The sequence below is a fragment of the Microtus oregoni genome, unplaced genomic scaffold, assembly GCF_018167655.1.
Source record: "Microtus oregoni isolate MIOR12 unplaced genomic scaffold, Mior012 000036F_ref0000092, whole genome shotgun sequence".
NCBI classification, from domain to species: Eukaryota; Metazoa; Chordata; class Mammalia; order Rodentia; family Cricetidae; genus Microtus; species Microtus oregoni.
In genome coordinates, this window is record NW_024543095.1 from 19,456,456 (window position 1) to 19,583,254 (window position 126,799).

The following is a 126,799-nucleotide window of genomic DNA, read 5'->3' on the forward strand; positions in this document are numbered from 1 at the left end:
ATGTGCAGCTCTTGTAGCTTCTGTACAGAAAGAGGGTCCAGGCTAAGCACTGCTGTACGAGTCCTGATTGCTCACAGGAAAAGGGTAACCAGGCTAGCCCAGTTTTTACTTCAGTTATAGTCTAAAGCGCTGACCTAGCATTCTTAGACTATTTCTGCCACAATAAATATAATAATATTTCCTTTAAAAACCTGAAGAAATAAAATTGATGTTCATCTGTCCTGTCAGTTTCATTTCTTTCTTTTCTCACTAGGTGCAGCCACTAACCAGGTTAATGTGTAGCCTTCCAGTTCTTGTCTCTGCACTTTTACTACCTGCTTATGAGTTTAAGAATAATACAAAGGGTGAGGGCAAAAAAAGAGAGAATACAAAATGTTACTTCATGTGAGTCTCTCTCTCACACACACACTCATACACACACTCATACACACACACATACAAAGGGATGTAGGCAAAAAATAGAATAATACAAAATGTTACTTCATGTAGGCCTCTCACACACACACAAACACATACAAAGGGGTATGGGCAAAAAAAGAGAATAATACAAAATGTTACTTCATGTAGGTCTCACACACTCATACACACACACACACACACACACACACACACAATTTTTAAAATAAGATCTTGCTATTCAGCTCTGGTTGGCCTAGACTCACTATGTAGTCCTGACTGCCCTTGAACATGAAGTCCTCTTGCCTCAGTCTCCCAAGTGTTTCTAATATATATATATATATACACACACACACACACACATATATATATATACACATATAGTTTGTTTGTTTGGGTTTTTTGAGACAGGGTTTCTCTGTAGCTTTGGAGCCTGTCCTGAATCTAGCTCTTGTAGACCAGGCTGGTTTTGAACTCACAGAGATCCTCCTGCCTCTGCCTCCTGAGTGCTGGGATTATAGGCATGTGCTACCACTACCCAGCTTCTACTTCATATTTTAAAAATATACTTATATGATATTGTAATTTACATTTTCTTGAGACAGTTTCTCTGTGTAGCCCAGGCTGGCCTGGGAACTTCCTAGCTCTACCAGCCTTTACCTTCTAAGTACTGGGATTAAAGGCTTACACAGCAGTATCCAGCAGAACTTATTACATTTAATATAGTGTTTTAATATATTGATGTTTTTATATATGTGTAGATAATGTACAAATGTAGTTCATTAGTTTCAACTGCCGTATTATCCTCAACATAGTTTTTATTAATTCATATTATTCTATCAAGAAATACTTCAATGCTACACTTAAATTAATCCCTAACAGAATTGTAAAGAATATTTTAAATTAAGAAAGGAAGGCAGTTTTCCATTATAAGGTATCTCAAGCTATCTAATTTTAGTTGTTTTTTCTTTTTAAACCATTAACGTTCTTCACATCTCAATGCGTGGCAGAAATTCTCGGAAATTTCCGAACGGTCTTTTGGCCGCTGAAAATGGTTCAGATGCATGGAAAGGGGTCGGGAGTGGGCACGTGGCATGTGAGCAGAGAATGGACGCAAATCTCAATGTCAAAACAGCCAAGGCAATGACGGTTTTCTGATCCAGGGAGGGGAGAAGGGCAAGCCTTATAAATCTGTGGTAGGTTTGACAGTTTACAGTGCAGAGCAAGTCTTGTAAATCCAGATAACGACTGAGAGACCGCAGAATACAGGCTTCCAGGCTCCTCTTCAAAGATGCAACCAGCTGACGCCAGGCAGTTGCTATGGGAACCACGGGACAGGGTGGCCAGAATTCTCGTTGCTCTTAGAACGCTTCTCCTTCCGGTTCTCCGTTCCTCACACTCCCTGTCTCCCTCCGTGTTGCTCCGAGCATTCCGTAGGCCCCATATTCTTTCCTCTTGAGGCTGGCTCGTCCCGAGCCGGGTCGCCATCTTGACGCCTGGCCCAAGATGGCGCCTCGGGCCACAGGCCGAGCACAGGCACAGACCAGGCACGTCGGCCGGGCGGCACACGCGTAAACTCGAGCACGGGAGGGCGGGGCAGTGATGTCAAGACGTCGTCCCTCCCCCGTGGTCGCCCCGCCCCCGGGTCCGCCCCGCCTTCCTCCCGCCCCGAAACCCGGAAGTGGAGGAGGAGGCGCGGCGGCGAAGCTGCAGAAGCTGGCAGAGCCCTGCCCAGGAGCAAGTGCGGGGTTGGGGGCGGGGGGCGGGGCTCAGCAGCCCGGGCGGCCCGGCCTGGACGGGGCGGGGGAGGCCATGGCCTCCGCAGAGTTGCAGGGGAAGTACCAGAAGCTGGCTCAGGAGTACTCGAAGGTACCCATCGTGGGTGGGGAGTCAGGGGTCCCTGGCCCTGCGGCCTCGGCTCGCCTCGGCTGAGATTTGGGACGGTGGGGGATGCTGAGGGCTCCTCCTCTCCTCTCCTCCTGCTTCCACCATTACGGTGCCTCCACCTGCCGCTGCTGGGAGCTAGGGCCGGGCGGTGTCTGGGTCCGTGTGCATCTCTGCGGAAAGGAGCTGGAGTTTGATTCTTCTTGCTGGACAAGACAGCTTGGAAGTGGGATGACAGGAATCCAGGGCTCAGCCTTTGGTGCTGGCGTGAGAGGAAAGGAGGCATATGAGACCACCCCCTTTGCTCACTGCTTCCTCAGTTTGCCCTGCCCAGTGATGGGGAAGAGCACCATTCTCCCTTCCCGAGGGGATGGTTTAAGGATAAAAAGACTTATCTGCCTCCACATCAGTTGGGGAGGGTAATAGTGAGTATTATCGTGTGAACTGCCTCTCTAGGACAGGTGCTATAGAATACAGGTGTTGTCTCTGTTGATTTTGACAGCTTGCGTGGTGGGGCCGTATCCTTTTTTCATGTATTTTCCTTACTAGAATGGGGCAGTTCACTCAGCAGGCTCTCCTTACAGAATCATGCAAAATCGGGACTTCATTCTCTGTAGTGTCGGCCTTTCAAATGGTGGAACCTTTTTCTTGGACAAGGGTGGTGCAGTTTCTGGCTTAAGGATATTCTAATGAAGTTATTAAAGCAGAATCTCATGACTTTGGAAATGATTCAGTAGTCACGTTCAATTTTCAGTTTTCTTGGCATTCACAGAATTAATGAAAAGATTTAGCCCCTCTTATAATTTGAAAGAAAAAAAAAACCTCAACACTTTATAATTTTATTAAACATATATTTGAGAAGGTAAAATGAAATATTTAAAGGAAAAATGAAGCCTGCACCTAAACATGCACTCTGAAGTCTCCAGCATCAGATGGGAGCCTTTGGTGAGACTCTGCTCATCCCACTCATGCTACCATGGGCAACCCCTGTGCATTGCTATTTGAAATCCCTTGGGAGTCTGTGGCTCCCTGTCAGAGACAGTGGGTTGTCTTTTGAGGAGGACTTCCTTGTTTGAAAGAGCCAGAAATTTGGAACAATTCCATATGATGAAGGAGGGTGGGTAGAGGACGGCAGTGCCCAAATTTGCCACTACTATTTTTGGTTGAAAATGTTTCGTGCATATAAAGTAAGGGGAGTGATTTCCATCTCTGGAGGGTAAACAAGTTTGAAAGGCGAGCAGTTCCAAATGGCCTGTGAGTAGTGGTTGTGGTGCTGAAAAAGGTATACTGCCTCCTGAAGTAATAAAAGATGTTGGGAGATTTTATTCTTTTGGGTATGCATGCATATAAATGTGTTCAACAAATTCATATTACGTGCACCTTGCACACAGGGTCAATTGAGTGCGCCAGAGTTCGAGCTGCAGAACCATCTTTCATAGGCTCTTCAAATGTGGGATATAATTATGATACAAAGTGACATTCAGTGGGGCACAGAGGAGAGGTCACTGGGCAAGGGTGGATGTTACTTAGACCAGGGAGTGGGGAAGGGTGTTGAGGAAAGTGGTAGCTTTCCAGTTAAGAGATTAGCTTGTGTTTGCTGTCGTGAAAGCCCCTCAAGATGCATGGTGGATGTGGTGAAGGGGAGGGGGATCAAATCATGAAGGGTGTGAACTTTGTTAAATATGATGTGTGCAATGGGAAATGGTCGAAGAAACCTATTCATCCATCCATCCATCTATATTTATTAGTGTGTGTGTGTGCGTGTGTGTGTTTATGTAGGTGACATGTGTGTAGTGGTCAAGAGACAGCTTTTGGGAGTTGCTTTTCTTTTCTACCATGTAGGTTCCAGGGATTGAATTTAGGTCATCAGGATTGTGACAAGTGCCATGAATGGTTGAGCCATTTTGCCATCTTACAGATTTTTTTTTTTTTTTTGATTTTTCGAGACAGGGTTTCTCTGTAGCTTTGGAGCCTGTCCTGGAACTAGCTCTGTAGACCAGGCTGGCCTCGAACTCCCAGAGATCCGCCTGCCTCTGCCTCCTGAGTGCTGGGATTAAAGGCGTCAGATTTTTTTTTTTTTAAGGGAGTGGTATTATGTTTTGGAAGGAAGCTGGTAACTATGTGGTAGATAGGTTGAAATAGAGATTCTTGTTGGACCACACTGGGAAGAAAGTGTAGAATTAAGTAACATTTGTGGCTGAATGGAGAGGAGTTTTAGTTTAAAAATACTTTTAGCTTACTCTTTTTTGAGGGCTGGCCTTGTTCATAGCACTGGATTTAGGAACAATATGAAGAGTGCAGATGCCATTCATCCTCGGGTCTTACTTTAGGACTGGGTGAGGGAAGACAGAGGTGGTCAGCTGAGGTGAAGGATTGTCAAGGATCAGTCCCTACTACCCGAGGTGGGAAGGTCAAGAGGGAACAAAGGGGTGTTTTAAAGATGTAGATTTCGGGATGCAGGGATAACATAGGGATATGTTAAAGTTGCATGTTTTATGTGTCAGCTTGAGATGATGTTGGGAATCATTGCTGACATTTTTTTTTTAATGGAGATGAACTTGCTAAAATTAGCGGCAAAAACTAGTTGTTTTATATATTCCCATAAAGGCTGGGTGGTGTTGGCACACGCCTTTAATCCCAGCACTCAGGAGGCAGAGCCAGCCTGGTCTACAAAGGAGTTCCAGGACAGCTAGGGCTGTTACACAGAGAAACCCTGTCTTGAAAAACAACAAAACAATAGAAAATAAATATTCCCATATAGATGAACTTGAGGAGTTAATCGGAGTGTGAGTGTGGGGAACACCTGTAGGAGTGATTCACCAGGAAGAGGGGCCGCTAGGGAGGTCTGTTGAATTGGGTGGCATCTCCCCTGCGGGGCCAGACATTTCTCATTCTTCTGTTTGCGCTTTCATGGACATTACTGAACACAGAACCAAAGAGGCTGGGTGAGGTGGCTCAAACCTGAGGCGGGGGATTGCTGTGAGTTCTTTATATAGACCAGCTTTGGCTATGAAGAGAATTGCAAGCTAGCTCTAAGACCCTGTCTCAAACACACACACACACACACACACACACACACACACGCAGACACTGGTCAAAGACTGCATGTACTTTTCGTTGCCTGTCAACTTTAGAGCAAAGCAATTTCTAGATTAGATCTCTACCTTGACGGCCTTGTCCCACGGAAGGGGTATGGTATCTGTTTACTGCCTTCCCTGGTGGACCGATTATGTACTAATACTGAAATGTACTTGCATTGGTCTTCTGCCCTATTTAGGATGCTAAGGAAAAGATTTCCTGTTACCATGTAAAAGGGGAGAAGCAGGCAGGATTCCTGAACCAGGACATTTGCATTCCTCCTCATCGCCTTCCAAGCAGATCTCAGCCTGTGCTCGGAAAAGGGCCTTTTCTTACTCAATAGTACGGGCAGATATTTTCCCTTGAGAATTTTTTTCCCCAAGAATGACATTAGTTTTGGAATAGCATCGCAATAAAACACATGCAGTAGTAAACTGTGAGTATTCAGAGATACGGGGGTAAGGTAAAGTTCTCAATGACAAAAATACGGAGGATTACAGCAAATTGTTTTTTTTATAAGTATTTTTCATTCTTTGACGATTTCATATATGTATGCAGTGTATCTAGTCATATCTACCCCACCTCTTTCTTCCTCTCCTCCTCATCCCCAACACATCCTCTTTGTACCTTCATGTCTTCTTTTGAGTTCTCACTGAGTCCAATTAGAGCACTGCATGTACACAGTGCTGGACCATTCACTGGAGCCCGTGCAGCCTACCAGGATCCATTGCCCCAAAGAAAATGGACTCTTCCTTCCCCAACAACCATCATTTGCCAATAGCTTCTCAGCTGGGATTGGGGCCTTGTGTGTCCCTCCCCTTAAGCTTTTTAAATAGCTGTAAAAAGAGGCAGAGGATATAGTTAGAGTAGAGCAGTGATGTACTGGGAACAGGTTGCTAAAACAAAGGCTTCCAATGGAGGTTAAGGCCACAGTGGTTTGGGTAGCTAAAGTCACTGAGACTGACTTCAGTTCAGTAGTTTTGGAGAAGGAAAGATCTGTCTCAGCGGGTTTCAGAGGGTTTTTGAAGTGAGCAGGTAAAAAATGCAAGCTACTTCTTTGAGATGTGAAGGAAAGCTAATGAAGGCCCCAGCTGCCACATCGTATATTAAAAATAAAAGACCAAAAGCTACTCCCTGTTTCCTTTGCCACTTGATGCTCTCCTTATTCTCTGGTATATCAGGGAAAAGGAGGTGGTGAAATGTGTTAGTCTGGCTCATTTGATTCCAGCCTGCTTTCCTTCAAAGAGCACTTTTGCCTGATACCATGGTATGTGTGTGAGCAAGTTTCAGGATTTTCCCAGTATTAACGCTCTCTTGGGCCAATAGTCTGCAGAATCTGATTCCCAGTTCCCCATCAGCAACACCGTTTGAGGATGAGGTAGAAATGCAGACTCCTGGGTCTGCACTAAAGGTGTGGAATCTGAAACCAGCAAGTGGGACCTGGCAGTGGGACAGACACCTGGCAGTGGGACAGACACCTGGCAGTGGGACAGACACCCGGCAGTGGGACAGACACCCGGCAGTGCCATCTGGCAGTCTGTGTTGTGGCGAACCTTTGTGGTTTGAATATGCAGTGTATTAGTAACCTCGTGTTGCCACAGCAGAGTTCCCCAGGCAGCAAGTGACTTGTGTAAAGGTTTATTTAGCCTTGCTCTGCTTTGGAGAATCAGAGTGCAGAGGGAGCAGACGGAGTAGTGCAGGCTCAGCGTGAGCACCTCCTACTTCTCTAGCAGGCGGTGCTTGCAGCGGCAGGGTAGTGAGAGGAGCAAGCACTTGATTACATTGCACAACCCAGGGCATGGCGAGGAAGAACACGTCTCTGCCTTTCTCTGAGACCTAGTGACCTGGGAACCTCCTGCCAGACCCGCTTCCTAATGTCCATAGCATCTCCCCCCCCCCACCAAAACAACAAAAAATAGGGCCCACCCTAGACATCAGCTTTTATGTGTGACCTTTAGGGGACACTTAACCTCCAAACCTGAGCACGTGATAAACTTTGGGTGTCCTCTTTCAAAGAATGTTATCAGTAGCATAGCTTTTGTTCTGATAAAGATTGTCTTTTTAAAGCTCTCTTTGCAGTCTTAAGAACCAGTAGGGAAGCCAAACAGTCTTTATTTTCCTGTCAGTTTCTTTTGCAATTGATGTGCCTGCTTATGAAGATGGGTGGCCTTTGGGAACCTTTCAGACCTGTTTCCTAGTGCGGAGCTACTTGGGAAAGGGCCCAGTTTGCTCTCTAGATGATGGGGCTTGGTAGAACCTGATGAATCACCAGCTCCAAGAGCTCCTTGGTCTAAATTGCATGAAAATTGAATACAGTTTTCGTTAATCTGTTTTGTTTTGCTTTTAGGACATGGTTTTTCTGTGTAATAGTCTTGGCTGTCCTGGAACTCACTTTGTAGACCAGGCTGGCTTTGAACTGACAGAGATTCACTTGCCTCTGCCTCTCGAGTGCTAGAACTAAAGGCATGCGCCCTCAATTCTTTAATCTTGATGTGTAGCTTTCAGTGGCCCAATTGGGACAGCTCTGTGTTTGGTGCTGTGGGAAGAATTTTGCATGAGAAGGGCAGTGTTCTTTTTCTTTGCTGTTCAGTAGAGCAGCCTTGTGTGGAAATTAATTTATGTTTATTTTTCTTTTGTGGGTGTGTGTATGTGTGTGCACATGCGTGTTCACAGGTACACATGCATGTGCCACAGCAGACATGTGGAGGTTAGAGGACAGCTTGTAGCTTTCAGTTCTTTCCTACCGTATGGGTTCCTGAGTTTAGCTGGTCAGTTTTGGTGACAAGTGCCCTTACTGACTGAACCATCTCACTGGTCCCATGTCTAGAAGCTTACCAATCAAAAAACAAAGCTAACAAGGCTAAGGAATTGAAATTTGAGATTTCATTTCATCTTAAATAATTATAAAAAAAAAGCAGCATGTGGCTCATAGTTACCCTGTTGGACAGTGGTATCGAAACCCTGGCTTTGTACCTCACGTAGCTTTGAGTAAGTCAGTAGAAGACCCCTTACACCTCCCCAAACGACAAGTTCTGGCCAGGTAGGTCCAGGGTGAGGCCTGCAATGTGCTCCTAAGCTGCTGTAGTAGCTGTCCAAAGACCAAATGTTCTAGAAAGACAAGGTCTGGCATACCCTTCCCCTGCTGAGGGGCAGCTAACCTGCAAGTCTTGCTGGCAGGAATTTTATCTTAGCCATTTTCTTTCATGAAGACAGAGTCAGAAGGAAGGGTTCCACCTGAAGGCATGCCTGAGAGGAGGCTTTTCCTTTGTCAGGGACAAAATGACCGCTGATCCTCATGACCCACAGTCTGTGCCTGCCCCCATCTTCTTCCTTCCTGGGGTAGGGAGACGTAGTAAGTCAGAGAAAGACCAGCACATGTTGGTAGCAGAGTAGACTGTTGCAGATGTTAGGACTGGATCAAGTTTTAGGGATCTTTCTAGCCCCAGACACAGTAGCTGGGACTGCACATGGCTTTAGTTGTCACAAACTAGCTTTAGTAGTCACAAACTATCTTTAGTAGTCACAGATTGCGTGGAGTCATGCTGAGGTGTAGGGTTGTCTTTTATGCACATTGTAATGAAGAAAAGCTGTATCTTTAAAGTTCATTTTATAGGGTTGTAAATCATTTATAAATGTCAGCATGTCTACTGCATGAAAGTAGCCACGTAAGAGCAGTTGTGACACAGACAGTGGTCGGGTTTACGTGAAAAAAGCCACATGCATGATTTATTTCTTCTTCCCCACCAAGTCTTCTAGTCCTTGTGGTTCTGAAGTCACACCCCCCTCCTTTTTGGGCCTGCGATCTAAACAGAGATTTACAGAATGACGTAAGGGGGTCATAGCTGGCTTATCACCATCCTCTGGGTCTCTAGAGAAACATCTGTGTCATAGGCCTGACTGGGGACTGAGGCTGGCTGGTAGAGTTAGGAAAAGGACTGTCGGAATGATGGCATCCTCTTACTATCGTTACAGTTAACACCCTGTGTGCAGTGTTTTATTTGAATCATTAGCTAGATATTTATCGAGTTCCGTATCCACAGCATTGATCTTTTGTTGTGAGCAGGAATTATCCAGAAGTGTATACTATGGTTTCTCCCATGAAGATGTTCAAATTGGTGTGTTAGAAATGCAGACCGAAACATACATAAATTATAAACTGTAAACTTTCCAAGCTTAAAAAGTAAAATTAAGACAAAACACAAACAAAGCCTGTCTTGTTATTAGCAGGTGCCAAAGGAACGGAGGAGCAAGTTCACCGTGGGACACAGGAGGTGGTTAGGAAAGATGATGGCAGAAGTGGCGCCAGACTGGTAGGGTTTGAGGCAGAACACCAGTCAGGAGCTGGTAGGCAGTGAGAAGAGGGTTTTTTTTTTTTTTTTTTTTTTTTTGGTTTTTTGAGACAGGGTTTCTCTGTGGCTTTGGAGCCTGTCCTGGAACTAGCTCTGTAGACCAGGCTGGTCTCGAACTCACAGAGATCCGCCTGCCTCTGCCTCCTGAGTGCTGGGATTAAAGGCGTGCGCCACCATCGCCCGGCGCGAGAAGAGGTTTTTAAAGGACTAGGGGGGCACTGAGAGAGACTGCTCCACGGACGGCACAGAAGAGTCCCTGCTGCAGGGAATCAGGCTGTGCTGTCTTCTGGGCTTTCCTGTGTGACGGAGACATCAGAGCACTTGCTTTTCGATTACATCAGTGTGAGTCGGCTACCATACTTGTCTCCTACAAGTGTTGGTGTCTGGATGGCAATCATGTAACGATCTAAAACAGAAGCAGGTGGTGGGTGCTGGGGAGGAGGGAGACGGATTCTGAAGGATCAGACTGGGTGGAGGTATCGGGGCTTACAAGCTGCTGCAGGTTCATTGAGCAGCACCTGACCATGGTAGTGCTGGTGTGCAGGAGAGCGGCCAATGCCACCGAGTATAGCGCCACTGGCCTTTCCTGGCTGCATAGGTAAATATTGCTAATGGGAATTTTGATATTAGTTTCACAGAAGCCATACTCTGAGTTGCCAGTTTAGCAAGTAGTATTTTCCAAAGGAAAATCCAGGTCTTTTTGTTGTTGTTATAATCAGTTAGATTTGATGCCATATAGTTACTTGAAAGTTTCCCCTTAACAAATGGATTTATTCAGTTTGTTCCAAATAGTCTTCACTTTATCTTAGAAATGAACGATAATAAGATTTTATTATAAAATTTTTCTGCCATTCTGATGGAGCAGGAAGTGATGAGTTCAGTAGGGGTAAAGCCCATTTGACTTTAAGGCAGTCACTAGGAGTTTATAAATACCATACAGAAAAGATATGCTAAACCACAGTTAGAACGGGGGGGGGGGGGGTCTGAAATGACACCTAGAGACTGAAGTGGGTGTAGTAATCTCAGTGCTTGGAGGCAGAGGTCAGAGGCCATCTTCAGTTATAAGCAAGTTCCATGCCAGCCTGAACTATATAGTACTCTATTTCTATCTTTTGGCTTTGTGATTTGAAAGTTGTCATCCTCCTAGGCGGATGGCTCATTATCCTCAAGGGTGTTTATTGCTTAGAAAGTAGAAAGCTACTTAATGGAAGTCAGTATTGAAACAGTGTTTCCTCCTTGGACTTTTAGAACAGAGGTTACCAGACTTCTGTGAAGAGCTGTACAGTAGTAATCTAGTCCTGAGACGCTGACTTCTGTTGCAGTTGTCCATGTCTGTCACTGAGTGTGCTGCGTAAACAAAGGAGTATGGCTGCATCCCAAGAAGACCTCAAATTAGGTAGCAGGCGTTTGGATCTCAGACCTTAGTTTGCCAAGCCGCTGGGCAGTGATGGCACAGACAGGTGGGTCTCTGTGAGTTTGAGGCCAGCCTGATCTACAGAGTGAGTTCCAGGACAGCAGAACTGTTACATAGGGCAACGCTGTCTTGAAAAACAACCAAACCAAACCAAAACCAAAACAAGAAAGAATTAGACTTTCATCTTTGTGGGTGTATGCTATGTGTGTTTGGGTCCCCTTGAAGGCCAGAGAACATCATGCCCCTTGGGAACTGGAGTTGCAGGTGGTTATGACTCACCTGACATGGGCCCTGGAAACCAAATTTGGGCCCTTTGGAAGAGCAGCCAGAGTTCCTGACTGCCAAGTCATCTCTCCAACATCTTAAAAATTACATGCTTATACTTTTTAAAAAGGTGACAAAATACAATATTGCTAATTATCTTAAAATATGTTATCTTTCCTTTTAAATTATATATATATATTAGAGCAACATATATATTCTCTGTGTGTATTTGTTTGTTTGTTTGTTTTTTCAAGACAGGGTTTCTCTGTGTAGCTTTGGCTGTCCTGGAATGCTCTGTAGACCAGGCTGGCCTCGAACTCACAGAGATCAACCTGCCTCTGTCTCCAGAGTGCTGGGATTAAAGGTGTGCGCCACACCGCCCAGCCTCTGTGTGTATTTGTACACTTGTGTGAGTGGGTGCAGATGTAGAGGTCAGAAGAGGGCATCAGGTGTCCTACAGCATTCTCCACTTACCCCTTGGAGACAGTGTCTCCTGCTGAGCCTAAGACTTGCAAGTCTTCAGCTGACTAGAGAGCAGCCATCCCCAGCCCTTCTGTTGCTGCCTTCCTCAGAATCAGGGATACGGTGTGTGGGATGCCAGGCGTGTTCTGTGCATGTTGGGATTTGAACGCTGGCTATTGGAATCACACAGCATTCTTCCAGTCCTAGCGTTTTGTTTTTGAGACATGCATGGTCTTACACTATAGCTCACTTAGACTGGCCTGGAACTCACTATTCTACAACAGGCTGGCCTCAAACTCAAGGCAGTCTTCGTGTCTCAGCCTCCTGGGTATTGGAAATTCTGGTGTGGAAATAGTAAATTCTATGCAAACTACAGCCGTATCTTGTATTTCCTTTTCTCTTTCATATCCTCTGAGCACAGTGTCATAGATGGGCAACAAATACACACACCTTAAAGACAGTCCCTTTAATCCGTTCTCATTGTGAGGTTACCGCTCCCCACTGCGGAACACCTTCTGAGAAGGACCTTTCCCGTTGTTTCCTATCTGGCTCTTACAGCGTCCTAGGAAAGAAGGGGACTGGGCCAATGAGTTCTCCCATAATGCAGGTCAAGATCATGATGGAAGCTCAACTGTGTAAGTGAAGAACCCATTTATATTGCCTCGTAAATGGTGGGCCTGGGTTTAGAGACACTTCCTGCTGTAGCTGCGAATTGTGCCTCTTCACCCCCAAAAGGGAGAAGCCAAAAATGAGTGTCTTTTCTTTCTAATTTTAAACTTCCTATTTTGCTTTAAATCTCTCATAAGGGTCAGCATTCTAATATTCCCGTTTTCTTGGCACAGAAAAGAGTCATTTCCGTTCTCCTTTCTCAACAGACAGATTTGAGCTTGGCAAAGTTAGAATTTTAATCCGTTTTGTCTTGTTGACCGTGTCCTCTGCTTTACAGAAGCTTTTCAGTTTCAGGAGGTCCCATTTATTAATTGTTTCTCTCAGTGTCTGTGCTGCTGGGGTTATATTTAGGAAGTGATCTCCTGTGCCAGTGCGTTTAAGTGTACTTCCCACTTTCTCTTCTTTGAGGTTCAGTGTGGCTGGCTTTATGTTGAGGTCTTTGATGCATTTGGACTTGAGTTTTGTGCATGGTGATAGATATGGATCTATTTTCATTCTTGTACATGTTGATAACCAGTTATGCCAGCACCACTTGTTAAATATGCTTTCTTTTTTCCATTTGATATTTTTTTGCTTCTTTGTCAAAGATCAGGTGTTCGAAAGTGTGTGAATTAATATCTGTGTCTTCTATTCAGTTCCATTGGTCCTTCTGTCTGTTTTATGTCAATATCAGGCTGTTTTCAGTACTGTAGCTCTGTAGTAGAGTTTGAAGTCAGGGATTGTAATGCCTCCAGAAATTCTTTTATTGTACAGGATTGTTTTGGCTATCCTGGGTTTTTTGCTTTCCATATGAAGTTGAGTACTGTTCTTTCTAGGTCTGTGAAGAATTGTGCTGGGTTTTGAGGTGCCCTTGATCTTGTGATCCTCCATCCCCAGCCACTCAGGTTCTGGATCTGTGAGCCAGCTACCTGATGAAGTAGATAAAATTATCCCACTTCAGTTTCTCAGAGGACACAGTCATTTAGTATCTGTGTTGAGCTCCTGAACCTTTCAGCCACACTGGATTCAGGTTTACACTTTCCCATGCTGTGTCCTTGGCTGAGGACACTTCCTCTTACTGTGGGAGAGGGTTTTCCCTCTAGATCAGCCAGTGGTGGTCACACCGTGATAGGCACAAGTAGTAATTTACCAACTGCTTTACTTTTCTTTGATACTTAATATTACAGAGCCAGCGAGAGTCCAGCCCAAAAGAGGGAGGAGGGATTATATGAGGAAGGGTGGGGATCAAGATCATGAGGGGCAAACCCACAGAGACAACTGACCTGAACTTGAGGGAGCTCATGAACTCTAGACTGACAGAAAGGGAGCCTGCATGGGACCTACATAGCCCTCTGCATGTGGGTGACAACTGTGTAGCTTGTTCTGTTTGTGAGCTTCTAACAGTGGGACCAAGATCTGTCCCTGACACATGAGCTGGCTTTTGGGAACCTATTCCCTATGACAGGATGCCTCATTCAGTAGTGATACAGGGGGAGGAGCTTGGTCCTGCCTCAACTTGATATGCCATGCTTTGTTGACTCCCATGGGAGGCCTTACCCTTTCTGAGGAGTGGATGGTGGGGGGAGGGTAGAAAGGAGGTGGGGGAAGGGAACAGAAGGGGAGGAAGGAGGGGAAGCTATGGTTAGTATATAAAATAAATAAAAAATTTATAAAACAATAACAACAAGAAACAACAAACCGTTACAGAGCCAGTAAGATGGCCCAGCAAGTGATGACAGGTGGTCTTGCTGACAAGCCCAACACACACATGCAGGCATGCACACGTATATATGCACATGCACACACATGCATATGTAGTAAGTAACTAATACAGTTACACATACATTTAAAAATGTAACTATGGGAAATAAGCCCAAGTTCTACCTCATTACCCAAGGAGAAGGCCCATCTTGGCAGCCCACCTTTCTCTCAAAAACTCTGTAAGCAGTAACTGCCATTATAACAGCGGAATCCAAACTTCCGGGCTCCTATCTCAGCAGTCCATCTTGCTGTTCAGTGACTGGGGTCCTTATCTGTGCTGTGGAGGCGAGGGCATAACCGCCTCCTTAGGATTGTGAGCACTGGGGGATGTCACACACGGAAGGCACTTGGGGTGCAATGCAAGTGGATATTATTGTGTGTGTGTGTGTATGTGTGTGGTGTGTGTGTGTGCGCGTGCATGCGTGTGTGTGTGTGTGTGTGTGTGTGTGTGTGTGTGTAAGAGCTCACTGTTACTCCTCAGGTGCTGTTGAGGCAGGATCTCTCATTGGCCAGACATACCAGCAAGAGAGGCTGATTAGTCAGCAAGCCCCAGAGATGTACTTGTCTTCAGCTTTCCAGTTCACCATGCCCGTCTTTTTTTTTTTTTTTTTTTTTTTAACAAAAAGCAAAATCATGGGTTCATGGAATTGAATTCAAGTCCTTGTGTTGGCAAGGCAAGCATTTAAGGTTGTGTGTAGACAGGGTTTGGAGGTACTGTGGTTTCTAAAACTGAACTTACTCAGCTCATAGATGACAACTGTCTGCTATTCTGGAGACAGCCCTGTGGTGACGACAGCTGTATGTCTAATATTGGGTACCAGGTCCCCCGAGTCTGTGGATGCCCTATGCTCTGTTCACTTCTTATTCTGTCATTTGTTCACTTGTGTTTTGCACACCATCAGTGTTCCAGAGTTTCAGGAAAACAGTATTTTCTCTCTCCATTTTGAAATGTGATTTTTATTTTATGTGTATGAGTTTTTGCCTGCATATATGTGTCTGTGATATGCAGACTTGTTTACATTAGCCTTGGAGGCCAGAAGAGGACATTGGATGCTTTGGGGCAGGAATCCACAATGTGGTGCTGGAAATTGAACTCAAGTCCTCAAGAAGAGCAGTCAATACTCTTAACTGCTGAGCCATCTCTCCCGCCCCACATTTTCTTTTATTGTCATTTTAAATTCAGGACCATGACTTATAAGTAATATAAATCCATATAAAGAATGATATACTCAAAGGCAGGAGACCTGGGTTTTTATTTTTATTTTACTTATTTATCTTTTTAATGATACGCAAGACTCACACCAGGCAAATGCTCTGCCACCAAGCTACAGCGTCAGCCCAGGGGACAGAGATGTGCTAGTGACTAGGTTTATGTTATTGGAGAACTTAACTTCCATGTTTCACTTGGCAAGTTATTATATCTGTTTCCTTCTTTGGGGGCAAATAGTGTTTGTTGTCACACAAATGCACACACATGTATACACACACACGAATGTATATATAATACTTGAGGATATTAGTTATTCAATAGGAAATTGTCATTATGAAGTAATTGTGATTTCCTTGCTGTAAGTGGTTTCTTTATATTAAAAGTAATTACTGCTTTCTGTTACCAGCTTCGAGCTCAGAATCAGGTCCTGAAGAAAGGCGTCGTGGACGAGCAGGCCAATTCTGCTGTTCTAAAGGTATGCAGTGGGAACCCGGAGTAGCAAAGGTTGTTCCGTGTTTGGAAAAGCAGATAGTTTGGGGGATAAAGTCCCAACTCTGACACTGATTTACTAGGGGTAGGGATTGTCAGAGTGTTTACTGTGTCTGACTTTCCTCCTTGCTTAGGTATGTATATTATATGTCTTCTCAGCTTAAATAATGTAGAAAAATACTTCATCTAATGCATTCCTTCTGTAGTTCAAGGCTTTGTGGAGTCAAATCCATCTGGATGGATGCAGCCTTGTATCTGCCTCTCTAGGCAGCACTCTGAGAGGATGGCCTTGTTTGTATTTGCGACTCCGGTGCTCAACAAATAGGGCCTAAGAAATGAATTTGAAGCATGAATCATGCGATCTGTTTATTCTTGCCGTTAGTTTGCTACTTCACGGTGACAGCCCATGTTGACGTGTACACTGCTTGAACAACCCATTTTACCTCAGCACGTTTGCTAACTGAAGCATAATGGGCTGAGAAAGGATTTATCTCTGCCCCGTTCTATTTGGCATATAATAAACACTGGCTTGTAATACTTTTGACTGGAAAGATTAATTGTGGGATATGGATTACTTTCCTGAAATCCTTGAAGAATTGATCACTGACTCTCGTAATGTTTAGAACCTAGTACTGAGGAAGTATCTCCCAAATAGCCTGCTTTGTTTGGCAGCTCCCGTGCTGGTCTTGTGGATAACTGTGGTGCTAGGGGCGCGTGGATGGTCAAGGCAGTGGTGCTGGATTACTTAGTTCTGTCTCTGAGCTCTGGCTCACTCCAAGCCAGGCACTGTACTAAGCCATCCTACACCTGTTATCTTATTTCCTGTTATCTCTGAAGGATCGATAGTGTTATCATCCTGTTGCAGAAGCTGGGCTTTAGGTAGCAGTTGGCACACCGTGCTTCCAGAGCTGATGATTGGTTAGCGCAGTTAGAGCATCATGCAACTGGAGGGAACTCATCGCAGCAGCGTAAAGAAACTGCTTTGCGTCCTGTTCATCCTGAGCTCGCTGCAGTTGCAGCCCAGTGTCACAGTACATTGTAACTACGGGACAGTGAATGTCAGGGTGTCCTCCGATTATTTCATTGGATCTGCCCCTTAATGAATTCGCTTGGACTTTCTTTAAGAGTCTATGATAATTACACTGAACTGAACCTATGTGTACCTTCGACCTTCAAGTAAAAATGAAAGGCATCCTGAAAAACAGTAAAGAAGAAGAACATTTTCGACTCTTGGGCTCTCCAGCTGCCTCCCTCATGCAGAGCATCCCAGAGCACACACAGCAGCCATGCAGTGAGGTTGCTGCTTCAGTACAGTTAGAGTATCTGTCCATTGTTAGTCTTATGACTGTTCTTCTCAGTGGAAATAATCAAAGTGGACAGTAGACTCTGGTTGCTTTTGTTGGTTATCAGTGAACACAGAATTGTAAGTAAAATGTAGTTAGTTATAACTTGTGCATTTTACAGTAGGGTGAAACGATGTCTCTAACTTGTGTTTCTTCCCTTTATAAAGAGTAGAAAATAGTCAGCAGATAAGGGTGTTATTGAAGTCTTAGTTGTTGAGTCTATTTTTATGGGCTTGAAAGTGAACCGATATGGACCAGAGTGTGAAGTCGTCTTATGCTGTTTGAATATTGGCTTCAAAACCTACCAGGTGGCAGAGTTAGGTGGAAGGAGGTGTGTTGAGAAGACTGGAGCCCAGCTGTAGCCCTACACGTGTGTAGGTGTCCTTGAAGGCCAGGTTAGGTTCTCAACTTGGCACAAAGAGGATGAGGTGGGAAAAGAGCTCATTTAAGTTCAGAGCACACAGAGAAAGGAGTGCAATCAGACTCCGGCCCTCTGATCACTGAAGGTGTTGCTAATAAGTCTACGGTTCCCTTTACACACTCAGGTTTATAAATGTGTAGCCCCTGGCCTGTCTGCTCGCTGTCACAGACTTAACAGAGTTGCAGGCATTTTGCTTTATTTAAGTTGCTGATAGTCTGTTATTTCAATATATATATTTTATTTTATTTGTAAATATACTAGTTTGGCTGGAAGATCTTTTTGTCTGAAATAATAAACATAAATTATTCATTCCCCGAAGCAAGGGGATTTTATTTTATATTGGTTGAACAAAGACTTAAAAACAAACAGCCAGACAGTGTGAGGAACTATTTCTCTTTGATGTAGGAACAACTGAAAATGAAGGATCAGTCATTGAGGAAACTACAACAGGAAATGGACAGTTTGACATTTCGAAATCTGCAGCTTGCCAAGAGGGTGGAACTCCTTCAAGATGAGCTAGCGCTAAGTGAGCCTCGAGGCAAGAAGAATAAGGTAAATTCAGCAAAGGCCCCTGTGTGGAGAGGGGTAGACTGGCTTCAGTAGCAGAGCCGCTCCGGGACCTCAGTGCTCCGCTGTGCATCTGGTAACAGTCCAGAAGGGAGATGTTTGCTATTGATACATCCACATAGGGGCATTTTCCTGTTTTCTTTTGGTTTCGAGACAGGATCTCTTCACGTAGCTTAGGCTGGCCTCCAATCCTCAGTTCTCTCACCTTAGCCTCCGGGTGCTGGAATGACATGCGTGTGTCACCATGACCAGCTCAAGGGCATTTCCACAGGAAGGTCAGTTCTTAAGGATCTATTAGCAGCAAATGTGAATGATTGATTTAGTAGATGAGGAAAGTCATGGCGCATCTCATATTGCTCAGAGGTGATGTCGTTGTTCCCTTAATTCCTGCTAGCTGAAGGTCTGGCAGATGCAGTCAGGGGGTAGGGTGAGCTGTAACTGCTCCAGCAGGGAGTGGCCTGCTGAAGAGCAGCGTTGGGCTAGTGGCAGTGTTAAGTCTTACGTGTATGTGGACCCATATTCTGCGAGTGTGTTAACAGGCTGTGTTGAAAGAAGCAGCGGATAGGGACCTGAAGGAGAATGTGTGGAGGGAAGAACTCTAGAGTTCAGCATGGTTCCAGTTCTTGGCCTGCCATTTATAGCTCTACAACTTTGGCACAGTTGTTACTCTTTTAGCCTCAGTTTATCCATCTGTAGAGTGGATATGAGAGTGTAAGGCTTTGGGGATTGAAGTGATCGCATGGAGTGTATTATCATGTGATAGGTGATACCTTTCCCAAATGCATCATTCTGTTTAGAAGGGCGCTCTGAAGTTTTAAGTGTAGAGGGGACAAAGAGGGCCTGCATGTACATGATAGAGCTAGGAAGTGTGCTCGCTCTGGGGATTCCAGATGCTCCCTGGGAGGAAATAGCCATCTAGACTGCAGACATATCAGGTGTTTCTGAGCTGGAGGGGAGGGGGGTCTTACTCTGTAGTCCAGGCTGTCCTCAGGTGTGTAGTGTAGTAGTTCTCTTGCCTTGGCTGCCTAAGAACTGGGGTTACAGGTGTGAGCCACCATGCCTGGCTAACATAGCAGGTTAATTATTTAGCAGAGGTGCCTAAGAGTTGTGAATTAGTCTTAGTTAAAGCTTTCAGGTTTGGAACACAAGGACCGCCAGTGAATCATTCCACAGTGTGCCTTATGTACTTTTTGTGTTCCAGATGTGGTGGGTGTTTAGTGTCTTTGGTTTTTGTAGAGCTGTGTTTCCAGAGGCTCCTCTCACCGCTGATTTGTATTGCATCAGCAGGTGAGTTCATCTGCAGTGATGAGTGAGCTACTGAGAAGGCAGAGATGGGTGGCCGATGTCTGCACACAGTGCCATTGTGAGACTGCTGCTTGAACAGTCTCAGCTCTGTGTCACAGAGACAAGCGTTCATTCTTAGATCTCCTAAATAGTGCTATTCTTCATAGTGGATAAGTTCATACTCACAAGAAAGGAATTTTCCATAAGCTCAGCTCTTTCTTGTGTGCATAACAACATGGTTAGGTTTTTATTTAAATAGGAATTTAGGTAAACTCTTATAAGAACATGTATTTGCCAATGCTGCTATATGAGTTAATAGAACTTCTTAAAGGAATACAGTAATTCAGACTCTAACATAATCTCTCCCTAACCGAAAGATCAGGTTGAGATGAAGCTTCCTCTATTCTTGTCTTCTAGCAATTCCTGAATTTATATGCAAAAACTGATGAACCCATTTATTTTTTTCTGTCCCTCTTTTAAGTTTTCTTGCCTTTGGTGTCTTTGCTGTTCCAGTTTGGGTCCCATAGGCAAAGTTAAGTGGTGAACTGTGTGCCTTTTGCAGGGTGGTTTGAAAAGGGTGAACACATAGAAGACAAGCCACTGAGGTCGTAGGTGCTGTGTGCCTCAGCTTGTTCCTCTAAAGGATCGGAGTTGTGTGGACATAACTTGTTCTTTCCCTCAGAAAAGTGGAGAGTCGTCTTCTCAGTTGAGTCAGGAGCAGAAGAGTGTCTTTGATGAAGATCTGCAAAAGAAAATCGAGGAGAATGAACGGCTGCATATCCAGGTGACTGAAACCTGAATGACTGAAAATGGGTCTTGGGACTGACAAGATGGCTCAATGGGTCAAAAGCCTGAAGGCCTATGTTCACTCCCTGGGCACCTCACAGTGGAATGAGGAACCGACTCCCACAAGTTGTCCCTCTGACTACCACGTGTGTCCTGTCTTGTACCCACACACAATAAATAAACGTTTAAAGAAATGTGTCTTGGCACTGGAGAGATAGCTGTGTGGTGAGGAGAGCTTACTCCTCTTCTAGATGACCTCAGTTCAGTTTCTACCTCCCATTTTATGGCTCAAAAATGCCTGTAACTCCACTTCCAGGGGATCCCTTTTCTGGTCCCCGAGGGCACTGTATGCATGTGGTCCAGGTTCATAACATTCAGACAAACACAAACTAATACAAGACTCAAACATGTAAAATACATAAATACGTTTCAAGATGGGTCTTATAATCCGAGATGTGGAAAAAATTAATGCAAGTAGTTACCTTGTTGTCTGCATGGATTTTTCATGTTTTCTATATGTCCCTTAAGAATGTACTGTGACTATGATTTGTTCATTTCTTAACTCTCACCCATGGCTTGATGTGAACATGTGCATTTGTTCAGCGTCTTCAGATCAGAAGTATGCTAGGCACTAGTCCCTCTACCTAGAGTTGATGAGCTGGGTCATTTGGTGGGAGCTTAGCAATAAGTAGGGTTTGTTTCATGATTTATGATGTATAGGGTTTTGTTTTGTTTCTGTATTTTTGAGGCAGCTTTTCTTGTAGCTCAGTGCTAGCCTTGAGCACCCTATGTTGTCGAGAATGTTTTTGCAATCTTAATCCCCTTGCCTCATCTATGGAGTGCCGGCATTACTGGTATACATCATTGTGCCAGCTTTGAAGATCTTAGGGCCCACAAGATGGCTCAGGGCATAAAAGGTGCTTGTTGCCAGGTCTGAGAACCCAAGTTCAATCCCTAGGACCATAAACCAACTCTTGTCTTCAGACCTCTATACATGTACACACATGCACACACAGTAATTAGAAAAAGAGAAATCTTGAAAAAATTTTTTTTTAAGATTTATTTATTTATTATGTACACAGTGTTCAGCCTCCATGTATGCCTTCAGGATAGAAGAGGGCACCAGATCTCATTACAGATGGTTGTGAGCCACCATATGGTTGCTGGGAATTGAACTCAGGACCTCCGGAAGAGCGGTGCTCTTAACCTCTGAGCCATCTCTCCAGCCCCAATCTTGAAAAAAATTTTACCTCTGCATTTTATATCTAATACATGAATTAGCATCAGAGTTATAAAGGAAGAATGCTTTGTATGATTTAGGAGCAGCACCTCAGTTGAATTGTCTATAAATAGTTGTCCAGAGTACAGATTTGGGGGCCTAAGAGAAGGGAGGTGCAGACTGTGGAGCAGGTTTCTCTGTTCCCATGTCATTTCTGCCATGTTTTAACTACGAGTCAAAGACCATATGATGCTTTAAAGCTATTTCCACATCTGTAAAAGAAAGCTAATTAAGTGCCATCCATGCTCCCTGTGGGAATTAAGTGCTCTGGTGCCTTCAGCTCAGTCCCACAGCGGTGCGATAGTCACAGGGCGAGTGGTTGCTGCTGTCCTCACTGCATGCCCTGGGCTCTCCTCCTCTCAGTTTTTCGAAGCAGATGAGCATCACAAGCATGTGGAAGCAGAGCTGAGGAGTCGGCTGTCCGCTCTGGAAACCGAAGCTGCTCAGCACCAAGCTGTGATCGATGGCCTGACCCGGAAATACATGGAGACTATTGAGAAACTACAGAATGACAAGGCTAAGCTAGAAGTAAGCTCTACTGCTCTTGGGGGCTAATTAAGACCTAGGTCAGGCTCCTGTAAGTTCTGGGGTGCTGCATGGGGACTCAGCCATAGGCAGAACTGTCAACTTTTCTTTCCTCCCCAAATTCAGGTAAAATCTCAGACTCTAGAAAAGGAGGCCAAGGAATGCCGACTTCGAACAGAAGAATGGTATGTGGAAATGGGAATGGGGCCCTGAGGTCAGGGTCAGACCCAAGCCTCTGCAGGCCACTGCCAGGGAGGGCCTTTTCCAGTCACACGCCACAGCACCTGGACAGAGTGGCCTCTGCTGGGCCTCAGGATAGGTCTGGGAGGCCCTGCTCTCAACTCTGAACTGCGACTTTGTGTTTCTGACTCTCCTGGGACAGGGACCCTAGTAGTCTCCAGCAGGAAATATGACTATAAACGGTGCCACTTTCTTTTTTTTTTTTTTTTTTTTTTTTTTTTTTTTTTTTTTTTTATGGTTTATTTAACTTTATTTTATGTTCATGGGTGTGAAGGTGTCAGATCCCCTGCAACTGGATCTTCAGACAGTTGTGAGCTGCCATGTGGGTGCTGGGAATTGAACCCAGGTCCTCTGGAAGAGCAGTCAGTACTCTTAACCATTGAGCCATCTCTCCAGCCCCACGGTGCCACTTTCTTATGGTACATTTTGAAAAAGATTGAGATTATGGGATCCAGTTGAGAAATCTCTAAGTCTTAGCGCATTACATAGCAATGTGCCAAAACCATTCGTAGTCTTAATGTTTTGTTTTTTGCTATTTACCATAATACATAGGTTTCACTGCATTGGTAGAAATATATGTCTGGCTTAGATGGTATCTGTGCTAATAATTTAGCCAAAACAGAAGTTATCAGCTTTTGAACTCAAGTAAGAAATAATCTGGAAAAGTACTTTTTAAAAAACCCTGTGCAATGATAATTGAATAAACATTTATAGATAGTAAATAGAAAATTTATGATTATCTTGGGGAAGTAAACTCAGGTTGTGTAAGAAACTGGAACTCGGGTAGATTTCCCCAGAAGTCTCTGGGGCTTTTAGGAATGGGGCTGGTTCCTCTCTTAACGTCAAGTTTGAACAACTCTTAGAGGAATGTTCCAGATGTCAGCACAGCTCTTTGAAAGCCTGCTACCAGCTGTTGGGCTAACAAGCAATTGACGATTCGTTGATTGGTAATAATGTGGTTTTGTGGGTTCTTTTATCTTTCAGTCAATTACAGTTAAAGAATCTTCATGAAGATTTGTCAGGTAGATTAGAGGAATCCTTGTCAATCATCAATGAAAAAGTACCTTTTAATGATACAAGTAGGTATCACACAGACATACATTTTCTGTTATTTGCATCTTTGACTCTCTGTGGTAGCTGGTTAAGTAAGATTATTTCTAATCTCAGCAAAAAACCAAATTGACCTGTTGGAGGGCTCTGCTCTCTTGATCAATGTGGCTATTTCCTAAGGACATTCTGAATTATCTCTAGAGCCAGCAAAGCCAGCCTGTGTGGGAGGTGGTGGGACATTTGCATAAGAGAAGTTGATTCTGTGGCTGGGGTGGGGAGGGGTGGTCCACCATGGATGTATCTTTTCAGCCTGTTAACTTCTGATTCTGGATTTCCCAGTGACAGGAAGCCTTTGGGAAGTCTAGCTTCTGTTTCCTCCTAGGGACGGCCTGGTAGCTCACACATCCAAGAGTAAGAAAAAGAATTTAGACAGCACTCACATATGTGGTAGATGTCTAACCTTAGGTGCGAACGGAATGAAACTCTTGAAGGCAAAAAATATTTATCTGGGAGGCCAATGAGATGGCTCGGTGGGTAAAGGGGCTGGCTGCCAAGCTGGCAAACTGAGTTCAGTCCCCACAACACCCCAAAGTTGTCTTTTGACTTTCATCTGCTGTGGCATTCAGGCGCCTGCTCCTACCTGCTTGAAAAATAAATTAGTTCTTAAAAATAAAAAAAAAAAAAAGAAAAGAAAATATATTTGGAATTCAAAGCCCACATTCAAGTTAATACAATCAAGTTAATCCACACTTCCTTTTTCTACAGCTACATTTGAAACTTGGTTTTTAGTTCCTTTAATTTCTTGTTAGAAAAGCTGGGGAGGGGGTGAAGAAAACAGCAGTTTGATCCCATCTAAAATCAGCATAGGCACTGCTAGAGAGATGGCTCAGCTGTTGAGAGCACTGGTTGCTTTTCCAGAGGCCCTGGCTCTATTTCCAGTGTGCACGAAGTAGCTCCTAGCTGTCTGTAATCCTAGTTCCAGGGGATCTGGTGCTGTGGGAGTGTATGTGGTACACAGGCCATGTCTGTATCAACAACCCGAACTCCCCCTGGAAAGCAATCCCTGTGCCCAGCTTCTACACAAGGGACACACAGTGTGAGGAGGCTTCTGCAGGGTCCTCGGTGAGCTCTCTATCACAGTGCTGGGTAGTGAGGGACTGTGGGAAGAAGTCAGGCAAGCACAGTGAGGATTTTGGTGAAGCAAGTGTTTCCAAGCTGATGCTGTCATTGCTGCACAGCACTGGGAAGTCAGGGAGAATGCCTGTGGGAAAGGCAGCCAAATCTGCTGACTGGATTTTGTGACCTTGAAAGGACTAGTCATTTTTTATTTTAATTAATTAATTTCATTTTTTTGGGTTTTTTTGAGACAGGGTTTCTCTGTAGCTTTAGGGCCTGTCCTGCAACTAGCTTAGCTCTTGTAGACCAGGCTGGCCTCGAACTCACAGAGATCTGCCTGCCTCTGCTGGGATTAAAGGTGTGCACCACCACCGCCCAGCAAGGAGGACCAGTAATTTTGTGGTGCCTGGTGCTAGGCAGCATCTGTGGCAGGTGGCAGGTGGCAGGCAGCCTGAGTGTGAGGACTGAAGAAGACTGTGGGACCAGCCAGGAAAGAAAGCATTGAGGTACTGGGACCCGCAGCAGCAGACAGTGAAATATGGTCCTGCTAGGGACACTGGCATTTTTGGAGGATTAGTGTGGCAGCCAGGGGAGGGTTATTGTAGAAGAATGATGGATGACAGCAAGAATATTAGGAGCCTTTGTAAGGAATCTTGAGAGGCCCCAAAGAGGAGTTTGAAAAGATTTCTTTGAAGTGGAAATCCAGGAGTAGTTTGTTTGTTTCTTTTAATCCTGAAGTTAAACAGTTATTACTTACCTGCGAAACCACAGCTTCCCTATATATTCCAAGCTCCTCTGCTGTGATTGTGTGTCGGACATTGAGTTCTCATAGGAAGGATTTTGCAGTTGCTCTCCTTTGAAGACTGAGCTGAGCTCTAATGGGCATCACTTTTGTGTTGTAGAGTATCATCTGTACAATGCTCTCAACGTTCCACTGCACAACAGGAGACATCAGGTAAAGGATGGAGTGGGCGGGTCTCTCAGTTTCAGCCGTCCATACACTGTCCTACCAAAGTCTCATGTGCTGCTCACTGCTTTGCTCTCTCTCATCTGTTTCTCTAAACCATGAGTTGCTTTGATTGAATTCATGTTCTGCTGATTTTTTAGATTTTTATGTATTTTTTACATTTATAATTTATTGGGGGAGTGCTCCTATGTGGAGGCCTGAGGGCAGCTAGTGGGAGCCTGTTTCCTCCTTCCACTGCATGGGTCCTGTGTATAGTTCTCTGATCGTCAGGCTTGTTGGTGTTGGTGGTAGGCACCTTTACCCAGTACAACTTCTGATTATTTTATTAAGACAGGGTCTCACTGTGTAGCTCTGGCTGTCCTAGAACTCACTGTGTAGACAAGGCTGGTTTCAAACTTACAGAGATCCCCTGCCTCTGCTTCCCAAGTGCTGGGATTAAAGGCATGCACCACCATACCTGGCAGTACTTCTGATTTTTGATGTTTTTCTCATTTTATCACATTAGAACTGAATTATGGGATGCCTTGCTGTTTGAACCAGGCTTTTGTGTTAGGGTAGTGTGCTTTTTTAGCCAAGGCCAAGTGGAGGAGGTGGATCCGCCAAATCCGATGGCTTTCTAAGTTGCTCGGATGGGAGGATGCCGAGATTCGCGTGGGAGCGAATGAATGTAGACTGAGGAGTGCTCTCACTGGGGTTCAAGTGCTTTCTAACAATTGCTCCATAGTTGACTTGGTGTGCTTTGCATTTTAAAGCTGAAGATGCGAGATATAGCTGGGCAGGCCCTGGCTTTTGTTCAGGACCTCGTGCCGGCTCTTCTGAACTTTCACACCTACACGGAACAGAGGATTCAGATTTTCCCTGTTGATTCTGCCATTGACGCCATATCACCATTGAATCAGAAGGTAAGTAGTTATGATGCCTTTCTTGCCATGGACAGATGGGGAGAACAAATAGGGACTTCTGTTCAGACTGCTTCCCTGTATTAGCCAAGTATCGTGGGAGTCATGGAAGAAGTCACAAGTCATGGTCTTCGCCAAAACACAGTGTGGTAAATACAGGGTGTTAAGAAATTAAAGCTAGGGGAATTATCAGAAGACTGCAGAGTGAGCAGTGGAGGAAGTGATGAGAGAGACAGACAGAGAGACAGAGAGCGAGCATGCAGTTGAGCTAGCTACCAATATGGCCAGTAAGTGTGGAGTCATCTAGGAGGGGCGTGCTCTGTGAAGAACTGAAGATTCTCTGGGATTTGGAGCCTTGGAGACTAAGTGAGATTTGGATGTAGGAAGTGGGATGGTGATTGTCTGAGCTCCCAGAAGGAGCTGTATGTGTGGGAATGTCAGGCAGGACAGCATGGTGGGTGGGCCTGAGCTTTGGGGAAGGATGGGAGGGAGTGCTGAGCCAACTTCTGGGCTGGAATGTGAAGCCCCCAGAGTGGGAAATGGGATGAAAGTTAGGAGAGCAAAGTGGCTTCTTCCCCATTAACCAACAAGATTGAGGCCTGTGCAGCTTTTGATAGCGGTTGGCAGAATTCCATTTCCGTTTTTGCTAGGAGGGCTAATTTGCTGGCATGTTTCTGTCTTGTCCATAGTTGCTTTGACTCTGTCATTGGTCCAAACAGCCAGTGCAGTCTGCCCCTCGTTCCTTCTGCTGAGGCGGCTAGTGGGAAAGGGCAGAGCCAGTTTTGTGGGTCTGTGGGGCTTACCTCAGGATCAAGGAGGTTTGCATGTAACTTTCTTCAATCCTTCTGCTTCCTTTTGGCCAAAAGATTTTTGCCTCCCTACCCAGGTAGTTTTAAAAAGGATTTAAGGACACCTTCAAAGTTTTATTTTATTATTATTTTTTTATTTTGTTATTTTTTTTTTTTGTTTTTCAAGACAGGGTTTCTCTGTGGCTTTGGAGCCTGTCCTGGAACTAGCTCTGTAAACCAGGCTGGTCTTGAACTCATAGAGATCCGCCTGCCTCTGCCTCCCGAGTGCTGGGATTAAAGGCAAGACAAGATTTCTCTCTTTAACAGCCCTGGCTGTCCTGGAACTCTGTAGACCAGGCTGGCCTCTGCCTCTGCTTTCTGAGGGCTGGGATTAAAGGTGTACGATGCCATCGCCCTACAAAAAATTTTATTTAACTGTAAAACTAAAATGCTAATAAGTATATTCCTTTTATATGACTGGATATTAAGCTACCCAGGACTTAGTGGTTTAAAACAGTAGATATTGGCTGTCTTCCAGTTTCTGGGATCAGGAATTCAGGGAAACTAGGGAGTTTGCAGCTCCTGCCATCTCATAGGATCACACTCATGGACGGTGTCACTGGGACTGCATTCATCTGAAGGCCTCACTGGCTGAGGGGCATACTTCTGAGGTGGCTCAGATTTATTTACTCACATGCTGGCTGGTGCCAAGAAGCCTCTTGCTCATGTACCCTTCTCTCTAGGGTGATGTTCTCATGACATGACACCTAACGTCCCTTAGAGAGCTTGGCTCAAAAGATGTGGAAGCCATAGTCTTTTGGGACACTTGGCTAGTCCCATTTGTCATGCCTGTTGTGTTATTAGTCACACAGACTAACCCTGAAACAATAGGAGTGGGTAGCAGTCAAAGGCAGGAATATGTGGACCTCATTGAGGTCAACTTGGAGGCCAGCTCACATACAAGGGAAGCTGAAGGATCTTGCTACAGATGTGTCCTCTGAGAGCTTGATAATGTCATCAGCCATGCTTTTCTACTTAGTCTGACTCTTCCTAGCTTGCTTGCCTGTTTATTTAGTCACCTCTTCATTCATTTACATAGTGTAATATTTCTAGGCATTGGATATAGTCATGTCTTCAGATATCCAAAGTGCCTAGTAGGCAGGAAAGACTTGGGCTCTGAAGTTGGACTTCTTGGCATATGTTTTAGCTGTGCTCCCTTGGGAGATTTATTTAATCTCTCTGCTTTGAATTAGAGAGGGACTTGCCCATGTCACAGATGTATACAGGTAACATAAAAGTACCAGTGCCTGGCATGCACTAAGTGCTTGGCAGAAGTTAGCCATTGCTATGCTCATGCCTCAGTAGTGCTTGATTTTCATCAGTTTTAGTGATGCACAAATCTATTAAGCCTCATAAAAATAACTTTTTTTTTTGTCCAAGACAGTATTTCTCTGTGTAACAGTCTGGACTGTCCTGGAGCTCACTTTATAGACCAGGCCGGCCTTGAACTCATAGAAATCTGCCTGCTTCTGCCTCCTCAGTGCTAGGATTAAAGGCATGAGCCACCACTGCCCGACAAAATAACTCTTCTAATTTTAATTTGTCCAGAACACCTCATTATTTTGTAGGATTCGTGTATTTCTTAGTATTTCATCTTCAGTACTTTGGCCTGTGAAAGTCCCTCTGGTTTTTCTACAAAGTCTATAATATTGAAGACTTGGAAACCTTTTGCTAGAAGATGGCCAAGATGTGTAAACTGTTTCTAGACTCTTAAAGTAACTGGGAACTTCTACTTTACAGCCGTGGACAGTGGAGCCCAGAGTGCTTGAGCTGTGCAGGACAGTATTACTGTGCAGTGTCCGTGGGGTCACCTGCATTTTGTAGAAGCCAGGACATTACATGTCTGTATGCAGAAGTTCAGACTTGAGTCATTGTGAAATACCTCGATGACTGAGACATTTCATAAGTGCATCTTATTTCCTTTGCTTCTAAACTGTCAAAAATATAGTGGGATCCCGACCCCCACTGATGGGATTACTGCCCCCCCCCCATCACTACACAGGCCAAGCTCACAGTGTAGCACTGGGCTATAGCCATAGCATCTGTTTGCATACTATGACATCAGTGATGATAGTGAACATTTTCACTCACCTTGCTGACATCCTGGCATTTGCTAACCCTGAACTGTGTGTACAGTAAAACACGAAGCTGCCTAGTGGGCTTGTTTTGAAAACTGAGATGCATAGTACAAAGTCTGCCCAACCCTTCTGCTTTTTCCTCACTGGGACCCCTGCAAAGCAGCCAGTGTCCAGGGACCCTGGTCCACTGCTCTCTTCATGGCTGGGCTGGCTGTATCCTCATTTTCTCAGCTTCCTGGTTGGTCATTGTGTCACCTGCTTCCTTGATTTGGATAGCTAAGGGGACTGGAGAATTTTATCTGTGACATTTTATCTGGGGTTTTCCAGAAATGTGTTGAGAAGAATTTCAGTGTGAAGTCAGAGTCCCTCTCACGAGTGCTGGCACTTATTTTCCCTCAAATTCATTCAAACCTTCTGCTCCTATGCAGTTCTCTCAACACCTTCATGAAAATGCATCCTACGTCCGCCCCCTTGAGGAAGGAATGCTGCATTTATTCGAAAGTATAACTGAAGATACTGTGACTGTCCTGGTAATTTTCCTCCTTGTGGTTTTTCTTTTGCCTTTTTTTAAAACTACGGGGTGTGTGGGCTCTCATTGTCCGGTAGCACTTTTAATGGTGGAATAATCTTTATCCAGGAGACAACTGTGAAATTGAAGCCATTTTCAGATCACTTAGCTTCCTACATCCGCTTCCTTAGGAAAATCCTTCCTTACCAGTTAAAAAGGTATTTATTCCCTGGAGGCCAGGGATCTTGGGGTGTTGGGGTGGGACCTGACCTGTTCTGGAGTTAATCAAAGAGTAACAGGCGTCTCGCGTCTGTCTGGACCGGCTGCAGCCTGGCTGATAACTCAGTCAACTATGGTTTTCAGCGGCCCTCTAGTCTGCATAAGGTCATAATCAGTGTTTTCAGTAATTGGGAATGGCACTTTTCTTTTTAAGAAACATATGGTTTTGGGGTTTTCTTTTTAAATCCTTTGTTTTTAATGTCTAGATGGGAGTTAGAACATTTAACTTCTACTCTTGGGTGGATTTTAGCACCCATATGACAGCTCACAGCCATCTGTAACTCCAGCTCCAGGGGATTCAGTGCCCTCTTCTGACCTCCACAGACACCAGACACACAAATGGTGCACAGACATACATGCAAGCAAAATATCTAGACAAATAAAAAATTATATATATAAAGCATGTAAGCACATATATAAAACATTTAGACAAATAAAAAGTTTTATATAACAAAACATTTAGACACAAAAGATAAATCTTTTATTTAAAAAAGTAAAAAGGAAAAGAAAGTCATCCGGATGCTCACTTTTGAAACCCTGCCATTCCTAGTCTAGAAGAAGAATGTGAATCTTCCCTTTGCACACCTGCACTGAGAGCCAGGAACCTGGAGCTGTCCCAGGATATGAAGCGAATGACTGCCGTGTTCGAGAAGCTGCAGACGTACATCACTCTCCTCGCCCTGCCCAGTAAGTAAGACTGCTGCTCGTGGCTCACCTTGAAGGATGCAAGAGGACAAGAAGCTGGAAAGGGGACATGGCTTAGCTTGGGAGAATGGGCAGGGCATAAGATCTGGAGTCAGAACCTTGAATTCCGTGAGCAGAGTTAATGAAATTGAGGAGTAAATGAGGGTGAATGTTGTGTTACGAAGTTAAGGTAAAATATTTGTCATTAACCATGCATTAAGTAGTAATCCCCCTTCTCTTTTTTCAGTGTAGAAGGGTGAATCATGACTGTTCGTGAGGCGAACATAATAACCACTTCACTGTGGAAACTGCAGGGGCATCACGGCCCTTTGTTAGCAGCCAGAGCATATGTGACCTTTTAAAGGTGCCCATTGTTTCCCTTTTGCCCAGTTAGAGAAAACTACTGAAGAAACTGAGTGAACCTCATTTTTAATGTTTTGAAGAAATCCATGTTTTTATCTAGGCAGAGTGGCACATATCTGTGTTCTCAGGACTCAGGAAGCTGAGGCAGAAGTATCTTAATTTTAAGGTCAGCCTGGGCTGTAAAGAAAGGGAGCAAGGGAGGAGAGGGAAGGGGGGAGGGAGGAAACGTCTATTATGACATATAAATGACACCATAAAAGTGCTTTGTTTTTGTCTTTTTATTCTCTCAGTTGTCTGCTGTACACCTTGCCCTTTTAGATCCCAGTCCAGTAGCCTTCAATATACCCCTGATGTGTCCCGCAGTGCAGTCCAGTAGCCTTCAGTATACCCTGATGTGTACGTGCAGTGCAGTCCTGTAGCCTTCAGTATACCCTGATGTGTACGTGCGGTGCAGTCCTGTAGCCTTCAGTGTACCCCTGATGTGTCCCGCAGTGCAATCCTGTAGCCTTCAGTGTACCCTGATGTGTCCCGCAGTGCAGTCCTGTAGCCTTCAGTGTACCCTGATGTGTACGTGCAGTGCAGTCCTGTAGCCTTCAGTATACCCTGATGTGTACGTGCGGTGCAGTCCTGTAGCCTTCAGTGTACCCCTGATGTGTCCCGCAGTGCAATCCTGTAGCCTTCAGTGTACCCCTGATGTGTCCCGCAGTGCAGTCCTGTAGTCTTCAGTGTACCCCTGATGTGTCCCGCAGTGCAGTCCTGTAGCCTTCAGTGTACCCTGATGTGTACGTGCGGTGCAGTCCTGTAGCCTTCAGTGTACCCTGATGTGTACGTGCGGTGCAGTCCTGTAGCCTTCAGTGTACCCTGATGTGTACGTGCAGTGCAGTCCTGTAGCCTTCAGTGTACCCTGATGTGTACGTGCAGTGCAGTCCTGTAGCCTTCAGTGTACCCTGATGTGTCCCGCAGTGCAGTCCTGTAGCCTTCAGTGTACCCTGATGTGTCCTGCAGTGCAGTCCTGTAGCCTTCAGTGTACCCTGATGTGTACGTGCAGTGCAGTCCTGTAGTCTTCAGTGTACCCTGATGTGTCCCGCAGTGCAGTCCTTTCTAAACCATTTCCCTCATTTGAGGAAACCCTTTCTTCTTTGGCTATTGCTTCATGTTCTGCCATTCCTCCTATCTCTAGCTCTCAGCTGCTCCTTCTCTATTTTCTGTCTCCAGATTTACTGGTTTCAGATTCATAAATGGTGGAACCATTGTATGTAGTTTGGTTTGTTTGCTTACTTTCTTGTAATAAAGCTTACAAGATTAATGCAAAATACAGCTTGTATCCATTCTCCATTCTTTTTATTGCAGAATACTATTCCATTGTTTAGATGTATCAAATATGTGTATATCCATCAAAAATTTGGATTGTTTGACTATTAAGAATAATTATGCTGCAGGTATTAATGTCTAAGTTCTTTTTTTTTTTAAGTCTGTGTTTCTTTTTTTTTTTTAATTTTTTATGGTCTATTTAACTTTATTGTATATGCATTGGTGTGAAGGTGTCAGATCCCCTGCAACTGGATCTTCAGACAGTTTTGAGCTGCCATGTGGGTGCTGGGAATTGAACTCAGGGCCTTTGGAAGAGCAAGCAATACCCTTAACCGCTGAGCCATCTCTCCAGTCCCAATGTCTAAGTTCTTATGTGGACTTACCTTTTCATTCCTTTGGGCCTGGTGTTGGTGCCTGGTAGACTTGCTTGATCCTAAAGTAGCCATATTTAACTGCTGCAGGAGTTACCAAGACTGTTTTCTAAGACACTGTTTTGCTTTCCTGCCAGCTGTGTGTGAGAGTTAACTTTTCCGTGTCCTCAATAACGTTTGATATCACAGGACTTTGATTTTAGCTTTGAAGTAGATAGACCGTTTGATTTGCCCTTCCCTGCTATCCAGCTGTGCCAGATGCCCCTTGACCTGTTTATTGGCCACTTGTTTATTCCTTTAGTGAAGAATCTGCTTGGCTTCTTCATTTCCAGTTGGGCTGTTTGTCTTCTGATTGTTCAGTTGTAAATAATAGTTCTTCGTGTGTTCCATTCCACTGTCAAGTCCCTTGTTGAAGCTGTGATTTCCTGATTTTTCTTCCACTTAGTTTTCACTTTGTCTAAAACTTTTGGAAGCACAGAAATTTTTACCTTTGATGAAACCCAATTATCAGTTTAACTGTTACTTTCTTTCTCTTGAGGGGTGTCATGCTTTTTATTTCATACGTAAAAACTCCTTATCAATTCCAAAGTTATAAAGATGTGTTTTCTTCTAAGAGTTTTACAATTTTATTGTTGCTTTCAGGTCTGTGATCCATTTTGAGTTAATTTGTGTGCTTGGAGCAAGGTGAAGGGTTGGTTCATGTGGCTGCCAGCACCTTAGCTCCATCTGCTGACAGTTCTTTCTGTTAAATGGTCTCGCATTCTCCTTGAAAGCCAGTTGACCACACGTGTGAGTTTGCTCGTGGACTCCAGTGTTGCTCCCGGATCTGCCTGTGCCAGTCACACCCACTTGATAACTGTTGCTTTGTAGTAAGTTTTGAGATCAGAAAGCGTGAATCCTCCTTTCTTCTTTTTCAAGATTATTTTGGTTTTTTATATGAACTGTAGCATCAGTTGTTAGTTTCTACAATGTAAATTTCTTATTTGTGGTACTTTGTTACAGTAGCCCCAGGAAACTTACAGAGAGCATCGCCAACTTATGTGTTCTGATCCACGAGTGAACGTGGTATTTCTTTAAGCAGTGTAGTTCTCAGAGCTGAGGCTTACATATTCATGCTGTTTCTTAGGCTTCAGCCTGGGGCATATGCAGTCACATGAATGACAATGACAGTGGTGTGAAGGGTTCTCCTTCATGCTCTCCTTCTCTACTGAGATCCTGGCTTAAGCTCCTCTCATTGCTGTATAATTGCTCTGGACTTTTCTGAAAACCTTAGGGCATGCATCACTCTCAGACTGATTGCATTAAAATACAGATTCCTTTAAAGTGATAACATTTAACTAGCTGTTAAATGTTGAAGTTAGTGTTTATAACTTCTGACCCCAAGAAGGCTCTTTCTTTTCACAGCCTGTAGTTTAGTTATGAATTGGCCACTTTCTTCTGTGCTTTTGCCAGTTTCTTCTTTCTTCTTGAGAGTCACGGCTCAAACTTCTCTGTGTAGTGCAAGTGAAATCATTTCCCTTGAGAAAAGAAAGCCTCAGAACCAAGGCTACTTCTCCCTAGAGTTCAGTCTCGGAGCTACAGTCTGCCCATGTGTTGGGGACAGTTGTGAAGCAGCCACACCAGGTCTTTTTGAATTGCCTCTTTCAGTGTGGAACTCAGGTTGATAAGCCAAGGCCGTGGAGACCAGGACTGTAGTGGGAGCTGTGGGGCTGCATTCTGCCACCCAGCTCCCGCCACCGGCTAGCTTATGCCCGAAATAACAACACACAAACTGTATTCTTTTAAACACTGCTTGGCCCATTTCTATCTAGCCTCTTCTAGGCTAATTCTCGCACCTGGACTAGCCCATATCTAATATCGTTTGTAGCACCCCAAGGTGCGCTTACCGGGAAGATTCTAGCCTATGTCCATCCTGGGTCGGAGCTTCATCGCATGTGTCCACCCAGGAGCAGGGAGCATGGCGTCTCTGAGCTCGCTTCCTCTTCCTCCCAGCATTCTGTTCTGTTTACTCCTCCCACCTATGTTTTAACCTATCAGGACAATCAGTTTCTTTATTTAATTAACCAATGACCTTCCTCCATCACAGGACCACTGTTCTCAGCAGCACTTGTTCAAGACAGAGACTCGGTCTCCGAGCTGGGGGCGTAGGTGAGGGAAGGAACCCCTCCCCACTTCTTGGCCATACTTGACCAGTACTTAGCCTCAGCAGCCAGTGGCTGGGGGACAGGAGAGGGACAGCTGTGTGCTGGGCTGTCTGTTGGGAGTTGGGTTTCTGTTGCACTGAGCTAACGAGGGGATGACTTGGCTCACTTATCACAGACTTGTGTGGTTATTTCTGAGCTGTTACTGATTTTCTTTCCCTCTCTCATTTTGGTTTTTTGAGACAGGGTTTCTCTGTGTAGTTTTGGAGCCTGTCCTGGAACTCACTCTGTAGACCAGGATAGCCTCAAATTCACAGAGATCTGCCTGCCTCTGCCTCCTGGGTGCTGGGATTAAAGGCATGTGCCACTACTGCCCAGCTCTGATTTTCTATTTTATTGTGTGTGTGAGTTCAGTATAGTGTGTGTGTGTGTGTGCGTGCGCACACGTGTGCATGCACATACATGTACAGGATGTGTGTAGTTATGCATTTGTATATGTGGGATGAGGTGTAAGCGTGTTTCTGCCACACTGTGTGGAGATCAGAAAACAACATGTGGGAATCGTTTTCTGCACTCTCAGGAATTCTGGGATCAAACTCAGGCCTTCAGGCTTGACAGCGGTGCCTTCACCTGCTGATCCGTTTAACTGGTCTTCTTTTGACTTCTTAATCATTAAAAATGTGTGCCTGGGAGATGCATATAAGTTAAATGTGCCTGTATTCATTACCACCATTTGTGACTGTATCTGCAAAGGTTTGGAAAGCCATTATTTCAGACATATTATAAGCAAACTTCATTCTCTGTGGCCCCCAGAACAGAGGGAGAGGGTGAGCAGTCAGCTTTCTGGAGAAGTGCTCATATGGCTTGTAACTGGCTTTTCTAGGTACAGAGCCGGATGGGCTCCTTCGGACAAACTACACTTCTGTCTTAACAAATGTTGGCGCTGCTCTGCATGGGTTTCATGACGTCATGAAAGGTGAGCCTTGAACCAGAACCTACATCCGTGGAAACCTTCCTTTTCAGATCTATCTGCCAAGGGTTACAGACCCCAGAAAGGCTTAGCAGCCTTGGGGTTACATGGAAGTGCGCAGCCTTGACCCTCTGCTCTGCCGTCTGCTTCACTGTGAAAGAGAGGACCCCATACTCAGTGCTTCATGGGATTTGACACAGGGTGTGGCTGGATCATACCAAATGTGCTGTTTAGGGGCACTCATCAAAATTTTAAGCACTTGTCAGGGCTCAAGCATGAAGGATTAAGGAAACGGAGGCCAGGAGTGCACTAGAGCATCACTATCCTGTGAGTGTTTGCTCATCATCTTTTTGAGATAGTCTCAGTGCAGCGTTGGCCAGTGGGCACTCTGTGTAGTTCAGGAAAGCCTGTGGCCATCCTGCCTCTGCCTCTGGAATGCTGGGCTACAGTCGTGCACACCTGCCTAGTGTTTCCTGAGCGTCCTCTCGCTGTCGATGCTCGGTGCTGGGGATTGAACCCAGAACCTTGTACGTGGTATTTAAGTGTTCTAACACTAAGCGGCATTCCAAGCTCCTATTTCGGTATTTAAAAGGCCTGTTTTAAATCTGGTCTTGTTGAGCATAACTTTAAGAACTAAAAATCTCAGGAATAGTGGTTCACACCTTTAACTCCAACACTAAGAGTAGAAGCATGAGGATCTGAGTTCTAGAATATAAATAAATATCTATTTTAAGGTCTTGCTCAGTTTTTATTTGGTTCTGGCCTAAATAGTTGGCTAAAGGGTTAGGAGAAGTCTGTTTTCATTTATTTATTTTTTTTTTAAGTTTTTTTGAGACAGGGTTTCTCTGTGTAGCCTTGGCAGCCCTGGAACTCACTCTGTAAACCAGACTGGCCTCAAACTCACAGAGATTTACCTGCCTCTGCCTCCCAAGCCTTTTAAGGCTTTTCTTATGCTTCTTGAGTGCTTCTGAGTAATCAGTCCATAGCTCTTTGTTGCTTCTAGATGCCCTATCCCCTCCTCCTCTTCCCTTTTGAACTGTGGGGAAGGGGAAAGATGCAGGAGCTGTTTGAAGGGCATCAGCTCAGGCATCTGGAGGGGTCATTGCATTTTTGATAGCTAGTGACTATTTTTATAGGAAATAAATTTTTAAAATATAAAAGTGTTTTGTATGATGTGTAAGGGGCATGATTAATGCCCTCCTCAAGTTTGGAATGTCATACTATCCTTATTTTATTTATATTGCTATTCTAATTCAGTAGTTATGTTCTAAGAACCATAGAAAGATTTAAAATCATTAGCATGCTTTGTTTGTGCATTTTCTGAGGGTCAAGATGATGCTGAGTGATCCAGGACAAAGTACATCATTTTTCTTGTTTTTCAAGAGCTGATAGAGATTGTGGGAGAGTTGGGGCCTCCTTGGCTCCTTGGTGTGGCCACTTGTTTCTTTTCTTTTTATTTGTTTCACTTTTTTTAGTTTAGTGTACCAAATAATAAGTTCCATTATGAAATTTTCAAGCTTGTTTCTACTCTTGAGAATGAACATAAGAAAGAAAAGTGGGAAACATGAAGGAACCAGCAGTCTCCTCCTCCAATGCTGGGAAGTGGTTATAAGGCTGGGGTTATAGTTTCATCTCCTTCCCGTGCTTGGAAGAAGGTTGTGTCATATTAACAGACATTAGCAGAAGCATCGTTTGTTTTTATTTAGGTGTTTTTATTCATTTTATTTTGGTCAGAGTCGTATCCCACAGCCTAGGTTGGCTTCAAATTTGTGACCCTGCATCATCCTCCTGAGTATGGAGTTACAGTCCTGTGTCACAATGCCTGGTGGAACCTTGTTTTGTTTTGTTTTGGTTTTTTAAAGATTTATTTATTTATAAATAAATAAGTGTTCTGTCTGTATGCTAGACGAGGGCACTAGATCATTATAGATGGTTGTGAGCCACCACTTGGTGGTTGCTGGGAATTGAACTCGGGACCTCTGGAAGAGCGGCCAGTACTCTTAACCTCTGAGCCTTCTCTCCAGCCCCTGGAACCTTTTGTTGCAACTCTCTACCTTCCTGCTTTTTCAGGAATTATAAGTGCTTGATCTAATTTGAACACAGGGAGGAAAGTCAGGTTGGCAGGTTGTTAGTGTAAAAAGAAAGCACTGGAGCTGTCTTAGTCAGGGCTTTATTGCAGTGAAGAGACGCCATGACCCTAGCAACTCTATAAAGGAGAACATTTAATTAGGACCAGCTTAAAGTTTTGATGGAGGAAGGTCATTGGTTAAATAAAAAGAAACTGCTTGGCCCTCATTGGTTAGAAGATAGGTGGGAGGAGTAAACAGAACAGAACGCTGGGAGGAAGAGGAAGTGAGCTCAGACCCCACAGCTCTCCTCTCGGGAGCAGATGCCTCAGAGAGACGCCATGCTCCCAGCTCCCAGGCAGATGCACGCGATGAAGCTCCGACCCAGGATGGACATAGGCTAGAATCTTCCCGGTAAGTGCACCTAGGGGCGCTACACAGATGATTGGAAATGGGCTAAATTAATATGTGAGAATTAGCCTAGAAGAGGCTAGATAGAAATGGGCCAAGCAGTGTTTAAAAGAATACAGTGTCCGTGGAATGCAGCCCCGCCACTCCTATTACATCAAAGTTTCAGAGGTTCAGTACATTATTGTCATGGTGGGACATGGCAGCATGCAGGCAGACATGGTGCTGGAGCTGAGAGTCCTATATCTTGATCTGCAGGCAACAGGAAGTGAATGGAGACACTGGGTATGGCTAGAGTTTATGAACCCTCAAAATCCACCTATACAGTGACACATTTCCTCCAACAAGACCACACCTCCTGATAGTGCCACTCCCTTTGGGGGCCATTTTCTTTCAAACCACCACAGGAGTTATCAAAATGTGTTTTGTTGCCGGGCGGTGGTGGCGCACGCCTTTAATCCCAGCACTCGGGAGGCAGAGGCAGGCGGATCTCTGTGAGTTCGAGGCCAGCCTGGTCTACAAGAGCTAGTTCCAGGACAGGAACCAAAAGCTACGGAGAAACCCTGTCTCGAAAAATCAAAAAAAAAAAAATGTGTTTTGTTTTTTAATGTGGAATTAAAATGTATTTGAGGGCTGGCATGATGACTCAGTGGTGAAAATGTTCATCACCAGAAATGACCTTGTGAGCTTGATTGCTAGGATCCACATGGTAACAAGAGAGAACTAACTACTGTTTCAGGCCATCACCTGATCTCCACGTGCATCGTACATGCTATGGCATGCCCCCCCCACCACACATACACACACACACACCGCTTCCTATTCACTTTGTGACCAGCTGATGCGGCACAGTCTTGATACATGGTATCATTGCTTTCAAGTGCACTTACTAAACTGGAAGTCTGGCTGTGAGAATGGAGCAGACTGGCTGGCTGTATGCAGCCTGTATGTGAATAGTAGTGTTTGCATCTCATTGTTGTTTTTCCCATAGACATTTCCAAACACTATAGTCAGAAGGCGTCCATAGAGCATGAACTTCCAACAGCTACACAGAAGCTGGTAACGACTAACGACTGCATCCTGTCGTCAGCAGTGGCGCTAACAAACGGAGCTGGGAAGGTAATTGTACCTGGCTAATCCCGACTTAGGTTCAGCTCTTTAATGTGCTCCTTTGAGAAAGCGATGAGAATGTTGATCTATGAAAGGATCGTGGACTCTAAAGTCTATGTGTGTGTGTGGCAGAGAGGACTCCAGGACTGAACCTCTGCCACTGTGCTATGTCCCCAGACCTTAAGGTCTTGTCTGTTTGTCTGTCTTTCTTTTTTTTCTTTAAACAGCATCTACTTTTCTTCCATTTCCAAACTTTTCCCCCAGTTCAGTTGAATCATTTATACAGTGTTTAAAATACTGTGCCCTGTCTCGAAAAACCAAAAAAAAAAAAAAATACTGTGGCAGCGACTGTTCAACATTGTGGTGAATCAGTGGGTCACTCACTGCTTTTCTAAACCATCCAAAGTATTTTTCATTTTTTACTTTATATGCAAAGCAGCAGGTTTCTTATGGTATTTCTTACACATCTGTCATTGTGCTTTGCTTGTTTGTACCCCAGTCCCCTTTTACCCATCCTCCTTTCCCCCCCGTTGGTATCCTCCCTCTCCCTAAATACTTCTCTATGGCTTTCTCGATAAACACAAATAAACACACACACAATTTGTAACCCAAGATTTTTGAGTACTGATTTATAAAAGAAAAGGTTATTTTTATTTGGCCGGTAGCATTCATGCTATGCACAGCTGGGAAGGTCAGCGTGAATAAGGCTTCCCTTCTACTGTCTGGACCCTGCAGGTGGAACTCAGGTTGTCAGGCCTGGCAGTGAACCCTTTACCCCAAGTCATCTCCCTAGCCCTAAGCACTGATTTTATTGAACACTACCTGTATTCGATATTGAAAGAAGCAATTAAATGGGGAGGAGGTTTATTTTTTCATTATTTCTCTTATTTCCCTCCACACCCTTTCTATACCACTCTTTACTCTCTTTCACATTCATGGCCTCATTTTTCCATTCATTATTGATACATGCATATATATCCGTAAGTATAATCTGCTTATAAAGTAGAATAAGGTAGAAAAGGCCAATTAATAGATACTGACTTATTGGTTTATTTAGTAGGTACATAAAGTACTGCTTGCACTGCCCTTTCTCCAAAGCTTGACCTCACTTGCTTTGGAGAACAGAGTGACCTGGAGAAACAGCTGAAACAGTGGGTGGTTGTCCGTAACAACCTGCTGACAGCCATGTATTCTCCTGTGACAACTTCCCACTTTGTGGGGTTTAGAGTATAAAATGGAAAAGCAAACTGGACTTGGCACTGAAGCCTGTCAGGCAGGAACTGTCCTGGCTTCTGACCACCGGTGACATCTCATCTCTCAGGGTCCTTATTGCAGGAAGATTCCCACAGCACTCAGTCTGTGTAGCGCTACTCATACGTGTGTTCAGGGCTGACTGTTTGGGATTGGATGAGCAGTGGGTGTGCTCTTCCCTGGGGGACCATTTCTCCCCTGGGAGCATTCCTTAGTTGCCTGGAGTTCTTTGTGTACCACTGAGGCCTCTTGGGTCTTTCCCCTGTCCACTTTGGAATGTCTGTTACTGAATTTGCCTCTTGGTTTGAGGTGATACATCTTCCATGGTGGATCCGTGGCGGTGAGGCACGTGGGAGGCACGTGGAAGGCACATGGAACTGGTGACATGACATTTGCAGGCAGGAGGCAGGAGACCTGCAGGGACTAGCAGGGGTGTTACCATGAGGCCCTCCCCAGGGGCTGCTTCCTCTAACAAGACCCCATACCCTGAAGGTTCTCCAACCTCCCCCAACACTGCCAGCTGTTACTAAATGTTCAATCACATGGGCCATACCGTAGATAACCTTGAGGTTTACTTGATGCTGTAAAAGGTTAATAAAAAATAAAACCTGAGACAGTTAGAGTTTGGGTGCTTAGTTTTTGCTTGTCAAGGTAGAACACTCAAAAAATCACACGCTTACCAAGATTAAACACCTGCTAGTGTACCCAGGACTTCTTTTTTTTTTGTTTTTTTTTTGTTTGTTTGTTTTTTTGTTTTTCGAGACAGGGTTTCTCTGTGGTTTTGGAGCCTGTCCTGGAACTAGCTCTTGTAGACCAGGCTGGTCTCTAACTCACAGAGATCCGCCTGCCTCTGCCTCCCAAGTGCTGGGATTAAAGGCGTGCGCCACCATCGCCCGGCCCCAGGACTTCTTTTTATAGCAAGGATATTTAGTCAGGCATTTTCTTTATATCACCACTTCATATAGCAGTGCTAAGTTCAAAATCTGGCTCAGCAAAATTGCCGTAATGGTTCTTTGTAGCTGTTACAGACTGCACAATGCTACATCTGGGAATGACAAGAATCTGCGTTTTTAGTCTTGTTTTCTGTTCTATTTATGATTAACAAGTTAAGATTTTACACAACTAAGTTTATGTAGAGATTATGTGTTTAAGATGCTCATGTCATATCTTTTCTGTTGGAATAGGAGATATTCAAAGCTAATGGTAAAAAAAAAAAACCACAAAGATGGCTTGAGATCAGTACAGAAGTTATAGTTTAGAAGAAACACCTACAGGTGGGCGTGGTGCATGCCTTTAATTCCAGCACTTTGAAGACAGAAGCAGGTGGATCTCTGTGAGGTCAAGTCTGGCCTGGTCTACATAGTGAGTTCTAGGCCACCCAAAGCTACATAGTGAGAGCCTGTCTTTTAAAAAGAAAGCCAGTAGGTCACTTACAGAGGAACAGGAAGTAAACAGAGAGGGCACGTCTGAAGTCATCTTGTGTTTACTGGTGTCTTCTTTGTATCACAAATTGTGAAGGTATTTCCAAATAAATAGGTGCAGGCTTTGGGCAGGTGTTGAAACTGCCTTGAGCAATTTTCTTAGTCAAGGTCAGATTGCTGTGATGAAGCACCAGGGCAATTTAGGAAGCATTTCACTAGGGGTATGCTTACAGTTTCAGAGTACAATCATCGAGGTGGGGTTAGGGGTGGTGCTGGAGCAATAGCTGAGAGCTTACATCTGATCCGAAAGTTACAGGTAGAGACTGGGCCTGGCACAGACTTTAGAAACCTCAAAGCCACTCCTGGTGACACTTCTCCTTCAACAAGTCCACACTTCTCCAACAGGGCCAAACCTACTCATCCTTCCCAAATAGTTCCACTCACTGGGAGCAAACATTCACACATATGAACCTGTGTGGGCCATTCTCATTTGAACCACTGCAGAACTGTTAGGTATATATGTTAGATCACTGTTGGAAAATGGAATGTTTTCTTGTCATGCTGTGTTTAGATTGCATCTTTCTTCAGCAACAACGTGGACTATTTCATTGCTTCATTGAGCTATGGGCCCAAGACAGCCAGTGGATTCATTAGTCCCCTTTCAGCTGCGTGCATGCTCCAGTACAAGAAGAAAGCTGCTGCCTACATGAAGGCTTTGAGAAAGGTTGGTGTGTTGCTGCTGATAGTCATCCATGTACTTAATTTACTTTTTGCATCTTGTGTGGACTGGTGCACCACTGCATGTATGTCTTTTTCTGTTTTCCTTTTGGGACATTGGAAGCATTCACAGACTTTCAATCAGCAATTCCCTTCTGGCGAATCAGTCATAAAGACATGTTAGACAACTCTGGGGTGCCAGGCAGGATACCTGGCACATGGCTAGGGCTGCCCCCAGAAGAGATGGAGCGAGAGAACTATAAACACGCAAACTTGGTGGCTTTTAGCATTTGACTTCTTAGTGGTCTACACATGTGCCTGAAAGATGTTTGCAGGGGCTGCGACAGTGTTACTTTAATGGTGAAAGCCAGAATTGGCCTCTCAGTGCTCATCAGTCAAAGGAAACCTAAATGAACCATGAAGCAGCCATAGTCTAAAGCTCTATGCTTCATTCAAACAGCAATACAGTGGGCACCACATACAAGTGACAGACAGATCCCTAAAACATTCTGAATGCAAAAAGCAAATTGTACAGTGGAATTTAGGTTTAAGAAAATAACAACAAGGAATTCTATACAATGTGCATAGATTTATTGAGATGTCTATAAATGGCAAAGGGCCCGGGCATACATATCAAGCTGATACTTATGATTACCCCTGAATTGAGCCTGAGATTAGGGATAATTACCTGGAGTGTTCTGCTTTAATAATGTTTATATGTATCTTGTAGTTGGAACTCTAAAACACAAACTGTACTCACTACATGTGGCATTGCATACAGCAGTGAAAACCAGGCAAGAGCCTATCCACTCACCAGCAGTGAAATGGCTAAACCATTGCACATTCATAGAATGAAATACCAGAGAAACAATAGAATAATGACCATCAGGTAGGGATAGCGGCACATGCCTGCAGTCATTAATAGTGGTTTATAGCATACATATGTGTGTTTTGTGTGTGTGTGTGTGGGTGTGTACTAGATACAATGCATTAGGCGGTGACAGCTTCTAAAAGAATAAATTCAAGCAAAGATACGTTTTGGTTTCACAGTCTATGTGCACATGTAGTACAGTCAATTTTTTTCATTTAGACATTGTCTAACAAAGGGAAGAGTCACATGAGTGGTAAGATTGGGAGCAAAATAATGTATTCCTGCATTTTCTGATTTTTTTTTCAGTGACCACATATTCTTACCGTATTTAAAAGAAATTACAAATTTATCTCATTTTTTTTCTTGTGTAAATTCAGTGCTCCAGACTACACTTAGGACTGTCACTTGTTTATACAAAAGCTCAGTATTTGTGTGGTTTAGAGAGCGGTTTCTTACTGTTGTTTTAATGTGCATGTCTTGTTGACTAGTCAGGTAGGGTAGCTTTCCATGGTTGTCATTCATTTTATCTGCTGTCTGTTGAAGCTGTCTATTAAAATAAATATTTCTGGCTAGAATTGGAAGAGTTCCCTATTAGTAAGAATTCTAAAGACTATTTTAAATTTATTCTTTGACAGTTTCTTATATTATGTGATGTGTCAAGGACATGTCCATCACTGCCTCTCCTGGATACCATCCATATATTAAGAATTTAAATTGTGTTTATATAGAAAATATTTTCTACCATTTTGGTATGGTATTTTTTTAGAATAAAAAATTTAAAATTTTACATATTTCGAATGGGTGCAAGCGGCAGCAGCGTGCACATGCAATGGCATGTATGTAGAACTTTGAGGACGATCTGAGGCGTGTTCTCCCTCCACCACGTAGGTCCCTGGGATCGAACTCAGGCTGTCAGCCTTGATAGCAAGTGCCTTTGCCCACTGAGCCAGTCACCACCCTACAAGTTTTGATCTTTATATTGTTTATCATTCAACAGGTCTTTTTCCTGTTTTTTTGTCTTTGTTTTATTTTAATTCCTTTTTTCTTTTTTTTCTTTTTTCCCAGTAGATCTTTTTCTTTTGTTGTGGTCATTATCAGCCAAAGCCCTTTTCTCAAGATTATAGAAACATATTTTCTTTAAATATTTTTTAAATGTTTTTTATCTGAGTTTATATCATCTCAAATTGGTCGTGATTAATATGTGGAAGAAGCACCTGCTTTTTTTTGACCATCAGATGATGTTCAGAGACGGTTATACCTTCCATTCTTCACTGAGCAGATTCCCATTTGCGTTGTCTGCCTCTGTGTGTTCTTCCTGCCTCCACCCTTGCTTTGGAACAAGTGCATAGTTTGAGTTGGAGAGAGGTGCAGTTGCTATGACAAATGTCCTCTCTTTGTTCTCCTTATAAAAATGCGTTTTTCTTTTCACACATAATAAATGGTCTGTGTTGGTAAGCCTCTTAGTCTGTGATCACACCCTACTCAACATTCTTGTTTTGTGTGTAGGACCCTTTAATGACTTAAGTGTTTTTGTTCCCCAGCCTCTTGCAGACTCTGTGCCTTACTGGGAAGCAGTGGCAAACCGCCGGGTTCTTCTCAGCTCCACTGAGAGTCGGGAAGGCCTCGCACAGCAGGTATGGCACCAGGAACAGCATGGAGTTTGGTAAAAAGCAGAAGTGGATGGTTTGTAATGTATCTAGAGTAAAGAGTAGCCCATTAAGGCGTCAGAATGAAATGTCTGTGTGTGACACTTAAGATGCGACTGTTTCCTACAGAGATAAAGACTATAAGCATAGTCATTGAACTCTAGGTCATCTTGACTTCATTGCCATAGTCAGTGCTGAGTAGCAGCACTACAAACTGATGTCAGAAATATTGAGGAGTAGAAGGAGAGGGTGGAGACTCGTCGGGTTATTTCCATTTGTTGGTCAGTTGTGTTGGGGGAAGTAAGTTTCATGAAAGGTACCGTTTCTTTCAAACATTAGTATAAACTGGTATCAATTTAGATTTTGACAGATTTATTTAAATAACTTTAACATATGACTTATTTTTAATTTGTGGTAACACTCCTTACAGGACTGGAAAAAATGACTTAGTCATTAAGAACATTGGCTACTTTTCCAGAGTACTACTGTGGTTCATACTGGTTGTTTTTTCAGAGGACCCTGGTTCAATTTCCAGCTCCCATGTTACAGCTCACAACTGTCTGTAACTCTGGTCCAAGGGGATCTGATGTCCTCTTCTGGCCTTCATGGGCACCTGATGTGGGGGTGTTGAGAGCCAAATACAGGTCCTGTGCAAGTGCTCCTGATGAGGCAGCTCTCCAACCACGAAATTACTGTTTAAAGAAAAGTATAGCGTACAGAAAACTATACAAATCACTAATGCATACCACAGCTTTTACAAGTATACATGCTAATGTAACCAGTTCTAAAGACTGTGTGTGCATGCTTCACTGTGTCAGGTGTGCCGCAGGAACACCTTCCGCAGACCCCTCTATGACTATGGTTGTCCCTTGCCCTGCATTCTGACACCACGGATTGCTTCCTGCTGTGTAGCGCACACACGTGTACTCTTCAGGCCTGACTTGCATCTGTCACTCCTGAAGAAAGCTCCCACGTCCCCCAAACACCCAGCTTTGTGCTTTGTTCTTTGTGTTTTAGTAAAGTGGGAGACTGCTTGGCACCCGGGACAAGCTGTGGCTCTGTGTCGGAGTTTATTCCAGTGCTTCTCTGATTCTTTGTTTCTGCTTTTGTTGTTTTCTGCCTTGGTGTCTATTTCTTGAATTTCAGGAACTCTATTTCCGATTTGAGTCTCACAGAAGCATGACTATGCACAAAGGATTCTTCCTGTATCTAGGGAACACGTCTGAGTTGGATGCTTTCCATAGCCTTCTCTTGAACTCCTTTTACACTGTCCGTGCAGGCCCATGGAGGCCAGGAGCCTTGCACTCCTGCTATTTCTTAGGCACTGTCCACATCTCCCCCCCTCCCGAGAGAGAGAGAGAGAGAGAGAGAGAGAGAGCTCTCTCACTGGCCTGGAACCCACTGTGTAGACTACAGAGATCTTTGAGGCCCCACCTGTCTTCACCCCTGCAGAGCTGGGATTGTAACGTCCAGTTCCACTTCCAGGCTGTTTGTTAACATGAGTTCCAGGCAACAAACTCAGATCCACACTTCCTACCTGAGCTGTCTGCCATGAAATCCTTTGATGGCTACAGATTTTTAAATGGTTGGCTCAGTTTTTTAATTTAGGGTTGTTCACATTTGGTGTTCAATATTGTCCAGCATTAGTCTTTATTGTTTTTACAGCCCCCACTGCGGTCTGTGTCTCTCATTCTCTAAGACTGAAAATACTTTTACTTTTTAAGGTTCAACAGAGTTTGGGAAAGATTTCTAAACTGGAGCAGGAAAAAGAGCATTGGATGTTAGAAGCACAACTAGCCAGAATCAAGCTGGAGAAGGAAAACCAGCGGATGGCAGACAGGCTGCGGAGTACGAGCGGTGCACAGCTGGCCCAGGAAACTGCCGCTGCAGCCGTTGCTCCCTGCCAGGAGGAAGGTGCAGCCAAGGTTCCCGCAGCGCCCGTGCAGAGCACCAGCCTGGTGAGTGTCCTCCCCCTAACAAAACAGCAGACACAGCAGGAGGCTGGGAAGTCCAAGAGCTGGTGTCTCTCCAGGGCGCACTTCCTGGGTCACTGTCAGCTGCCTTTCCAGTCAAGTGACATGTGATCATGTTGACACTGGCCACCTTGGTCTCAGTTTTGTAAATGTGCAGTAGGCCCTCTCCCAAGGGCGCCTCCTCCTAATCCCATTTGGGTGAATTTGGGAGACGCAGACAAGCCCTTCTAAATTACAAGCCAGTTTCCCTGTGCCTTCAATAAAGGAAGCTTGTCTCCTTCAGAAAGTAACTCCGCTAAATTCCACGTGGCCAGAGCCGTGTTTCTGGTGAAATCTAGTAAGTCAAATCTAGGATGATTCTGCTTCTCTTTGAAAACAGTTCCTAGATGAAGTCCTGTTGTGTCTCCAACCAAAGACCAACACCTAACTTTCTAGTTACCTCGTTTTTTTGGTTTGTTTTGGAGTTTTTACCCTGCCCCCATCTTCTCTGCTCAGAGGACCCAGGGTTAGCCTTGCACTTGCTAGGTGAACTAAATTTCCAACCCTGCAATTACCTAACTCTTCTAGAAAGACCATTAGTGCCACTTTAAAAGAATTTCATACTGTTTCCCAGAAAGTGCAAACTCGCAACGTGCGTATCAAACAACCACTCAGGCACTCTTTCCGTCAGGGTCATGGGTGGAAGGTCTCAGCCTCACATGCCCTGCCTTCTTTTAACTGTTGCATTTAGAAGGTAAAGAAACAGCTCTCCTAGAAGGTAAAGAAAAAGGTCTCTTGGCATTACAGAATTCACGACTATTTTTTTTTTTACAAAGTTTTCTAGTTACAACACTCTTCTTATAATTAAGAAAAAAAAAAAGGAAAGTCAAGAGAAAGAGAAATCTGCCCAGTAATGGTGGTTCACACTTTTAATCCCAGCACTTGGGAGGCAGAGGCGGGTGGTCTCTACTAGTTCCAGGCTAGCCTGGTTTACAGAGGAGTTCCAGGACAACTAGGGCTGTTACACAGAGAAACCCTGTCTTAAAAAAGGACAAAAGAAAAAAAGGATGGAAGGAAGGAAAGAAGGAAGGAAGGAAGGAAATTAGAAATCAGAGAGGGGAGATGCCAGCGTCAGAGCAGTCTGAGCGGGTGAGGAGTGGAGGAGAGCTGTGGCACAGTCACAGGATCACCAGCATCGCTAGCTGGCTCACTGATGCCACCACTATGCGGTGTGTCTCAACTTACCTGCATCCAATGGGGCATGTGCGTGACAGGTATACAGGCCTGCTTTTACTCCCAAGGCATGCACAGGTCTCTCCGTGTCTCAGCAGTGTCCAGACCCCAGAGGACTTGTCTTTTTAGGTGTGGCTGTGGCATTGTAAATTCCAGAGCAGCAGTTCTCAACCTTTCTAATGCTGTGACCATTTAGTACAGTTCCTTACGTTGGAGTGACCCCAACTGCAATATTACTTCATTGCTACTTCATAACTGTAGTTTTGCTGCTGCTATGAGTCGTGATGTAAACATCTGATACCCAAAGGAGTTGTGACTCCTAATGTAGAGCCTCTACATCAGAGATCTGTTCAGGGTTTTTAGGATAAGATATTATAAAGTCAGTGTTACTTTTATTTTTATTATGTTTTACTTATCGTGTGTAAATGTTCAGAGCTGGGATAGAGAAGGAGGTTCTGACCATCTACCATGTGGGACTATTGCCAAATGCCTTTACCCTCTGAGTCATCTTGCTGGTCTGTAGCTTTCCTTTAGATTGTTCAGGAAAAAAATGTATATATATGGAATGGTAAAGCAAAGGTAGCATGTTTTTACTGAATCTAGATAGCAGATAGATGGACGAAACATCCAACAAACACCAGAATTTAAAATCTGTCCAAGAATTGTTGGGCAGTGTGGCAGCCCTAGTCACCCTTAAGTTACTGAAGTGAGCCACTTCCAGAGTCAGCCTCATCAATGGGTCTGACTGTCTCCCAGCATCTGACTGTTCTCCACTGTGTGACTGTTCCCCACGGTCTGACTGTTCTCCACTGCCTGACTGTCTTCCACTGTCTGACCATTCCCTACTGTCTGACTATTCCCTGCCATCTGGCTGTTCCCCACTGTCTGGTTGTTCTTCGTTGTCTGACTGTTCTCCACTGTCTGACGGTTCCCCACTGCCTGACTGTTCCCTGCCGTCTGACTGTTCTCCACTGTCTGATACCCTCCCCCCCAGATCCATTCCTTCCTTTCACGTATACTTGTGCTGGCCTTGGCGTTGGTGATGGCCAGGAAGTATCCATGGCACCAGACTGGTCCAGAAGTTATGCCGCTAGTTGCGGCAGGAATTGCCATAATAATTTCCAGACGGGACCTGCAAACGTGGGAGTGTGTTATCTCAGTCTGTCCTTGGATGGGATTGTAGGGGTGTGAAACTGGAGGCATTGTCCCTTTGGCTCTTGAAGATGAGGGGAAGCAGAACAACTCACAGAGGCCACTCTCGATCTGTGTCTGCTTGGCTTTCTGAGGAGATGGTGTTGGGAACTAGTGTACTTGGTGGAGATATCAGTGGCTGAAAGCCTAGGCCTATTTTTTCCTTGAACCCCATAATGGTAAACACTTTTCCCGCATGTAAACGAGAATTCCCAGGGACGTGAAGATCCTTTAGTCCTGAATCACACTGAACCCTCACGGCAACTTTACTGGGGGCTGGTGCATTTGGAAGTTGCTCTTGCTTTAAGAAGGGTGTTCAGTTAGTGTGTGTGTACACAGCATTGTCTTCTGTTCCTGCCCATCACCTCTGAAAGGTTCTTTCCCCACCTGCTTCTCAAGTGCCACCAGTGCTTTCCCTAGCATCTGGTTAGTAATGAGCTCTCTAGCTCCTGGGCAGCAGTGGCTCCTGGTATCTGTAATTCAGTTCATCTGTTATGCATTCAAGGCCCTTGGAACCTTCTAGCCGAATTGTGCTCATTCCCCTGGGTAAACCAAACTGAATCCCGCTCTCTGACACCCTTGGTTGCATTTTCCCCTCCTGCCTTTGCGACTGTTCTTTTGCCCGGTTGTCTGCTGACTCACCACCCCATCACTGTGGTGCCATCTCCTCTCTGCAGCTGCTCTTTCCTGCTCTTTGACTCTCGAGTTTAAATCTAATTGGAATTAAACTGCTATTTCAGATGCTGTCTTTATGTTCCAAGTTAGAGAACGGCCAGTGCCGCCTCTGTTCACACACTGTTGTACATGGTGGAATATTCCCGCCCTCAGCTGATTTCCATCTCATATGGCCTTCCCTAGCCTTCCCTATAGAGTGTTGTGAAATCCCAGGAAGGTCAGTCGGTGGAGGAGGATGTCACAGTAGAGGTGACGCGGGTGGGTCTTAAATCTGCTCAGGAGTCGAAGCAGGAGATTGGGATGAGAAGAGTCTGCCCATGCATGTCTCTCTCCCTGCCCAGAGGGCCTGGCCCTGCCCCTGTGTGCAGACAGCGAGGTTAAGAGACCATTTTCCAACTTTGCTGTTTCTGTTTCCAGCATTTTTTAAAAAGTATCCTCTGCCCTCGCTTAGGTGGACACAGAGCGCTCAGTCCATAGCTGTGGCTGAGGGTGAACCCACCTTGCCTTGCCGTTATCTTGAGTGAGAGAAGCAAGCCTGCCTGGTTCACAGTCAGTTGATTCAAAAGGGATGAAGCCTTCAATCCAAGAGGTCACTTTAAGGCCAAATAAGCAATACCAATATAAACTGACTGTTTGAAGCCCTGTGCCATTTCAGAGGCCAAATGTCAATTATTTTCATTAAAATATTCAGCACTGCCGGGCGGTAGTGGCGCACGCCTTTAATCCCAGCACTTGGGAGGCAGAGACAGGCGGATCTCTGTGAGTTCGAGACCAGCCTGGTCTACAAGAGCTAGTTCCAGGACAGGCTCCAAAACCACAGAGAAACCCTGTCTCGAAAAACCAAAAATAAATAAATAAATAAATAAATAAATAAATAAATAAATAAAATATTCAGCACTGAATTCAACCATGTAACCATGGGTTCATTATTCTAAAAAAAAAAAAGATAATAATCTCAAGAAGGAAAAAATACAGAGCCATGCAAATATTCACATTTTGTTTTAATTAAAAACATTGCTTAAATTAGTAGACTTTATGATTAAATTATGTTATATATAAAAATTAACTATGTTCATTAGAGGTAACTAAAAATAACAAGAGAGTAAAAAAGAAGAAAATTGATGGCATTATCCTGGATAAATATTACTACTAAATTTCTTCTATAAAATTATATCTCATTGATACAAATTTTAGGTTTCAGCATAAGGTTAATGCATATTGTGTTATCAGAGACTGTAGACACTGACCCCATAGTATTCACACGGACCCTGTAGACACTGACCCCACAGCATCCACACGGATCCTGTAGACACCCCACAGCATCCACACGGACCCTGTAGACATTGACTCCACAGTATCCACACGGACCCTGTAGACACTGACCCCACAGCATCCACACGGACCCTGTAGACATTGACTCCACAGTATCCACACGGACCCTCTAGACACTGACCCCACAGCATCCACACGGACCCTGTAGACACTGACCCCACAGCATCCACACTGACCCTGTAGACACCCCACAGCATCCACACCGATCCTGTAGACACTGACCCCACAGCATCTACACGGACCCTGTAGACACTGACCCTACAGCATCCACACGGACCCTGAAGACACTGACCCCACAGCATCCACACAGACCCTGTAGACACCCCACAGCATCCACACGGACCCTGTAGACATTGACTCCACAGCATCCACACGGACCCTGTAGACACTGACCCCACAGCATCCACATCTAACACATCTTAATTTTCCTGTGGTTGAGCGTAGGTTATGTTTTTCAGTCTTACCTATCATCTCGTTTTTATGCAATGTTTTTCCACATATCAGGTGATTTGATTGTAGTACACTCTTAGGTTAGGGTCACAGTTACTAAATAGAACTTGTTCTGCTCTTGTAGGGGACCTGAATTTGGTTCCCTGTGCCCAGGTCGGGCAGTTCACAGCCTCTTGTAACTCTGTCTCTGAGGGATCTGACACCTTCATCTAAACTTTGGGGGCACTGAACTCATGGTACATATACCCACACATAGGAATACATGTATAGACATAATTAAAAGTACTGTCTTAAGAAAGAACTACATGTCATGTGGTGGTGGCACCTACATTTACTCCTAGCACTTAGGGAGGCAGAGACAGGCAGATCTCTGTGAGTTCCAGGTCAGCCTGGTTACAGAGCAAGTTCCAGGATATACAGAGCTGTTATACAGAGAAGAAAGAAAAGAAAGAACTACAGAGTCAAAAGACATGAATATTATAAGTATTTTTTATTGAGTATACATTTTCTCCACTCCCCTCTCTTTAATATTATAAGCTTTTGATCTTCATTGCCAAATATGTTCTAACGAGATTGTATTGGTTTGTACTCTTGTTAGTGGAACATGAGAAAATATTGTGACAACACATGTCAGAATATTCCTTCCATTTATTGACTATCCCGTTGAAGAACTCTGTGTGGAACCACATTTTCAAGTATGGGAGTAAGGAGTGGGAGAAATAAAGGGGCTTAGGCATAGCTTTGTGTTTTATTTTATCAAATATAGTTATATTTGATTATGCCAAACCAAATGATCAGTGAGTTATTATTATTATTATTATTATTATTATTTGGTTTTTCATGACAGGGTTTCCCTGTAGTTTTAGACCCTGTCCTAGAACTAGCTCTTATAGATCAGGCTGGCCTCGAACTCACAGAGATCCGCCTGCCTCTGCCTCCCGAGTGCTGGATTAAAGGCGTGCGCCACCACCGCCTGGCGATCAGTGGGTTATTATAAGTAGTGTTTAACTTCAAGATAAACAAAGAAATTGGGACTTTTGCTTCAAAAGGAAGCAAATTGAGGAGGAGTAAATTGAGGAGGTGAAAATTGCAGTTCTTCTGTAACCAGAGATTCTTAAGGGAGACTCTTTTGTAGGTAGATAGGTGTTGCATCTGTGAAGTCACAGCACTCAGTCCTCAGAGTAATACCCTTGAAAGCTGGACACAGGGCACACTTATGATCCTAGCACCTGGCTGCTACAGGCAGGAAGATTGCCATGAGTTCATGGCCAGCCATGGCTATAGAGAGAAACTGTCTCCACAAAGGTCGTGGGCAGCAGCTAGCAAATAAAAGAATGATGCCCTTGAGGATGGCTGAGAATATATGCAGACTGCCCCCTGGAGGTCATTCCTGGTTAGCAGAGACCCGTGGAGAAAGGTCTCCTGTAGGTTTCTTAAGTCCTCATGCCTGCCACCTTGGGCAGTAACTTGCATTCTGCAATCACACCTGTTTTTGACATCTTTTTCTTTTTTTGAGGGGTGATGGTGGTCAGGACTGAACCGAGGGCTTGTGCGTATGAGGCGAGCTCTCTACTACTGAGCCACCCCCAGTCCTGTTTTTTGAGTCTTAATCTATAAAAGCAAAATTTAGAAAAATGGAGTTGTAGTATAGTTTATCTAAAGTTATATGTATTTAAGTCTCAAATGAATGTTTATTAATGTCTTGATAATATTATGTATGCTTTTTTTCCTTCTGAGTTTTTACACAAAGTGCTTATTTGTGTTCCATTCACCTCGTTTGATGACTGTGGTCTCCATGGGACAATCTGTGTGACTGCTTTGGAAATGATGTGGTAGTGTCAAAGTTGGTCACCCTCCTGTCCCTCCTGGATGATTTGTTGGGTGACTTAGCATTTTGATAGAGCGTTTGACATTGGTCATCAGTTTGTGCCTCCTGGCAGAAGCCATGCTGAGCATCCACAGCCATCTGGCCTGCATTACCAATGGCCTGTGCACCAGTGCAGACCAAGAAGAGAACGTACTATAGGCTGTTAGCTTCTGTGTCTGAAATGTGTATCTTCTCTTCTAATGCTGCTTTTTCTTTATGTTCTAGGTTGGGGTTTTAACCAGAGTGCCAGACAGTGAGGTATGTGCACTCCGCATTATGTTGCTTGTTAGTGCTTGTGTGGCACGTGCTTGTGGACGAGTCCTGTAGGAGCTCTCTGTGTGTTCTGGCAATTCTTACAAGGAAAGTGACATTTTCTCTCATCAGTACTTCTGTGCTGTCATCAACAGAGGGTAGCCTAGAGCCTGGCTTAGCACGTGTCTTGCTCAGTGGCCGACTTCCACAGTTTTGACAGAGTGCAGGGTTTCTCAGGCCTCCCTGTTTGCTTGCTGTGAGTGAGCCGAGATCTGGTGTGACCTGTCACCTGGGCTTATATATTTGAATTTTGAAATAACTGAAAATAATGGTTCTGCAAGTGACCAGTAGAGGAAAACAGAAGCAGCCAAACTCATCCCTTAGTGCAGCCACAATGGTCCTAGGAGACTTGTAGAGTCTGTCATTAACTTACTTATTTCAAAGGAAATACTGAGCTTCATGAATTTTTAAATTTGGCTCAATTATGCGTAATTGCTAGTATAACCAGGAAAAATACTGGTCTGGACCAATCTGGAACAAAGGTCCTAAACAGTTCTATTTTGTTTAATTTATTAGTATGTTTATGAGCACTACATTTTCCTGAAGAAAATTTAAGGGTGGAAAAACTAGTGTTCTAAATTTAGAGGTTCCACAGGACCATGAGTCAACGTAGCACAGTGGTATTTACACTAGTTGCTGATTGCGGTATTGTTCAGAGTAGCCAAGTCATGTGGTCAACCTCGGTGTTCACCAGCAGAGAAATGACAAAGAAAATGTGGTGTATTTACAACAGAATTTTATGAAGCCATGAGAATGATATATTGTTTGCAAGAAAATGGATATAACCAGAGATTATCATGTGAAGTAGATCAAGTCAGGCTCAGAAAGATAAATGTAACATTTTCTCCCATTTGTGGTTTCTTAGATTTTATAAAGATACAGAAAAGCTTCTCTATGACTATCTAGAGAATGATGGAGGCTAATGAGGGGAAGGAGAAGATGGGAAGTTTGGAGTGCTGTTGGGGAGGCAGTTTGTTCGTTCCCGGCTGCCAAGACATGAAATAATCACATAGAAGCTATAATTATTAAGTCACTGCTAGCTAGCTCTTATATCTTAAATTAGACCATTCCTATATTTTATATTTTTCCACGAGGCTCATGGCTTACCAGCAAGGTTCGGCTGCTCACATCTTTCTCCTCTGGTGGCTCCATGGCTTCTCCTAATTCTGCCTACTTTCTCTATATATATCTTTTCCAGACTGGCTGTGTTCTGTTAAGCCATTGGCTGAAAGCAGTTTCTTTATTCATTAACCAATAAAGCAACACACAGACAGAAGGACTCCCCACACCACTGGACCGGCAATATTTATACTTGTGAACTAAAACCCAGGACTGTATATATAATGACTGTATGTCAGCAAAAGCTAGGGGTTCCAATAATGGACCGGCAATATTTATACTTGTGAACGAAAACCCAGGACTGTATATATAATGACTGTGTGTCAACAAAAGCCAGGGGTTCCAATAAATACTCCCCCATTCTCTGCTCTCTTCCAATTAAAGAGGTTATGTTAGTCAGAAAATGGAGATTTTGAAAGTTTAGGTTTGTGGCTGATAAAAGCTGATTAGAACTGTGTGTGATGGCTTACACCTGTAACCCAAGCACTTGGGAGGTTGATGCAGGAGGATTATGCATTTCAGTTTAGCCCTAGATGCTTGGTAGCACTCTACTTCAAAAAAACAAAACAAAACAGGAATGAGTGAACAGATGTCTAAGGACGTGGTCCATGGGCTTCCTGGTACCCCACTGCAGTGCTGTTCTCTGGGGAGCTCCACCACATAGGCCAGCAGCTGCTGATGAGGAAGCCTGGGCTCTTCTGCCGTGTCTGGCGTTCCTCTGAGGAGACGGAGAGCTGTCTCCTGTGAGGTTCCAGTGAAGAGATGTAAAGTGTGGCTTTGGTTTCTCTACTAGAAATCCCGTTCTCACTGGAACCTCTGTTCTCACTGGAACCTCTGGTTTGTGTTCTACTTAGGTCCCAGACGTGGAGTCCCGGGAAGACCTAATCAAGAACCACTACATGGCAAGGATAGCGGAGCTCACGTCTCAGCTACAGCTGGCGGACAGCAAATCAGTGCACTTCTACGCAGAGGTGAGTGGAGCTAATAAGATTGCCCCTTCCCTCTGCCCCTTCCAGTCGGGTCATGGTTCTGGTTCTGTTCTCCGTTTGCTGGGAGAGACGTCACCACCAATGCGCTTTCTGTCCTCCTGTGTCTCGGTCGGTCATGGCTGATGGCGACCAGTTTGTCCGCCACTCCAGCACCTTCAATTTAGTAAGTGTAAGACTTGATGCATCGTTCCCAGGTTCCTGCAAGAGAGATGACAGGTTTGTGAAGCTTTTCTGTGGCCCTGTGTTGTGAGTTTTGGAGGATTACTTGTGTTGGTGGTAGAGGACACGCGTAGATGAAGAGATTTTCACATGTGCAGAGTGAAAAGTAAACCGCATCTGACCTTTTTTGGTTTTATATGTCCTTACTATGCAGGTGTGGGAGTGCCAGCAGGTGTAGACATGAGAGGACAGTTTGCAGGTGTTGCCTCTTTTCCACTGTGTGTTCAGGGATCAGGCTCAGGTTATTAGGCTGATGGCACCTTTATCCCCTGAGCCATCTCTCCAGCCCATCTTTAAATTCTCTTCAGTGTCTTTATGTCTCTGTGTGTTGAGAGGGACTGTGGATGTGCGTGTGCACACACGTGTGCATGCACATGTGGACTCCAGAGGTCAGCATCAGGTACCTTCCTCCATCATTCTCCAGCTGTCTCTTTCAGACATGGCCTCACGCTGAACCAGAGCTCTTGGTCGGATAGACTGGCTGGCTAGAGCCCAGGCTCCTCTTGTGTCTGCCTCCCTAGCTCTGCAGTTACAGCCCTGTGCCGCCATACCTGGCTTTTTTGCAGGCTGCTGGGGATCTTAGGTCCTCATGCCTGCACAGCAAGCAGTTGACCTGCAGAGCCATCTCTCCAGCCCAGCAAACTCACATTTCCAAAGGAGAAGTTTATAGGACTGGATTTAAATGATAAAATGGAAAATGGCACCCATTTTAACTTATAAAAGATACAAAATCTTACTTTTGTCACCTTTTCTTCTTCCTTTACTCCATAATTCATATAAATAAAACCCACTGTTCACTATACATAGAGTTTGCAAAGTTGAAGGGGAAGTTGTAGACTGAGACTGCTCATTTGTTTCCCAGCTGTCCAGACACGAATAATCACACAAACTATATTAATTACAACACTGCTTGGCCAAAAGTTTAGGCATATTTCTGGCTAATTCTTATAACCCATTTCTATTAATTTGTGTATCGCCAAGAGGCTCTGGCATACCGGTAAGGTTTTGGCATTCTGCCATCTTTTTCCTTCAGCAGCTACATGGAGTCTCTCTGACTCTGCCTACTCTCTCTCTATCTCTGTTCTGATTTCTGCTAAGCCATTGGCTGGAACAGCTTTATTCAACAACTAATAAAAGCAACACATATAAAGAAGGAGATCCCACATCAGGAAGTGAATGAAATCAGTACAACTGTTAAAGAATAAGGAAGGAAGAAGGCTGGGTGGGTACATGCAGGGTTTTAGGTCTTCGGTTCGTACTTTATAGTAAGAATTAATTAAAGAGACCGTCAGAGAATTATAGCACTTTAAGGTGTTAAACCGCAAAGGAAGGGACTCTTTCTTGGACCTAGTGTCATCTGTGATTGTCTCCGACATTGCAGAGATGAAGAGGTTGACAGGCAGCCAGTTGCTGGAGGTAGAAGAGCACCTTATGTTTCTTCTTTTAAAGTAAATCAGCCCAGCCCAGTGTGCAGGCAGTTGCTGCGCCCCCTTTCATTGGTGGTCTCTTATGATTGCTATGTTACAGTATAGAAGGGGGCACAGCAAACAGCCTGGCCAATGGTGGAACTGCTGCCTCTTGAGCTGGGCCTGCAACTGATACCACATTTCTGCTTCCCTGTCTGCTCTCCGGGTTAGTGTTCCCAATGTCATTGTCATCTTCCTATGGACCGTGCCTTGCTTGCTTTCTCCCTCTTGGTCAGGGTCAGTGCTGAGCACAGAGGGAAGTGGCTGATTTGATCGAACAGATTGTCCTGAAGTTTTCTCGAGAACAAATGAGTAACAGGGAATTTTAGTCTGTCTCATTTTCATGAGATCTGCCTATTTTAGCACATGTTTTCAGCACAATTATGATAGAAGAATTTTTAGATTGTCCCAGTTTGTTCTCATCTATAAACAGGAAGTAGTACCTCCCCGTATGACTTCACTGGAAAGGATACTTGGAGATCCTGATGTCTACACAGCATTCAGTGTGTGTCTTCAAATCGCCCTTGTCTGAACAATAGTGAAATAAAATTTCCCCTTTTCCTTTTCATCTGCTCTGTTTTGAATCATCTGGGCTTAGTAAAACTCTGAAGAGATTTGTCTTCTCCGTATCGTCAGCATAAGTCTTACGGTGGGAATATAAAGATGTCATGGTTCCTTCCTGCATTGGGGTCTCTACAGAATAACTTTAAACCCAAATCCCAGATAGGGCCCCTGGTTGGCAACCTGTGATCACTTTTGAGATAACCAGTGTCCTCTATCCACAGGAGTATAAATGGATCCTGTGTAAATAGAGAATGTTCTCGTGTGCTTTGTAGTCACTGCAGCTGAGAACACTGATGAACTTGGACTGCTGGCCTTTTTTACCTTATTAAAACAAGAGGGTGTGGCTTCATCTTCTCCGGCACATGTTCAGTAGAGAGTTTTGGAATGGATGATGGCCTTTGGCTTTGGTGACTATAACCTACTAACCTTCCCAGGATAAAGTCTGATGCTTTATTGTACAGTGCCGAGCGCTCTCGAAGAGACTAGCCCTGGCGGAGAAGTGCAAGGAGACGCTGACCGAGGAGCTGAAGCTAGCCAGTCAGAGCAGCAGCAGGCTGCAGGTGGGTTCCTGAAGGTGACCTCTGCACCAGTGCCTTCCCTTGGGAAGTGATCGCCGGCCTTAAACACGCCGTTCTGCAGTTCATGTCTAACTCACCTGAAAGGCATGCATTACTTACACTAGGCAAAGAGTGGTCATCTTACTTGTTTCTGATTTGAATTTCAAATTCTGCTGTAGTCTGCATTTGTTTATTTTCACTCACCCATAATCCTTCTTTCTCTTCTTCCTTGTCATGACTGGCTGCAGGCTTGTTTTGCCCACATTATTCTGTCTTGTTTCAGAAACTGACCTAAATAAACCTAAGAGGGCGGCTGCAAACCATTCCTCCTTCCTCACTGCTGGGTTTCATACCCTCGTTTTTGCTAGACATGGTGGCACACGCCTTTAATCCTAGCACTTGGGAGGAAGAGGCAGGTGGATCTCTGAGGCCAACCTGGTCTACAGTCTGGGTTCCAGGGCAGCCAGGAACACATAGTGAGATCCTGCTTCAGTATGTATATACAAATACATAAGCAGACAATCAAATTCCAGTTTCTGACATCGCCTTCCAGGAAGCACTTGTTGGTGTCAACATGAGAGAGACACAGGAAAACCCAGGAACACAGTGGTCCGTGTTTCAGATCAACTTCTCAGATTACCTAGGAGACATTGAAGAGGCTGGGGAGAGCTTGAAGTGCAGGCAAGAAGGTGTCCTCCTGGGAAGGAGCAGAAGGCCAGGTCTATGCAGAGCCTTTGAAAACCCGGGGTGGTTTGGAAGCATCAATTCATCTCAGGCTTTTGACAGTCCTGTACCCAGCCAAGGAGGGAATGCTTATATTTTGGACATGCAGGAACATTTGTGCAAGCATGCCTGTATTCAGACTTGCTAAGTAGACTGGCTAGCTCATCAGTGAGTCCAGCGATCTGTCTCCTCCCCAGCACTGCGATTCCTAGTGTGCCGCACAGGCCCAGTTTCTCGGGCACTTGGGGCCTCATGCTTGCAAAGCAAACACTTAACAAGCTAAGATAGCTCTCCAGCCCGTAAGTTTTCCCAAATAAGTTATGAACGCATTCTTTGAAGGCTGATACATTTCCCCATTTCTTTTCAGTTCAACCTGTGCCTTACCTTTGTGTGAACTAATCAGCTAGGCTGCTCTCCAGATGTTTGTAATAAAGAAGTAACTTTGACAGGCCTTCTCCTTCCCCTGCTCTTAGGATGAGCTGACGACCACCAAGAGGAGCTACGAGGATCAGTTAAGCATGATGAGTGACCACCTGTGCAGCATGAACGAGACACTGTCCAAGCAGAGGGAAGAGATCGACACGCTGAAGATGTCCAGTAAGGTGTGTGCAGGGCAGGGAGTGGGAATGGCTGATGCAGCTGGTAGAAGACACGTCACTGTGGTGTTTCAAGAGCAAGGGTGAGAGTATGTACTTGTGAGTCACCGTCCTGCGCCTCATTTCCCTGTCCAGAAAGAAAAATGGTTTCTTTGGCTTAGTCTAAGCGGCGGTTTGACCTGCTGCCTTTTGACATTTATGCTTTTGTGCGTGAGTGAGGGGGACCAGCAGATGGCCTTAGGAGGGGAGCATGCTCTGTCTGTAGAAGATCCTCACACTATTTGTAGAACCCTTAGCAAATTGTTTCATTCAGTAAAATCATTTATTCTCGTTAATCCACAAGTAAAACCTCACACAGCTTAAGGAAGCCACTGAGACACTTATCAGTCCCAAACGCTGGCCTCTCAGTGAGCTGCAGTTTGAGACTGTAGACTTGACTTGGGGTTTTATTCTTTCAGTATCTACTGCATTTTTTTTTTTTGTTTTTGGTTTTTCGAGACAGGGTTTCTCTGTGATTTTTTGGAGCCTGTCCTGGAACTAGCTCTTGTAGACCAGGCTGGCCTGGCCTCGAACTCACAGCGATCTGCCTGCCTCTGCCTCCCGAGTGCTGGGATTAAAGGCGTGCGCCACCACCGCCCGGCTTATCTACTGCATTTTAATTCAGTTATCTACCACACAGAAAGAAGAAACAGAGTAGAAACTGGCAAAAACAACAGCAAGCACAACAAAATTAGCCTAATATCCTCTTTCCTGGCTCGTGTGTCCCCAGCCTGCACTCTGTCCTCACATTGCCCTCTCTTGATTTCTTTCCTAAGTGTTGTACCAGATCGACACTTAGACCTGTTTCCATGTATCCATATATTAGAGGCTAGTGTCCGTATATGAGAGGGAGCATGCGCTTCTTCCTTTTCAGCTTAGGTCACCTCTGTTAATGTTATGCTTCCTGAGTCTGTCCATTTTCCTGCAAATCTCATTTTTCTTTACAGCTGAATAATATTGCATATCATCTGTCTCCCACCTCTTTATCAGTTGGTTGGCATCGAGGCTGGTTCTATTCCCTTGCTATTCTGAGTAGAGCAGAAATTCATGTGGATGTGCAGAAGTCTCTGCAGTAGGAAATGACCTTTGGGTATATGCCCAGGAGTGGAATGGAGTCCTTTCTTCGCGTAACTGCCCATATAACCTAGGGATGCTAACCATTTTATCTCTAGGATTGCTGTTGACTCTGTTTCTCGGGGGGTCTCTGTCCGAGCCAGTCTATAGATACTGAGTAATGTGCTTAGGTAGGCATGCATCTCCATATATGGCACACCACGTCTCTGTTAGTGAATGTCAGCTTCACGACACCGGGTGCTCAGTTCCATGTGTCATCTCAGATGGTCGGAGCACTTCTGGAAGCCAGGCCTTTATCACCCATCCATGAGCTGAAGAGGCTGTAGAGTGTGGCTGCAGAATTGCACTGGTGGAGCAGACCAATTCTTTGCTTGGCGAGATTCCCCCAGAGAACATTCTGGGTTGCCACACTGGAGTCTGCACTACACAACCCTCCCCAGCATCATTTCAGGGTAGCCATCGACTTCTCACTGTGTAGAGAGGGTTCCTGGCACTTGTCTGGGCCATCTCTGTGATGACGACCAGCCAATATACTTCCAGTTATATCATAGCAGTTGCAGAATTACAGTTATGAAGCAGCAATGAAAATAATTGTATGGTTGGGGTCGCCACAACATGAGGAATTGCCTTAAAGGGTCACAGCATTAGGGAAGTTGAGAGCCACTGCTGTCAAACCTGTTTATTTAAACAACAGAAAAACACATTGGAGCTAAAACTGTTTGCTTCATGAAATCGCATAAGAAAAGGAATTTGGTAAACTGGGTGTCGCTGGCTTTCTTTATTATCCACCATTGGCCCTGAGAGGGGTTGGATCCATATCCATGGAATTTGGGAAAAGGGAAAGTCAAAGTAACAGCAGCTTTGTGGTCACTGAAGAAAAGCTGACCTGCAGGTTCTCTCAGCTGCTGTCCACATGGGAAGCCGGAGTGTTCTGCGGGACAGCATGGCTCCCAGACAGCCTGTTTTATAAGCTGTGAACGCTTTTCATGAAGCTTGTGTTCTGATGGTGGCTGTTGTTCCTTGCACAGGGAAATTCTAAGAAGAACAGGAGTCGATAGTTGACGAAGAGCTCGTCAGTGACTGTTCCCTCCAGACCGGCTGCAGCTGCTGCCAAGAGTCTCGGGGTCAGACCCCGCAACCAGTGCTGGCGGCCTCTGGGAAGCTGAAGTGCGGTTGGACCTAGTAAATTAGCCAGTGTTGTCCGTGACCTTGAGACATTTGAAGTATATTTGTAAACATCAAGGCAAATACAGAATTTGGTGTTGACAGTCAAATGGAAAACAATAGACATAACCATGGATATTGTGGTCTCCTTATGCTGTTTTTACTGTGCACTTTTTGAAATTAGGACCTAATTTCATTATGTAAGAACAACAAACATTTTGTATATTTTCAAGCTTGATTATATGGCAATGGATCTTGTATTTGTGGAATAGATATATGTTTCTGGATAAAATGCTTAAATTGTCAGATGTCATTACATCCTGTATTGTCATTTCTTCTTATAATTGAAAATTGAAAGATGTCTCAGATTCTTTTTAAAAGATTCTCTCCCTTCCCTCCCCTTCCTCCCCATCTCCCCCTCCCTCCTCCCCCTTCTCTCCATTCCTCGGAGGTGATGAGCTTCCCATCCTTCGCATCCCATGGGTTTGCTGTCGTGTCTGCAGCTGTACAGCACTCTCTGTGTTAGAATAATTGCTCAAGGAAATTCATGTCAATAAATTCCTACCCACACGAACCTTGCAGGCTGTCTGTGACAATGTGATAAAGGAGCTTCAAACGCATCCAGTCCCACTGACCTAGAGATAAACTTTCTAGTTGAGCTCTCGGACAGTCGGGCCTCTAGAAGGCCCTTGAGTTTTGGGGGCACCCACCTTTCAAGCAGAGACCCCTGGTCTCTCCTAGACACGTGCCATTTCAGTGCAAACCCCTGGGTGCCTGTCCCTGCACCCCACTCCCAAGACCGCAAGCAGATGTTTTGTGCTTGGTGGCTTGTCATTGTCTCCCGGATAGAAACTAAGGCTTAGAGGGCCGACGCAACCTGGCCACAGCCACACGAGTGCACCCCTGAGCCCGCTCCTCAGGAGGGCTTTTGGATGGGCATTCCGCTCCAGGTGCTGTTTCTGGGAGGTAAACTATGACATTTCTCAGTAACTCCATTACTTCATCCTGCCTCCTCTTTCATACCTTCATTCAAAAGCCTGTAAAGTTTTTAGCTAGTTAGCTTCTCAGATTCATTTAAAGGCCAGATATAATATTTGCCCTTGATATATATTTTTATTTTTAAAAGGTTTTATTTTTAAAAGTTATGTAGGTGTGTGTGTGTACACAGGAGAGCAGGTGCCTGCAGAGGCTGGAGGTATAGCACCTCCTGGGGCTGGAGCTCTCAGTAGCTGTGAGCGACCAATGGGTGGAACCCGGACTCAGGTCCTTTGCAAGAGCAGCAGATGCTCCTAACTGCCATTGTCTCTCCAGTCCTTGGCGTGATTATTTTTCTCCTTTGACATAAAAACATTACCTATTTTTTGTGTGTATGATTGCTTTGTCTACATGTATGTACATGTACTGCATGTGTGCCTGGTACCTGGAGAGGCCAAAAGAAGACATTGGATCACTTGGAACTCGAGTCACGCTGTTGCAAGCTGTCATGTGGGTTCTGGGAGCTGGGCCTGGGTCCTCTGCAAGAGTGATCTTAACCACTGAGCCATCTCTCTAGCCCCGACTTCTCGCCTATACAGACCTTGCCAACAAGTCTAGTGTATTTGTGCCACTAACTTGTTGTCATCGCTCATTTATAATGAGAGTTTCAAGATGTACACAGATGTGGAGAGAACAGATTCTTGTCCCTGTCAGTTATCAGAAATACTTTGGTAAGCTTGCTTACCCTGTTGCACACACTTTTTTTTTTCTTGGAGTGTTTAAGGTAAGTCTAAGACACTGGGTTATTTCATCTGAATGCTTCAGTTCTACACGTGTGTCGGTGAGTATGGTTAGCACTGGTTTCTGAACCTGTCTTATTCATTAGTCATCATGATCGATTAGTGCAGGGAGGGTGTGCTCAGGTACTGCACACAGTGTGTGGGGGGAGGGGGTACAAACAGCTACATCAACTGTCTGGAGAGCTGCGTTGCAACATAGCGGTGATATAATCATGAACTCTCTCATCCTGTTCTGAGATTGTCTCAAATTAAGAAACACTAATACATAGAGGCTTTTTCCCTTCAACTTCTCTGTGTTTCATTTCTTAATTTTTTAATTATTCTTAATTATGTGTATGTCTTTGTGTGTATGATAGGGTACACATAAGTGGAGGAGGCTAGAGGCATTGGGTCTCCTGGAACCAAGTCACAGGCTCCATGAATTGCATGACATAGGTCTGGGAACTGAACTCCAGTCCTCTGCAAGAGCAGTATGTGTTTTTAACTGCTGAGCCATTTCTCTCCAGCCCCCAAATTGTCTATGCTTTAATCAAAGCTATGAGCCTCAGTGTGAGTCAGGCTGTTGTAACATACATGTTCCTGATGGAAAACAAACAAAAAAACTGTCCCCAGTCCTCCTCCCACTCTGCAGAGAGAAAACCCTTCCACTTTAAATTTTTTGCTTCACCTTTTGATCGTGTTGACATTCAATATAAACTTCCCTGTGACTGTTCAGATGCACGTGGTAGCCAAGCCACATAATGTATGACATCTCTGTTTGCTCTGATGACCTTTAAAACATGTATTTAGTGGGTGCCATTTGTTCATTCCTGAACTTTTCCCTGGAAGTATAATTCTCCTTTCACTGAAGCCAAATTTGGTTGGGAATTCAGCCAGGACATCTTCAAGAAACCCCAAGTCGGCTATGAGTCCCAGCTGCTGGGGAGCTCAGGTAGAGGAGCCTTTGAGGCTACACCAGGCAACATGTGAGACACCATGTCAGGGAAACAGGTCTCTCTTGAGGCCTCGGACTCACTGGGGGCTGTCCTGGTTGCTCCCTGGGCTGGAGGATTGCCGCGTCCTGGGCAGTCACGGTCTCTCACCCTCTCTCAGTTCGGGAAGCCTTCTCATGACAGCCCTCTACTTACCACCTACGCCTCCTCTCAGAAATGTCCTCTCCACTGCATAGGCCTCTCATGGCACGGGCAATGAAAACTGAGAGGAGATTTCCGGTCTCGGCAGTGGAGACTCAGATAGTGACTGAGGTGCGTGTGTACCGAAAGCCACAAACGCAACAGCATAAAGACTTGTGTGCTAGTTTGAATGTGATTGGTCCCCATAACCTCATAGGGAGCGGCACTATTAGGAAGTGAGGCTTTGTTGAGTGGGTATGGCCTTCTTAGAGGAAGTGTGTCACTGTGGGGGTGGGCTTTGAGGTTTCCCATGCTCAGGATACTGCCCAGTGTCTCAGTTAACTTCCTCTTGCTTGCAAGATGTAGGACTCCCAGCTCCTACTCCAGTATCACATCTGCCTCCATGATGCCATGATGACAGTGGACTGAAGCTCTGAACTGTAAGCCAGCCCCAGTTAAATGTTTTCCTTTATAAGAGTTGCTGTGGCCATGGTGTCTCTCCACAGCAATAAAAACCCTAAGACCACTTGTTTTCTGGAGAACTTATTAAAATGACATTTCCTACCTTTTCTTGATTATATATTACATGCATATTGTTGCAAATTTGGGAAACTAGGAAATAGATGAAGAACATAATCTCTTAATAAAGATTTAGTTTTTAACATTTTAACTTATTCATTGGGCAGGAGAGATGGCTCAATGATTAAGGGTACCTGCTTTTGTAGAAAACTGAAATTGTAGCCCCAGCACCCACATGAAGTGGCTCACCACCTGTAACTTCAGCTCCAGGGGCTCTGACATCATCTTCTGGTTTTTGTGAACATCATATTCATTTGTACAAACACACAGACACACACAGAAAAAAAGAAGTAATTTTAGAAAAGTAATTATCTAATTATCTAATGCTCACATATGTTTTAATAAAAGATAAATTATGTGATGAGAAATTTCAAATGGAAAAAAGATTGTCTAATGGGAAAGGGAAGGCCTTTGCATGGCTCCTAGTGCCTGGAGGCACCATACACACAGAAAGCAGCCAGAAGCATGGAGACGAGCCTTCAGGCACAGCTTGAGAGACTGACAAATATGTGTCTTGTCATGTCGTTTGTCAATGTTACCCTCAATTAAGTTGTCAGATGCAGTGCTGCTGGCTTCTAAAGCTGATAAACTGGATTGTCATATAAAATGGGATTTAACATGAACATATCATCGTTGGCAGATAATGTCTGGGAAGGCATGTGAGAGCCACTCTGATGAGGGATAGTTCTGTGTCCAAAGAGGAAGTTTCCATTCTCCAGGCAGAGCTGTTGCTTTTGCTGTGATGGTTAGACACTGTTGGGTAAACTGGCATGACCATTAACATGACTGCTTCTAAGGCCCTGGTCCATTGTCGCCATTTATATCTGAGGAGACATCCCTCACAGGCTCATGCTTTGGTTGCTCAGCGCCCATCTCATGCACCATTTTGAAGGCTGTAGAGTCTTCAGATGTAAGGCCTACCTGGTAGAAGTGGGTCACGGGGGTTGACCCCCACAGTCCAGTCTGTTCTTCCTGAACCACAAAGAAATGAACAACCCTGGCATGTATTACCACTGCCAGACCTCCCCTTCTGGGATGGACTGACATCTCTCCAAACCCACTGACGAAAATAAAACTTTCCTCCATTGAGTTTTTTCTGCCAACTATCTGGTCACTGCAAGACAGAGGTAACTTAGCACTGTTAGAAAACGGCAAACAACCAAAAAGTCAGAGTGTTTGCAAATAAGTTAAAACAAGCGGAACCGACTAGCTGAAAGGCACAGATTGAGTTGCAATCAAAGCTTTCTTCAGTCGATGGAAAGCCTTCTCCATGGTAAAAATGCCCAGAGAGAAAAGGTACAGTTTATAGATCTGTTTTATGCATCGTTATCTCTTGAGGTTGACCCCGGTCTTTAAAAATAGTATTTTTAATACTTATTTGATTCTATGTGCATGTGTGTTAGTCTGCATGCATGTATGTGTGCCATGCGCATGTGTGATGGTCACGGATGTCAGAGTAGAGGCAGTTTCCTGGAACTGGAGTTGTAGGTGGTTGTAACCATGTCAGTGCTGGGAATTGAACCAGGGTCCTCTACAAGAGCAATGGGTGCTCTTACCTGCTCAGCCCTCCCTGGCCTTCAAAGTCCTAAACATTCTCCATAACTTTAACAAGAAGAGAACCATAGACAATGGCAGATGATAGTGAGAAACATCTGAGATCCAGACCAACAAGGGCTGTCTGTTCTGTGTTTGCAGAGGAAGTTCCTGTTCTCGGCCGAGAGCCACGTCCTCAGATACCATGGTGATGAATGGGAAGGCAGTCAGCAAGCGCATTCCTCTGCCTCACATTTCTGAGCAGTTCAGTAATTAGCTCCAAATTAGGAGGCTAGCTGGCAAGGGCAGCTCTGTTCTTCCAAATCTTTGACCAACGTTCTGTGAACAGACTCAGCAGAGAAAGCATGCTGGAGCCTAAAGTGGAGGGGCCTCCAAAGGCAACTCGCCAGTTGGAACCGTAGTGTTGGTTTTACTGGGGTCTTCAATTACTCCTGAACTCCACTGCTTTTCTAAGCACCAGGGAGTACGGTGGGATGGCCCAGAAGGGAAATCTCTGGGCCCTAGAATAGAAACAGCATAATCCAGTCAACAGAAAGTCAGTCATACCCTGTTCAAATACTGAAGAATATTCTCCCTTGGCCTCTCTCCCTCCCTCCATTTCCCTGACTGTTCCTTCCTTCTTGCTAGACCTTGACTTCATGATCTTCCTTCCTCAGTCTCCTGAGTTCTGTAGGCATTGCGTCATTTCAGTCTTTCCTACCTAGGTCACCTCCTTAGTTGGGTTAAAGGGACAATTTTCACATTGTGTTTTAATGTATGACATCGACCTCTACCCCTGCAGGAACTTGAAGCAGGAATCACTCCTTAGACTGATGTTTGCTGCATAGCAGGGTATCTTCTACACAGAAAGCAGGCAATAGATAGATAGTCCCAGGCACTGAGCCACGAACCAGCTGTAGCCAGCAGTCAGGATAGCTCAAACCATACCAGAAGTGTCATCTTTATGCTAAAAGACTGACAATGGCTGCCTGGTTAGAATCGATTGCTTTTGGTTGGCATTCTCTGTTGAAGATGTAGGCTTTTTAGCTCAGGAAATTTCCATCCAAAGCACAGCTGCATTTCCTCAGGAAAGGACATAGCAGTAGCTTGGGTCGGCTCAGAACATTTCGTGAGTGTAAAATGTCTGTGTACCAAGTTCTTTCTTCTCTAATACATTTCCTCCACAGCTATCACTTTGTCCTGAACGGTTCTTGTCATCCAAACAGAGACTATGGCTGTGAAGTTTGGGAGAAATAGTGTTCTCGTTAACCATTTGAGACTAGCCTGGCCCTCCTCTTGAAGGTCTATTGATCCTAACAGCTTCAGCTGACTTGGATTTGAAGAATTCTAAGGTAGCTGAGTTTTCCCCAGGTCCTATTTCAAAAACCTTGAAGATCTTCTTGTGATACTGAATCCTGAATTCTTTGAATTCCAGTGGCTGGACAAACTATTTCAATATCTTTTCCATTTACTAGGCTTTCCAAGGTCACAAAGACAATACCAGAAGTGTTTAAAACAGAATCCCACTGCTGTGTGAATTCAGGAATCTCATAAGAAGTTCTTAGTGGGTCCATGAAAAGTTTGGGAGGTGGAGTATGGGGGGGGGAGCTCTGAATAAAATTGAGACGGGTGGGGGCAGGAGAAATGACTCAGCAGTTAAGAGCACCGGCTGCTCTTCCAGAGGACGTGAGTTCAATTCCCAGCATCCACATGATGGCTCGCAACTGTCTGTAACTCCAAGGTCTGACACTCTCACGCAGACATACATGTAGGCAAAATGCTAATGCACTTAAAATAAAAATAAATGTTATTTGAAAAGCCGGGCGGTGGTGGCGCACGCCTTTAATCCCAGCACTCGGGAGGCAGAGGCAGGCGGATCTCTGTGAGTTCGAGACCAGCCTGGTCTACAAGAGCTAGTTCCAGGACAGGCTCCAAAGCCACAGAGAAACCTGTCTCGAAAAACCAAAAAAAAAAAAAAAAAAAATAATGTTATTTGAAAAGTTGAGAAGTATGTTCTCTGAGGGTCTGTTTTGTACAGCAGGGAAAAGGAGCTGGAATGAGGTCCCCAGCTGGTGACATGGCTGTGGTGGCTTAGCTGAGGATAGGCTAAGCTGTTTGCCACCAGATTTGATTACAGAAAGGACCCTGCCAGAGAGGCTCCCATGGAAATATGTGCTGGAGTTAGGAGAAAGAGATCTGTGTTGAGGAAAGTGGCAAGCTCCAGAGCAGCGCGGATCACAGAAGGGAAGGAGCGTCCCTGGTTAAGAGATAAAGCAGGTGCCAGCGAACTGTAGAAGTCTTTAGAAAAGTCCACGCCCGTCTGCTCCCTAGAGAAGCGTCAGGTTTTCCATGCTATTCTTTCGCCAGTTGAGCTCCCCACCCCACTAACCAGAGCAATATTGCTTATCTCAAAGACGGCGAAAGTAAAAAGGTGCACTCTGAAAGTCGCTGTAGTGGTAGTGACTTCTGCATGTGTGTTGATTTCTGTATGCTTCTTCTCTTCAGTTAGCTGTGCCATTTCTGAGATGGGCTGGCCTCCTGGGAAGCTAGAGGTAGAACAAGGCACAGCAACAGCATAACTCAGCCACCGACTTTATTTTTAAATATATCATCTATCTTCTATCTCTATTTACCTATCATCTATCTATCTCTCTATCTATCTCTCTATCTCTAAATCTATCTATCATCTATTTATCTCTATATCTATCATCTATCTATCTATCTATCTATCTATCATCTATCTCTCTATACTTATCTATCATCTATTTATCTCTCTATATCATCTATCTATCTATCATCTATCTGTCATCTATCTCTATCCATCTATCACCTACCATCTACTATCTCTATCGATATCTATTAATATCTATCCATCTTTCTATCTATTGTCTATCTATCTGTCTGTATGTCTACCTACTTGTCATTTATCTTATTTGGTGCTCTGGACTAGAGAGAGGGCCCCACGGTTAAGAGCACGGTGTTGCCCTGATAGAGGACCAGAGTTTGGTTCCCAGCACCCATTCTGAGAAGCTCAGAACTGCTTGTAACTCCATCTCCAGAGGATCTGCTGCTCCTCTCTGGCCTTCTGAACACATTCACAAGCACATACCCACACACACAACATTGTGCTGGCAATCAAATGCCAGGCTTTGCATGGTAGGCAGGCATCGTTGCGCCATGCTTAGCCAGACCCATTTTTTTCCTCCTTTCTTTCTCTCCTTTCCTCTGTCCTTTTTGCTCTTCACTCCCCTCACCTTCTTACCAGAAGGTTGATCAGCTCCTGTCTGCTTCCATAGGGAAATCCATCCCCACCAAAGTTACCAGGTTTTCACTTCCTATGTTCTGGGAGCTCACTGGCTGAACCTCAGATCTTGGCCATTACTGGGATGGTAGTGAGAGAAAATGGGGAGGTGAGGGACATTCCTTCTGTTAGTTTATTTCCATTGCATTATGCTCTAAGCATAAACACACTTAGAAATCTTACCAGAGAATAACATGTGTGTCCAACTGTGTGGCATCAGACACACCTGTGCCCTCTCTGGAGCTCCTTTTCCTCCCTGGATCCTGGTGGCTGGACAGACTATTTGAATATCTTTTCTATTTTACCAGGTTTTTCAAGGTCACGAAGATGACACTGGGAAAGGTGCTTTAAAGATGAATCCCACTGACCTGTGAATTCAGGGGAAGGCTCCACCAGGGTTCCCAGCTTCCCCCACCTGGCAGCCCAGCACTCAGGCTGAACTATACCTACCCACCTAACTCAGGCACGAGTTCTCTTCCCGGGCAGTTCATCGTGCAGACCACTAAACCATTATTTCTCAACTGCCATTGTGAGTACAGGAATTCACCTGGTGCCCCACTGAGTGTCCATCCTGGGGAATGCCGAAACGAATGGGAATGCTCTGCGTGAAAACCTTCGTGATTTCTTTTTATATTCACAGTCCAATGCATCATTTCCCACCTCTCCCAAATATTCCAAACCATCGGGCCCGGAATGTCCTCTTCCCTCACATCCTAGCTAATCCAACTCAAGACTCCATTCTGGGATTCGGCGGCGTCCTTCCAGGAAAAGGGGCATCCCACTCCCGTTTTTTTTTTTTTTTTGTGACTAGTTCGGTCTCACTTGAGAAAGAGACCAAGATGTGCTGAGAGTCACCTGTGGACCGGCAAGGAGAAGTACTGTTCTGGAAACCCTGGGGAGGAGGAGGTCTTTCCTTTCTCCTCTCTCACGTACTCTTCAGGAAGCACTTAGGAAGCGCTGCAGATTCCTGCCTTCGGCACACAGCGTAGCCCTTCACTCACTCGCCTGGCCTTCTCTGAGTGTGGATTTCACCCAGGAAGGAGGCTTTTTTTTCCTCCCTAGCATGACTATCCATCCTTCGCTGTAGACCCGACTGGTTCCACTTTGAAAGGAAAAGAGGCGGCTTCCAGAATAATCTGGTGACCCCCTTTCCGACTTCTTCGGGTGAAGCTACGTCTCTTTCTTTGGGGAGTACAGACTTGCCCGGAACAGCTGGCTTGGGGAGAGAAGCAAGTGTTCAAACTCACAGCAGAAAAACTTTGGGGGATCCAGGGTGGAGAAAGGAGAAAAAAAGGGAAGATCCCGCAGGGAAGAGGGGCGGGGACTAAAGGAATGCCCGCGCGACAAACCCCCCCCCCCCGCCCCGCGCAGTCGCCAGGGCCCTCCTTCCCCTCCTCTCTCCCCTCCTCCCTCCCCTTCCTCCCCTCTCTTCTTCCCTGTGTGGATGGCCGCGGCCAGAGTCGGAGCACCAGCAGCGCTGCCCGTGAGTGATCAGCCCCAGGGACCGGGCGGAGGAGGCTTGGCGAGAGCCCCTCTCCAGGGTGGGGTCGCCCCAGCTCGCTCGAGTTTTGGGCGGGGACAGAGGACTTCTCCGGGGTTTTCCCTCCTGGACACTTCCAGGGCCCGCAAAGGGCTGGGCCCCCGCAGACTTCTCTCTGCCCTGGGCATAACTGCAAAGAAAGAAAAGTTCAGCTGCACCGAACAGCCAGGTTCCCGGGCAGGCAGGACGGGGCGGGGACTGTAGGAACCCATGCTTGGTTCACCCAGACCTGGGCACCAGACCCTGTCCCGCAAGAGCTCCCTTGGAACTCAGGATCCCCACGTCTACCATACTTCCAACCCCATCCCACAGTCTTCCAGGCTCCTGTTCTTGGTGGTCCTGTCCTCACCGCTGGGTTCGCTTCCATCCCTCTTTTCCTCTGAGATGACCAGCCAGGCCAAGCCAGCCAGGCCAAGGGGTCCACACACAGGCGTCAGAACACTCTGCCCTAGGGTTTGTTGCAGCAATGTCTTGTGCCCGGATTAGGCATGTGAACCCTGTGGGTGCAGGTGCGAACGAAAATAGATTCCCTTTAAGACTCTACTATATGTATGGTTCGGTAGCACCCATCCTGGGTATCTAATTGTCTATCTTATGTCTCCTTTCTTCCCAACTGTATACCCCCCCCCAACAATGATAGTTAATCTAATTAGACTGCAAAACTTATAATACAACATAGAATGCTAGCCAAAAAAATGTGTTCAGGACCAGTTAGATGACTCAGGAAGTAAAGGTGATTGCTGCTAAGCCTTGACAACTTGAGTTGGATTGCTGGGAACCCCAGACATTGCAAGGAGAAAACCCACTCCCTCACATTGTTCTCCATATTCAACCCACGCACCGGGGCGCATGCCATTCCCCCTCCACTGCCGCCACAGAAAGGAAAAAAAACAAACAAACAAGCAGCAAAAAAAGCAGCGAACAGTAAATAAAACATACCGTGCAGAAGCTGGTCTTCTCAAAGTGAGGACTTCAGTCTCCACTAACTGTTAGTGAAGCTTTTTCTTCTTCTTTTTTTGACTGCTCTAACCCAGCTATTACAGCCTCTCCCAGGCTAGAGGTTTTAATTTGCCTGATGTGCTTGGGCAGGAAGGCTGTTGGTCTGCAGTTGTGCAAACAAGCGAAAGAATGGAAGAGGCTAAAATGAGAAGGACCACAAACAAAATAAAACACAGCGCTAGTTTCTAGCCCTGAGGCTGCGGCTTTAGCTGCGTTTTGATTGGGAGGAAGAGCTGTTTAGTTCATTTGTGTGGTTTTTAGGTCGGGTTCTATTATGGCTGAATCAATGTTTCCATGATGGGCTTGGTTCTAGGGCTGCTTCCAGAGAGCCTCTCAAGTCTTTCCTGGAACTACGCAGATGGATTTGGGGGTAGTTTTTGTTGTCGTTCGTTGTTTGTGTGTTAGGGATTGAGTGATTTTGACTGTCTGCCTCACCGGCTCAGAATCAGAGCTGTTGGAAGCAGCCAGGGCTTCATCAAAACTTTGTTGTGTGGGAGGAACTGCAGGGGAATGCTGCGCTTCACCGTATGTGAGAAACACATACTTCTGTTGGTTTCTTGAAGGTGTGTTTATGTGTGTGTTGTGTATGCATGTGTGCATGCATCTATGGATGGCGGGGGAGGATGTTATTCCCATGAGACAGAGTCTCTCACTGAACCTGGAGCTCACTGTTTTCTCCAACAGACTGGCAAACACCAGCATCACCCTGTCTCTGCTCAGGCATGCCTCGTTTTGGCCAAGTTGAATGTTCTATGTGAGTGCATGGGGATCCGAACTCAGATCCCTCAGCTAGCCCTTAAGGAAGACAAGCTTCTGGAAAACTATTCTCTTTCTCTACAAACAATAATGAGACCATAACACATGTTGCAAACAACCTTTTAAAGCAGGTCAGGGGAGAAATAAAGATTTAAAGACCATGGTAATGGGGAAAATCGTACCGGCATTTAGTCTTGAGAATAAGAGACTGTTGGTTAGCCATCTGCATCCTCCCCTGCAAGTCTCAGGGAACATGGCGGAGAAGGCAAATAGAGTGGAAGAAGTGAAGTATGGGAAGGCACCCTAAGGAAACCTATTCTTTTCAGCATGGTATGGATGATGCCCCATGAACTCAAAGCCACAAAATGGGGCCCGCCTGCTGTCCGTCATGAATGGGGAGGGGCTCATAAGGCCCCACCCTTCCCTGAGGAGTTTCTAGGGGATATTCCTAGTGATATAGCTATTGGTAAGTTGCCCTTGCTGGAGTATTTAACCCCCACCCATGCTAGAACAAGCAATCCTAATAAAGTGAAGTGGAACACACACACACACACACACACACACACACAGCTGGAGAGGGAGAAAGGGATAAGAGGACAATGGGAGGGAGATGATCAAAGTACATTTTACATATGTATGACATTGTGAAAGAATAAATAAAACATAAAAAGGATTTAAAACTTGAATTCACTGAAAATGGGGGAGGGCTTATTTTAAAAAGGCTCTAACTCACTTCTGCCCAGTTTGACAGCTCACATTTGTATGAATTAGTAAGGCTTTGTCAGTAGGCCTTCATTTAAGTGCAGGTCCTAAGTGTTGAACTTGTGTGGCCCCATTGCTTAGAAAAACAATGCACCCCATAAGAATCTTTTGTTTCTTCCTCTTCCTGGGAATTTCTAATCATGTCCTAAAGCCCTGGAAGTCAACCTTCTGCTGTTTGGAGGAAACTGCCCTCTGGCAATGTTCCCTTCCGCACCTTGTGGAATGAATCTAGTTAAACAGGGTTGTCTGCCTGGCATCCAGCAGCAAAGTCTGACTAAGTGGCCTCGGAGTAGGCTTTGCGTTTTCCGGTGAGATTCTGGAGATGTCAGCAGACCACAGAAGGGTCCCTGACCTCAGGGTGAGTGTGATGGATTGTGAGGTGGAGGCCATATCTCCAAACGGCCAAGAGAAAGTCAGCCACCATCTGGCCAAGGCACATGGGTTAGAAACCTGCATATTGAGAGAAGAGAGAAGGGGTTGTCATTATCATTCACGAAGAGGTGGGACCCGAGGCTTGTCCCATGAGGGGCGGCAGTTGGCTACCCAAGGCCTCACCGGTCCTCTGGTGGGTGGCCTGAGGCCAAGGGGAAGACAGACAGATAGATACGTCATGCAGAGACAGCTGGGGTATAGAGTTTATTTAGTGGGTTATGGAGGTGAAAGGGAAGGGGAGAAAAAGGGAAGGGGAGGGTGGGAGAAGGGAGAGAAGCAGAAGCTGCCTCTTCAGAAGGGCAGAGAGAGAGAATGGAGAGGAGGTAGGAGATCCACTTGCCTTGGCAGAAGGGGGAGGTTGGGAGTGGGAGGGGCTTGTCTCTTGAAGGGACTGGGTACCCGGGTGACAGACCAGGCCAGCAGATTACAACAGTTGTCAAAAAGTAGACTCACCGGAGGAACACTATGTGGCCTTTAAACACTGTACCATACTGAATATTGAGTTACATAGGAGATCCTCAGAGTATGGGGTAAATTTAAATAGCAAGTTTACGGATTAGAAAGCACAAGCCTTGAGCTGGGCGGTGGTGGCGCACGCCTTTAATCCCAGCACTCGGGAGGCAGAGGCAGGCGGATCTCTGTGAGTTCGAGACCAGCCTGGTCTACAAGAGCTAGTTCCAGGACAGGCTCCAAAACCACAGAGAAACCCTGTCTCGAAAAACCAAAAAAAAAAAAAAAAAAAGAAAGCACTAGCCTTTTGCTCTTTGAAAACACACCTGTAACAACTGGAATTATATGCTCTGAAATGGATGGGGGATTATAGTTGCTTTTTCTTTTTCTGTGTGTTTGCCAGGGTTACTCAGCTTTTGACAGTAATGATAGCTAACATTCAATGAGTGTTAAACACGCACATGGAGAATTTCATTTTCAATGTCTCTGGAAAGAACTGTTATTATTTTCATTGTGGAGATTCAGAAACCAAGACTAGAGGGGAATTTGCCATGGCTGTACAGGCACTAACTGTGGAAAGCAAACCTCAGACTTAGGTCAGTAGTGAAAGTCTAATATTATTATGGAAAAATCAAAAAGGGAAATAGTTCTTGTTTTCATAGAGTCAATTATTTTGATTGCTTTTAAAATCTGCCTCCCAAATCCTTTGTCTTCCCCTGTCTTTTCTTTTTGAAAGTCTTTGAGAATTGCTCCAGACTTACAGCATAGTTGGGAAACAGCTCTTCCTCATGAGATGTATTCAGAATTCTCTGAAAGTTTCCCAGCCAGACTGGAGTTCCAGGAATCCCATGGGATTCCGGCGCAGCTCCAGTATAAGGCTGGAAGTTTTGAAGTAGACTCGGCAGACCATGCTCCAGAGCTGTCTGTTGAGGTCGCCGTTCTTTACAGCAGTGTGAGGGGACGGGAGTGAGTGAGTCCTGACGCTCAGTTCTCTGTGAACAGGGTAATGAGCTGGCATCTGGAAGCCTGGCTCCAGGGGTGATCTCATGTGCTGCCAAGGGTTTAATGCACATGGGATATTCTGAAGCTCCGTCACATAGCACTGGTCACTCTCTCAGGCAGCCAGGCCCTGGAGATCACTTTTATCCTTCTCCTTTATGGTACCTACCTACTATCTTCAGAAAGTTCAGTTTGTTTGATACCCCCACCCCCATCCCAAAACAAAACAAAGCAAAACAAAAACAACCCTGCTGACTTAGATGCCCGGAGGATGTCTCTCTTCTATTTCTCAAGGAGAGATTTCTGGAAGACTAATGATTCCAATAACGGTGACCTCCTCATTCAAAACATGTTGTAGCCAGGTGTACACATGCCTTTAATCCCAGCACTCAGGAGGCAGAGGCCGGTGGATCTCTGTGAGTTCCAGGACAGCCTGGTCTACAGAGTGAGTTTAGGACAGCCAGGGCTGAGTAGCAAGAGCCTGGCTGAGAGTGAGGACTGCTGTTGCAGAGGACTGGTTTGGTTCCCAGCACTCAGGCTAGGTGGCTCATGGCCACTTGTAACTCAGGCTCCAAGGGATCAGATGCCCTCCTCTGGCTCCCATGGGCATCTGCACTCACAAGCCCACCCCACCACATACAATATAAAAAATAAATCAATAAATCTCAAATAAAAAGAAAGAAAGGTCACTATAAGGGTGAAGGATCCCTCCCCAAACGATCACACTTAGACTGTTGTGAGGTCTTGTTTATATTTAACAAATAAGAGGTTTCTTTCTGTTCTCAGTGTATGTCCCTACACTTAGAAAAAAGAGGCAGGCAGATTTTTATGAGTTTGAGGCCAGGCTTATCTACATAGCAAGTTGCAGGACAGCCAAGGCCGTGCAGTGTTCTTTAAAAATTGGTAAACTGACCAACTCTAAAACCACTTAGGTCACTTACACAGAGAACATGTGTCAAGTTCCTGACACCGTCGTGTTCTCTTTTCTTTTTTGATACAAGGTCTCACGTAGTCTACACTGGCCTTGAACCTGCTAAGTAACCAAGGTAGTCCTTGAATTCCTGATCCTCCTGCCTCCACCTGCCAGGTCCTGGGATTATGGATACTTGTTATCATGTCCTGAACTGACAACTAAGTTTTAAGATTGATTATTAATTCATTTGATTTCCCCTTTGTTCTCAATTCAGCTTTGATTATTAATAATATGATCCACTTAGGTGTTCTCAAATTTACTTTTTTATTTGTTAAGTAATTAGTTTTTATTTTATGTGTAAATGTGTTTTGTCTGTGTGTGTGTGTGTTCACCACACGCAAGCAAATGTCCTCGGAGACCAGAAGAAGATATCAGATCCACTGAAACTGGTGTTACAGACTGTAGTGAGCCAAAGCCGGATCCTCTGCAAGAGCAACAAGTGCTGTTAGCTGCTGAGCCCTCTCCAGCCCTGTCTGTGTCTTAGATGTAGTACCAGAAAGTTACAGTTTCCTTTCGTAGCTTCGTAGATACTGACTGTAGCTTAATGTTCTTTATATACTTAATATTGATTTGTGCCAACTCTTTTATTTAAATTAACATAGAGGTTTACTTAAACCTTTCCAAATATCTATCTATCTGTCTGTCTGTCTATCCATCCAAAGTCTTGATTGGTATGATATTTGTTGCATTCCACGCTGGCTCCAAACTCATGGTAGTCTTCCTGCCTGAGACTCTTGAGTGTGGGGATGATAATCGGGTGCCATCATCTCTGTCTAAGAAAGGCTTTTGTTTTTAAATCTCGCTCCTAGAGGAATGGCTTTCCTTATGACATTGCACACGTCGTTTTGGATGATTTCCCCACCCTCCCCTCATCCCTCCTGCCTACCTCCCCTGCAGTATCCTTTGCCTCCAGTATCTCCTGTCCACTTTCACACCCTACCCTTTTATTCTCTCCCTGTCACCTTAAAGACTGCTTCCCCATCTCATGGACCTCTCTAGCATCCTGGCTCTACCTGCATTTCCCTCAGCTAAACACACATATTTAACAATATGTGTATTGACATATGAGAGGGTTGTGTAGCGTTCATCTTTTTGAGCCTGGATTACCTCGTTTAACATTTCCCAGTTCTATCTGTTTTTCTGCAGATTTCTTTTTTTAAAAACTGCTGAGTAAAATTCTGTTGTGTATTTGTGCCACATTTTCATTATTCATCCACCTGTTGATGACCATTCAGTCTGCCTCCGTTTCCTGGCTGTTGTGAATAGTGAGACAGTGAACACACAAGTACCGACATCTCTGTAGTGGACAAATGCACTTTTCTCCAGATGCCCAGCGGTGGGAGAGCCATATTTTTAGTTTCTTGCCCTGTCTCCATGCTGGTTCCCACAGTGGCTGCATAATAGCTTTACACTCTTCCCTCGTCCTCACCAGCAATGGTGAGTGGTTTGCTTGATGACAACCATTCTGACTGGGGAAGTGTTGGGGAATATGTTAAGGTGTGTTACTTTTGTTTATGTTGTATTTGTTTAACTCTGTGAAGCTGTGATTCTTTGCCTGTCTAGAACACCTGATGGTCTAATAAAGATCTGAACGGTCAGTAGCAAGGCAGGAGCAAGGATAGGCAGGGCTGGCAGGCAGAGAGAATAAATAGAAGGAGAAATTAAGGAGGAGAAGGGTAGTGACCAGGGAAGGAGGAGGACATCAGGGTCCAGCTGTCCAGCCACACAGTAATCCACAGAGTAAGAGTAAGATTCACACAAGATAACTGGAAAAGCCCAGAGGCAAAAGGTGGATGGGATAATTTAAGTTAAGAAAAGCTGGCAAGAAACAAGCCAAGCTAAGGCCAGGCATTTATAATGAAGAATAAGCCTCTGTGTGTGACTCATTTGGGAGCTGGGTGGTGCCCCCCAAAAAAGTCCAAAGAGCTTGCTAACATCATCAGACTACAGGGAAGAGATGGGATCTCAAAGTACTTCTCCCATGGCTCTGAATGTTGAATACTTTCTTAATGAAATTAAAAAACACATTTATTTATAGATGTTTTTGTCTCTCTGTGTGTATGCATGTGCTACAGCGCGTGTGTATACATGTGCTACAGTGCATGTGTGTATTCATGTGCTACAGCATGTGTATGTATGTGCTACAGCATGCATGTGTATTCATGTGCTGCAGCATGTGTATATGCATTGCTGCGGCATGTGCATATGCATGTGCTTAAAGCATGTGTATGCATGTGCTATAGCATGTGTGTATGCATGTGCTACAGCATGTGTGTATATGCATTGCTATAGTGTGTTTATGCATGTGCTTACAACATGTGTTCGTGTGTGTGTGTGTGTGTGTGTGTGTGTGTGTGTGTGTGTGTGTAGGTCAGATGACAACTTGATGCATTTTGTTCTTGGCTTCCACATTGTGAGTTCTGGGGATTGGACTTAGGTTTTCAGGCTTTTTTGTTTGTGTGTGTGTTTGTTTTGCCTTTCCAACTTCATTTAGAAAACCAAATCCAGATTCTTCCCCTCCTGCCCCACCGCAGCCATAATTTAAATAATTTAGAGACAAAGTGGGAGGGGCCAGAACTGAAGGAGAGGGAGAAGAGCCCCCTACACTCATCTCAGTGCCTGCCTCTTGTCCACCTTCTTGGCTGCAGCTATAACTCTCTTCTCTCTTTTGTTTCATGGGACCCTCAGCTCCTCCCAGGACCCTTGGGGTCAGAGGGAGAAAGGAGGATGATGTAGCCCCACTGCCCAGTTTCCAGGTAGTCTCAACCCTCCCCCTGCTGCTGCCCCCCGCACCCCCACAGATCTCTGTGAGCAGATGGACGGGGCAGCGTTCTCTTCATAGTTCTCCAGAAAGCAGGCAGCCTGCTGCCTTGCTGAGCGTAGAGTCTGGGTGAGGATGAATCAGCAGGTCCTGATGGTCACCGGTGTGTGTCAGATGCCCAGCTCAGCCATCCAGTCCTCGTGAGCACCCCAGCACAGATTTCACCATTGGCACTGACATTTGGTAGAAGATCTTAGTCAGGAAGTAGCCCTTGTGTAGGGAGGCAGGGAAGTCTTTCCCAGTAGGAGCTTTAGACAGAACAGGCCTCCTGCACAGGGGTCCCCTCAGGGCCTTTGACAGTGGTGAGGAGCTCCTCTTTGGGGAAGACTTTAATCCCACCGAGGCGTCTGTGGTCAGTATTGTTACCTCCGCACACAGGTAGGTAGCCTCAACCGCCCTTCCACTGTGGGCACCACCTGCACCCCGTGGGTCTCTGTGACTCGAAGGGCGGCAGTGGGGTTGAGGTGTGCATGGTTGGGAGGCAGGTTCAGGATTCAGCCCGCTGGAGACAGGGAAGGGAGAAGTGCCTTTTACCTGCTCAGACCATGAATGCTCTAAAAATATTTATTGGCAAAATTCAAGAAGTCCTTGTTTTTTACTGCTGAGTAATACTCTAATATGTATATATTCCATACTTTCTTCATCCATTCTTCCGTTGAAGGGCATCTAGGTTGTTTCCAGGTTCTGGCTATTACAAACAATGCTGCCATGAACATAGTTGAGCATATACTTTTGTTGTATGATAGGGCCTCTCTTGGGTATATTCCCAAGAGTGGTATTGCTGGATCCAGGGGTAGGTTGATCCCGAATTTCCTGAGAAACCGAAACACTGCTTTCCAGAGTGGTTGCACAAGTTTGCATTCCCACCAGCAATGGGTGAGTGTCCCTTCTTGAATTTTGCATACAAATGGATGGAAATAGAAAACACTATCCTGAGTGAGGTAAGCCAGACCCAAAAAGAGGAACATGGGATGTACTCACTCATATTTGGTTTCTAGCCATAAATAAAGGACATTGAGCCTATAATTCATGTTCCTAGAGAAGCTAAATAAGGTGAATCCAAAGACAAATACATAGGCATCCTCATGAATATTAACCTTCATCAGGCGATGAAAGGAGACAGAGACAGAGACCCACATTGGAGCACCGGACAGAAATCTCAAGGTCCAAATCAGGAGCAGAAGGAGACGGAGCACGAGCAAGGAACTCAGGACCACGAGGGGTGCACCCACACACTAAGATAATGGGGATGTTCTATTGGGATCTCACCAAGGCCAGCTGGCCTAGGTCTGAAAAAGCATGGGATAAATCCGGACTAGCTGAACATAGCGGACAATGAGGAATACTGAGAATTCAAGCACAATTGCAATGGGTTTTTGATCCTACTTGCACGTACTGGCTTTGTGGGAGCCTAGGCAGTTTGAATGCTCACCTTACGAGACCTGGATAGAGGTGGGCAGTCCTTGGGCTTCCCACAGGTCAGGGAACCCTGATTGCTCTTCGAGCAGATGAGGGAGGGGGGACTTAATCGGGGGAGGGGGAGGGAAATGGGAAGCGGTTGTGGGGACGAGGCAGAAATCCTTAATAAATAAATAAATTAAAAAAAAATATTTATTGGCTATTTGCATCTTTCTTTCTCTCTCTCTTTCTCTCTTTTTCTTTCTTTCTTTTGCTGTTTATTTCATTGGCCCATTTATTGATCGATAGTTTTTTTTATTATTATTTTAGTGTGTAGCTTTTGTAGTTCTTTGTAGATTCTGTGTATTAAGCTCTTGCCTGAAGCACAGGTAGCAAAGATGTTCTCGGATTCTGCAGGCCGTCTGTTCACTCTGCTGATAAAAGCGTGTTTTGCTGTGCAGAGTTTGTTACTGTTTGGGGCTACTTCCTGTGCTGTCGGGTTATATTGAGAAAGTTTTCGCCTGTATTGTTTCCCGAAGTATTTCCGCTTAGCACTTCCAGTACTTTTATGTTTATTTATTTGTCATTTATGCGTATGCATGTATATTTTTATGAGTGTATGACATGTATGTTCAGTTGCCCATGGAGGTCAGAAGAGGATTTAAGACCCCCTGGAGCTGGAGTTACAGGTAGTTGAGGGGGGCGCTAGGAAACAAACTTGAGTCCTTTGGGAGAGCAATAAGTACTCTTAACTGCCGGCTATCTCGCCATCCCCCTCTTCTTAACCTTAAGGAAACAGGAGTGGCCACAGCCCACCGCTTTCTCTGACCCCACTTCAGCAAACAGATGGTGGAGTTAGGCAGAACTGGATCACAGTGCAAGCTTGTGCACCCTTCGGCAAGTCTTTGACATCTCTGCAGCTAAATAGCTTCCTCTATAAAAACAGCAATAAGGAAACCTAGTGGGTGTGTCTGAATCCAAGTGAGATCCCAGGACACAGTAAGCCCTGGGCCCATGTTAGTACCCACAAATGCAGTCATCTCCCGCTGCCTACCCTCTGCTTAGGTTCTTTCAAACAAGATTGTGCTTCATGGAGTCTAACCTGAGAGGCCCTGGCCACACTTCCAAAGAGCTCCCGTTTTCTCGGTAATCAATTTTGAATGCTCTTGGATGATTTTCCTTAAGGCTTTGATTTGGCCATTTGGCACCTCTCACCTTTTCAGCAGGGTGGCTGTGGCCACCAAAGAACCATGTCCCTCTAATCAGAATCATATCTATGCTTTATTTGTTGGTGGTTTGTCTCTTAAGGAAACCAAACCCTTCATTTCCTTATTCATGTTAATGTTTTAAATGCACCAGTCTCGCTGCTTCGGGCCCTAGACTTTCCTGGTGGGCCATGAAGGGCCTAAGACTTGGGAAAGTAGGAGGGTAGCGTGTTCATAAAGGCATGACCAGGGGAGGAGGAACTTAGCTAGCTGTTCCTTGAGAACTGAAGAACAAACATGTGCCTATTTGATAACCATCACTTATCTGGGTCCTCTGGCACCCATATCTCAGAGAATGTTGAGTTTTCCAAGAGTCTTAGCAGCAACTATGATGATGGAAGGGGGAGTTAGGTCAGTGGGCAAAGGCACTTGAGAACCGACTGATACAAGTTGTCTCCTGACCACTGATGCACTGTCCCACCCTCAGCGCACAAACAGACAAATAAAATTTACAAAAAGAAACAGTGGAGCTGATAGCTATGTCTGTTCTTAAGTAGAGGAAAAGATCACTATGAAAACAAAATGTATTTGGAATTACAGACACACTTCCATTTAAATATTTGTGCTTGTACATAAAAATAGCTTTTCCACTACGGAGCTCAGCCAAGGACTGCATGGAAACAACAGTCTAATTCAACACAGCTGCAGCCTAGGGACTCGGTGACAGGGCTGGCACCCTGGCCGCTCGTCCCTGGGAGCGCTTTGCCCTAGCTCACTACAACCCATATTCAAAGCCTATGTGGAGGGTTACAATAGGAAAATGAGGATACATCCCTTGTTTTCTTTTTGTCTTCCTTTCCCTTTTTCTTCCTTTCCGTTCTCCCTCCCCGTCTTCCTCCCTCCCCCTCTTCCTTTCTGAGACAGGGCCTTGCTGCCCATCACGACTGATCCTGAACTCCTCATCCCTCTGTCTTTTTCAGAGATGGATTACAGAAATGCCCCATGTGCCTAGCTCAAACCTTGTTTATGTTGGCCTCATGTTAGCACTAACACAAATAGAGAAATGCTTTAAATTTCAACTCTTTACACCCAGAGACCCTGCTCCTGCACCTTCGGGCCTGTGCCATTGGGCTTGAAGCAGGGTCTCGTGCATGTCATGAGTATCCCAGTTCCTTTGCTGGTGTCCATCGGGTCACTACCAACTGTAAGGAAAAAAATATTCTGTAGGAAAAGTGATCAGAGCTCTGCTGAGAATCAGATGGTAGAACCAGGGTCCTCCGAGAAGGTGCAGACTTGCCAAGATTATCATTTCCTCCAGTGAGGAGAGAAATCCCGTTTGCCAGCTCACGTCATCCTCGGTGTCAATCATCTTTGAGTGTAAACTGTATGGATGCGAGGGTTGAGCCACCTTCCATAGCCCCTGCTCAGCAGGGTTTGCCTCCTCCTCATCCACATGTTCCCCTCTCCTGCCAGATGTTTCTACTTAACTGTTCACATGTCCGCATCCTGTGCGCCAGCCTCCCGCCAGCTTGTCTGTCTGACAGGGGGAGTCTCCCACCCCACCCCCCATCCCCACTCCCACAGGGGCAAGGGAGAGGCTATGGGATGTGCTTTGCTTACAGATGTGTAGCTTCTGCACACATGAGGCAGGCACTTGTTCCTTTGTTGGCTTCCTAAACTGCCAGTGCTCTTCATTCTTCATCCAGCAGCTCACCCAGTCCCTTAATCCCGTCTCTTCTAGAACTTTCCTCGTTGTCTTTTTTTCTTATGCTGTGTTGCTGCAACTTTTCAATGCTTCTTGGACCCTGACTTTGCCTTGCTTAGGATTGTTCCACCATCTTTTGGTGTATGTGGCACCTCTTACTGTTCTGTGAGTCTATTGGCAGTGTTCTCTGGGATAGAGTCCCTTTGGGGAGCAATGGCAGAGTTTTGGAGAATTGTCCCCAAGCTGTGAGAGATGTACACAATAAACAATTTCTTCTGTTCTGTACTTTGAATGAAAGCATGTAGGGCAAGAGCCATCAGGTCCAGTCCCAGCTTCTCTCTCGAAGACTTCGTCTATTTCTCCTGCTTTGACTTGACCCCCCCCCCCCCCTTCTCTCCCCATTCCTTACTCTCTCCAGGGTCTTCCTATGCATCCTCTTCTGTCCTGAAACTCTTTATGTAGACCAGGCTAGCCTACAATTCACAGAGATCCACTTGCCTCTGCCTCCTGAGTGCTGAGATTAAAGACGTGGGCCACCATGCCTGGATATTGTTTTATTTATTTTTCTTTAATGTCTCTCTGTCTCCTCATTGCTCCCCCTCCCCCCTTGAGCCTTTTGGGCATTACTCCTTCTCCAACTGTGCCTCTCTAGCCAGACTTGCAGGCTTGCTCTGTTTAGCCTTATCAATTATGCCAATCTTCATGGTGCAGCTCAGATGCTGTCTTAGTTACTATTCCGTTACTGTAAAGAGACACCATGACCGAGGCAACTTAATAAAAGGAGAGCATGTGAGCTTCCTCACAATTTTAGAGGGTTAGTCCATTGTCATCATGGCGGGAAATAGATAGGCATGACACAGGGACAAGAGGTGAGAGTTTTACATCCTGATTTGCAGACAGTAGGGGGAGAGAAAGAGAGAGAGAGAGAGAGAGAGAGAGAGAAACTGGCCCTGACACGCATCCTATACTTCTTAAACAGTTCCCCTCCCTGGTGACCAAGCGTTCAAATTCCTGAGCCTATGGGGGCTATTTCATTCAGACCACCACAGCTGCCCCATTCTTCCTAAAGTCCTTCACAACCCCCACCCCTCAATTATGGACATTTAAAATGTTTTAATAGATGGATTTATGCCGTGTGTGTGTAGGGACACATGTAGAGGTGGGAGGACAGATTGTGTAAGTCTGTTCTCTCTTCATAATTTCTGAGATAGAAATTAGGCCATCAGAGTTGGTGGCAGGCACTTTTCATTGGGCCACCTTGTCAGCCCCAATTGTGGGTACTTATCACCCTCGTTCCCATCATACTTGATTAAGGCCACGGAACCCTTCATTCGTCTTTAACATATTAGGATAGCTTTTTTTTTTGTTTTTTTTGTTTTGTTTTTTTTTTTTTTTGTTTTTTTTGTTTTTTCGAGACAGGGTTTCTCTGTGGCTTTGGAGCCTGTCCTGGAACTAGCTCTCTAGACCAGGCTGGTCTCGAACTCACAGAGATCCGCCTACCTCTGCCTCCCGAGTGCTGGGATTAAAGGCGTGCGCCACCATCGCCCGGCTTTAGGATAGCTTTTGAGGGCTGCCCTTACCAGGCGGGGAATTCTCTAGCGGAGCACACTGAGAATGCTTTTACTTCCAGCATTGTCTTAAGAGTGCTGAGTGATCATTGTTGAATATGTTTATGCACGAGAGAATTAACACACACGCATAAACACATGCATGCATGAACACACTGCGTGAGCACATTCCCCAAGCCACAGATCCCTAGGGGAAGATTACTTCAACTCTTAAAATAATTCTAAACACATATAAGTGTCTAAGTGGGTTACCGTTTATTTAAAAATGGACAGAATGCATAATAACAGGCAAAGAAGGGGAAACTTAGCCCTAATTATACTCAGAACATAGCCTTGTTCGCACTCAACTGCAATAGGAAGAATGTGGGAGACAAAGCGAGAGTTCACATACATTTTTTTAGTCTGTGTTGTCCTGAGATCAACACTTCACCTCTCTGGGTCTCTCTTGCTCTGTTTGTCAAATGTAATTTGAGAAAACATAGTATGCAATTCCCATTGAATATTCTAGAGTTATTTCTTTTTTTTTAAATATTTGTTTATTTATTATGTATACAATATTCTGTTTGCGTGTATGTCTCCAGGGCAGAAGAGGGCACCAGACCTCATTACAGATGGTTGTGAGCCACCATGTGGTTGCTGGGAATTGAACTCAGGACCTTTGGAAGAGCAGGCGATGCTCTTAACCACTGAGCCATCTCTCCAGCCCCCTAGAGTTATTTCTTAAAGACAAACAACTTGCTGTCTTCTGCTCAAGTGGAATGAACTATGGACTGTCCAGTGTTGGCCTCATTGTTAAGTCTGGAGCGTAGCCCTCCAGCCCCTGGCATCCATCCCAGCCCATCTGCCTGGGAGTTGCTTTGGTCTGGACTCCAAATCCCAGCACGCCAGGTCCTGACCCCTCCTTGAGGAGGGGCAGAACCACTCCCACAGAGTATTTAAGTAGGCTCCCAGAGAAGAAACATATGGTTTTCGGGTCTCCATGGGCTCCCTGCTTTCCTGTCTCCCCGCCATCACTCAGCTACCCGAGAGTGCCTTACTTAATAAATAAATTTTGATTTGGCTTGATTTGACCTAATTGGATATCTTGTGCCGGCGGAGCTGCCTCTTTTTTTTTTTTTTTTTTTTTCTCAAGACAGGGTTTCTCTGTGGTTTTGGAGCCTGTCCTGGAACTAGCTCTTGTAGACCAGGCTGGTCTTGAACTCACAGAGATCTGCCTGCCTCTGCCTCCCGAGTGCTGGGATTAAAGGTGTGCGCCACCACCGCCCTGCCTCTTTTTTTTTTCTTAACACTCATGACAGTCCCTCAGCTTTTGACTGTACTGGTGTAAGAAGCAAGAGCTCATGGGTAGGCTTGTGAGATAAGATGACTGGGTAAAGCAGAAGCAACAGCCATGTCTCACGGCAGGGTGAGGTTAAGGCTTATGGTGGTGTGTGGGTGAGGTTAGCGACCGCCCACAAGAGGGTAAAGGGCTGGGCAATGTGCTGCCCGGGACAGGCTAAATGAACACGCCTTCTGCTCTTAGGAAGTATGGGAAAACCCAGTGCCGGTCATCATCAGCTTCTCCAGGTTAGCTGAAAGGTGGGCGAGGGAAGCTGTTTAAACTCAGTGTGGGTGGATCCTGAAGAAAGAGAGGAGAGTTGAATCCTGTCTAAATCAGAATGGAATGAGCTAACAAAATAATCAGGTCTTTATCACTGGAGGAGTCTCTGCAGCTTCTGCCTAGTTCCTCAGTAGGGATATCATATTAAAAATTTCTTGCTAGGCAGGGTGGCCCATGCCTTTAATCCCAATACCAAGGAGGCAGAGACAGGAGGCTTGCTGGGGCTCAGGGGCAACCATCCTGGTGAGCTCCAGTTTTTCTGTGAGAAATTCCGCTTCAGCAAACATGGTTGTGTTAGTCACTTGTCTCTGGTTGTGGTAAAACACCACACCCAAAGGCAACGCAAGGAAGAAAGAGTTTATTCTGGGCTTATGGTGTTAGAGGGTTGAGAGTTCATGGTGGCAGGGAGGCAGGACAGCCGGAAGAGTGGCACCAGGAGTGGGCGTGGCAGCTGGAGGGAGTGGGCGTGGCAGCTGGAGGGAGTGGGCGTGGCAGCCAGAGGGAAGAGTGGCCTCCGAGGGAGGCTTGGTAGCAGGAGTAGGGAGCTGAGAGGTCACATCCTCACCTGCAAACACAAGCGGAAAGAGGGAAGTTGGAGTGAAGCAAGCCGCCCTGGCCTCCCAAAGGCCGCCCTGGCCTCCCAAAGGCCGCCCTGGCCTCCCAAAGGCCGCCGTTTAATGATCTTCTTCCAACTCCCCAGACTTAGCCACCAGTGAGGACCAAGTGTTCAAGCGAGGGTTGTTTCTCATTCAAACCGCCACAAAGGTGGACAGCACCTGACGACACTAAAATTCACCTCTCAACTCCACACACATGTGTGCACAAGTTTTCCTTTGACTTCTACATGTGTGCTGCACACATACACACACACACACAAATTCCTGAATTATGAACTTGAATTATTGAATTATGAATCCTGAATTATAAAAGTTAAGTCTCTTTTAAGAAAAATTTTAATTCTAGGAGGAACACCCCCCCCCCCCCATCCTTTTACGTTAAACTCTTGGATCTCATGCCTTTTCCTTTACAATGTGATGTGGTGAACCATACTGTCCTGGAGACTGGCCTTTGGGGACTCTAGTCTTTGTACCCCCAAAAGCAGAGCTAACTGAGTTAGATTTAGTGTGTCAGAACATAGCCTAGCCAGAGGTTCTCTGGGGGCGTTCCAACACTTCGTACATGCTCAAGAGAGTGAGAGAGTGGAGGCTTCCTGCTCTGCGCCTAGCTGAACCTGCACCTCAGATGACTGAAGGCCTCTTCCCAGCCCTTCTGCTTTGCTCTACTAGAGAACTGTCTAACCTAGACCCTGACTCTCAGACTTGGAGAGTCCCTTCTGGGTACCACCCAGGAGCTTTCTTAGCTTTCTCAAAGCAGCAGGCTTCCCCACAATGCCTGCCTCCCCTCCCATTCCTTTCTTTCCCCTTTTGTTTTTTTTTGTCACCTTGCCTTCCTCTCCTCACCATGCTAAATGGTACCACATTTCTACAAGTTCAGTCTTTATTTTTTTTTTCTTTCCTCGTGTTCTTTACCTTCCCAGTTTGGGTGGGAATGTGGGTAGCTTGCAAGCTCCAATATGCATGAAGAAAGATGCCCAGAGACTGGTTAAGTGGAGCCCTTAGTTTACTGGCAGAGCAACTGGGCCAGGACAGTTTCCCGACTTCCTGGCTGGCCTCTGGCCCGGACAGCACGCTCTGTTTGCTAACATCACTGGGTTTACACTGCAGCAAAGCCTTTCTCTTTGTGTGGTCATTGTACCAGAAGAATTCACTCGGGAGCCAGTCCCAGGCTCTTAGAGACACAGAGTCTGAGTCTGTGCCGAGGCCCAAGAACAGCAGCAGCATCGGCAGCTCCCAATGCTCCAGACTTCCAAGGCCGCATTCATCAGGCTGTATAACAGTTCGCAAAGTCCCTGAAGCTTGAGAGACCTGAGGTAGGTGACTTGTTCCATCCCAAGCCTTTCCGGTTGGTAGCCACATTTCAGGGAAGCTGTGGAAAGGATGGAGCTCTTTCTGTCTTCTGTGAAAGGTGACGGAGGCCTTGGAGGCAGACCTCTGGTTCTGGGTGTTGCAGTTGGTGGCTGATGTGACGTTTGGAGGGAGACACAGTAGAACTGATCCCTCTGTAGTGAGGGAAGGACTGTTGTCCTAGGCACAACAGGACTCAGTTATGTAACTCAGCCTGTGCAGTCCTCTTCACTGTCTTCCATGTCCTGTACCATTCCAAGGGTTGAGCCCAGCCCTTAACCCTTTGCTGAGAAGGTAAGGCTCTGCTGCCCCTGAGCCCTGGGAAAAGCTGCATGAGGATGTTAAACATGGACCTTCATTATCCTGTTGGCTTAGCCTGGACCCTGCATGTCTCCTTCACTAGTAGCTAGCCGAATCTCTTCTCCAACGTGGCTGCCACTGGTTTGAGCCAGTGCTGTGAGATCCTGTGCTGCCTGGGGTGAGTTTCCCCAGCCATCCATGCTGCAGCCGCATTTCCTTCCCAGAGATAAACATCTGCCCCCTGGTTCGTGGGTACGTTCCTGGGTACAGTTCTTCATGCGTAGTGATCCCGCGAGACACTCTAGGATCAGTGGCAACTGGCCTGATGTCAGGTACTTTACCAAATGTTTCCTGGGCTTTAGGTCTTTAGCCTACACTGGGACAGGCGTAAAACTCCATCAGTCCCTGGCCTGAGTGGAGACTTGAGGAGACACCTGGCCTTTGGTGACAAGTGCTTTCAGAAGCCCCAGCCTGGATTCTGGGCCACTCACCAGACACAGCTATTCTGAGCTTTCCTGGGAATGCCCCATGCTTCTGCCAGACTCACCAGGTCCTCACCTTGGCGACTCTGCTGTCCTAGCCATTGACTACTCTGATCTAATAACTATTGCTATAGAGCATAGACATTTTCATTAGTGGCTGGATGGAGGAGCAAATATGTATATCCATACAGTACAGTCCTAAAAAGGGATGGACTTTTGATACTGGTTTCAGTATGAACGAGACTTGAAGACATTGTGCTAAGAGAAATAACCAGACTCAAATGACAAACAGTGTAAAGTTCCAGTCATAGCAGGCCCTGAGAGTAGTTAAAGCCACAGAGAAAGAACCTGAGTGGGTGGTGACAGGGGCTGGAAGAGGTAGCAAGGAGTTACTGTCTTGTAGCACAAAATTTCAGTTAAGTAAGCTAAAATTCTGGGAATGGATGGTAACAGTAGTTGAGTGTGTGTGTGTGTGTGTGTGTGTGTGTGTGTGTGTGTGTGTGTTGGTACAGCTGCACATACGTTCATGTGTTTGGAGGTAAGACCTTTGGGTGTTTGTAGGTCCTTGCCTTCCATATTATTTGAGATATGGCCTCTGCTGCTTCATAAACCAGGCTTGCTGGCCCTTAGATTTTCCTGCTCCGGTCTCCTACCTCCTCATAGGGGCATGTTGGGATTAAAGGTACTTGCACTACTATGTCTGAGTTCTCAGGACTTGAACTCAGGTCATCAAGCCTGCATAACAAGCATTTTACCCATAGATCCAGCTCCCCAGTCCACAGATGTTCTTATGTGCATTGGTGTTTTGCTTACGTGTATGTCTGTGTGAGGGCGCCAGATCGCCTAGAACTGGAGTTGCAAGCCACCATGTGGGTGCTGGGAATTGAACCCAGGTCCTCTAGAAGAGTAGCCAGTGCTCTTAACCACTGAGCCATCTCTCCAACCCCTCCACAAATGTTCTTAATAACACTGAAATATTCACTTAAAAATGGTTAAATGGTAACATTTATGTATATTTTACCACATAGGCATATACCACAACAGTAAAGACTTCAAGTTAGAGTTTCTATACTGTTTTCTGGATCTGTGGATAAAGTGGGCTCAGCTGGGGTCCCTGCTCAGAGATTCTCCTGTGGCTGCAAAGAAAGTGATGGAGAATGCGATCCTGAAGGTTTGTCTGCCAGGACACCCAGAGGCTGCCTCCATTTTGTCCCAGAGCTTCAGCAAGGGGAAAGGTGACATTATCCCTGTGCTCTGACTTGTCTCATCTGTCACACTGCACCATTAGAGCAGCCAGGAGCCTCCTGAACTCAAGGTGACAGGAACAACCTTTCTTGATGGATGAGGGGAAGGTAAGGCTTGGAAGAATGCAAGCAGAGGTGTTCTTGTGGTCCCTCACCGTGTAGAAGCTCCCCGCCTGTTTGCTGGAGCCTTTGAGAGCTCAGGCCGGGAGGCAACCGCTTCTCAGTAGACCCGTTCTTTGGAGAGTGAATCCTCATGGGTTATGGAAGTTTGAAGGCATCTTGGCAAAGCCTTGGGATTAAAGACTTGTTTAAATGGAGAGCCAGAGAGAAGCAGAGCTATTAGAATACTATACCCATACTCACCGCAGACTGAGTGAGTCCCAGACCCAACAGCATGAGCAACTTATACAGGGGGGTCTCTGTGTGTAATGAACAGGAGAAGAATGGATTCATGGTGGAGAGATGGGTGTGGGTGGAGCACAGAGCTGGGAATAGGGTTGGCCAGCAGCCAGCGGTCAGCACTGAGAGCCTGCTGAGCCTTCATACTGCAGGGCTGGATGTGTTAGGAACTTATGGGTCTTGCTGGACGGGGCTATGCAAAGGCGCCTGGGGTAGCCTTCAGAATGTGTCCTGAGCAGGAGTCACTCAGAGTTCAGTGGCAGAGCCTGCAAACTCAGAGTGAGCTCCTTGAGGTTAAATAGAGGCTACCCGGCCAGCCCCTGTTTTGGCAGACCCAGTCACTGGTGTCCGGTTACGCACATCTGGCCTATCTTTCCATGTGAAAGAATTTCAAAGGCTTCAGTATCTTATGAAATATAATAAAATTAACATGTGGTTTGCAAGTGTTCCCCAAACCTAGGAATATGAATATTATTAATATCTAGATTTGGGGCCAAGACATCAGTGGAGGCCAATCTTTGATGCCTGGTTTGTCCTTATGTGCCTTAAAAAAATTCTCTAATTTCACAATGGCTCAAGCCACTGTATATTCACACATACACACTTGTGGAATTCCATGGGGGTGGCGAGGACAAAAGCAAGCACAATTTTGTTCTCTCATTTGGTAGGTGGAGCTGATGTATAGATGTGGGTGTTTCTGGTCAGTAGCAGCCAGGTCTAGCCCTGAAAAAAACTCAGAATCATTTGCTGTAGGACACAGGCAGCCATGATTACCCAGGACCCACCTTAGTGATGATCAGCATAGGTAATGAATTTTGTTCCTGAGGTGACCAAGGCCACATGGCAGAACATCTTCACAATGGTGGTGATGGGCACATGACCCAAGTTAATAGAAACATGGGCAGAAGCCGGATAGTGGTGGCACACGCCTTTAATCCCAGCACTCAGGAGGCAGAGGCAGGCGGATCTCTGTGAGTTCGAGGCCAGCCTGGTCTACAAGAGCTAGTACCGGGACAGGCTCCAAAGCTACAGAGAAACCTTGTCTCGAAAAACCAAACATAAATAAATAAAGAAGCACCGGCAGAGCCAATCACTATTTGGTTTACTGTTGCACCTCTGCCAGACCAGACTCCTCTCCCCTTGGAGTGTCCGTCTGCATCAGGGGGGCTTGGATTGCCGTCCACCCTCTGCCTTCCATGGATGTTGGCAGAGAACAAGCACATTTTATCTCCCATTTCTTGTTCTCTCTGGCTTTTCTACCAGACTATAGACGATCCTTAGGAGGAGGGCCCTGTAGCAGAGGCCACCCTTGTGGTTTCTCTCCTTGTTGTTTCTCAGATGCTGGCTATCCCAGCTGCTCAGTGTGCTCTCACGAAATGCCTCACCTCAGGCGACCTCACACAGTAGAAAGTTACGGCTCACAGCCCTGAGGGCTGGGAAACCCAAGATGGAGGTGACTGAGTTTGAGGTCTGTGTTCTGCACTTTGACACGTGTCCCCTAGAACTGTAGTTACAGACAGTTGTGAACTGCCATGTGCTGCTGGGAACTGAACCTGGGTCCTCTGGAAGAGCAGTCAGTGCTCTTAACCACGGAGGCATCTCTCCAGCCCCAGGGCCTTTTATAAGGGTACCAGTCCCCGTCATAAGAGGAGCCCTCAGGACATGGGCACCCATCCACAGCCCCGTCCCTCAGTACCATCACATTGCAGATTAAATTTCAGAATAGAGGTGTTTGTGTGGTGGGAGACAAGTGTTCAGACACAACAGTAACACCATCTCATTTCTCATCCGAGGAAACGGAAGCTCAAGGAGTTGGGGTAACTTCCTCCAGGCACAGAAGCTGTACTCCAGGATTCTAAAACTTAACTCTCTAAATTGCCTGTCATCAGCCAGACATTACAGGGCCTGTGGTCTCTGGGGTGCGCAATACAGAAGCCAGAACTTAGGGAAGTGTTGGAAACTTCACTCAGTGAGAAGCCTGGGTGCACGTGGTACAAGGGCGTACCAAGACATAGCAACTATGTGCCCCAGAGCCCAACCTCCTGGATAACTGTCCCTGCCAGCCACAGCCTGTAAGTCATACACAGGTGAGCAGAGCTTGCCAGGTGTCAGAGGAAGAATTCCATTTTAGAGAATTAAATATCCTTTCTGGGCCATTTACCTCTTTTTCTTTTCTCAAAACATTAAAACAATTACATGTTAATCAAGACAAAATGTTTTAATACTATTTATATCAATTTTTATAGCAAAGGGATTGGTTTTTATTAGCCTCACTAAAACTTTAAGTCTGAGCCTAGTGAGTTGGCTCAGTGGTTTAAGCTCTTCCTGTAGAACCAGAGGATCTGAGCTGGGTCCCTGAAGCCCTCCGGATTTGAGGAGCCTGCCCAGCAAGGAATGACCAAGCCGAGTGGCCCTAGAGACATGCCTGTGGGCTCAGACCTCAAGCAGGGTCAACAAGCTGTGCGGTCCCTTTGCTAGGAGGAGGCAATTTCCTCCCAGATCTTATTACCTAATGACAAACCCTCAAGTCTTCCTCTGTGTTGTCCCACAAATTGTCCTATACACTCTTGTGGCACACAAGGGTATACACATGTACACACACACACACACACACATAAATAAATAGTAGTTGCTAATTTTTAGGAGGGGTGACAGGCTGCAGGGAGATTTGCGTATCCAAGATGCCTGATCATACAATTAGGTATTTTTTGTTTTTGTTTTTGTTTTTTTTATTTGAACAGTTTTAGATCAGGACCTTGCCAGCACACTGGATACTGGGTCTTTTTCTTCCAGCCCTTTCTTAGTTCTCTCTGACTGTGTTTCTCTTTTTCCACTGAAGAACCCACGGAAGCCAAATGCCAGAAGGCTGCCTTGAAAGCAGGCCTTGTGTGAAGCACTCACCCCAAGGAAGAATGCTTGTCTGTCTTCTGATGGCTAGGGTGGGTGGAATTTTCTAGAGAGTGGGCAGTCCTGGGATCCTTTTAACACAGCTCCTGAGAGCAGAAGGCGGTAGATCATGAAGAAGGCCGTTATCAGGACTGCCAGGAACCTGTGAACACAGGGAACAAACAGGCTCCTGAAGATGGAGACATTCCAGGGGCCCAGCGCCCATGCAGGGTTAAGAGGCCACATGTTGCCTTTGCTCTAGAAGGGCAGCATGATCTTACACCTCCCACCTTAGTCTCCCCAGATCTAACCACTTAGTCATGAACCCCCACGTCCTTGTTGTCCCTGGTCTCAGCCCAGTATTGACCTTGGCCTTCCTGAGTGTGTCTTTCTCCTTTACCCTTCCCGTCCCTGTAAAGCAGTTCACCTGTGGTTGCCCTGTGGCTTTCTCTACTGCAAGCGGTGAACCCTTCCCTAGCACAGCAAGGCCTTAACTTTGTGTTCAGCCTCTGCTCTTCGTTTTTCTTGAGATACTTACTGTCTTTGGTATCTGGTCTCTCAGTAGACATTTCCACTGGGACAGACCTCAGACCTGATCAGTGTGGGTAAGGAGCAACAGGTAGCTGTGGGGTATAGCATAGGGAGGAGACAGTTGTGGTCCCAGGGCCACAGGCAGAACCCCTACTGAATATTGTGCAGCCTTCTAGAGCCCCACCCTATGGAACAGTCTGAATCTCTCTCACCCTTTACCAATTCTCTCCCTTGCCCAGGAGAGGCCCGAGGGCAGCAGGCTTCAGTGTGGTATTCAGAGGGACAGTGATGGGAGCTCTAGATGTTGCCCTGCGTGCTTGCCCTAGTCAAAGGCAAAGTTCTCTCCATGTGGAAGTTCTTTGGTCCCTTGTCTGGGAAAGCAAAGGTGGGCTTGTCCCTGATGTGGGCAGCTGTGGTGACAGGGAAAGGAAAGTGGCTGCCAGAGCCGAGCCTCAAGGCAGTAATAGAGAAGTTAGCACAAGACAGAAGGCTGAGGTGGTCAGGGTTAGAGTTGGCTGTGTATGCTCCAGTTCCATGTGTGATAGACACCATGTCTATCTGAAGGAAAGCTATGTGTTTTTTCCTCCCTGTGGAGGCTCCTGGGAGCATGAGCAGGCTTTCTAATTCATTAGAACATGAATGTTGGAAGAGGTTGCCATGAAGAGACCCGTTGAGCCTTTAGATCAGGACCTTGCCAGCACACTGGATACTGGGTCTTTTTCTTCCTGTCTGTCTTTCTTTTTATTTCACTCTTAATGTCTTCTTACTTTGGGACATGGCATCTTTCGCATTTCTTGCTTTCAGGTCTGGAGGCTAGATGTCTGGGTTCAGGATGCCAGCACAGTGGGGTTAGGTGAGGGCTGCCAATTGTCAACTCTCGTGGTTGTCTCATGGTGGACAAACTCTATTAGTTCCTCCTTCATTGCTGTGACAAACTACCTGGTAAACATACTCAGGGAAGGAAAGGCTTAGTTTGGTTTCCAGTGAACTGGCCACAGCGGCAGGAACATAAGGCCCCCTGCATCCATTGTCAGGGAGAAGAGAGATGAATGCTGGTGCTTGGCTCACTCTTTTTGTTTGGTGTGACACCCCAGCCCATTGATGGTGGCACCCACATTCATGGTGGGCCTTTCTCCTTCAGTTAAAAATTCCTAGAAACACTCTCAGGGCCAGAGGCGTGTTTCCATGATGGTTGTAAATCCAGGTACGTTAATCGTGGAGATCCGCCATCACAGACAGCAAGCCGGTCTCTGCTCTCCTCCTCCTTTTCCTTTCTGTTCTCTTCTTTTACACTAATCCACAGCTGGGTATATATCCCCATGGTAGAGTTCATGCCTAGCATAGGGGTAGGGTCATGAGTTCTACACCTAGCACCACAGCAAAACAAGATAACACAACCCAACACAGCCAGACAGCTCTCCCGCCAAACAATAATAATTTTAAATCATAATGCCTACCCAACTCCAAATGTTTGTTCATATGAAGACCCCTCTGGCACAGTTTGGTTTGCTGTCTGCTCATACATGAGGGCAAGAATGAGTTCTACACCCTGTTCCCGCAAGACAGGGTTTTCTCTGTGTAGCAGCCCTGACTGTCTTGGAACTCCCATTGTAGACCAGGTTGGCTCTGAACTCACAGAGTCCATCTGCCTCTGCCTCCCAAGTGCTGGGATTAAATGCGTGTGCCACCACCTCCAGGGCAAGAATGGATTGGAATCAGAAGCAGGGAAAGGTTTAGCTCTGTGGTCCTCGGCTCTGCATGGACTGCAGGGACTTGTGCAGCGGAGGCAGGAACCCACAGAGCAGGAGTGGGTGGCCCGCAGGAGCCCTGGGTTGTTAAATACCTGTCATTAGAGTCAGTCCTGCTGTCCCTTGGAGCCTAGGGCCCTGTCTCAGGATACAGTCTTTAGGTAGCCCCGCGTTCTCCCAGGCAGGCATTCTGAGGAGGCCTCTGTCATCCTAAGGATGATGCCCCCAGACATTATAAAGTGTTCACATTCGCTCAGGCCTCGATGGACCCAGTTGACAGGGTTCTCTCTGATGGGGTTCTCTCAGATGGGGTCCTCTTAGAATCAGGCTTTGGACTTGGTAAGAGACTCCTAGGAGAGCAGGCATCTGTCACTACTATCGAAGTTGAGGAAATGGATAAACAATAGAGCCAGCTTAGGGAAAGAGCCAGGACCCAAACTTGCATTGGCAAAGTGAAGATTAATTGCCATGAGGACTAGGGAATGGAGCTGAGACCAAAGCTGATAACTTTTGAAGGCGCTGTAGACGATACTGTGGTTTAACATTGTGCAATTGGTATTTCCTGTCACGTAACTAAAACTCCACAAATGTTTGTGATTGGATAGTGTGACTGTACAACATATGTGCTGGTAGTGCGTCCATGCCGCCTGTGGGTGCTCTGCATGACGGAGGTGAGGGCCAGGCACGCTCATGCGCCTTACCTTTCTTTTCTGTTCCAAACGCATGGTTTCCCCTTCAAGGGAAAACTCTGGGGATGAGCATTGCACAGTCACAGAGAATGTTTGGGGGGAAATCTTCGTCTTCATAATGCCCTCAAGCTGGACTTTGCTTCCCTGATACCAGTCCTGTCACAGCAGCTAGTGGGAATCCCGGCCCTTTCAAGGCACACACCCCCAGTGACTTTGCAGAGGCAGCCAGCGTCCAGCTGGTTACAAAGATGCTTTGGGGAGTCTGGCATGCAGGAATCTGAGAATTCCTTATTTGGGAGAGCAGCCAATGAAATCACACAGATATTGACCTTAAGACATTCTTTCTCTAGATTATGCAGCATTGTTACAGAGCAGAGGCACAGAAAGCTAAGCTCAGCCTTAGCAAAAACAGGAGGCTGGAGCAGGAGCCCGCCTGACCGGGAAATGGGGACCAGCCCATCTGAGGTGTGGGCAATGCATTCCTGAGCTCGCAGGGACCTCTTCGGCTTCAGTCCTTCTCCTCCACATGTGGCACGTACAGAGGAACCAGATATTAGGGACCAGTAAGAGGACTCTGCTCCTCTCCACAGACAAGCAATGATGTGGGGACAAAGGTTTTAGCTGCAGATGGCCTGGAATGCTGCCTCACCAGCCAAAGGCCCCACAGTCAACAATCTGCAGGAGACATAGAACTTTGTATGTTCCTTTGAAAAGCCAAGGAAAAGGAAGGTAAGATAGAAGAGGGCAAAGAAGTTCAGGGTAGAGGAGCCTGGGGCAGTGTGGAGGAGAAGGGAGGACCCTGTGAGGAGTAAGACAGAATTTGGACTGTCAATTAGTGCAGTAAGACGACAGAACAGGAGCCCGGGAGCCTGAGTTCTCAAAGCTAGTCTCAGAAGGGAGCCTGATGGGGGCTGAGATGCTGTTCTTGAGCAGTCTTGGGGGACTCTGTCCCAGAGTTTGTCTTTCTTAGAGCCTGTTGGTCCAAGAGCACATGCTGATGAGAAGCAGGCTCGCCCCTGGCTCATCCTTCTGTCCCTGGCTCCACTGAAGGTCTGTTGCAGCTGGGAACGGTTTCCTCAGTGAAGGGTGTGGTGGTGACTGACTCCCTGCCAGGGGTCATGAGGTTCTGGATCCTGGAAGTGTGTGACTTTGGTGTCACAGATTTGGTTACAGCCAGGCTCTTCCTCTGTGGGTGTAAAGGAGACGTGCATCTGCGGCCTTTAGACAAGCCCTGCACGGCAAGTGTTTGCTTAATCAAACAGAATGCTCGCACTTCTTCCTAACTCTAAAGTCCGGTGACTCTTAGAACTGGGGAAAGTTACATGGAGATTTACTTCAGACAAAGGAGAAAAGTCCACGTGAAGTTATTTTATCACTACATTGAGTTCTGAGTTGTTGCCAAGTGTCTGAAGATAAAGTAGAAAATGCCCTTACCAATGAGGCCTGATCCCTGCCTGCAGACGCTTTACTCTGACTCAAAGAATAGACAGTATTTCCCTCTGCCGTGAATGTTTTGTCCTGGGATATTTTTGGTGAGGTGATTTTCTCACAGCAGCGCTTCTTACCCACAAGTCATACTGCACTGTTATTATAGGGTGGTGACTATTGATGCTTTGATTTCTGTGCGGGTTGTATGTACGGTGTATGTGCGCATGCGCACATGTCAATGTTTGTGAGCGCCGTTCCAGTGCTGTACTGCGAGAGTGGGGCTGGAGGACAATGGCCGCTCTGCTAAGGCGGGGCCTCTTGTTTGCCTTTGTGTACACTGTGCTAACCTGCCTGTCGAGCTTCCAGGGGTTGGTTATCGGTTCCTGCTTTTCACCTGACCATAGGGATGCTGGGACCCCCTCCCCCCACACCCCTGGGCCTGGCTTTATGTGGGTTCTGAGGATTCAAACGCAGGCCCTTATGCTTGCATGGTAAGCACTTTACCCAGGGAGACATCTCCTCAGCTCGGGTTTTCTATTTACTTAAAACCATTTATGGTTATCTCTGTAATAATACATGTGTTTGGTTTCTTAACTTGCCAGAGAAATGCGTCTTTTTTTTTTTTAACATTTGCTGTAACCTATTCTGTTGCTCACTCTTCCTTTAGAATGGGGTGGGGATAATTATTTTGTGAATCCCCTATAAACTCTTGGCATATCGAAGTCAGCTTCTGCATGCACCTGCTTTACCCGTTGAGGGGCCTCGAGCCATGGTTTGCTGTAGCCTTGTTTTCCCTGGTGTGAATAGCCAAAAGCAGCTGCTTTAGCCCGTTCTCAAGTTCAGTTAGCCCGAAGCCGCGCTAACACAGGCCGATGTGAAGAGAGTGGCTAACAGTTTTACAGAGAAGCAGACATCTCCCTTAGGAATCTTAAATATCAAAGTGGATTGCTAGAAATCTCCACTGTAATAAATTATCTATCCATGCCCTAAACAGAATCTTGGTGTCTTGCCCTATTTCTGGGCCAGACTGGAACTGTGTTCTAGGAGTTTGCCCATAATCCAGATGGACTGTACACAGACTTCTGAATGTTTGAAGCCGCAGGGAGGCATGACTTGTCTGGCAGGGAAAGAGCCTGGGTCAGACAGAAGAATTCTATCTATTTATTTATTTATGTATTTATTTTGCCCTGAGGAGGGTAACTGAGACAGGAAGGAACTAGGAGTTCCTGAGCCTTCCCTGAACTAGCTAGATTCTTGACGTTGGGAAGACGCCCAAACACTGTGACTGGTGAAGTTTAAATGAGATGTTGCTCATAGCATGGCTTTGTCATTGATGACACTTGGGGGAAGGGTGTGGAGTCATCCTGGTCCAATATGACTTCCCACTCAGGGAAAATCTACCCGCCCCAGCCCAACAAAGGTTAAAGGGAGGCTGCAACCTTCCAGGGCTCTGCAGCAGCTGGGAGTAGGAGCAAGCTAAGCTCCTACCCAGCCCCTGGCTGGCAAGATCCCTGGTGCTTCCCACCCCTGCCAGAGGCCCAGGGGCTTCTGAGCCAGGCTCTGAGGGTAAGGACGGGTTGGAGGAAGGGAAGTATTGGGTGGAACTGGCCCCAGTTGTTGACATTGGGCCAAAAGACTGGATGGGGCTGTGGGACGGAAAGATGAGGTCATACCGGAGGGAGGGGCTGCCGAAGTAAGGGGGTGGAACAAACAGAGCTGGGAGGTGGCCCGGAGGGGTGAAGAGGGCAGAGCACCGAGGGAAACAGACCCACCTCCCACTGCAATCCTTTAGAATACCTGAGAGCAGAGACAGGCTGTGGCCTGGGGAGCCGGGGTCAATGGCCCTTTGCACGGATTTGAGGTTCAACATCGTAGGTATTTTATAAAGTATGTTAAAAAAAATGGGGGCAGAGGGAGAGCCATTTACAAAACAATGGGGCTGATTTCCTTGTGTGTATGATAATCAGTTTCTCTGTCTCACAAGGGGCACAACACTGAAAAATAAACTACGCCAAGTTTCCCAAACTACCCAGGGAAGCGCCAAGGGGCAAATGGCAGGCGTGGGTCCCAGCAGGACTGCGCCAATGTCTCTCTCTTTCTTCTAACATAATAAACTCGGATGGAGTAAATATTTGAAGGGCGTCTGGCCTTCCGTCTGGCTCTCCGAAGGGCTGTTAGGATTGGATTCCCTTTAAGGGTGGGGTGAGCATGGGTCTGGGCCCCTGAGCCCCTTGGAGGCGCTGCTGGTTTCCAGGAGCCAGTGCTTTGATGATGGTATCTGCAGGGCACAGTTTGACAATGAGGTGCTCCCGCGTTCCACGGTGTGGGTTTAGAGCCCTCAGCAGGAAAGCTCAGAGACAGAATGGCTGTCTTCAGTTCTGCCCCAGGCTCCCTCTTCTGTTTCTTTGTGTGGGCTCTTTTCCAAGCTTGAGTAATTACACACAAGCAGGGGACCAAGGGAGAAAAGAGGCCTTACCAAGAGCATTGTGCCAGCAGGTTCTCAGTTTTCCTCTTCAGTGGGGCTCCTGGGGCTTTGCTTTCTGGCAGTTTTAGAAGGATAGTTAAAAATAATGGATGTAGCTCAATGGTAGACTACTTGCCAATATACACCCAGTATTACCAGAACTGGGTTATCTCAGCACTGAGGCCCAGGAATTGAGTCGGGAACAATATTTTTGCTTTTGGAAAAAATTCAATTGGATATCAATTGCCATAGAATTGTTTTAGAGTTGGAAAGAGCCCCGAAGATAGCTCCAGTGGAACCCTGGAAGTCTGGAGAGACGGGCACATGGCCAGCCCTGGCAGAGCAGTGCCAAGGATTTGTGTGACATCCCTGTCTTAAGGTTTCTATTGCTGCTACGAAACACCATGGCCAATGCAAGCTGGGGAGGAAAGGGTTTATTAGGCTTACACTTCAGCATTGCTGTTCATCACTGAAGGAAGTCAGGACAGGAACCCAAGCAGGCAGGAATCTGGAGGCAGGAGCTGATGCAGAAGCCATGGAGGGGAGCTGCTTACTGACTTGCTTCCCATGGCTTGCTTAGCCTGCTTTCTTATAGAACCCAGGACCACCAGCCCAGGGATCGCACCACCCACCATGGCCTGGGCCCCCCTCATTGATCATGAAATGAGAAAACTCCATGCAGCTGTGATGGAGGAAGGTCATTGGTTAAATAAAAAGAAACTGCTTGGCCCTCATTGGCTAGAAGATAGGTGGGAGGAGTAAACAGAACAGAACGCTGGGAGGAAGAGGAAGTGAGCTCAGACTCCACAGCTCTCCTCTCGGGAGCAGACGACTGAGAGAGACGCCATGCCCCGCTCCCGGGCAGACACACGCCATGAAGCTCCGACCCAGGATGGACTAGGCTAGAATCTTCCCGGTAAGACCTGTTCTCACAGATTATTAGAGATGGGTTGATCTGGATGTGAGAATTAGCCTGTAAGGGCTAGAGCTAAAGGGCCAAGCAGTGTTTAAATGAATACAGTTTGTGTGTTGTTATTTCGGGCATAAGCTAGCCATGTGGGCAGCCGGAGTGCTGGGGACGCAGCCCCGCCACTCATATTACTACACAGCTGGATCTCACGGAGGCATTTCCTCAACTGAGATGCCTTCCTCTCTGATGCCTTCTGCTTGTGTCAGATGACACACAAAACCACCCAGTGCACTCTCTAACCTCAAGGATGTGCTCCCTACAGCTCACTGCCTTTGGTGTCACTACAATAATTTCAATAAGTTATGCCATATCAAAGGAGATGGCATGTGCTCAAAAGAAATGACTACAGAGAAGGCAAGTTCACAAAGACAGGGTAGGGTAGTGATTTCCAGGACCCAAGAGGAAGGGAAGATGGGCAGTAGGGTTGATGTTGGGGGCAAGAGGAATGTTCTTGAAGTTGGTGGCAATGGATACACAATTCTGTTATTATCCTAAATAGCACTTAGGTACACTTTTTTTTTTGGGGGGGGGGGAAAGGGGCCCTGTGGTATATGGTATGAATTCTATCACAGTGAGTCCTAATTTTGACCCTCACTTCTGGGACGACTTCAGGCTGACACGAAGAGTTTTGTCCCTTATTGCTTTTTCTGGGTGATTTCATAGCACAGGTTGTCTGATAAGTCAGGAGTCAAGAGCCTTTTGAATAGTGAACTTCATATATTGAGGGTGGAGCTGCAAGCACCTTATAAAGTCATTGGGATTTTAGCTTTCCCCCACATTTTCCACTCCACTAACGAAATGGCTACACAATAGTCATCATTCCAATGAAGACTTAGTAATTTGATTCAAAAGTATTGAATCAAATATTCCCAACCCTCCTGTCAATATTTCTCCTGGTGTGTGTATGTGTCTGTAGGCACAGGAAATCTATCCTTTGTAACACAATTTTAAGTGATCAGTGTCGAAGGGCTAGTCCACTGGTTGGTCTGCTCACGGTCTCTTAACAATTCTTTTCTTTTTTTTTTTTTGTGACTTCCAATGCAATGTCTTTTATTTCTAATTTTGAATCTTCCTTTTTTCCATTGATCATTAAATTAACTATAAGAATTTATCAGTTGTCAACAAAACTATATGCACTGGCTGAGCCCCAAACTCATCTTTTACAGCTGAAGTTCTGTGCTTTCTGGACAGCTACTCCCCATTTATTTCCCCTGGGGCCTGGCACCCACTGCTTCACTTGCTGCTGTCTGAATCTGGCTTAGGTGTCTTGTGTAAGTGGGCTCATAGTGTGTGTGTCTGCTTCTGGCTTTTCACCGCAGATCCAGTCCTCACAGTCCAGCTGTGCGTGGCAGGTGTCAGAATTAGTTTTGAAGACCCCGTAATCCTCCCTGTAGGCATAGACTGTGTTTTCTTCATTCTTAGAAGCATATAGTCTTTTTTGTTTGTTTGTTTTAAATAATGAATTCAGTGTTTATGGGTCCTTGTCTGGCTTTGTTATCAAGATGTAGCTGGCCTCATAAAACAGGTTTGGAAGCATTCCCTCCTCTTCAGCTTTTGGGGGACTTTGCAAAAAATATTAATTCTTCTTTGAGTGTCTTGTAGACTTTGGCAGGGAAGCCATTTGGTTCAGGGCTTCTTGTTGGAAGTTTTTCATGATAAAATCAGTCTCTCTTACTAATTAAAGGTTTATCCAACTTCTCTATTTCTTCTCGCTCTTTCTTTCTCTGTAAAAGATTAACTTCTTTTATGTGTTTGGGTGTTTTATCTGCCTGTCTGTACCTGTGGAGGTCAGAGGAGGTCATTAGATCCCCTGGGATTGGAGTTACTGATGGCTGTAAGCCATCACATGGGTGTTGGCTCATAACCACGGGGCCAACTCTCCCGTCCCGATTTTCTGTTTTACAGTGTTGGCGGGCTGCGTATTTCCAGGAATTTTGACATCTCCCCAGATATCCCATTTGTTGGTCTGCTCATAGGCTCTTAAGCCTCTTTGTTTTTATGACTTTCATTGCAATGCCTTTTGTTTCTAATTTGGAATCTTCCTTTTCTCCCCACTAAATTAGCTAAAGATTTATCAGTTTTCAACAAGACCGACTATCAAAGTCTGACTGCTTTTCCATCTCCCTCACGTCTGCCCTGGTTGTTACTTTTTCTCTGCTAGCCTTATCTTAGCCTGTCTGTTGACCAGCTTCTTCAAGTGTAAAGCTGTGTAATTTCTGAGAATTTACCCTTATTTTTTTATGTAGGCATTAATTGCTATAGACTTCCCTGTTAGCATGGCTTTCACTGTGAATTGTAGAGATCTGTGTTTTCATCTTCATTTGTCTCACAGTATTTTCTAGTTCACACACACACACACACACACACACACACATTTTCTTTTTGAAACTGTGTGACTATGCGATGTTATTTAGGTTATTTGTCAATTTCCACATATTGGTGAACCTTCCAGTTTTCCTTTGGCTGTTGATTTCTAGGGCTTTCCAGCCTTATGGTAGGCAAAGACACTTACATTATTTTAGTCTTCCTAAATTTCAGGCTTGTTTTGTGGCCTATCATGACCTACTCTGGCAAGTGTTCTGTGTGTGCTTAAGAAGGTGCTGGAATGCTGTGTATGTGTCTGGCAGGCTCATTTGGTGGGGTGAGGCGGGGTTGTTGAAACCTTCTTTGTGAAAACATTAACATCCATCTGTGTACTACCTCTATTATAAAGATAAATTCAGCTGTCTCGGCCTCCCTCACGTCTGTCTGTGTCTGCTTTTCTTTCTCTTGATTCTGATGCTGGGTTCCATGACAGTCATTTTATCTTCCTTGCGCAATGACCTTTTTGTTGGTATACAGTGTGCCTTTTGTGTGTGTAACTTGTTTATTATTATTATTATTGTTATTGTTTTTCCAAGACAGGGTTTCTCTGTGTAGCCCTGGCTGTCCTGGAACTCACTCTGTAGACCAGGCTGGCCTCCTACTCAGAGATCCGCCTCCCTCTGCCTACGAGGTGCTGGGATCAAAGGCGTGCACCACCACCTCCCAGCTATTTGTTTTTAAAATATTTTATTTTTTATTTTAGGTGTATGAGTATTTTGCCTACTTGCAAGTATGAGCACCACATACATACCTGGTGCCCATGGAGGTCAGAAAAGGGAATTGGTTGAATCACCTGTGGGTGTGGGTAACAAGCCTGGGTCCCCTGGAAGAGCAGCCTGTGCTCTTAGTTGCTAAGCCATCTCTTCCAGCCCCTGTTTGTTTTTTGTTCAATGGGACTGAGGCTTGCCCCATAGCCCAGGCTGAACTCACCTGCATAGCTCAGGCTGACTTTGAATTAATTAGGTTCCTCTTGCCTCGGCTTCCCACATGCTGGGATTAATAGGTGTGGGCCAGCACGCCTGGTGGTGTAACTTCTCAACTTCCAGTTTATTTTGTCTGGTAGTAGTGTGACTCCTGTGTTAGTTAGCTTTCTGTCACTGCAACATTATACCCGAGATAACGAACTTACAAAGAAGGGAGGACCTGTTTTGATTCATGGTTTTAAAGGTATAAGTCTATGGCCAACTGGCCCATGGCTTCGAGAGCATCATAATGGGAGTACGGAAAGGAGGTAACCCAGCCACCTCACAGCGTCAGGGGAGAAGGTGGATTCCCATATTCCCCTAAGGAGTCCACCCTCCAGTGACCCAACTTCCTTCCATTAGGCTCTCCTTCCTAAAGTCTCCATTGTGTCAGGGACTGAGGACATTTTTTCCTCCAGTGCATGTGCTCTTGGGGACAGTTCAGACACACAGTCTGGTCTATTCTGGGGGACAGTTCAGACACATAGTCTGGTCTCTTTTGGGGACAGTTCAGACACACACTCTGGCCTCTGACCTCCACACTCTACTTTGATTTCCATTTCCCTTCCTTCATTTTTCATTTTTGGATGATGTGTTCTTAACTAAAGCAAATCTCTAGGGGGACCCATAGAGTTAGGCTTCTTGTTTTTGTTCACTTATCTGTCAAGAATGGCTACTTGTAAAGTTTTTTTCTTTTTCCTCTTTCTTTCTTTCTTTCTTTCTTTCTTTCTTTCTTTCTTTCTGAAATAGGGTTTCTCTGTGTAACAGCCCTAGCCCTGGAATTTACTTGGTAGACCAGGTTGGCCTTGAACTCACAGAGATCTGCCGGTCTCTGCTTCCTGAGTGCTGGGATTAAAGGTATGTGCTACCACCGCCAAGTGTATCTTGCTTTTTTGTTTTGCTTTGTTTTCAAGACAAGGTAGCTTTGGAGCCTGTCTTGGAACTTGTTCTGTAGACCAGGCTGGCCTCAGACTCACAGAGATCCACTTGCTTCCCGAGTGCTGGGTGGTGTGTGCACCACTGTATTTTGTTTTTTAACACTTACTTTATCTGACTTTGTCTTTCTCCTTTGTAGAGATAATGCCCCTGACTCTTTGACCAGACCACAAGCCCGCCCTGAAGATGTGTTCTACAAACCCAGGCGGCTGGGTCACCTTCGACGATGACCCTGCTTTTCCGTCTTCTCAGAAGGCGAAGGATTTCCCTCTGGAGACCCAAGGTGTTTGCAGACCAAATGGACTGAAGCTGAACCTGCCGGGCCTCAGGGACCTTCCTAGTGCTTCCTCCTCCACCAGCAGCACCCCCCTATCCTCTCCCATGGTTGACTTTTACTTCAGCCCGGGACCTCCAAGCAATTCTCCTCTTTCTACACCCACCAAAGACTTCCCGGGCTTCCCCGGCATGCCTAAAGCAGGGTCTCATGTGCTTTATCCTATTCCAGAATGTTCTTCAAGCAGCCTCCCGACAACAGCAGCAGGAGCAGGTCCTCCGTTGTCACTCACCAAGCCAAGCAGCTTACCCCATGCACAACTGCCCAGTGAGCACTCCTGCTCCCAGCTGCCTCCCAGAGCTGGTCTTGAAGATGACAGCAGCCCTCAGCGGGCCCGCGGGGAGGCACTACAGTTTGAGTCTTTTCGAGATGACTGTGCGTTTTCCAGCCCATTTTGGAAAGATGAAGGTAGCACTTCTCAGTTCCCCTTTGACTCCCTGGCAAGCAGAAAGCTGTTTTCCTCAAGAGACAAGGAAGTTCCCATGGATCAAAAAAGCCTTAACCAGTGCTCACTCAACTACATCTGTGAGAAGCTAGAACACCTGCAGTCGGCCGAGACCCAGGGCCCTCTGGGAAATGTGTCTATGAGGAGTCTGAGTGCTGGAGACGTGGCTTCTTCTTTTGTGCCGCACACGCTCTTCCGGAGTCAGCCCAAAGCCGGATGGTCCTTCATGCTGAGGATTCCTGAGAAGAAAAACATGATGTCTTCCAGGCAGTGGGGACCCATTTTCCTAAAGGTTCTGCCAGGAGGGATTCTGCAAATGTACTATGAGGAGGGGCTGGAAAAGCCGTTCAAAGAGTTCCAGCTTGATCCACATTGCAGACTTTCTGAACCCAAACTCGAGAACTTCAACATGGCGGGAAAAATCCACACCGTGAAGGTGGAACATGTGTCTTATTCAGAGAAAAGGAAATACCATTCCAAGACGGAGGTGGTTCACGAGCCTGATGTAGAACAGATGCTGAAGTTGGGGACCACGGAGCACAGGGATTTCCTTGAGTTCCTGACTACTGTGGAGGAAGAGCTGATAAAGCTGCCAGCTGTTGCGAAACCAAAGAAGAACTACGAGGAACAAGAAATTTACCTGGATATTGTGGACAACTTTTGGGGTAGAGTAAGCAAGGAAGATGGGAAACTGGCTGACAGGGCTGTAATGACTCAGATCTCCTGCCTCTGCTTTGTGAACGGGGCGGCAGAATGCTTCTTAACCTTGAATGACCTTGAACTCCAGAAACGAGATGAATGCTATTTTGAGAAAGAACCAGAAAAAAGGGGGATCGAGATTCTTAACTACCATTTCCATGCATGTGTGAAAGCTGAAGAATTCAAACAGTCCAGAATCATTAAATTTGTCCCTCTGGATGCTTGCCGTTTTGAACTGATGCGGTTTAAAACGTCGTATGAAGGGGATGAGCTTCCCTTTTCCGTGAAGTCCACAGTGGCTGTACAGGGGGCTTATGTGGAACTTCAGGCCTTTGTCAACATGACCCCGGGGCCTCAGAGGTCACCCCATGCCAGTTCCTTGAGGTGTTGTGACAATATCATGATTCACTTTCCTGTCCCAGCCCAATGGATCAAGGCCCTCTGGACCAGGAACCTTCAGAGGCAGAAATCCCTGAAAGCCAAAATGAACCGTCGGGCATGTCTGGGGAGTTTACAGGAACCTGAATCTGAACCTGTCATTCAGGTCACTGTGGGGTCAGCAAAATATGAGAGCGCCTACCGGGCTGTGGTGTGGAAGATAGATCGGCTTCCGGACAAAAACTCAAGTAAATATCCAAGGCCTGGGTTGATTTTCGTAGGAAAATGCTCAGTGTAGCTCCCTACATCCTGGGCCAAATTGGGCAGAGGCAGGGGGGGGGCGGGCGCAGACAAGGGGCTGAGGGTGCGCCAGCACAGCCAGGCGGGAGGGGACGACGAGCCTAATGGCTGCGTTGTTTGTTTTCTGTGTTTAACTCTACCCAGTGAGTTTAACCTCTCCCGCCTAGTTTAGAGATTTTCTGTGGTGGGCGGTGGTGGCGCACGCCTTTAATCCCAGCACTCGGGAGGCAGAGGCAGGCGGATCTCTGTGAGTTCGAGGCCAGCCTGGTCTACAAGAGCTAGTGCCAGGACAAGCTCCAAAGCTACAGAGAAACCCTGTCTCGAAAAACTAAAAAAAAAAAAAAAAAAAGGTAAAGGGAATGTTTACAGGAATGGAGGAGAGAAGGAAGGCAGGGAGGGAGGGAGGGAGGAAGAAGAAGGGTGGTCTCCTCTGGCTCCCAGGTGCAGCAGCATCTCATTCTCTGGGACTCTGTAGTTGATGCTGTTCATTGTGGACAGGCTGGTCCAGCCTTCTCACGGTGCCTCTGGGTTGGTTTCACCTCCTGGGCAGTTCCAGTTCCATTTCTGGTGACCTGGGGTCACGAGTGGGTCTGAGTCTCTCAAGCATCCATCACAGAGCTGGATGGAATTTCCTGGAGGAAAGCAATGTAAATTTGTGGACAGAAGGCGTGAAGGACTGGGTCCTCCTCTCACGATCCATTCTCGCTGATCCAGTCAGTTTCTGCCAGGGATTCTTGGAAAAGGCAGTGCTATAGATGGGATAGTTTTCATTAGAAATGCACAGTTACTGCTTCCAATCCACACAGACACCATGTCTGGTCCCAGAGGCTGTCTTAGCACCAATGGAAAAAAGGCAGAAATCAGGGTGTCATTCAGCCCTCAGAGGTGGTCTCTGGGTCCAGGAGGTTCCCAAATACACAGCCACCTCCCTGCTTTCCTGTTTTTGTAAAAATGAGAGCCAAGTTTCTGATTTTGTGTATATATGAGATTAAAAAAGGGCAAATAGATTTCAAAATCAACTTTGGAGAATATGTTATTAAGATCTTCAAACTGAAGCCAGCAGTGGTGGCGTGCTCCTTTAATCCCAGCACTTGGGAGGCAGAGGCAGGTGGATCTCTGTGAGTTCGAGGCCAGCCTGGTCTACAAGAGCTAGTTCCAGGACAGGCACCAAAACTACAGAGAAACCTTGTCTCAAAAACTAAAGCAAACAAACAAAAAACAAAACCAAAAAAAGATCTTCATACTAGCTTCCCCCACATGACACACAGAAGGTTTAAGCTGCTTCAGCAGCCTAGTTAGTGGACAACCAAATGTATGATCTCTGGATTCTGTCACTCACTGACATTTCCACCGCATGGGAGCTGAGCAACCCATACCATCACAGGCCATTGTGACCAAACTATACCACACCGTCTCACCTTGCGCTGAGCTCTCTTGGCCACATCATGGGCAAATATTGTGACTGATGAGAGTCACATCATGGCTGAGTGGAATGTGGCATCTGTGAATGACAGTGTGAGGTACCTGGGAGGATAACAGGCTGAGGACCCTTTCTGCCCAGAGTGGTTTCGCTTCTCAGTCTCCCAAGTTGGTGTCTGGTATCCCATCTGTAGCTCAAACTCTCCTTGGTTATGTCAGCAAGCTGCAAGTCACAGGCAAGGACCAGTCCAGGAGGCAGGTTCACCATAGGCTGGACCCGATTTTCCTGGGTACATCATTCAGGTCTGTAGGGAAGTGGTCCTCCCCCTGGGAACATATGAGGTTCTCCTGGGGAGTGATTCAAACATACTGGGCCCTGGAGCCTTCCCAGGGATGCTGATGTAATCTGCATGATAGGAACTTGATATTGAGGTTATTTGAAATAGTCAGCTGTTCAAAATCCCTTAGCTCTCTCTCTCTCTCTAGTCAAAGCGCTTCCTTTGTTGTTCATAGCATGGAGGAGAAGCCCAAGGGCACTGAAGGTTCTTGGGGACCTTGAAATGGGTATGTGGCTGTTCTTTATCACCTACACTAGGCAGATGTACACAGGAAAGATCTGGCTGAATAACAAACATCTGGATGGATTCATCAAATCAGAGTCCCCCATGTTTGCCCCCAATTCATCTTCATACCCCAGTGTTCTGCTAGAGTGCTAGCAGATGAAAAGCAAAAGAGCTCGTTCATCAAGGAGGACAGAGTGGGAGAGAAAGACACTGGAGACAATGGTAGCCACGGGCATTTAGAGAGGGGTGCCGGAGTGAGACGCATAGCCATGGCGATTTAGAAAGGGGTGCCGGAGTGAAACTCACCAGCAGCTGTAGCTTTCGGTTCCCACAGGTGCCTTTCTGCTTCGCTCTTTGCCACCAGCACCTTGGTTCTTTGCCTCGCGATTTGGTCCTCCTACATCCATTGTTTTCTGCTCTCAGTAGCTCAGCTTCAGATGTGGAATCCGTTGGGTCAGGAGAGACTGGGTATCAACCAGGCCTGAGAAGACTTTGTGGTCTGCTCTGCCAGTCCTGAGCTAAGGAGCTACGCCGAAAGAGTAATTACTAAGGCCCGACAGTGCCCTCTCGTGGTCGGTACCGAGACAACCGACTTTTCTATCATTTCTAAGATTGACAAGTGTCTTTTAGGCACTGAACCTGGTCTCCTCAGCTCAAAGTTTGAATGAGAGTTTATTAGTAAACACCATAGAGTGGCCAAAAGCCTGGAAAAAGACACCAGAAAACTTGGGAGAAAAATGATTTCATCAGCAGCTTTTTAGGAAAAAAAAGTGTCGTTTCTATCATTTAAAAAGTATTAACGTCTTTAACTCAAATGTATTCCCGTTTTCAGTGGGAAGCTTCCCTAAGAAATTTTTCCTGTACAATGTAAACATCAAATTAAGTAAACTTCATTGTCTTTTTTTTTTTAAGTCTAAATATGTAGAATACACAGTTCCCTGACTGGCAAGGGTTAAGTTCAGCTTGTCTCTGCCGTGTACTTATGCTGGTTGTCTATCCTCACAACAGCCTTGTAAGACTTCATTGGGAAAACTGAGATGCCGAGAGTTAGGTAGCTTGCCTAGGGTCACACAGCTCTTAAGTAGCAGAGCTGGGCTTAGAATTCGTGTTCTAAAACAGTAATTGAACAGAAAAGCCATAACTGAGTGTAGGCGTCCTGGCTGCTGCTGGGAGCCTATGGCCCCTCGGAGGCCACCATCATCCCATCCTCTGTGTTGGTGCTGTGGACGAGTATCGGCTGGCTGATTGATGGGTGACTTTTCTAGGCCTTTTACAGCTTCAGAACCTGATCTGTCTCCCTACCAGAAACAGGTTGCAAGGAACGAAAGGCGATTTATCTTTTAAAATCAATTCAAGCAAAATCTTTTAAACTTGTGTTTTTGTGCCTAGGGCTATCCTCTGATGAAAAATGTTTTTTTATTGAGTTGTCTCAGTGGCACAGGAATTTAATCTGGCTTTTGAAATTACTGCTTTATTTTTTTAAAGTTACTTTTATTTAAAGATAGATTAAATTGGATCGATTAGGTGCTATAAACAATGCGCGAGGACATGGGACATTTGTGGGGTTTCTATAGCAACACACATTTTACTGTTTTGGTTGTTAGTTTTGAGGTGAGGTTTTAGGCTGGCCTCAAACTCAGATGTAGTCTAGAATGACCTCACACCCCAGTCCTCTTTAATGCTGGCATTGCAGGTGTGTGCCTGGCTCCAAAATATTAATCCATTAAAACTCCCTTCCCTCGCAAATGCTATGTAACCCCCACCTCAATTTTCTGAGTAGACCTAGTACCCCTGGGTCTAGCACAGGGCCGGGCACAACGTCGGGTAGCTCACCATAACAATTCGCTTCGACGAGAACAAGTGGAAATACTGAAGGCTGGTCTGCCCGTCTCTCTGCTGTAATCTGTTCTAGTAAATACTTCCTGGGACAAAGAGAGGGAATTTCAGGAGTAAGAGAATCCATTCTACTACAACAGAAAAGTACTGTGTCAAAACTCCAAGCCTAACTTTGGAAAGTCAGGCTTTTGAAACTGTATAATCTCATTTGAAGTCTGTCTTTGCATTATCTAAAAATAAACCCTGGTTGGAAACAGTGACTGGGAATTATTGGAGTTTATTCCGTCTGCACAGGACAGAGGTTTCTAGGGGCCCGAATCACACTGCAGTCATAGAAATATTGTCCTTATCTTTGGGTCAGAGAACCTTTGTAACATTTGTGACTGAAGCCATTTTTAGAGTTGATCTGTGTGGGGACAGGAATGCTACTTCAGGAATTCAGGCAAGGCTCTGGGTTCTTCCCACTTGGTGCCCAGTTGTGTCTGCTGGTGGAGCCATCACTGTAGGGAGAAGCGCGTGCTGTAAACTATGCTTTGCCTTCGCATCATTCCAATGCTCTGGTTTGGCTTCTTTTAGGTCCTGATCAGCCCCATTGTCTGTCATACAAGCTAGAACTTGGATCAGACCAGGAGATTCCCTTGGATTGGTATCCATTTGCTACTGTCCAGTTCTCAGTGCCTGAAGCCTCAGCCTCGAGGACAGAGGTGAGGTCTCTGGGAGTGGAGAGTGATGTCCAGCCTCAGAAGCACACGTGTCTGCGGGCTTGCTACAACATCCAGGTATCCTCAGTGCCTTGGTTCAAGTTAGGGTTTCTAGATCTGGGGTGGGGCCTGGCCTGGCTGCAAATACTCAGTTTTCCCCTTAAGAATCAGTCAGTCTATCTGTCTGGATGTCTGACTGTCTATCTCTCCCCTCACATTTCTCTCTCCAGTGATATTCAAGAAGGCTCAGAGCTCAGTCATGGAAATTTAGTGGTCACCATTGACAGCTCTTGAGAAATCTGTATGTGTGGCCCCACTGATGTCTTTCCCTACTGATAATGTTAGTGAGGGGCAGCTGGCACATTGTCCTTTCCCCTCCCCTAAAGGCTACCCCACCTCCTGCCCCAGCAGTCTGGAACTATACTTCAGAAAACTGGCTTTGCCCTGGTCTTGTTTACTCTTGGGTCAGCTTGTTCCAGTGATGGGGAAATGCAGTCACTTAAGGACCACTGAATGTCCCTCTGTAGGGACACTCCATGTCAGCTTCCCAGAGCATGGCAGATTTAAAATAAAAATTGTGATGAAAGCTATGACTTCAGAGAGCTTCAGGTTTGATTCTAGAAGGAAGGATTGGGAACTTGGTTCCCACAAAACAAGAGTGCCTCACTATTGAGCTGGTGTGGATGAATGGAGGGGCTGTGTCTGTGTCCACAGGGTAGGTAGCCGGTGTCTCATCAGGTGTAAACCTACCAAAGAGCTGGTGTCTGTCTTGTCTCTAACACTGTCAGTGCTTTGATTTCTTCTAACAGGTTGAAATAGAAAAGAAGTGGATCCAAATAGACGGAGAAGACCCAGGTAAAGCCAGTGGCTGTGTGACTCAGTAAACGATGATGCCCCCAGCTCAGATATGCAACCCAGGCTGGGGCAGGAAGCTCTGCTACAACATGGTCGGACTGAATTCTTTTTTTTTTTTTTTGTTTTTTTGTTTTTAAGTTTTTCGAGACAGGGTTTCTCTGTGGTTTTGGAGCCTGTCCTGGAACTAGCTCTTGTAGACCAGGCTGGTCTCGAACTCACAGAGATCCGCCTGCCTCTGCCTCCCGAGTGCTGGGATTAAAGGCGTGCACCACCACCGCCCGGCCGGTCGGACTGAATTCTAAGTAGCATCCTGATGCCACAGATCCAGTGGATTCTGGAGAAACGTACGCCCCAACGCAGGCTGTGTGAATGTTACTCTTCTGATAGATTTTTGCTCTGGGAATGTGTGCAGGAATGTGTCCGTGGTCTGTGCCAGTTCCGTCTTCTTGAAAGTTGGTGGAGCTCTTTCTGATGGGAAACCTGCTGGCCAGTTTGACTGGAGGGTATTTGGGCTCTCTTCACCCAGTGACTTTGTTTTGTAATCTGGGTTAAGTGATTTCCCTGGCTTTTAGTGTAGTGATTGAATGAGAATAGACCCCATAGACTCATTTATTTGTTTAGCACCAGGAAGTGGAACTGTTTGGGAGGATTAGAAGGATTGGGAGGTGTGGCCTGATTGGAGTAAGTGTGATCTTGTTGGAGGAAGTGTTTCATTGAGGGGCTGGGCTTTGAGGTTTCAAAAGCCATGCTAGACCCAGTCTTTCTCTCTCTACCCGTGGATCAGGATGTAGCTCTTAGCTAGGGCTCTAGCATCATGAGCACCTTCAAGTTCCTACCATGCTCCTGCCAAGATGATAAGGTACTCACCCTTTGAAAACAAGCAAGCTAATAAGCAGCTCCCCCCATGGCCTCTGCATTAGCTCCTGTCTCCAGGTTCCTGCTCTGTGTGAGTTCCTGTCCTGACTTCCTTCAGTGATGAACAGTGATAGGGAAGTATAAGCCAAACAAACCCTTTCCTCCCCACCTTGTTTTTGTCATGGTGATTCTTCACAGCAATAGAAACCCTAGCTTGAACCATTAGCATGTGGATCACCAAGGAAGGCAGCCAAAGGAGACAGAGCCCCAATTATGCAATGTGCTGCAGATGGGTGTGGAAGGCAGGGGTTGAAATGGAGATTTGGATGTATCTGTGATTGTGAATTATCTATGGTCCACTGGGGAGTCATCTTTGGCTGTGTTTGTTACCTGTCTTTCCCTTGCTGTGGGGTCATTTTCAAAATGCCTTTGAATTCTGATTTGTGATCCAAAGAAATTATTTCCATTGATATACTTATTTTGGAATGAGTCCCTAAAATACAGTGCTTTTTGGTCCGGGGAGAATTCCTTTCAAAATGAGATCAGAATCATTGGACATAAATTAAAATATTTATGTTCATTAAAGGTGAACTTTAAAGTTCATGAGTATGGTTTTCTGAAAGTAGCAATGCTAGGACTATGTCTAGCCACAGTGTTTCCTGTAATTAACGCAACCCTCTTGCTAGAAGGCTAAGCCTTGGCTTGATTCTGTGTGCTGGTGCCATTCAAATTCTGTTTTATTCAAACTCTGCTTCATTAAGAGTGTTTTCTTGGGCTGGAAAGATGGCCCAGTTGTTAAAGGCTAGGCTCACAACAAAAGCCATGAGAGTGTTTTCTTTGGAAGATGTGCAAAGTGAGAGGCACCATGTAATTCTAGCTGTACTACTACAAGGAGATAGTTCAACTCTTCCCAGTCGGAGGAATGGCTTGATGGTCCCGTTGTCTAATGAGATGTCAATGGCATTAGTAGCTAGAACTCTGCCTGGAATTTCCTTTAGTACTTACCATGACAAGTTAGAATCCTAAAATTTATGAAATCGACTTTCTGAGGATTTTTGTGTGTGTGTGTGTGTGTGTGTGTGTGTGTGTGTGTGTGTGTTTGTCTGAAAGAGTCCTCTATGTCGTGTTAATACATGTTCAATTCATGTTGAGCCTTATCTGAGACTGAAGACTTCCTTCCCCACTCACTGGGTTTGTTTTGCGTTGGAAAGTGACACAGCTGTTCTAAACCCCATTTTTTGTTGGCCTACAGAATTTATTTTATGCATCTATCTTGTGTTACATTCATTTCGTCTCTTCACACAGATTACAGAAAGCATCCATGATGGTTTGTACCTATCAGATTTCATTGCTCTTACTTCACTGTGACGGCACAGAAAACAGAAGTCCATGCCGATGGGTTATATGGCTCTTCTTTAACTTTGTTTGATATGTAGATTACAGTGTTGGTTTGAGGCTCATTGGTGATGTGTAGAACACGTATGTATACGAGCGCATACTTTATAAAAACCCCACTGTCTTTCCTTATCTTCCGGAGTAGGCATGCTTTCTCTTCAGTCTGCTTGAAACAAATATGCGAAGTGTTGCTGGGAAATCCCAGGGAAGTTAGCTGGGTTAATTACATCTTTTTTCTCTGAGGTGTTTTATGGCCTCCTGCCACATTTCAGGCCTCAAGGCCTGTGTTTGAGGTTGTGTGTGTGTGTCCTATGATGAGTCGAGCCCCAGGTCATACTAGAGGTGAATTCTTTGCTACCTGTTCCATTCCTTCAGTAGCCTGGTGGCAGGATCAGGCCTGCTTGTCATTTTTCCTCTCACCTAGTGTCATCTTCAAATGCTTGGTGACCTCTAGCCATCACTCTTTCTTGAGTGGATACCGCTAATGTTAATGTAGCATTTGCAGGTTGTCAAGCTTCTGATGTTGATGACACTATTAGCCCCAGTTCTCAGCTGCAGCTAAAATTGGCAAAAGTTTCTAAGCAGGACAGGTGTCCCCTGGATGCTTATGCAACACCATGTGCATATGCATTGAGAGTGCACACGCCCCATCCAGACCTCACTGGAGACAGGGATTCCAGGAGCCTCTTGGAGTTGCCTCTTTGCCCAGAGGCAACTCTTCCCAGTCAGCTGCAACTGCCTAGAACAAAACCCCCCAGAAGAGCAGGAACATTGCAGAACCAACCACCATGGGCCACCCTCAGACAGTAAACTGGGGAGGGACTGTCCATCCCAGGGGCTCTTGTTCCCTCATTGGTCTGGAAATGGTGCCATGTGCTCTATAGGCCACGCTGTGGGGGCTGATTTTTTTTTTCTTTGGTTTCATAGTGGACTTTATTGGGAAAATTAGTGTAAAAAACAGTCAGATTCATAAAATTTAAATAAGACAGTAGTAAAATCTTACCTCATAGCTATGGTAATTGCTATAGAAATCACAAATAAGGTGGAGTCTAAGTCACTGCCTAGGCAAACACTATTCTGCCAGGCTTCTCTGCCAGCCCAAGGCAGGAAACACTGTAGTTATGAGAAGTAAGGCCGATGATGAATTTGCATTTGATGCTGGAATAATGGGGAAGCGTGTTCTGATTATGGCATCACATCTCTCTAGCCTGAAAAAGCAGCTCTATTGATGTCCTGCAGCAGAGCATTAGTAACTGTAGCCATGCATTCTAATCCCACTTTGTTTCATAAAGCAAGCAATCAATTTCCTACACAATACATTATGCTTTACTGTTTCCTATGGTTTATTCTTCAGAAGTTCCTTCTTTAGGCTGTTTCTCAGGCTGCCCAGTGGCTTACCCTGGGTCCACTTGGCCATTTAACTCCACGCTGTGTGGGGGCTGATTTTACATCCCCTTGGCTCTCTGGCCTTCAGAAAACATGGAACTACCTAGCATCTAGATCCTGAGTGTCAGCCATATGTGCTTTACAGAGTTTCTCACTGCGTTCTCACCATGGTCATTTCATGTATAGACACATGCACTGCTACTCAATGCCCTGCCAAATGTGGGCTCGTTCTGGAGCCCCACTACCCAAGTAACCAACACCAGCCACCGGCCTCCATCCCAGAGCCAGGGAGCCTCTTCAGGCTCTTGGCTTCCTCAGCAGCCCCACTTCACACCCCTGGCCACCGTTCCCAGAATACAGCAGAACTCTCTCATGCCAGCACAGAGATCTTCCACAGATACCAGTGACCCGAGGGAGGCACTGCTGAAGATCTTCCCTGACTCTGAGCAAAAGCTGAAGATCAACCAGACCCTGGTAGCTCATCCATACATGAAAGACCTGAATGCCCTTTCTGCCCTGGTACTGGACTGAAGGCTGGGGACCAGAGAGAGCTGCCTACTGTGGAGTACCATAGTGGAAAGAAACCTTCCGGAGTGCACAGTGCTGCTCTGTGTATGAAAAGGAAAGGATGTGTTTTATGTATACAAATGTCTGGATTTTCAAAGCCAGCTTTTTCTATATATAAATTATGCTGCTATTACAGATTTAACATTTTCTGTAAAAGAAAAGTACATTTTCTGCCTGTTCAGAACTGTTTAATAGCAGTTACTCTTGAGTGTATTTACAACTTTATGTTTTTAAAACTATTTTCCTTAAAGCTGAAGAAAAATGGACAAATGAATATGGTTGGCCTTTCTAAATAAAATTAAAAAATAAAAAAGGAGTTGCTTCCTCTTAAAGTATATTTTCTTGAGGTGATCTGTTCTGTCCACTCACATGGTGTGTGCTCCCCTGCCTTCCTCCTTGGAGCTGGCCTGCTCCACTCTTCTGGGTCTTCTCAGCAGGCTGTCGTGAGAGTGGAGAAGTGGAGCCACTAGATGGCACTTGGTGCCTGGCTGTAGTCAGCAACAAGACAAAGTCAGACTCAGAAGAGCAGGGCAACAAGTCTCAGTCCATTCAGCCCCATCCTTCTTCCTCACCACTGGACAAAGAAGGGAACTGAGTCTCAGCATACTCCCTGATTGACCGAGCTCCCTAAAGCCCTCCCCAGCTGAGGCCGCCATGCTCCCCTCCTGATTTCACAGCTGCTGTCACCTCAGAAGGTGAGGTAAGGTTGGAGAGTCTGCTGAGGAATGCCTTACTGTGGCCAGCATGAGTCCACAGCCCAGAGATATGGGGAGGAACCCCATGTGGATTTTGTACAGCTTTGCCAAAAAGTTTTCTGTTCTCAAGGATGACCCAAACCAATAAAGAGCATGAGCAGTTTCAGAAGGGGTCTCAAAGCCCTGCTGTTTCTCTCTTTTATCTTTTTAGAGGTCTCTAACAGCTCTTCCTGAGTCTTTCAGAACCAGTTATCTCAGTATCATCTCTCCTCAGTGTAGCTTGAGTTCTGTCTCTGAAACATGTCCTGGTCATTCTTAGCATCTTGTTTCTCACCTAGACCTTTACAGAGCTTTGTGTTTTCCATCCATGCTGTCTCCCAGCCCTCACAGTCAATTCCACTGCCCTGTGGATTGTGTCTTTCTCTGGTTCATCAGTTAGTAACTGAGGACGTGATGTTGGTTTGTTCTCTGTGGTGCAGGGACTATGTAGCTCACAGGATGCTGCCACCATGTATGTATCTTGGTTTTATTTGATTAGGAGATGAATACAGAGATTTCTAGGTGGCCACACTTATACTTCAGTCACGTTCTCCTGAATTCATTGGTAATGCAACATGCTGAGGAGCTGTTTGTCGTCTGTCACTTGGGCTTTTGAGACCTGTAGGCAGTGAAAGTAGAAAACAAAGACTTTGCAAGGTCCAGGAGTAGACCCACTACAGCCATGTGCCCCAGCTTTGGAGCACAGCAAAGATGCCAAGATGGAGCTGTCCCCACTACCTCCTGATCTATTTAGTCCCAATCCAGCATTCCTGGGAACCAGGAGAGTCAGGATGCTCTGTAGAGCACAGTGGCCACATCCTGATGCTGGCAGGGAGGAAGGAGCACGAGCATTTCAAGACTCTACAGGCAGGCTGACTTTGTGTTGTCTAAGCCTCTGTGTTCTTAGTATTGTTTTTGAGATACCTGCCTGTGTTCCCTTCCCCATATAGGAGGAAACAAAAGTTGGAGGAAATCAAGAGGTATTAATTACTGTGTAGATTACAATGTGAAATATAATTCTAGATTCTCTGTGAAATTCATCACATTTAGGTGTAGCATTCAAAGCCCAAAGGTGTAGTTATCCAGCCACTGAAGAAAGCTTATGACCTGCTTATCTGTCTTATCCCAAGATTTGCTGCTAGGTGCTTGTAGATGCTCAACCTCCATCCCTCAGTGCTTCCACAGTGAACTTGGCATTCCTCCCTATGTGGACTGCCTCTGCCTCCTGTGTATCCTGACATTTGGGTGAGGTGGTCAGTGTGGCTGAGGCTGATCATTTTGGTCATTGGTCAAGGTGTCTGATGCTTACAGAGATTGAAATTATAGTGTAGCTGATGGAATTCCAGCCACTGTGTGTTTGTGTGCATGTGTGCATAGTGCATGTGTTCCTGGTCAAAAATCTGTTAAAGTCCTGAATTGTAACGTTTTCAGACATTTTATTTATAAAAGAATTTTTTTTTACCTGCAATGACCGGTTCCTGCCAGTGGTGGCGAAAGAGTCCACTTGAGTCCACGTGGAGAGCCGGTCTGAAACAACTCAAAACCTTAATTTATTGTTCTGCCTGAGGAGTTAGAGTGGTCACGGAAGGGGTCACTTTGAATCAGACCAAATCTGCTGCTGTGGCGGCTTTTGTTGCAAAACCACAGGTACTTGAGCTTCCGGGGTTCCGCTCCAAACGCCAAAGCAGGCAGGGAGGGGTTAATAGCTCCATAGCTCCGCAAGCAGGCGAGCAGGTGGGGTGGAATGGGCGTGTGTGGCCCAGTGTATCTCAGACTCTCAGACTCGGCACTGGGGCCCGAGTCACGAGTCACGAACTAAAAAGCGGAACCTTAGCGGGCAACGCACTTGAATGCACGCTTCCTGAACTCCGGTAGCCTAATCTTGCTCTCAAAGGCAAGCTTGCGCCCGCCCCCCCCTCCCGTGCAAAGATTGCCCGATGTTGGAGCCAAAATGTAACGGCGTAAATGAACACAAACAGATTGTAAAATATATACACAGCTTTAATGGGGAAATTAGACTTACAGTACCACGGTTCCTGCGGAGAACAGGAAGCAGAAGGGTGGCTGCATGCCCGCTGGGCAGATTTATAGGTAAACATTCGCCCGAGGCGGCCACGCCCCCTAAGGCTGGGCTTAACACTATTTGTGTGTTGCTGTAGCTGTCCTGGTCCAGTGTGGTGGCACCATGGTTGGAAGACTCAACTGTGATCCTGGGGCCTGCTGGGAGACAGGCTGGAGATGTGTTTATGCAGGCTTGTGAATGTGTAAAGCAAGAAAGAGGACTCCACCCCTTCTTGCCACTGCCAAGTACCTAGTCCCTTCCCCTGGTAGGGGCAACCACAGCAGACCCTGTGCCCTCTGCACCATGCTCACCCAGGTCCTAACCTGCCTCTTATATCTCTTTCAATATTGCCCATCCTCAAGGTTCTGAGCCATCTCAGCTGGGTCCATTAGCTGCACTGTTCACTGGCATTACCACCTTCCTGTTCCCTTTGATCCTTGAGGTTAAAACACCCTGCATTTTGTTGCTAATGCTTTACTCTACCTTCCCACATTTTCACTCCCCAGTTTGCAAACTTGGCTTCTGTCCACCACATGGGAGTTGCCTGGGAAATCCCTGGTTACTGTTTCATTGTGAGTGTAATAGCTGTTACAGGGAGGGTTAGCTTACCTGCTTTGCTCTGTTCCACTTCCCTAGAGGATTCAGCAATGCTATCCTGGTCAAGTTGTCCGGACCTGGAATCCTGACCAGATGGAACCGTCCAAAGCAGACAGTTGACTTAGACTACACCCGCCAGTCTTTCTTAGAGATTTTCCCCATTGTGGTGGGAGCCATGTGGTGACCTACCCATAGCCATTAGCACCATTTTCTGCCGTGGGGAAAAACATGAGCAAGAGACTGGCCCTGAGTTCTGAACTTACTTTGTCAAGGAAACCTTCCTCAGGTGTAACGAGGCTCAGTATTCTCTAAGTGTGCCCTGTTGCGGAAGCAGTTTCATGTACTGTTGCTGTGGGAGGAGAGAGGAAGCACATCAGTTGGTTTGATTTGGATTTAACAAAGTTATGCTAAATAGTTTAGTCTGAGCTGGAAATGCTGAGCTGAAACACTGTCATCCTGCTTCTGCCTCAGCCTTCTGAGCACTGGAATGACAGGTGTGTGCCCAGCAGCTTTTGTTTGCTTTTATACACTCTTCATCCTGTAGTCCAGGCTGTCCTTGAATTCATAGCAGTTCTCCTGCCTCAGCCTTCTAAGTGTTGGAGTTACAGGAGAGACCCACCATGCTTTGCTCCACTGGTTTTGAGAACCAAAAGCAGCTCAGGTTTCCATTCTCCAGACACATGGACTTCCGGGGAAGCAGCTGAGCCAGAGTCCTTCAGCCAGTCCGGAGATGCATTCCAGGGGCTGGACTTTCCCCTCCTGCCTCCTCCTGTTTGGTGGCTTTTGATGCAAATCAGGACTTTATGCTGCAGACTGTAGCTTCTAGGGTTTTGCTTGCCATCTGTCTCCAGGGCCCCAGCTAGCCCCACTCAACCACACAGTCTGGAACCCAGACCTGAGTCAGACCCTTCCTCTGTCATTGCTCCCAGGAGAGGAACCAGACCTGTACTGCTCTGCCACAGGCTGGCTCCTGATCAGGCTCAAGTTGCAACCACCCAAACAGGCAGCAGGAAGAAGGATCTTCTTGAGTGGCCTACAGGAGCTGAAAACAAGGTTGTGTATCCACAGCTTTCCCATCTATAGGAGCTACACCAGCAAGTCACTTGGGTCCTCTGAAAAGGGTTGGACACCTACAGAAAACAGCCCTAATACCACCTCCACTCTGCATATATATGCTTTATCTGTCCCCTGAGTCCCTTCTACCCAAAAGAAAACACAGAGACAGAACTGGAGGAAGGAAGGAGGCAGTCAGAATGACCCTAAGGTGAGTGTGTGGGCCCTGGTCTGACACACCTAGTGCTGTGTGACCCTGAGAAAATAAACTCAGCCTTTCTGGAAGGCTTGGTGCTGACATCTGTAGAGGGACAGTATGCTGCTGCTGTGTGTGGAAGGCTTGCTTCCCTCTCCATTCTCAGCCAGCACTGCCTATCTATCATCTCATAGTGACCCTGTTCTGTAGTAACCAGAAGAAGAAGCTGAGCAGAAACAGTTCTCAGGCCAGGTGAGTAACAACTTTTCACTGGATCTGAAAGACCCTCGACGAGGACCTCTTTCGGGAGGAGACCTCCCCAATGCCAAGGAACAGGCCGAGACCGCACGGATGCAAATCGCAAGAGGTTTATTGAGTAGACACAGGTACCTGTGGGCAACAAGATCTCTCGGAAGATTTGCGCACCTGCCAACTGGAGGGCGGGCTTTTTATAGGGAAGAGCAAAAAGCAAGTTTACAGAAGCAAAAGCGTGGTTATCGGTCGACCAGAATGAGGCGGGGGCATGAATGGTTTCCCCTCTCAGCATGGGTGTCAGCAAGAAGCAAGTTTACAGAAGCAAAAGCGTGGTTATCGGAATGCGGCGGGGGGGGGGGGGGGGGGGGGCATGAAAGGTTTCCTCTCTCAGCATGGATGCCTGGCAACAATCATCCTGTTCCTATCTTATAGCTAACCTGCTTTGTTGACATCCTATCTTATTGACATCTTGCCTTGCAGTCTTCCTATCTCTATCTCCTGTTCTCTCAGGCACCTGGGATGTTCTAACGGGAGCAGAGCTGAAGAAATGAATGCTTCTGTAGTGATACTTAGTTTGTGTTTTAACCAATAAAGCTTGCCTGAATATCAGAGTACAGAGCTAAGCCCCCAGAGGTCAGGCAGTGGTGGCACAAACCTTTGATCCCAGAACTCAGGAGACAGTGGCAGATGGATCTCTGTGAGTTGAAGGCCACTCAGGGATACACAAGATTGAATCTGTCTAAAAGAGAAACAGACCACACACAAAGGTGATCCCAGCACTTATGATCACATGCCTTTAATCCCAGCACAGGGAGGTGGAGACAGGAGTGATATAGCTGGGAGGAGAGAGGAATATAAGATAGGAAGATACAGGATCTCAAGGCAGTCTGAGGAGACAGTCTGAGGACAGGATTGCCTCTTTGGTTTGAACATTGGTAGAGGTAAAACATCTCTTTAGTGACTGGCAGCAATGTTCTGATCCTTTAGCTTTCATCCCCTAATATGTGACTCTGGATTTTATTTATTAAGAATAATTAGAATTTAGGCTATATACCTCTGCTGGGAAGCTCTCTTGGAAGGGTGGAGCAGAGCTCAGCAGTACCAGTGCTCTCTAAGAGAGCTGCAGAATTTGCTACATCTGATGGGGAGACCATCCCTCACCATACCCCAGATTTAGGTATAGCCTGACTTCCCGACAAGTAGGATTCCTTTTTTCTCACAGCTGTAGGTGTCAAGGACACCTCCCTTCACTGCTGTAGGTACAGCCTGACTCCCAGACAAGTCAGGATACTGTTCCTTTAGATCTATAACACTTGCAGGTATAGCCTGACTTCCCAACAAATCAGTGTACCTTTCCCTCTGGAGCTGAGGGATACTGTTCCCTCAGATCTGTAACACTTGCAGGTATAGCCTGACTTCCCAACAAGTCAGTGTACCTTTCCCTCTGGAGCTGAGGGATACTGTTCCCTCAGATCTGTAACACTTGCAGGTATAGCCTGACTTCCCAACAAGTCAGTGTACCTTTCCCTCTGGAGCTGAGGGATACTGTTCCCTCAAATCTGTAACATCTGCAGGTATAGCCTGACTTCCCAACAAATCAGTGTACCTTTCCCTCTGGAGCTGAGGGATACTGTTCCCTCAAATCTGTAACATCTGCAGGTATAGCCTGACTTCCCAACAAATCAGTGTACCTTTCCCTCTGGAGCTGAGGGATACTGTTCCCTCAGATCTGTAACATCTACAGGTATAGCCTGACTTCCCAACAAGTCAGGATACTGTTCCCTCAGATCTGTAACATCTACAGGTATAGCCTGACTTCTCAACAAATCAGTGTACCTTTCCCTCTGGAGCTGAGGGATACTGTTCCCTCAGATCTGTAACACTTGCAGGTATAGCCTGGCTTCCCAACAAGTCACTGTACCTTTCCCTCTGGAGCTGAGGGATACTGTTCCCTCAGATCTGTAACACTTGCAGGTATAGCCTGACTTCCCAACAAGTCAGTGTACCTTTCCCTCTGGAGCTGAGGGATACTGTTCCCTCAGATCTGTAACATCTGCAGGTATAGCCTGACTTCTCAACAAGTCAGTGGACCTTTCCCTCTGGAGCTGTAACACTTGTAATGTGTCTACCCACTGAATGTGCCGGAAGCCATAGCCAGGTGTTCATAGTCACCCATCAGTCATGCCATGATGTCAGCAAGCCTCCACGAATAGCTAGGCCAAAACATCTGTGGTGTGTAACTCCATGGGAGTCTAGGGAAGGGAAGTGTGGATGAAACATGTGGGAAGGAATCAGAC

The 126,799-nt window shown here is 45.9% G+C and overlaps 2 protein-coding genes across 3 annotated transcripts; both read left to right on the plus strand.

The window, feature by feature from the left end:
* The first annotated feature begins 1,983 nt into the window (after window positions 1–1,983).
* Ppp1r21 (protein phosphatase 1 regulatory subunit 21) lies at window positions 1,984–63,571 on the plus strand. The gene is made up of 22 exons (XM_041631084.1): window positions 1,984–2,265; window positions 15,873–15,941; window positions 18,125–18,271; window positions 20,253–20,354; window positions 21,999–22,163; window positions 22,287–22,345; window positions 23,385–23,479; window positions 25,469–25,521; window positions 26,286–26,435; window positions 29,787–29,888; window positions 29,996–30,084; window positions 30,696–30,832; window positions 35,899–35,991; window positions 39,451–39,578; window positions 42,813–42,965; window positions 45,371–45,463; window positions 47,200–47,433; window positions 54,401–54,433; window positions 56,461–56,577; window positions 59,306–59,404; window positions 60,598–60,726; window positions 62,862–63,571. The coding sequence occupies exons 1-22, from the start codon at window positions 1,999–2,001 to the stop codon at window positions 62,889–62,891; spliced, it is 2,544 nt and encodes an 847-aa protein (XP_041487018.1). The 5' UTR covers window positions 1,984–1,998; the 3' UTR covers window positions 62,892–63,571.
* Window positions 63,572–72,672: 9,101 nt separating this feature from the next.
* Window positions 72,673–117,916, plus strand: Ston1 (stonin 1). 2 transcript variants are annotated; one of them, XR_005972262.1, is made up of 5 exons: window positions 72,673–72,780; window positions 108,012–109,976; window positions 114,423–114,625; window positions 115,357–115,493; window positions 115,687–117,916. XR_005972262.1 is itself a non-coding variant. In XM_041631242.1 (4 exons), exons 2-4 carry the CDS (start codon window positions 108,059–108,061, stop codon window positions 115,429–115,431), a joined length of 2,196 nt encoding a protein of 731 aa, XP_041487176.1. In that variant the 5' UTR covers window positions 72,673–72,780; window positions 108,012–108,058; the 3' UTR covers window positions 115,432–115,517. The 2 variants fall into 2 exon arrangements, 1 of the variants encoding a protein (XP_041487176.1); XM_041631242.1 differs by lacking the exon at window positions 115,687–117,916 and having other exon boundaries at window positions 115,357–115,517.
* Window positions 117,917–126,799: the final 8,883 nt, after the last annotated feature.

What these genes read in the sequence shown, in the direction of transcription:
- Ppp1r21 (XM_041631084.1), top strand. Translation starts at nt 1,999, where the DNA reads ATGTCAAGACGTCGTCCCTCCCCCGTGGTCGCCCCGCCCCCGGGTCCG. An exon ending in CACTCTCCTCGCCCTGCCCA is followed by an intron (nt 30,833 to 35,898) that starts GTAAGTAAGACT and finishes TGGCTTTTCTAG; the next exon opens with GTACAGAGCCGGATGGGCTC. An exon ending in CCGTGCAGAGCACCAGCCTG is followed by an intron (nt 47,434 to 54,400) that starts GTGAGTGTCCTC and finishes TTTATGTTCTAG; the next exon opens with GTTGGGGTTTTAACCAGAGT.
- Ston1 (XM_041631242.1), top strand. Translation starts at nt 108,059, where the DNA reads ATGTGTTCTACAAACCCAGGCGGCTGGGTCACCTTCGACGATGACCCT. An exon ending in GCTTCCGGACAAAAACTCAA is followed by an intron (nt 109,977 to 114,422) that starts GTAAATATCCAA and finishes GGCTTCTTTTAG; the next exon opens with GTCCTGATCAGCCCCATTGT. An exon ending in GGGCTTGCTACAACATCCAG is followed by an intron (nt 114,626 to 115,356) that starts GTATCCTCAGTG and finishes TTCTTCTAACAG; the next exon opens with GTTGAAATAGAAAAGAAGTG.